Source organism: Simochromis diagramma, unplaced genomic scaffold, assembly GCF_900408965.1.
Source record: "Simochromis diagramma unplaced genomic scaffold, fSimDia1.1 OVJJ01000463.1, whole genome shotgun sequence".
In the NCBI taxonomy this organism is placed as follows: Eukaryota; Metazoa; Chordata; class Actinopteri; order Cichliformes; family Cichlidae; genus Simochromis; species Simochromis diagramma.
In genome coordinates, this window is record NW_024386941.1 from 6,238,647 (window position 1) to 6,382,825 (window position 144,179).

General features: G+C 40.8%; 4 protein-coding genes and 7 pseudogenes across 5 annotated transcripts; 9 read left to right on the forward strand and 2 right to left on the reverse strand.

Moving 5' to 3' along the window:
- Window positions 1-18,650: 18,650 nt before the first annotated feature.
- nectin3a (nectin cell adhesion molecule 3a) lies at window positions 18,651-54,549 on the reverse strand. Of its 2 annotated transcripts, none has more exons than XM_040037589.1 (6): window positions 54,354-54,549; window positions 32,304-32,651; window positions 28,422-28,721; window positions 26,338-26,455; window positions 24,915-25,066; window positions 18,651-22,626 (listed from the first exon to the last, which is right to left on the reverse strand). In XM_040037589.1, the coding sequence occupies exons 1-6, from the start codon at window positions 54,439-54,441 to the stop codon at window positions 21,971-21,973; spliced, it is 1,662 nt and encodes a 553-aa protein (XP_039893523.1). In that variant the 5' UTR covers window positions 54,442-54,549; the 3' UTR covers window positions 18,651-21,970. The 2 variants fall into 2 exon arrangements, with proteins under 2 accessions (XP_039893523.1, XP_039893522.1); XM_040037588.1 differs by having other exon boundaries at window positions 32,304-32,654; window positions 54,354-54,547.
- A 4,349-nt stretch (window positions 54,550-58,898) lies between these two features.
- On the reverse strand, window positions 58,899-63,768 carry LOC120737224 (diablo homolog, mitochondrial-like). The gene is made up of 6 exons (XM_040037804.1): window positions 63,648-63,768; window positions 63,102-63,234; window positions 62,876-62,998; window positions 60,361-60,471; window positions 60,114-60,210; window positions 58,899-59,752 (listed from the first exon to the last, which is right to left on the reverse strand). Exons 1-6 carry the CDS (start codon window positions 63,689-63,691, stop codon window positions 59,547-59,549), a joined length of 714 nt encoding a protein of 237 aa, XP_039893738.1. The 5' UTR covers window positions 63,692-63,768; the 3' UTR covers window positions 58,899-59,546.
- Window positions 63,769-77,093: 13,325 nt separating this feature from the next.
- On the forward strand, window positions 77,094-79,477 carry LOC120737045 (annotated as a pseudogene).
- A 9,174-nt stretch (window positions 79,478-88,651) lies between these two features.
- On the forward strand, window positions 88,652-89,668 carry LOC120737006 (odorant receptor 131-2-like). The gene has a single exon (XM_040037438.1). The coding sequence runs from the start codon at window positions 88,652-88,654 to the stop codon at window positions 89,573-89,575; it is 924 nt and encodes a 307-aa protein (XP_039893372.1). The 3' UTR covers window positions 89,576-89,668.
- A 5,154-nt stretch (window positions 89,669-94,822) lies between these two features.
- Window positions 94,823-96,184, forward strand: LOC120737266 (odorant receptor 131-2-like). The gene has a single exon (XM_040037871.1). The coding sequence runs from the start codon at window positions 95,207-95,209 to the stop codon at window positions 96,137-96,139; it is 933 nt and encodes a 310-aa protein (XP_039893805.1). The 5' UTR covers window positions 94,823-95,206; the 3' UTR covers window positions 96,140-96,184.
- Window positions 96,185-105,491: 9,307 nt separating this feature from the next.
- Window positions 105,492-106,360, forward strand: LOC120737007 (annotated as a pseudogene).
- A 9,679-nt stretch (window positions 106,361-116,039) lies between these two features.
- LOC120737008 lies at window positions 116,040-117,212 on the forward strand (annotated as a pseudogene).
- Window positions 117,213-127,230: 10,018 nt separating this feature from the next.
- On the forward strand, window positions 127,231-128,634 carry LOC120737010 (annotated as a pseudogene).
- A 634-nt stretch (window positions 128,635-129,268) lies between these two features.
- LOC120737011 lies at window positions 129,269-130,146 on the forward strand (annotated as a pseudogene).
- Window positions 130,147-133,052: 2,906 nt separating this feature from the next.
- LOC120737012 lies at window positions 133,053-134,150 on the forward strand (annotated as a pseudogene).
- A 5,961-nt stretch (window positions 134,151-140,111) lies between these two features.
- LOC120737013 overlaps window positions 140,112-144,179 on the forward strand; it is a 4,097-nt pseudogene continuing 29 nt past the window's right edge.

The window sequence follows — 144,179 nt, forward strand, 5'->3', positions numbered from 1 at the left end:
GATTTACAGATTGGCTGGCCACACGGATGTCCAGATTAAAAACCTGCAAAAAATGTTTGATGCTATTAAGTGTATATGAACAAACTTTGAGGAATGTTTCGAGCACCTTGTTGAGTCTAGGCCATGAAACATTAGGGCGGCTCTGATCCAGTTCTGACCAGGTCCTACCTGGTCCTAGCAAAGTGGACCTAGTAATTTGCCTGGGGACTGTAAACATGCCTTCCAGCAGCAACAAATGACATAATATTGTACCAGTAATCATAGTTCGACTATACTTATTTACAACTATGGTATTCCTACATATCTCTGCTTCTATCTCTATCATTTTGGTTATATTACCACTGTTAATAAGTATTTATATCTGGTTGTAATGGTAGTTGTAGTTAAGAGTATTTCTTTCATCATTAGCCACTACCTGACAGAGAGCGCACAGCTGTAACACACAATTATACCCTAAAGTATAGACAACATGATTCCTGCCTCTCTAGAGTTCGCATCATTTCTGTTGTCAGTAAAATTGACCCTAAATCAACAAACAGTGTTGTATATAGACTTAAAAGCACTTGGTCATGATAAATAATCCTCTGCTGAGGTGGTTTGCAGTCCATCAGCAAGTGTGAAAAACCATTAACCACACACATAGACGATGCAGACCCTCAGAAATCTCTTTGGCGCCTCTTGTGCACGCAATGGGTCCTCAGGCAGTGCATTCTTGCAGCACACTGTACTGCAGGGCCATCAGTGTTCACACGCAATTTAACAAAGCAATGACAAAATCTAAAAGAGAATCCAAACCTTTGACCTCTGATGGCTGGAATTACATATCCCAAACCTTATCAGCGGAAACCATTTCAAACAAGACTTTTCAGGAAGGATCTTCATTGTACCCAAGTGATCGCTCTCTATGAATCTGGCTGCAGCTGACCTTCATCTTACCTACACTGACTCAGCATTTCCTGCTTAATGTTAAGTGATTATCCTGCTGATGATGCCCTGTGGGGATAAGAGACATATGTCAAGAATCAGTCCAGCATTTTCCTAACCACGCAAGCCTCAGAAGTCTGAGGCCATAAATTCCAGCTATCTGGTATCCACAGTAAGCTTCAAATTGTTTCTTTTAATTCAGTGTCATTATATATGTGTACTGTAAAACATTAAGTGTATGTTAAATGGTGAAGCCTTGGTTTAAGACATAAGTCATTATCGTTAATATATATGCCAAACAAGAAATAAAAGGAGTAATAAAAGTCCCATATTCTGATTATTACTGCCTCATAAGCTATGGCACCATGTCATAAATTATTAGCAGTATAATGGCAGCCACTAAAACTCCTCTGCTAAATTGTGTTCATGAGTTAAACACTGTCACCGTGTTGAGTGTAATGCATTACTTTTTAACAGGTTAGCGTCACCTGATTACTTTTTTTGTTAGGCTGTCTAGGTCTCAGTCGCACAGGCCTACAGACTGATCAGTGACACCCATCCATCCAGTTACAGGACTAACACAGTGACAAATTATTCACACTCTCATTCAAGCCTATAGCCAATACTTAGACTCACTAATTAACCTGTGAAACATGTGAGTGGTTGCTTTGGCTGGTGAGAGGAATCCTAGAGAGAACCCATGCAGACATTGGGAGAACATGAAAACTCCAAACTCCAGTCTGGCAGTGGATTCAAACCCCAGACCTTCTTACTGTGAGGCAGTAGTGCTACACACTACACCACTGTATGGGCCCATTTTGAGAATCACTGTCCTAAAAGTTCACGTTCTTCTTAATATGTCTGGTTCACATGTAGAGCGAGGAAGTCATTTTTTACAGACCGGATAAGTGATGCATGTGCTATTTGATACATAAAGTTTGTATTTCAGTATCACCAGGGTGCACTGCATGAAATGGATCTGTTTGAGGGAAACTGAGTTCATCAGTAAGTTTCATATTTTCTGTATTGAGTGGCAGCACTCAGTTTAGAGACGGTCTGTCACTGCAGTGCAAGAATTTTTTGTGTGTGATGAATGTGTTTCTGCTCATGTACTGAGTTCAGCCTCATATACTCCGTTTCCAGTCGTACATCAATAAAAGCCTTATTGCCCCAGTTTGTTCTTGAACTCATTTCTATGCCTGTTTCTCTCAGTTTGTAACACTTCCTCAGTGGCATCAGGCCCTGTGAAATGCTGCGGATCTCCAGTGAGGCCCCAAGCTGCATTCTCAGGAAGAGATTAGCGCTTACCACCCATCGATTATCATCTTTCAATATATGTCATCTTATTATGATTGAGTTTATGGTCCTTGGTAGTGAATATTAGATGACCGGGGGATTTTGCTCTTGGTTTCTTTGTTTGTTTTTGCTGTAATTTTTGGTCTGTCAAACATTTTGTTCCCAAAAGAAATATATTAACAAATACCAAACTGATTAGCACAAACTATGGTAAATTCATGACTCCCAGAGGATGATTCATGATTCAGGCGTCGCCCTTTCTCCTCAAACTTTGCTCGGGCATCACTAGAAGGGTAGCATGAAAACCAACACATTTCAAAAAGTGTATATCTTACTTTGAAGGCAAATGAGTAGTTGGTAGTGTTGGGTGTAATTCATTCCTGGGTTAACCTTTTAAGGAGTTTCTGCATTAAATTTAATAATCAAATTGCTGTTATAGTTTCCTAAGATTTCCTGAAGATTCTTCAGTTATCTGGATGACAGCCAGATATAAAGACAAAAAACATCAGCCGTGCCTTTTAATCATCTGATTTTGGTTTTCGTCTATGGAGGAGGAAAATGGCGGGGGGATTTATATCTTTTGAGGAGTGGAAATATGGAAATTACTTGTATTTCTATTGAACAAAAGGACAAGAACACCATGGTAAAGTGCAACAAGGACATAAACAGGTATATTATATGCTAACACAACTTCAGCTCTTTGGAAACATCTGCACAAACGTGCTAACACAGAACAAGAACCAGAGAAGCCAGAGTGGTGCCAAAAACAAGTTGCAGCCCAACAGCCAGAGCCTGATCTTCAACAACTAAAAGGCAGTGATGGGAACTCAAGCTGTTAGCACTGTAGGATCTAGTTCTACCTGCACGGTACTGTTGCTACAGAAGAATCAATGTCACCATAGCGCTGAAGTCTCTTTGGGGTGGTTTTCAACTTTGAACACAAAACCAACAACCAACAGCAAACTTAAAAACACTGAGGATTTAGCAGTTGAGTGAGTTTGTAGTCACTGTGAGTGTTTTGTTGTCGCTCAATAATTTATTGATCATAGCACAAGTCTTATGCTTTGAAAGGGTCATACATTTTATTCACATTATGGCATCTCTAAAGTTGAAGAACTGGAAAGAATTTCACATAATTTAATTAATTATTAATTTTCTTTTCTTTTTTTCTCAAGCTGTTTCACTTTTCTACAAAGATGACATGCAGGGCAGGGGCAGAAAATCCAATAACTTGTTTTGAAAATTCTAGCAAACCCAGCTGTGAGATAATGCCTCAACACAGAGACCCACTTTTTGCACAAAGCTGCAGCTTCTCTGCCAACCCAAACACAGCTTGACCACACTGCAGTGACCTCTGTCCTTGCTGGTGTCTTGGTTTGGTTTGAGATGCACTCCCTCATTATAACACACGACCTATATATGATTACTGTCTCTCCATCTCCTGGCAAATAGCTTTTTTGTAATGGCATGTAACCTTTAGAGGAAAAAGGAGATCTAAACATGTATTTTGGGATTTACATTCCACTTAATAATATCGAGGGGGGAGGGCTGGGACATTTTTTTGAGTAAAGCTGGTCTGACTGGAGCCAGACGCAGAGGCCAGACAGTTTTATTGCGCTGTGGGATTACTGGCTGAAATGAAAGTGTATCATCACGGCTGCTGACGGGCCAATTCATGACCTCCAAAGGTAACAAAGCCCGGGGAGATTTTTACACAAGAACATACACGTACATCAGCCAAAAGAAGAATGCCCTGTGACATTTGTTCTGATACCACCACAGGAGACACCCGGACGTTCAGCTAATTAGGGAAGGAAAGAGTCCCGACTGTGCTGTGATGGGGAGTTCAAGTCAGGTGAGATTTTATTTACATTCCTACTTAATGAAACAAATAAAATTGCTGCTAATAATTTGAGAAATACAAATACTGAAAATACTATACACTAATTCTCTTGAGAAACATTATGTGTTTAACAAGAGCAACATGGCTATTAGGCAGTTAGCACACAAAATTAGCTTGTAGTATTCACAAGTAAGCATAAAACAGGACCTGGGAACCATGACTAAGAGAAGCTTAAAGGTAAACACTGGGAGACAGCATTTGAATGCATCATTTAAACTCCTGAGATGTGGAAGGAAATGCTCAATATACAGAAATCAGAAAAAAGTAGCAGAACAGTGAAAGTCTTTGAGCTTTGCACACTTTGACGTGATAGATTCGAATGCATTCATGTGTAAGTACCATTCAAATTGCTCAGTTTAGAGGTATTTTTAATCTGGTGATTATGGGAATTTTCATGCATCACATGACAATAATAATATAACAGCTCATATCACGTTTTAACTTTAAGAAAAATGTAGTGAAGTGGTACCACAAGCTCTAATAGATGCAGTTACACTTCACTAGTCATCTCCACATCTAGTAATTGGGTAAATTAACAGTCCCTGCATGCAAAATGCAACAATGGAGTTTTACTAGAAGTGAACCAAGGGGAACTGGAGAGGAATCCTCTGAAGTGTTGAGGGGGAAACGTTTCACAGTAAGAAGCTTACACTCAGCACCTTCAATATTTTTTTGCAGACTGCTAATTGCTCCGGTATTCTTCCATCTATGTTCTAAATCATGCATGCCTATTACACTTAACTATAGCTGCAGTTTCCATAGTTTCATGAATAAAATTCTGTTGAGAACATGCTGAAGCCTAATCTTTTTTTTTTAAAATAAGGCATCCGTACTACTCCGATACTGGAGTTTGGGATGTAGCTACATTGATGGAAACATGTCCAATACAGGCAGCTGAAGCTGACTGGAGCCTGATAGGCCTCATCCACTATCTCTAGTCACTAAACTGAGCTTCTTCACTGTGGGTTTGTGCTGTTGGAGCCTTTTGGAGAATTTTAAATTAATTATCTGACTAATATTATGTTTTGCTGTGTGGTACAGACCATCCCAGAAGTTTGTGATTCAGTTGTGTTGGCTTCTGTGAGACCAACAGGCAGATAGTGAGTACAAATTGTTCTTCTTAAAACAGGAACAGCGATAATATTGGTTATTGTTCATCATCCAACCATATTCACCTCTATGTAGAACAATGTTTTTTTTTTCTAGATTTGGCTAATTTTTAAAGCATTTAGGCAAACCAGTGACCACCCACAAATTAACATCTCAGTATGTAGAAAGTCTTCTTTGCTGAATCTTCCACTGCTCTTTATAAAAACAGAAAACAGTTGCTATTATAGGACCTTGTTGTAAACCTAAAGTCTGTTTGCTCTGCCTGTGTGCTTTATTTTATAATATTAAATATGGATTCTATCCGTTGTGAAGAGCATTAAAGAGATAAAGACACATGTGAACCCTGTCATCCCAGGCGGAATGAACACATGTGTATCCCTGTTCTCATTTGCACTCTTACCGGTGCTTGCAGAGCTTCGGACACAGTATATTTCCAAATAAGTGACCCCACCCACCTCAATCTGAACAAACAGTATTAACACGATTAATCAGCAGGGAGTAACCTGCGATCATTACCGCCAATAAACTCCAGTGTGCATGAAGGTTCATTCTGACGGGAGGATAAAAGGTGGAGAGAAAGTGTAATTTGTTAGAAACACATCTCATCCTGACACCGAGTGGCAAACAGGATCAGGCCTTTTATCTAAAAATCCAAGAATGGAATTAAGTTTAACCAGCCTTTATTATATCCCCCACCTGCTGATAAAAACAGTGAATATGTTCTGCTCAGGCTTCATTTTTTAGTCTTCTCTCCTTCCTCTGAAACCATGGGGGCAGCAGCCTCCAACTCCTGACCATCGCAGCGTGAGCGGAGCACTGGCCAGTGTTAAGTCTCAGTAATTAAGACTTCATGCTGTTCAACTTTAAAAGCTCCTAAATGGGCCTCCTGCTGCACCCCCCGAACCTCTCTGTTTCAAGTAATTTATCCATTTTGACATGAGTTGTGCTTTGCTTCATTCTCAGGTCTCCTGCTACACACGCTTGTGTTGTGGTTAGCACAAAAGAGTTCTTCTCCTCCTTTTGTCTCTGCTGCTTTGTCATCCCTGGTTCTGTATATGATCATGGTTGTGTTTAATTAAGTCAAAAGTGCCCTAATTTAAAGTAGAGGGGAAGTAGGTCATGTGGTCAATCGGGAAATGATTCTGAGGAGATTCTGATTCTGTACCTCATTCATCTTGTACAGATTTTGGTTGTATGACTGGTGAGTTTTGATCTATTATGCAACCACTGATGCAGCGAACGCCTCTTGATTTTATAACTCAGCTAACTTGAGGCCCTCAGGTTAACTGGACAGCAGCACAATTTGCTCTGGATTACCACTGGCACTATGTACAGTCATGAAAAAAGCACTCTGTGCTCTTTGTACAGGACACTAAAAAGTCCTCTGAAAAACTAATTACACGCTATAGCAGCACTAACATGAAGCAATCATCTTCTCTATAACTTTATGAGTTTTTCATGTTGTTGTTTTTTTAAGAATTTTTGGTCCACTCTTCTTTACAACATTGCTTCAATTCACTAAGATTTGTAGTTTATGTACTTCTCTTAAAGTCTCACTGAAGTATTTCAATCAGGTTGAGATCTGGACCTTAACTGGGTGACAGCAACACCTGGATTCTTTTCTTTTTCAGCCACTGTTTTGTAGATTTGATGGTGTGCTTGGGATCGTTGTCTTGTTTAGTGACACAGTTTATGCCAAACTTTAGCTCTCAGGTTGCTTTCCATTTGATTTTAGAATGCTTTGTTATACAGAGGAATTCATGGTCAACTCAATTACTGCAAAGTTCCAAAACAGTTGTTACAGAAGTTGCAAAACAAGGCCAAATCATCAACCCTCTCCCACCATGCTTGACAGCTGGCTTGAGATGTTTGTGCTGACGTGCTGGTTCTGTGCATTCTGGCCGAAAATCTTCACTTTGGTCTTATCTGTGCAAAGGACATTGTTCCATAAGTCTTTATTATAGATGTGGTCACACTCACTGATGATTAATTAATCAAGCATTTGATTAGCAGCATCTGACTGCTATTTACTCTCTTAATTCTTGGGGACGCAGTAAGAATGTATTTAGAGTCCAATGAAAGCATTCTTTTTCACCATACTAGGCAAGGCAAGGCAAGGCAAGTTTATTTGTATAGCACAATTCAACAACAAGGTGATTCAAAGTGCTTTACAGAGACATTAGAAACAAAAACAAAGAAAAAGCATGATTTAAAATTGATTAAAACAAGCAAACAAACTAACAAACTAATTAACAAACAAACAAACAAAACAGTATATAAAATCAAAACAGATAAAATCAGAACAGTAGATAAAATCAGTAGTTAAATGTAAGTTTTGAAATTTAAGTTTGAAAGTGTGGATTTGGTGCTTTATTCAAATGCAGCTGAGAATAGGAGAGTCTTCAACCTGGATTTAAATAAACTGAGTGTTTCAGCTGATCTGAGGCTTTCTGGGAGTTTGTTCCAGATATAAGGAGCATAAAAGCTGAATGCAGCTTCTCCGTGTCTGGTTCTGACTCTGGGAACTGATAAAAGACCGGATCCAGATGACCTGAGGGATCTGGAAGGTTCATACTGGGTCAGGAGGTCACTGATGTATTTTGGTCCTAAACCATTCAGAGCTTTATAGACCAGCATCAGGACTTTAAAGTCTATCCTCTATCCTATCCTAGGATATGCAAGTGGAAAGGAATTTGTGGAGATTTGTTATTATTGCACTTATTTTTGCTTCACGCAGTTAAGAATGATGAAAGAAGGAGATAGGCTTCAAAATATGATATTACTGCGGTAAATTACCAAAGCCTCTCAACAAAAGTGAAACTGAATGATAATTTTAAGAAAAAGAGGAAAATATGGACATGCTTAAAATAACATAAGCGGAGAATGGGAGAAATGTATATAGATATGAGCACGCAGCAACGACAGATGTAGTTAAAATATCCAAACCAAAATGACACAACGACATGAGTCATGAAATGACAACATGACTCAAGTTATAATGATGCTGGCTTCTGCTGCTTTGAATTGTGACTGCTCTGTCTGACCCTGCACTAAATCACAGCTATAATTCAGATATGTTAAAGTCTCGCCGATGTTGTTCTAACAAAAAAAGCACATGTCCTGACTGCAAGCCCAAGTGCTGGTGATACATCATCCAGAGGAACAGCTGAGTGTGACAAGCTCATCTGTCCCAGCCAGGAATCACGTCAGGAAACAGGGAAACAGCTTGACAAAAGACTCAAGGCGAAGGCTGGAAAATGAAGACGGCCAACACAAATCAGAGTTAAACAGATAATAAAAGATAAAAGCCAAACTAGCAGACCGATTCAGAATAAGGTGAGCTGGCAGGGGGTTTGAGGTGAAGTTTTATGACCACTGATCTGCTCTGAGAACTTGGAACAAACATCAACAGCCTCTGCTGGTGGTCTGCTGGCTGATAAGCCCTGACACCGAAGCAGTGAACCGGGCAGAAGTCACATGACGAGCGCCGTCACATGCACAAATGCACAGAGTCGGTGGGATCAGAGCGGAGTGTGGACTGCCGGTCCGGCTGTCAGACTGCAGGTCCAGCTGTTCACAGGAAGCGTGCAGCAGGAGCGGTGGGTGTCCGCTCAGTCACATTAGATACTGCTTATTGGGCCTTGTAGAAGTAGCAGACTGACAGACGCAGGCAGGTGAAGGAGACAGAGATTGAACACTAAAAATAACAACAGAGGATCCAGAGAACAACAGAAAGACAGATGGAAATGCAGACAGATAATGATCGATGGTAGTGGAGAGGTCTTTTTTAGGCAGGCCAGCAGCATGGCCCTGAGGATGACAATGTTTATCGGGTGATCAGGTGATCTTTGGTCAAGACTAAAACAATGGACAGATATTCATTGTGGCTGGAGGATGTATTCCATTGACTTTAGTGATCCTGTGACTATTTCTCTCCCACAATTGTTCTCAGACAAAGAAGTTAAAGCCCCACAAATCCCATTTTCCCTCATTAATTAACAATAATGAAAAATACTCCAAGATCATTTTTAATTTAATAAATTATGAATGAACTATGTTTAACTATATTTTTTTGGAAAGCTGAGTTCAGTTTCACTATCCAGCTTGACCTGCTTATTGACTTGTTAAATCAAGAAATGGCTGAAACTGAACCACTTAGACGTGAAGCAGAGTAAAAATGTCAAAAAGCATATCATGTCACAAACTACAGAAACAGCTGAGAAACAAGTCATTGACATCTGTCAGTCTGCAAAGGGTTCCAGCTTTGGAACTCCAGTGAACCACATTATCCAGAAATGGAAAATAACTGGAAAGAACAGTGGCAATTCTTGCCAGGAATGGCTTGCCTACCAAAATTACTCCAAGAGCCCATCAACAGCTCATTCAGGAGGTCACAAAAGAACCCAGGACAACATCTAAAGAGCCGCAGGCCTCACTTACCTCAGTTAAGGTCAGAGTTCAGGATTGAACAATAAGAAAGAGACTGGAAGAGGTCAAAGGTGAAACTCAATTCTGACCAAAAGAACACGAAGGCTTGTCTCATATTTGCCAAAAAAACAACCCAAAACTTCTTGATGATCCCCAAAACTTTTGGGAAAATATTCAGTGGACTGATGGAACAAAAGTTCCAATTTTGGAATGTTTGCATCCCATCACATCTGGCATAAAAGTAACACTCCATTTCATGAAAAGAATAGTCAACAGTCACAGATTGTGGTGCTAGTGTGGTGGTGCTGGGCTGCTTTGCTGCTTCAGGGCCTGGACAATTGATGGAACCATGAATTCTGCTCAAGCACACTTGGGTTATGCAGCAGGATCCACCTCTGAAACAAAATGAAGGTTTTGGAGTGGCCTATTTAAAATTCACACTTAAATGCAATTGAGATGATTTGGTATAACCTTAACAGGCTAATCACAGTCAAAAATCCTTCAGAGTGGCTGAATTAAAACAATTATGCAAAGATGAGTGGACCAAAATTCTTACAAACAATAATCACAAACACTTCTTTATAGTTCTTGCTGCCAAAAGTGTAACAAGCAGCTATTAGGTTTAGTTTAAAAAAAATTCTACATAGGCCCACGGTGTAATGGTTACAACTGCTTGGCAAGTACAAGGTCACTTTTTGTGCTTGCCAGGGTCACTTTAGTTTTGTATAATATTAAAATTTAATTGATGATCTGAAAAACAAGAAATCGGGAAGCGGGAAATACTTTTTCACAGCACTTTAACTATACAATGTTAAATAATGTAATAATATACACTTAAAGCTTCTGTGATAATCATAGATGAAATATGGTGTATTCTCCTCCACAGTGGTTTAATCTACTACCCACAATTACCTAATTTCTCTACTTTGCAAAGGTGAACCTGAAACAAAAGACGTGTGACACAGCGTTCTTTTACTACTTTTTGATAAAATAGATTAATGGTTATAATCACACTGCATTTTGTTAACTCTGTTATCTTGTGGTTGAATGTTGTGTCTCAGTGCCAAGGGAAGGCACCTCTCCTAATACATGTATATGGAGGAAGGAGGTCTGTGCATGGTATCTGGTTGAACTTTCATGCAGTTTTAAAGTGGTTTTGTTCTATATTCATTTCTGATAGAATGTGGTTATTTTTCATGGGCTGTCCCACCCTCACGGGCCAGTTTTTAGGCTTCCTGTGCAACCCCATTTAAAAAATCCTGGAAATGCCCGCAGTTCTTGTGGTTCACCAAGCAGCAGCAAGGCCTCAAACATGCTCAACTCAAATATGCAAATGAAAATAACAATGTCTGGCCCAGCTGGTGTAAACATGCAACCCCAGTGAACAAACAAAAAAGTGCCCTTTAAATGCACTGTTGGAGGTCCTCAATCTCAGTCTTAGAGGAGGCCATATAGACTAGTTAAAGATATGCAGAGTGTTTCCATGACCACACTAGTTAACAATCACAGCGACCTTGGGTGATTGTGTGCTTACTGTACTGAAGAAAAAAGGCAGAAAATACAATGTTCGACCAGAGGAAGAGAGCAAATTCTCATCTGAATTAAGAGGGTCACCCTTCCTTTTTTTGTTTCATGTTACTTAAACTGCAGCTTGGACTTGTTTGGCTTTGAAATATTTCCGGGTGGCACACATCAGAATGTGCAGCTTTCTGAGTGCAGCTCAAATCACTGTGTACTTAAACTGACCCATCTCTGGAGTTTCAAAGTTCTCACGGTGAAATATCTTAGCATCTCCAAAATGGCTATTCATAGTTCCCGGATGACGTATTCTAATGACTTTTGGGATCCTCTGACTTGTCCTCCAGTGTCACCAGCAGTTTGACATTTTTGCGTTTTATTGAACTATCCTGACAGTTACTGGACAGATGCCCTAAAATGATAAAACAAGCAGTTTCTCCAGGCACCTCATATATCTTTCACAAATAAATATGCAGGTGCAGTCGACTCCTAACGGCATTTCAGTCTGCTCCAAATGTGTGTTGTTGTTACCTTTTATATACCCTACGGTGACTTCCCAGGGACCACTGCATTGTTTTGGAGGGATTAAAATTCACTGAAGATTATATCTGCTTCAGCACTGCAGAACAATGGAGGGGGATATGGGGGTCTTTCTGTCGCCGCCCAGTAACATGGCTGCCCACCCATTCTGATCAGAGGTTGTGGCATGCCCGGAGCCCAATTAGAAGCTGGTTTATATAAAAACCACACAGGTAACTGTCTGCTCCTTTCACCCTGACATGAGTGCTTTTTTGTCTTTAAAGGTGGCTGCAGTGATAGCCGTTCTCCTCGACAAATGATCTGATGGATGTTTTCTCACTGCTACACTCCCCCAACCTGTATGTTTATACTATATTTAATGGACTCCTGAGAAAACCACTCTGTCTTCCCCATTTAACTTTATATTGTACAACACGATATGCTGCTCTAAGTACTTTTCCTTAAAGTGTCTCTGGAAAACTTTCTGAGTCAGCAGAGAGAAACGCAGCCTCACAGCAGCAAGCTTTTCCATGGCAGCAGAGCGGGCTGGGAACCGCACACGGGATCTGATCTGTGAATGGCCCTCAGTGCAATCCAGAGTAACAATGCGGCTCATCGATGAAAACCTTCATTGTCTTTGCTCTCAGTCTCTGAGGACTCACTGCACAAAGGGGGTTTTGTCACAGTGCCCAGCCTCTCTCCTTTGTCGGAAGTACAGCCATTTATACAGCAAACAAGTCAAATCTACTGCTTAAAGGTGATGCAGCAGGGTTTCTAAATATGCCCTGCTTCAGATAAGAACCCCTTGTCTCCTGGAAGCTTTTGTATAGGCAAAATTTGTATACTCTTTTCTTTCTACACTGCAGTAGAAAGTGGATAATGAAGACGGTTTCCATTGCGGCAGTCATGTCGGTGATATACGGCATCATTTAAATTCTCCATTGTAACAATGAAAACCTACACTTATGGCATGTAAATCACTAAACGGCAGAGTGAAACAGTAGCCCTCTTAGCAGACAGCACCACTTTTCCAACCATACGGTGAAGGAAAACTTAAGGACAGAATGGAGTTTTTTGTCATTTGTTTATGGACAATAGACTTTCTCAAGTTAACGACTAGTTGTGTAAAGAGTTACTTCACTAACTTCCTTACTTCTTTACTCCTTAATTTGTTGTGGGATCCTTTAAAAATAAATATCAAGAATAAAAAAACAAAATGTGGCCTGAAATCTGTGTCATAATCGAAACAAAAACAAATCTCTGGGCAGGGTCCTTTCAGTAGTTGTATTTCCCCCAGGTGAACTTTAAATGTTTTCTGAGGTCTTTAAGGACCAAAGTTGATAACTTTTGAGCATTTTGGGACAGCAGAAAATAGATTATCACGTTTTACATTTACACGTTCAGCTTATGTAAATCAAAATGACTCATTTGGATTCACATTTGTTGTCACTTTGAGAGTCAAAATGTTTTTGGCTCTTTAGAGTGAATCCTGTTTAAAGCTGCCCTTCCATAAACGGCTACTTGAGTTTGACTCCAAAATCACCCATGCTGTGTTAAAATGCCCAACTTTACAGCATCTGTTTACACTAAAAGTTGCTGAAAGGATTGTTGTTTTGGTTTCTGTGTTTCGTTTTTTAAACCTGAATCACAATGAATTTTGCGGTTTGCTACCGGAGCTAGCTGGTTAACACTAGTTCTAGGTGGTCATAGCTCAGTTCAGCTGTTTAGCCTGAAAAAACAAGATTGCAATGACCAAAACCAATGGGTGACGCCTATGAGTCAAATATTTAACTGCACCCTCTAAATGACCAGTGGATGGATGCTTGCCTTGAGATACCATATGACTCATCTCAGCAATGCCTGGCATCATGTTCCTGGTCAAAACTCAACTACAAACAGACAGATGTTGATGTTGTTTCCATGCAGAACAAAGGTCTAGTCTCTTACAAAGTGAGAAGTATTGCTCTAATCAAATTACTGAAATGAATAAAAAAAAAAAAAATGCGTCTGTGTTTGTTTTTGTTTAAACAGTTAATATGGTTAGCACATGGTTGCAAACAGACGGCCTCAGTGTCTTCGCCACGTAAACAGACTTTGATTACTTGAGCCAACACTTTGAAACCGTTTACATTTATGCACCTCTAGACTTCTCTCTCATTTGTTTGCATTATGAACTTAATCTGTAACACTTCACTGCTTTAGACTTCTGTTGTGAATCTTTGTAGAACCTGCAATGTAACCTGCATAATATCACTGCTGACATTTATTGTGCATTGTCTGCTAATTACCTTATGGTTATGTCCTATGTTCTATTTGCAAAGCCAGCAGATGGAAACAAATAAAATGCTGGGACTTTTCTAAAGGCTCTCCTTGCCTTTCTGGGGAGGTCCAAGTCAGATGGCATATGTTACATCATAGGGTTTCTGATAGGATGGAGTTACCACAGAGGTATGGTCTAGATTTCCCACTGAAGCACAGTCACCAACATCGCCTCTCTGTCCCCAGTGTCAACATCACCAGGAAAAGAACCGGGTGAGCCTTTTTTTCTCTTCACATCCTTGACATTTGAGCACATGTAATTTATTTGATTTTATCATAGCTGATTAAGAAATAGCTGAAAACAATCATTTAACACAAACTTTCTCTTGCTAGGAAGTGTAAGAAGGACACTGAAGAACAAACATTGGTTCGGTCACTACTGAACCATGACTAGACATGGAGAGAAAAAATTGCCAGCCAACAGAGCAGGCACAAACAATCCTATGAGAGCTTTAAAATGAGCCAAAACAGTAAAGATTTTTGGTGGAAAACCAAAACAAAGAGCTGAACCACAGTGTTAAGGTCAATAAACCTGAGAGGGGCTGCGGAGGCGGATTCATTGCCGCATGTGACACCTTTTACACACAAGCTGCCAATGATCCACTGTTGAAATCTGAACATCTGCATTTCCATGTCATCTTATGTACTGGGAAACAACTACAGCGAAATCAAGGTTCAATATCAAAACATTAAGTAAAATGTGAACACTCTAAAGAAAAACAAGTGTAGCTGTTTATGTCAAACACATTTTTTTTTCTGTTCCCAGTATTTGCCGTTACAGTTGGCCCCTGCCCCGAAGCCTCACACGCTTCACACCGAGACAAGGCCGGTGAGACCGCGGGCCATGTGACAACATTTTTGTTGTAACTGCTCCACACTCTCCCACCCTCTGCAGTAGTTCATTATTTCCAAATCCATGCGTTCAAACAATTTGTCTGTTCAGCTCAGTCAGCTGTGGCCTTTGATGTGAGCTCCCCGGGGCTGCGGTCGTGTTCATTAGCTAAAACCTCTGTTTTCGAAGAAGAAGAATAGGGTCACAGAACTAAATACACGTGGCTACCTCTCACTTCAACGAAATGTACAACATAAAGTTAATGCTGATACTAACAAGGAGGGAGAAAACTTGAAAACTTGACTTGTTGAAGTCTGATGGAGAATCCCCATTTTGATGTGAACTTCTTTGGGTGGGGTCTGTAAGGAATGCTGAAGGAACCCACTGTGGTTTACGAGGTAACAAAACTAAACACATTTGCTGACTGATTCATTATGTGTGAAAAAATGCCCCTTGCAGCCATCTGCCAAAAACTTAAGAAAGGAAAAACAAGAAGTAACCCAAGCCCACCAACACGGCGTTATTTACCCACCCTGCCTGCACAAACATGCAGATGGTAGCAGTGATGGATTAGGCTGGGGTTATCCCAGTCAGGCAACACTGTGATAATAGAGTGAGTGCTTTTGGTTCTGGCAGACGTGGACCCTGAGGTGATGAAAGTGAAGTCCAAGAAGGGAGTTTTCTTTCCATGCCACAAAGGATTAAGTATCTGGTTTCTCCTTCTCCGCTTAATCTGGACCAGAGGGAGCGATTGTCACTTTGCTAAACAACACATATTGATAGTGAGCGGCACTCCCAAAGCCAGGTTAACACTGGGGATTAAACGCAGGCACTTAGAGTAGGAGGGCCTGGATTAGGGATGCCATTGTAAATTCCTTTGTAAATGTTTTCAGGGCATAATTTCAGTGTGAGAAGTTCACAGTATTTAAAGAGAAACAACTTATTCTTTGAGGACTGATGGGTGACGGGGGGAGTTGTGGGTGGTCAGTAGCCCTGAATTTGGTGCGGGTGTGACAAAAGCGCAGCGGCATCGCTCTCTTCTCTCTGTGAACCAGTGATGAAGAGGGTGGTGAGTTGGACAGGATGGAGAGCCTTGTGAGATGGGTCAGTTAGTAACTACACAGGTGTGGATAGTGGAAGAGGAGGAAGGTGACAGAGATTAATGGTTTCTGGCTTCAATGACCTCTTCACTTCATGTGTGGAAGAATTCCATCCATCCATCCATCCATGATCAAACATCCAATGGACACAAGTCTGTAATGTCCCCCAATCAGCAATATCCGCTGACAGATGATCTGCATAACACTGACCAGAAAATTTTGGGTCTTCGCAACCCCTTCAGATTAAACTTTGGCATGTACCACATACCTAAACATTTCTGAAGACAAGCACACACACCTAACAAAGGTCCCCAATGCCAATGGTTTTCCCCAGCAGGACAATGTGCTGCACCGCACTGCACATGTGGTTAGTAATGGGCTCAAGGAAAACCACAAAGACCCCAAGATGGAAATTGACTAACCCCCATTGATCCTAATCTGACTGGAATCAATGACATTCACCGCCACAATTTGGCTATATTTAAAATCATGTCTGCACTGGGACTAGAGAATTAAACAAGTTCAATCACATACAAAAAAATATTCTCTCTCTAATAGAGCGAAGCTGAAAATGAAACTAGCTGTTCTTTGGGGCTAGTGTTAGGATGGTGGACCTTTAAACCTGAACACAACTATTGTTTGTCAAATCTTGTTTCCAAGATTAAGAATTAACTTTCCACCACAAGTGAAACATTACACAAAGAAACATGAAGACTTGTCAACACTGACTGAAACACTTTCTTCAACAAAACTGACCCCTGACTTTACATTTAACAAGTGTGTGTGGAGATAAATGACAATAAATGTTTTTGCAATTTTGCCTCAGTACACCACCACGATGGATTTTAAATCAAATAATAATAATAACGAACAATCACATTGCATTACAACTTACACTATAGGAGGACAGCAATGTCCTTGGTACTAGAAATAAACTGCTGGTTGCCTGATAATTGCACGTAGTATTTTTGCTGTCAACAACAGAATGTAAGTAGTTGCGGCAATCAACATCCAACAGCCTCAGTCTCTCAGCAACCACTTGCAATTGCAAGGCAGTTGCGCCGGTTGTCTGTTAGGACCTGTTTCCAAACAGCTCCAGTCTGACTCACACTGACTGCAATCACCCAGACAGACTGATTGCAAAGGTTGCTGTTTAATTTATAAGCACAGGCATATTTCAATCAATCAGTCAGTCCGAATCTAAGAAGTGAGTGTGAATTCTGTGTCTGTAGCCAGCAGCGGATTTACAAATTTCCGATTCATCGCAAACAGATTGCATGCAATTAACCGCTTAACCTCAACTGACTGCAAGTGGTCGCAGACCTCGTCCCTATTCTTAAAACAGCTATTTCAAAGGCAATGAATGAGATCACAAGCTCACTGGACCCGTACTTTCAGATCAGAATTAATTGGACAGTTTATTGACATATAGTTACATAATCAGGTGAACACTGTTAGCACTTTATTTTATGACAGATTAAGAAGAACTAAAAGGTTGATTCTGTTCATCTGGACGTAGCGTTTTCAATGGGAGAAACGTTTCGTCACTCATCCAAGTGACTTCTTCAGTCTCAGCTGACTGCAGGTTTCCCCAACCTTGTAAACAGTACATTTGCACAATAATTGAAACCAGCCCACTGAATGAGCAATGGCCTGTGAGGTCAGTTCCTTGATCATTACTATGCTTTTCAGAGATGGTCTTTCCCTTTTCACGTAAATGGCCTCCTTGACTCCGCGCTCAAACTAGCGATCCTCTCTGTCCTCTGTGTACATCCTCATCATTGAAAGAGGGTCCACTGGCCTGTAGGTGTAAATAGACTGCAGAGTCCTGGCCTGATGAGGTAGCTCTTCTGTGTTGTGCCATCCGCTTCACGAGAGATTGTTTGGTTTCCCTGATGTATAAATCCTGGCAATCCTCCTGGCACTTAACGGCGTACACTATGTTACTCTGATTGTGTCTGGGGACCCGATCCTCGGGGTGGACGACTTTTTGGGCCCAGCCTGTTTTGGGGTTTAAAAGCCACAGAGACTGTGTTTAGAAAAAATGCGTCTCAGCTGTTCCGATATTCCTGACACATAGGTGATCACTATGGATTTTTGCTTAGGCAGCAGTTGTTCTTCTCTCCTGGATCGGCTGGAGGTTTCTTTAGGTGCCTTCCCAGCTTTGACAATGTCCAGCTGGGACAACCACATTTACTCAGGGCCTTCTTGTTGGGGAAACCTGCAGTCAGCTGAGACTGAAGAAGTCACTTGGATGAGTGACGAAGCGTTTCTCCCACTGAAAACACTACATCCAGATGGACAGAATCAACCTTTTGGGATTTACGTACCTGGATGATTGAGCATGCATCAATGAACTGTTGAACTTGCATTTGTTATCTTTTAACAAGAATTTTCAATATGAGCTCCAAACTTGATGCAAGTGAAATAAGCCATAATTAGACTAAAAAAAGCTAAAGAAACCTTTAAACTTTTGGTGTAGCCAACATACTGCAACATTTTTGTGAAACTACTGAATTAAAGCTGAAAGTCTGCATGCCCATCACATCTCAATCGGACTTAACTGTAAGGTTTGCAAGGCTATTGTACTAGTCTTGTGTCTTACTGACAGGCTTTAATTTGATAAGGGAAAGCTCTATGCAAGATAATTAAAGTAAAAGAATTTAAAATCCTTTGCAAAAACAGAATCCCAGGACACAACTGAGTGCAATAATGGTGGTTTTTATTGCAAACAAAGGAACATAATACAATCTATCAAACTTCCATCTCCGATTCATGTGAGACATCAATCATTCAAATGACAATGTACAAAATAATTGGTCACAAACTCTCAAGAACAAATACAAAATGCAGTGAAAACAGGATCGCCGCCTATGTTATCATGAGACAAGCTCCTCAATGCTCGAAAGATAAACTAATACTCAGAAAATTACAGACCTCATACAAAAAATAAGATTCTTCAATAATAATAATAATAATGATAAAAAAGCCAGCATATTTACAGGACAATAATATTTTCTATGAATCTGGCTTGACTAAATTCCCAGTGAAACTTTGCTTATTGCAATTCTCTCAGTAACCAACTTGTTACATGTGTCCTTCTTTTAAAACGTATAAGGCATGACAATCAACCTTTTGTCAACTCTAATGCTTTGATAACAGCAAATCTTAAATATGGAGATGAAATACATATTAAAGAACCAGTCGGTCCTCCTCTTTAATGATATTAATAGTTTTAAGTTCCTAAGCTTGTGCATTGCTCAGCCCATTTAAGGCACCAACTATTCAGTAGGGGAATCCAGAACAAACTGTACACCAACATTTAAACCAAACCGAGAGAACAGCTAATCCTAAACGAAACCTAATCCCAATATGTACACGTATAGAAACATTTGTGATGAGAAATAAAAAGCAAATAGTTTCATTTACATGCAAACAACTACAAAAACAAACAAAAAAAACATTCATCACTCCAGCTCATTTTTGTCTTTCTGAGATGTAGCTGAGACTGAATAAGAAACTGAAGCAGACAGCTATGAATCATCGGCCATAGAAAAAAAAAAAGAAACAAAACGCACATGCAGACATGGACGTGCTATATATCAGAGAGCCCGGGCACTTCTGTCGCCGAGTGTGATGACGGGGGGAAAAAAATAAAAGTTAATTAAAAAGCCTGAAGTCTGAGGCAAGGACTGCTCCTTGAATGTGGGCTGCAGTGGCAGATGTGTGGCGGGCGGGTGTGTGTGTTCTGGCGATGAGAGTGAGAGCGAGCTGAAGAGATTAAAGTAGTTTATTCTCAGCTTCTAAACCTTCAACCAAAGCTCTGGCATGAGAAATCAAGGGCGGAGAAATATTTTTGGTTTTTTTAAGTGTGTCCAAAATCTATTAAACCTCATAATAATAAATACACCTGACCTCCTGTCCTGATCTGACTTTAATACATATTCACAGACTTTTCTCTAGCTGCAAACACACAAGCTGACTAAAGTGGTGCGTTTCCAAAAGGGTACGTTTTCCCATTCATGCGAGACTTAGCATAGGTCACTTTGATTCATGTATCATTCCTGAGGAAACAAATGGCTGAGGTCAAATCAAGCAGGAACAGATGAGATCACTGATGATGTCGACTTTTTAGCTTTAACTTAATATTCCTGGGGTTTGTTCCAAGTTTTTTGTTGTTTGTAGGAAAAAAGAAGAAAATATATATATTTCCCTTGGGGAGCCATTGCAGAGACAGCTTTAACCTACATGGTTCTGATTTTTTCATTCATGGATTAAGTTTCCCGTTTCCATGATCGCTGCATATCCTCGGAGGAGCCAAACCCCAGCATTAGGGCCTGTACAGTAGTGACGTCAACTGCTCGCGACCTTTCCAAGCTACTCAAACAATCACACTTTAAAGAAACACATCCAATCTGAAACTGAAGGATCAGTTTATTAGTACTCCTTCTCCATTTGTTGCTTATTTACAATAATGAATCACGACACTAGAGTGTCGAGCGGGAGCAGTGAAACTGTTGGTGGTTTATGGAGCCGCGTAATGTTAGATGATGACAGCCGTTACAGTCACATCTGGTATTTATAACACATTACTTTGAAGTGAAGTTTAAAAAAAAAAAAAACCCTATTGGTGTTGGTCTTACCGACAGAAATCCGAGGATAGTGAGGAGGGAAAATGGAAAAGACAGCATCACAGCCTGTTATCATGGCTAAGTGGGGAAGGCCAAGGCCCGGGTGGCTTCTTTTGATGTTTGCTCACAACTGTAATAACAGAGTTGTGCTTTTCACTGCATGAATGTGACTGAATTAACACATTTCTCCACTGAGTAAAATGAGTAAGTTAATATCAAAGCAAATGTTTTAATTCTACTTAGGGTCTGCGCTTTTTCTGGATTAGCCATTCAAAGTAGCTACATTCACTGATTATAGTTTTTAATTAGTCTGCTATTACTGTGCTGCTAATCTAAACGTAAGGGCCTAAAGTGTCAAACATTTTCTGCTGTCTCACATTTAAAGAAATCGTCTTCCAAAAAACCATGGCAGATAGCAATGACTGATTTTTTTTTTATTCCCCATTCGCAGTTTTATCAGATCAGGTGTTGAGTTGAGCGGTTTACTAGCCCCTTTTGCTTTGTACATAGCTGCTGTGACATCAAATCCATGGGTGTTTCCAAATCAACCAGGCCTGGCATTTTACAAACAACAACTATATAACAAAATAAAATAATTGGAGCTGAAAGTAAAACTATATCCACAAAGTGTGACTGCGCTCAGGTTTTCCATAGTATAACAAAGTTCCAGGAGATGCTGTGAAATGACAAAAGCCACAGAAGAGCTGTGCACGGGGGCAGCGTCTATGTAACGTCAGCTTTCTTTCCTTTGGTACAATGCCTGTGTAATTCTCCCTTTTAAACACGACTTTCCCTTTCACTTACAAACATACTTTGCAAAACAAAAAACCCAAAACAAAACCATGCAATATAATTTGCTAGAAATACTGATGGCGGTCATGATAAACAGCTCGCCTGTACGAAAAGGCTGTAAGCAATCATGAGATCATTTTTTTTAATGCCACAGAATTTAATGGGAGCAGAGCTCAGTCAGTCAGGGCAATAAATACTTCACTGACAAGGCTTTGAACACCTGACATGTGACCTGCGACAAAGACAGGTAGCAAACACGAGAACGAAAAACCTCATTCACATCAGATGAAACGTCACTGTACGCTGAAGCCTCTTAAACCTACACAGATAATATCACCGAGGCGCTCCAGCATATTTGCAGCTCCTTGAAATGCCACAAAAGTGAAACGCAATCCATGTCCATGTCCTTAAGGTTTAAGTGGTTAAAATCAAGGCAGAGCAGTATTGTTCAAAGAGCTCATTGTGAGACTGAGCTGAGAAATGTTCTTTTATCCTTTAACTGAAATGACACAGCTTTATTTAATGATATTTAAATCTGTCATTTGTCAAATTATTCTCAGTCAGCTGTCCATTTCTCCCCCTCCATTTGCTTGTTTCTTCAAACATACCACTCCCTGCGTGAAATCACAGATCCGTCCATGTGGGACACGTAGTCGCTGTCTGTACCATTGTCATAGCAGTCCTCCGGGAGATAGGGGGAGCCGTTGTTGACTATGGGGCTGTGCACAGGAGGCCCGCAGGGGTGCATGTTTTGGCTGTTGTAGTGATCTGGGTAGTAGTTTCCCTCCTTGAAACCCCTGTTGGCATCTCCCCTGTCGACCCAGTCGTCCCTGTCTTTGCGCTCAGGTGTGTAGTCGGGGTAAATGATATCCCCACCCAATTTGGGTTTCAGATCCTGGCTACCTTTGCTCGTTTTGTCCCCGTAGACCTCTTGCAGCTCGTGCGGCTGCAGCACGTCCAGCTGAGATTCCTTCTGCATGTCGGAGGGTCCCAAATACTGTTTGGTGTAGTAGTCCCCTCTGAAGGTTCGACGTTGGTGCATATAGCAAGCCCCGCCAAGGATCAGCAAGAGGATCAGGAAGAGAACTCCTCCCACTGCCCCACCAACTATAGTACCCAGGCTGCTGTCGTGTAAGGACGCCAAGGTGGGGGAGGTGAACGGGGCTCTCCGCCGGTCCACGGCAGTGCCGGTTCCAGGGGTGTCGTGGAGGACAGAGGCAGTGGTGCTGGCGGCTGCGGTGGTGGGGGGAGGATCTGCAGAGCAAATGTGATGAAATGATTTAAACCAGAGAGGAAAGACAGCAGATGGAGAGACGAATCATAAAACTGAAAGGAAGAAAGACTAGACTTTATGTTCTGTAACAAAGCAAGTGCGAATGGTTTTTAGATCAATTTATACCAACACTGCACAGACACATGCCTCTCTTGAGAGAGAGAGAGAGCGCCTGCTGAAAGCTGTGCTGTAGAGCAAAACGGGGGGAAATGAGCAGGGCAGAAAGAGGTTAAGTGTTAAATGTCAATGTGTGCGTGAACATGACAGTGAGACGGAGAGGGATCGGAGGACGTGCACTCCTACGCATCAGAGAAAGTGTGATTAGCTCTCCCCTCTTTTTCCCCCTCTAAACTCTGCTGTGGGGAAGTCATGTGAGAAGCTGAAACACTGATCGATGTGAGGTTCCTGCATCTGATTTGCTCTCTGCTACAGCTGCAGAGGAAAGGGCTGCCTGGAGCTCAAGGTCAGGATAAGTGCTTCCATGATGACCTCCAGCTTCTGAAACGAAGAGCAGTCTGACACTCCTTGTCGATCAGTGCGCAGGCAGATCAAAGGCCCGACTACAAAGCAATATGACTCGCACTAATAAAAGGTCTGCATCACCAGGAGGTTCTTAAGTACTAGTTATCAAAATCTGAATCCCCATAGAGCTATAATGATTTCCATGATTTGGTAACTGAGTAAGAATCTAATTACCTACAATTACACACAGTGTGTGAGCCTGAAGGATCAGGAGTAAAGCAAAAGCAGGAGAGAGGAAAAGGAAGACAGATCAAGGTTGGAGAACCGATATACTGGCAATCGCTTCCTTCATCAGTCACCATCAATCCCACCCTGCAGCGGCACATTTTAACCCCACGCAGATTACAAGCGTCTGCAACTATGTAGCTGATCATTTGAGAGACGAGCGGCCAAAAACCACAAGGCTGCGTACGCAACTGGGAATGTGAAACAGCTACACCAAACAGCTCCGGGGAGGGTGAGGGTGTGTGGAGGAAATATCACTGAGCTCAACCCAACTATCTCTACAGGACAGAGAGGCAAGGGGCCGCATGTCCAAGTTGTAATATCTGACAAGAGAAGCAAGATAATTGCTCAGCGCAAGTCCATCTCGGACAGGATGTCAGCTGTGCTTTTGTTTGGAGCGGGACTCCAAACCAGGACTGTACGCAGATGGAGCTTGACAGACTTTTTTGGGACATCTCCAGCTCACTCCTTTCGACAATGGGAAACCAAAAAGACTGCGTGTGTTAGAGGAATACGTGGCCAAAAGCAGCAGTAGCTTTGTTTGGAATAGGATTAAAAGAAGGAGAGGAGAAATGAAAATAAAATGATGTAGAGTTCTCAGGATCCACACCCTGATGGCAGACGGGGGCAGTTCAGTGAGCTGCATGTTTTATGACAAGAATTTATATCAATGGATCTACAACATTCAACAAATCCAACTGCAGGGAAACCCCAGTATACAATTAAGAGGTTTTCTCTACTTGATAGTCTCATTTCTGAAGTGCTCAATTAAACTAATTCGATCATAATTTGTGCAACTGCAGCTGTAAAAAAAACAACAACTCCTCAATAACGTATTTCATGGTGTACAAAAACAAACTTGTGTGTACTGCAAATCTGCATGCACAATTCACTAGGTCCTGCTGTGAAACTTGACCTCAAACAAAACACAGAGACAGGCTACATGAGTGCGTACTCTGCTGAGCAAGCAGGGGTAAACACCCGCTTCCTTATCTGAAACATCTAATGTTGCCAAAGCCACAACACTGGAAACGTTTGGTACTGATACTCTATCTGCACCCCGTGCTCCTCTGTTGCCAGGAATGTGTGAAAGCAGATCAGGGCAGGGGCATTTATACGTATATAAAGACTTAGCTCTGCTAAAAGTGTTGATATGGGCCCTGATTTAAAAAAGAATTTAATCCTACATGAGAAAAGCATGAAAAATGCAAAAAGGCAGTTATTCATTTTAGTTTCAGAGTGAGTAAGCTCTCAAGATTTCCTGAGATGACATCAGGATTTTCACTCTAATCTGATTGCAGGGGCTAAGCTGACCCCTCTTGGTTTTAATACAATGGCTGTTTTGATTTATTTTTAGGGACCTTCCTGGCAACTAATTTACTAGTTGTCTAAATTAGTCAAACAACCTTTCTTGTGAAAACCCTGGAGATGGTTAAACAACAAAACCAAAAAAAGAAAAAAAAAAAACCCCAACAAGAGAGCTGTTAAATAGCTAGAGAGAGAGAAAAGGGAGAAAAAATACCTTGTACCCAGATGTTCACAACCTGACTGCTGGTACCGATGTCATTCGTCACTTCGCAGTGATAGACTCCAGAATCATTGCGCTCCAATGGCCGAGTGAAAGCAAGGCTATTGTTTGAGATCTCAACACCCTCAGGCATCAAGCCATCCAACCTGTACACAAATTAAACATGACAGACAGACATTTCAGCGTGCTGTACAACAGAGAAAAAAGCCTGCAGGAATGAAAAAAAAAAAAACATCACTACTTCATATTTAAGATAAATCATTTTCGATGTACAACTGAAAAAGGCTATTCAAGACTTGCGATGACATCACTGCGCTATTGGTCCAGTTTTCCTGGTGCAACTATTATAAGATCACATGATAATCTGAGCTGCCTGCTCTGCCATCAGTTGAGAGGAAAAAGCTTTCTGCATGAACACAAGGTCTGGCCCAAAAGAGGTTGGCTGTCTAGACTTTACTGAGGCTGTCAGCCCAAATGAGAGCATAGTCCTTGTTTTCAAAGCAAGATGATGACAAAGAGCTGCCAATAGGCCAGCGCTGCTCTGATGCATGAACTGTTTGGAATCTTTTTATTTATAGCAGGGAGTCTTCCCGATGGGCGCAGCAGTGCATTCGACAGCTCCAGTGTCCAGGCCCGAAAGTTATGCTGGAGGTAATTTATAGACTGAGGCTTCTTCACTTCATTGCTTCACTGAGGTTTGTTTAAACCCATCTTAGATATATGCAAATGAACCAAACAACAGCTGATCAGTCCCGTAGTAATTGCTAATAAAGCGTCCCTTGAGCCCGGTATTGGACGAGCTACTGATCAACTAAGCTAACATACAAGTTTCAGTGTACTTCCGTGTGAGTGAGATTTTACTTGATGACCAATAGAGAGTATTTACCCCTGGCTTCTATTATTTACGTTCTTCAGTAGTGCAGATCATGAATATAAACTCCCGACTGCTTTAAGACAACAAAAGATTTTTCTCGGGTTTATGAGTTGACAAGGGCGTCGCTTTTACAGCACTCAAACACTACTCAGCGCTGCAAAGGTTACAACAGCTGAGTCTAAGCAGTACCTGGCCTTGAATTCCTTAAGTCCAAATTTAGATCTATAGCTGGTGGTGCTGTGCAAACAAGATAACTCAGATGAAATGATTAATGCATTCTGTTTTGCAATAATGCTCTTGGATTGCCTTCAGCACTTTCCTTTCCAAATTAATCCCCTGCCTGGGTACTGCAGATTTAGTTTATTCCACATTTAGTCAGTTTATCTATTTGAATTACAACTGAAAGAACTTGTAAGCTTTTCACAGTTTGCAAGTAACTGTGTTAATTATTGAGCTATTTGACTGACCAATATAATAATGTGTGTGAGAGATATAATGCATTTTTTGTATTTCACATATCACAGACTGTTGAGGCATACTGACCTGGTCCATGTGAACTGACGCGCAGCTGGGTTGGCCTTGGCTTCACAGTTTAATTTCACATTTGCTTGGCCAGCGTACCAATTTTTGCTAATTCCCATGATGGATACCACTGGTGCAACTGTAAAACAAAATACAATAAAAAATCTTTAAAAATCACAATTTTACTGTACTTTTTTTAACCTCCTCCTGCAGTCGGGTTGGTCACACTGACCATCATTTATTCTCTTTTTTTCTTTTTCAAGTTAAAAGACTTGGACTTCACAATCAGTCATTGTGATCCCTGCAGCTTGATGACAAATGAGCTTTTCCGGAGGAAACAAAGCACGTATTATAAAGCACAGCAGCAAACGACGACAAAGAAAAGGCTTTGCAGGACTGTAACAGGGCACAGGATCTGTTGGTGAAAGCGAGCCAAGCGAACAAACAAATGATCCTGGGTTGGTGGAAAGTTCGAAAATGACAGACTCAGACAGCAGATGAACTGCAGCTAATAATACACTCTACTGCGTCGCCACGACAAAGGGGAAAAAAAAAAAAATCAAGGAAGACGGGAGGATGCCTAAATGAAGCCCAGCACATGCCACTGTAATAAAACATGGCAAACACTGTCTTAGATATCCAATTTTTCATTTTGATTTCTCTGGAGGATAAATGAGGAACTCATTATTTCGCACAAGAAGATGTCTTGGCCCACAATGTCCGCTGACCCTTTTCACACGGTTCAACGTTGAAATTGTGCTTCTTTTGCACTTAGAATCCCTTGCCTCTGCACTTGGTGTGATTTATTGAGCTGGGAAGCTCCTTTCTTCCCATATTAACCTTGATTTTTCTGCGTCTCCATCCGCTGCCCCCAGCAGCCCAAGTCTGCTACTTGAATTCCTGCTGAGGTCTGATCAATATTTCATAAAACACCTTCATTAGCCTGCACTCACACAGTCCAAACACAGAGTAACGTTACTGCTCGCCAAGGAAGTATGTATCAATGATTAGAACATTAAGACAACTCCTAAATTGCTCTTTTATAGGCGAGGAAGAAACATTTACTGAGCATGCTCATTGCAAATCAAGGCAGCAGCACGGGTTAATATTGATAAAATACACTGGTTGTTTTAGGGCTAAAAATATAGCGTTATAATAATGATGATTATTTTGTTCTATATTGTAAAAGCATTTCAGTGCAGTGGCTGCAGGATTATATTTGATACTTTTACCTCTACATACATTTTCAGTTGTGTTTGAGACTTTTGTTTTATTTTAAAGACAGCTGATTTTTTTAAAGTGATGATTAATAATTTTATTTATCTGTATTAGCAGCCTCAGTGTTGACATTAAAAACAAGGATGCAAAGATTTGATATGTGCATGCCAGATCAAAGTGGTAGATGTATCTGAGTATCAGCAACTAGTGTGAGAGATAACATAGCACGAAGGAAGCTATCAGCACTTTGGAGGGATTTCACACAGCTATGCCAGCAGCTTTTCTTTATGTGTTGGGAGAATTTTTTTTAACTTAACTGAAATCTATGGTCATGTGAGTTGACACAACAGTGTTTTAGCGCCTCTTCCTCTTCCTTTAAACGTATTATGTTGAGTGATAGAGAAATTACACAAGGAGGACATTGGCTGAGTGTAATGCTTGTTCAGTAGATTTTATCGCTTTTATGGTAACATAATGTGTTGTACACAACTTTACTAATATTATTTCACTTCAGCTGACTCTTGGAAGCTCATGACATGTGTATGGTTTTGTGGCTGTAAATGACAGCAGTATGGAGCAGCCTAAACATTCTCTCAGAGCTAAGACAAGACTATGATAATGTGCTTTAAATTTACCTTGAGCCTGTTTTTATCTGTTATTTTACGAATTAATACAGAATCAGTACATTTTATTAACTGCTACATTTTATTTAAACAAAGTTAGAAAACCAATGTTAATTTAAGCCTGCAAGGATGATTCCTTGGCTCTTCCTCAGCAGGAATACAGCCAATTAATTCAACACTGGTATTACAGCCACACTGTGTATCTGCAGTTAGCCAAAACTAAGGTATCTATATTGGAAGGAGGTCTTATGTTTCATTACTTACACTGGACATTTAGCATGTAGGGTATACGAAACTCTGTCTGCAGGGCTGGGTGTCTCACCACACAGGTGAGTGTCTTCCCCTGGGCGGAGCTCCGTGGCTGCCACATGTAGCGCACATGTACGGTGGTGATGCCGTTTGCCTCATTCTGACTCTGCTTCTCAGATCGCCCGTACAGCTCCGTCTCCCAGAAAACCTCGGCTTCAGGAAGACCACGCTCTGCAATGCAGGTGGCCACCAGTGACTCATTGCCACCGTCCAGCAGAGCTGTGGGGCCTGCGGACACGTACACTTTTGGCTCCACTGTGTAAAGGGAGAGTGAAGAGAAGGAGGAGGGGGAAGAAATGACAGAACGGGGGAAAGATTACAAAATGAATATCGATCCCGTTGTGAACGAATATGAATAAATAATGCCCGGAGGCTTCAGTGTACTTAACTGCCAAAAGAGCACAGATTGACTTCTTCCATTTCACCTATATGCTTTAAAAATTAATGAACCACGCTATTCAATTATATGTACACATTTCTGTGGAGACTTCTTTATTGCTGTGTGTCAAAAATAAAGTATGTCTGAGTGAAGGTAATACAAAGCAGAAACCTCCATTAGTCCTGTTCTGTGAAAAGTGCATCAATACCTGAAGCAGGCATGTGACTTTGAAGAAAAACACTGTGCAGCCAACACTGTGCTGTGTTTATATTTGACTTTGTTGTACTGGAAGACGAGGAGCTGAGTTACCGTACTCTTCTCAGCACTTTAGAGGTGAAGTAATGATACACCAGCTTCCTGAGAACGACTCAATGTTTAAACGCAACAAGGATTTTCTCAACAGAGAAACAAAACAGATCCATGTGAGGGGGACATGACTAGAATTCAACTCTCTACCTGTTGTGTAAAGCAGTAAAAACTGTTTGTCTTATTCTAATCTATCACAAAATAAACATATCACAAACCATTGCCTTATTCTTTGTCCCGCAGTGCACAATCTGAACCGTCTCCCCCCTAGCTGCCTCTTTTAAATGAAGACTAACAGCTGTTCCACTTACTACAGTGGTGACAGTTTTAAAGGTGGTGCACGGGGGCAAGCGCTGCAAGGCGAGGCCATCATCTTTAAGACACCCCAGACAGGCAGGAGTTCCAACAACAAATTCAAATAACTACCGGCACCGCCTTTTTCCTAAAATAACCTGGCGTCTCCTGTCCCGGGGTGGGGACGCTGCTCTTAGTCCTCTACCTCACATTATTCACTCCCTCCTCCCTGCCCCTCCTTGCAGGCCTCTGACTATAAACAGTAGCAGCTCTGTGTTCGGACGCGAGCTGGCTGAAGCATCAGAATACCTAAATCAGTCAGGGGTGTTAATTTGAAGTTGCTGTCAAAAAGGGAGGGGGACGCTTTGGATGAGTTGAAATCTGTTGGGGGAAAGGGTAACGATTTCCCTTCAGCAAGCTGGCTGCTCTGGCCCTTTCCTGTCCACAAATGCAGACTAAACGCTGAGTGGAAAGCTCTATAAAGAAAAGGTTTAACAGCATGGTCAATGGCCATGCACTTAAACACTTGGACATTTTTACGGTAAAATCTAGCATAAAAAAATAATAATTAGAAATATTAACTGTTTGAAGCAGTAGTTCGGGTATGGCAACAGACTGGAAAAAGCCATCTCTTTGCTGGGCTCTTTTCTCAAGAACAGAGTTGCAATTTGGGCCATATGAACAGTCAGAGGAGCTTAAACCTTTAAAGAGTTATCAGCAGGACCATTTATTAGTACACACTTACATCTTGCCAGTAATTTAGTGTTTTGTTTAAAAGACAGCCAACTATTTTTTCAGTAGTTTTTCCTTTTGCCCTGCAAGTATCTGAAAACAATGGGTCATGTGTCAAAATTTCCTCCTTTGGTTCTTTCCGATTGTTTAATGTCAAGGACTTTTGGCTCACATAACAAAGAAAATTTCCTGTTGAACTGTTCCTTAAAAGCTTTGGCCCTTTTTATGAGTTGCTGTTGACACAAAGATAAAATGAAAGAACGTGAGAAAGCTAATACAATTATTGAGATTGTGCCTCACGATACTGATACTATTCATAGCAAGTTTTGCATCACGATTGTGTGAGGTTTGAAATTAACCTGACGTCTGTTGCACCTGTTGATCATTATGAAGTTTGTCGTGACTTTGGTGCATTATTCATGGGCTTGAAAGTATCATTGATTTACTTTAGTCCACTTGAAAGGAACGAAAACGCAGTCGTCTGTCTTCGCATAAACCTCAGAGTATAAACAGGAATCAAAACTGGGAATCTTAAGTTAACTTACAAACTGAAGCTGAAACTAAAACAACTTTGATTTACACTGGAAAACCAATATTATGTACACAATCGTATGCTGGATTAACCATGACGTTTTCTCCAGAAACCTTTGTTTTATTCAGAAATTCTTGTTTGCTGTGGTTGTTGTTCACATTGGACTTGTTACAGTGGGGCTGCATGATCAAAAGAGTGGCGGAGGAAACTGTAAAAGTCACCTCTAAACAAAGCAGAGATGAGGAAGGCACTCCTCTCTGAACCTGCTGACATTTGGTGTTGTAATCGTGATGTGCACTCTCACAGAAAAATACCCTGTGAGATAATCTACATTCCACTTGACATGTATCATACTGCAAAGAATATACACCACACCCTAATTACATCTGAAATGTAAAGTAGGACTAAGGATGTGCTTTTGTGTTTGAGTGTGGATATATGCATCCATATAAGACCCACCCACCCCCCAAAAAACAAAAGCAAAACATGCAAGAAGGTGTTCAGAGAAGACAGAAAGCTGTAACTGAACCCTGTGAGGTTCTAGACACCGTGGCTGTCACAGCAGCACTTAATGTACCGCTCATTAGACATCAGAGTCTCCTTCAGTCTCTGGAGGATGATGAGAACCTGCTGCTGCCTACACTGCAATCTCCACCTCTCAGCAACGGCACCAATTTAGGGCTTGAAACATACGCTGACCACAGGGAAAGTTCAGTGTTTCTGCTCCTCTGGAAAGTGAGGCTACAGTGAGAAACTTCTATGTAAAGGAACATATGCTGCTTTCAATGTATGCTTTGTGTTTGGATAAAATAAGAACATACTAATGGGAAAACCCATTAAAATATAATACGGCTTTGTTTTCTTTATTTTATTTGGAAGCTCAGAAGGGATCCACAGGTAGTTTTCATTGTTAGTTTAGTGACCTGGCAAATAACCTTGCTTTGATTATCGTTTAAGGACATAATGGACAAATGGTTAAAGGAGAGAAAACTATCAACAATCATCACAGCCTTGAGGGAAAGAGGTGCAGACTGTAGTTGTAATCCAGCTTAGCAAAACGCAACTAAATGTCATGAGAGTCACCCTGTGTCACACCCTACAATTAAACTGTTGTTGCAAGCAACTAAGTTGCATTGAGCTGGGACACACTGAACTTGCTGCATTATATTTATGTGCTTGCTGAATGAGAAGGTTTCCGTTTTGTGTCTTGCATGCAGGGCCTAAGTGACTTTACAGAGGATGCCATGGAAACTCTGTGAAACATTCGGATATAATGTTGTGAATATAAAAACAGTTGCATTGGCTTTTCTTTTAAAGTAACAGTGGGGGAGGGAGATAGGTGGGACCACACCAAAGCAGCTTTTATGCAGCTTCAGATTCCTGCAGGGATTTAAATGTACATGGCATGTGTCCAGGCTGTAATTTAAACGTTAGGTTGCTTCAGGGAGCCGTTGTTTCCTCCAGGGCAGACACTGGGTGCTCACCTAGGCTTTGCTACATCACAACAAGCAATGACCTTCATTAAAAAGTGAGATTTAAGGACAATATGAAGAACCACTCAGTGAGGAAGTGAAGTGAGGAAGCAGTACTTTACCTAAAACATTAACATGGGTGGATGCTTGTGTATTGCCCAGAGGAAATGTAGCCACTTTGCAGGTGTAGGACCCGATATCCGTAAAGTCAACTCCTTCAAGGGTAATGGTGGCATCTCGTATTGAAGGGGAAACAAATGAGATACGTTTTTCATATAGTGAAGAATATGAGGTTCCAAACTCGGGATTAAATACCGCCAGGGTAATAGTGCCTGAAGGTAGACGACGCTCCCAGGAGCTCTGCGTGAAGCTGAGGCTGGGACCCACTTCTATTCGGCAGCCCAGTGTGATGTTCTTTCCCAGCACTGCATTCACTTTTTCAGGAACAACTACCTGGTTACTGCTCACACCTGCTGAGAGAAAAAACAGAGATGGGATTCAGAAATACAAAAGACAGAGTTTCAGCTTATAATTAAAATGGGAAAAATGAATTTCTCATGACAATGTCACTTCATTGGATTAAGAGATTTTTTTAAATTCTCTGGTGTGTAGCAGTGGAAGAAAATTGTCTGGGAAGTCACATAGATTCAATTTGCGTCTCCTCACATCCAGTTTTTCAGTTGTAACAACACTGATATAGATGTACTATCACCAGACGATATTAAATTTGAAAAACAGTAGCTGAGATGAGCTAATTCAGGAAGATTTTTTTTCTGGAGGATTGTGTCAACTCTCGGAAACAGAACATCAGCATATACTCACAAGGCATGTGGTATCTAACTGCACTACAACGCATTTTTTCCCCCCACTTATGTGAGATGTTGGACCAATTTTCTAATGTTAGCAGTGTGCACCAAACATAATGGAGCAATATATCAGAACATTCTGAGTAGTTTTCCCAAGGTTACACTAACAGCCATTTGTTTCATTCATGTTTCTTCCTGTGGTTGAAAAGCAGAACAAATATCTTCTGGGTTCTGGGTTGCTCTTAACAAGCAACACACTCTCACCACAGGACACTCAGCCTGTCCCTTTTGCTAATTATCAAAGCACCTTTTAAACAAGCAAGAAAACAATTTACTGGAAGGAGATGAAACAAAGCAAGCCAGCGGATGGCTTCATTGCTTATTTTTATGAGGCCCTTAATTTGAATTAAGGCCCACCACAGTTTTTTTTTAAATGCAACCCGTAAACTTGGCTTTGAACATTAATGACCATCTGAATACTGTAGACAGAAAAACTAATACAGTACCACAGCAAAAAATTACAGTTTGGTGAAATGAATGGTTGTGTCTTCACATTTGTATCATATCTGTATGTGTCAAAAGATTTATCTTGAAAAAAAGATAGATTTGACAACCTTTTAACGCATATGAGAACCAATATCTATTAAAAGAGGCGTATGCTAGGATTGGCCTAGTTGTACATCACAAACCAACCATAAGTGTGTGACCACTGCCTTACGCTGATGACACCATTGTGTTTCTTACAAAATAATAGACACAAACTTTACAACAAAAAACTAACAATATACTATTTATAAGCTATATAAAAATAACCTAAACAAATACGTTTTACAGAAGGAGCTTTCTCGGCATTTGTCTGTAATTGGTGTTACTAATAATATGTAGTTACTGCATCTGCAAGAGTGATAGAGTTCACCAGGCTCTAGTTAACGGTAATTTCAGAAATTGGTGGGCACGAGGCTCGTTGTGTGTCACAATGAGCCTCGTGCCCACCAACATTTTCTGTCATTTTCTGTAAACACGCCTTAATCAGAAAATGACATAATCAGCACTACTTAACACTCAGCTAAGTTTCATTTGCAGCTCAGCAGGCAAATGATAGGAGTCAATAGTTTGGCACATTGTTTACAAGCGTTGTACTGATGGGTGCCCCACACATTGTGCATTGTGCATTGTGCATGGATGGATAATGATAATACAATGGGTGCATGCAAGAATCCTATGCTGCCCCAAAGAAGAACATCAGCCTATGTAGTACAGAGTACATGTGCCAACCCTACTGTGTACAGAACTAAGAACCAAAACAAAGAAATCCTCTTTCTCCTTTTTGAATTGATCAAACCATGACACCAACAATCAGAACTGGATATTTTTATTGCCAAAGATTCTCATCCCTATCACTTTACAGATCACTGCTGACAGGCATGCGGCTGTGTTTAAACAAAACAAACAAAAACATCTAGTTTGGTGGGAATGAATGCTGTATCTTGGAAAGGTAACCTGAAATAAATCTTAAATTGCAGGTTGCTGGCTAGTGCTCTAAATGGAAAAAAATCCTTCCTGTTTTTTTTTTTTCTAGAACAATCGCACCAATGAGTCATTGATTGACGCACATGTTTACTCATTTTTCAGAGTCGTACAAAGACTTACAGCCCTGCTTCAGGTTGAAAAGCAGAATACATCCACCTTAAACTTTGTGAAAAAGTTGCATACATCAAACATAAAAAGGTGATTTTATTCAAAATAATCAAACAGTATTTCTTGGGTTTCTTGACATGCTTGCAGAGTAAGTTATATTTGGGAGCCATAAAGTTCCACTTTGTCCGTTGTCTCGGATGTGTATGGAGTAAAGCTTATAAAAGTGGTCCACTGGCTGGTATTTTGAGTTGCTGGCATGAATGTGAGCGGTAAGCCACAGCAATGCTATCTTGGTTTCTGAGGAATACAGCCAATGAGGCTGAGGCTCCCCGTGCTCCATTACGTCCCCTGTAATTTCAGTGACTACACACATACACACTCGGACAAACACACACTGAGTTTCTCTCTTCCAAAATAAGAAATAAGTGTGTGAACATGTGTGCGAGTCGGGCATATACTTTGAATGGCTGCTCAGTCTTAAATGTATGTTGCATTGTGTTGTGAAGGTTCGTGCTGTACTGTCACATTTGGGCTTTCCTGAGTTTTTTTCTTCTTCCTCACAAACATTTTCAAACCTTTCTGTGTGTGCAGACTGACCCAACACAGCTCTGCACTGCATCTAAACTTTTAACCTGAATTGTTTAATCCAGGCGGCCTTATTTGCCATCTGCTTGAAAATGACATTTGGAAAAGTCACTCTGGGTCATTACTTCATTTCCCCACAAAAAAATTTCCCCTATAATGTGCTTTGCAGTGCATTTGTTGCCCTGTGTTTGCATTATTTCTATAGGAGTCCTCTGGATGCACTGGTGTGGGGGAGAATCAGGGTCAGAGCCACATTCTCCACTCCACAGTCATCTGAGCCATCACAACAGCTGTTTTCTTTTTTGTCACCTTACTAGTGCAACTCATTTGTTTGGCTTGACGAAAGAAAAAAAGACAAACGCTTGACAGAGAGATCAAGACCTACAACGTATCTATGACAGAAACAAGAATGTAGATGGCAGGCTGATAAAACCCCCTCCTGCAGCACACTTACATACTTGGCATGCGTGACATTGTACTGATGTATGCAGACACGTGTCTCTAACCCAACTTCTCTTCAACATGCTCCACATTCTGCTGCTACCTGACACGACACCCCAACTGCTACTGTAGGTAGTTTGTCTGACTAGTGTCAGTTTTCAGGCCAGTCAAAGCACACAAAGAAACTAAACTCCATCTATGCCATGCTCTGTCTGTTTTGCAGTAGGCATTTGAAAATAAGAGGGAACGGGGTGGTGGTGGCAGTGCGTGTGTGGGGGAGGTGTTTAAAGAGGACTCCACCCTTACCATTAGGGGAGTAGAGACAGATGGCCTCTGCATGGGATACCTACAGCCAGGAGGAGAGTGGGGAAACTTGGCACTGCTAGCTGCAACCATGAAAAACACAACCAATGCTCACAAACTAGAGCGCTGTGATAAATCGTCTAAAATACGGCAGGCAACTAAATGTAAGCAATGTGTTAAAAAACAGTGTTATACAGTTTAAATCAAGAAAATAGAACGCAGAGCTGAGGCACAGCTCAGATGTGTCACTAAGTTTATTATTGGTTATCCATCTAAAAAGTACGGCTTATGAAATAAACATACAAACAAAACTCATCATGCCGTCCAACTTTATATGTTGTCACTGTTTTTGACGCTTTATAATCCAGTTGGTTCAGTTTAAATGTGACACCTTAGCCTGCAGATCACGAAGACCTGCAAAACCTAATTTGGCCAAAGAGAAACAGGCTGCACTTTTGCCCCCTTTTCTCTTCAGAAACCCGAGGAAAGAATGAACTCATGGGAAGAGTACGCTTGCTCTTTGAAGAAATGCCTCATATTTGTTTCTTTCCCTGCTGACATCACTAATTGCGACAAGCTGCTCGGAAGACGCGATGGTAAATCAAAACCTTCCTTTTTGCCTGGCAACACTCAAACAGTCCAAGTCGGCCACCAGACGAGCCAAAATCTCCACCTATCAGAGACCCGACCCAGCTTCAGCCTTGACCTCCCCTGAGGAAGCAGTCTCGTGGCTTGAGATCCTCCCAATGAACCCTGCAGTCCGTTTCAGAGCAGTGTGAAACAAGAGGGATCCACAGCCAGCAACATTCACGAGCAGCAACAAAACAGACAATATGTCAGGTTCATGTAGACAAACTCCATGCATAGATTATCGTGTCAAACAGCACTCATGAGGAACTGATCTGAAGACCTCACAGGAGAAGAATGCAGACATAGGATCTGTGCAAGAGGGAGTGTGGTTTAAGACTAAAAGCAAGAGGAAACTGAGCAGAGAATGAATACAACACAAAGCAAGAAAATAGGACAGCTATTCAGTAGAAGTTCAGCAGTGAAGACAGAAGAGTGAACAAACATCCTGATCTATGTCAGGTCATGAAAATGAATCTGAGCTGGGTCATTTTAACTTTTGACATGAGCTGATACCGGGTTTCTCTAAGTTGACATCTCACACTTATGATACTGATAAAGTAATGTTAGGCTGGCCTCCCCATTGCTTATTTTTAAAAATACTTTTTATTCCTTGGCTTACATCCTGGAGTGAGAGCATTTAGTCAGCTGTATTGTCTCATGTATTTTTCGCAATCCTGTAAATATATTTACTCTTGTGAGCTGGCATGTATATGAGTGTATATCTTATTTTATTGCTCATGTCCAGCACTTTGGTCAATGTTGTCGTTTTAAATGTGCTTTGTTTATTGTATTTAACCTTTATTTATACAGGTGGTTTTATTAAAACCTAATTTTTCATTTACAACAGAGCCCTGTTTCAGACAAACATATTGCAATTACAACAATAAAAGAAACAATAACACGGCTAAAAATTGTCTAATGTTTACATAGTTTATAAACATAAAGGAACATGACAAAATTCAACAAGTTCACATAATTGATCAAACCTGCAGTTTTATATACAGTCCAAAGACTGCGCATAAAAGATGGATGTTGCCATCTTAATTTTTATAAGACACAAGGCAATCTCAAGCTGAGCCTTTCCATCCTCACTTATGTGGTTTTTTGAAAGTGAACACAACTGGTAATGTGGAGATCTGACTGAAACAAAGTTACACAGTGGGCCTTCTTTTATCCTCCTTTTTTGACTCCAATGGAGATCATGAAATACAAAATTCAGTAAGCCTTGAAAGTAGTTACTGAGGTCATTAACTCATCAGGAAAATATTTACTGAGGTCAGAGAGCAAGGAAGCTGAGTGCAGGTTTGTGCCGAGTTGCCTACTGTTGCTTGCTCCTTGCCATTTGTAACATTTTCAGCTAAATATAGGGATTCGGTCATTTTTGTGTTCTGTTTGTTGTGTTCTGTTTTTTAATTAATATTTAACAAGCATCAAACTTTAAGGCATGTTTAGAACTACATATGAAACATGTCAATGGAAAACCCTCATAAAACCGGGTCTAAGAAAAAATCTTATCGAACTTATCGAACAAATCAGTTTGGTTTATAAATGAAAACATGTCCGTGAAGCTGACTACACTCTAATAACATCACAGTAGATATCTGAAGCTGTTCTGAACGAAGTGGGAAAAATGATCATTCTGAAGGTAAAGGTTATCCCTGTCATGCTCCTCTCCAGTTTGTTAGCCTACAGCTTGCTCCCTTTCCTGGTTCAGTGATTTTTAAGTGAGTGTAGGAGGTAGGTGGGTTGAAGGGCAGTGTTTCATTACTGTTTAATGAGTGCAGTAATTTATACTCCTTACAGACACTCTCTCCCTCTCATATAAGCCAACAGAACCATTGGCCTACTATTAAAACTTCCTTCTGATGATCAAGGTCACATTGTAAAAATGTTCATTAACATTCATTTGATAATTTCATTTGCACACACTGCCAATATCACACAAAAAAGCAGGTCAGAATATAATTCAGAAAATAATTATCCGCTAATATCTAAGTGGACATGGGAATTTTTTTCGCAGACATTGTACCAGGTCCTCTATTTGAGAGACATCTATGACTTTAAACACCGCTAACATAATAAAGTGAACTGGCAGTGCAGAACCACTTAGTATTGTTAGCTTCTAAAGTAGTAGCAAGGAAAAATAAATCATTAGACAATGCCTATATGCCAAACACAGGCCCCCACATCTTTTCTTCATTCTTGCGGCACCTATAACTCTTCCTTAATCAGTTAGAAACAGGATCGGCCAAGTGGCGCATTGGTGAATAGTATGCTTTTATTGTTAGAAATATTTGTGCAGTGTGAACCCCCCCCCCTTCCTTCCGAGTATTATATCCTGTGAGGGTGTGAGTTTTTTTTCAGGGGTCTAATTCATGACATAGACAAATACAGGCTGACAGGCCTTTAAAAAAGGGGCAGGTCAGGCCTCTTTCACATGTCACTGTCCTCTTAAAAACCTCTTTCTCTTTGCTCCCCCATAGCAATGCAGACTTGTGTGTCCTTCACATCTGAGTCACATTTGATTAAAGATCGGAGCTTAAAAGAAAAAAGATCAATAATGTAGGCATACAGAGTGTCATGACAGAAAGCAAACTCTCATCAGAGTCAACTATAGCTGTGCCGTAGGACCTGTGAAGGGCATTGTGTTGCTTGGTACATAGTGGAAGATAAACATTCCTACAGTGTCCTGTCCTACTGTGTGGGATTTGTTATTGTTTGCTGTGGGGGTTTGCGGTACTTTAGTATGTCCGTGCAAATTTGCTAGATGACCCAAAGATGGGTGGAAATGTTATTTTTCCATGCATGTGGAAAAGAACAGAGAAGGCTATTTACAAGTCACAGCTGATCTAAGAAGGCAAAAAAGACATGTGGGTTAAATTAGAAAAAAAAATGCTTTCCATTTAAACCGGTCTATATTTTTTATACAACTTCAGTATATTTAACAAATCCTTTGTCAGTTTAAGACCTTTAAAGTACAATGGCATGGGTCACAACTTTGCACTTTTTAATTTGTGTTATTTTCTTCCAATATTTTTTGCCACCAAATCAATTTTCACCCAATCCATATGTCACAATCTGAAGTAAAATCTTGTTTTAGTTGTCTGTGATTTTCTCTACAACCAACTTCCAGAAACCTGCCTCAATAGCATGGGATACAACATAGTTTCACTGCAAAACTACACCAATCTAATACCTATGATGCAGAGAAACATAAACATGTTTTATCTACTTTCAGATTAGATAAAATCTGTTCATTTAGTATAAATGATCTGATTCTGGGGGGATCAGATGGAATTTCTTCCCAGATTAAAATGATTTTGCATGGGATGAGGCATAAAGAAGAAGACAAAGAAGAATATGCCTTTGTGCTGTGAGAATAAGCAACTTAATTTTGAAGGTCTCTTTTTTAAAATAGAGAGGCAACAATTTGAGAATTTCTTAATTAGAGCTTAAGTGTATGAAATCCCTGACAAGTAGGTGCTAACATAGACCACTCTCACTATACAACACAGTGACGAAAATTACACTTAGGCTGCAGGTCATCTCTTTCCAAATGGATTACTCAATAGATTAGAAACATAATTTGATACCTTCTGGAATCTGGTAAATTTTTAGGGGAGTTGAGTAATTGGAATCTTGCTGAACACATCATTACATCTTAAAAAAAAAAACATTATTTAAGTGAATATATTTAGACTTAAAGAAAGGGAAAATGTGAATCCCGCTTGAGATCAAGTTGGAATGTATTTGGCCGATGGACCAAAATGAGTTTGACACGTCCTGTATAAACATTTCACAGCAATCCATTGCTTTAGTAACTGTTGACTTGTCTGGGCAGACATTGCACCAGTGAAGTGTCTACAAAACAACAAGGTGTGCTTCATGGGTGGCTTAGTATCCGATTAACTAATCCCAGTAAATCATTCACAGCATTTGTTAAAATCCCAAACAGGCCAAGCAAGGACAGTATACTATGGCTACAAGGATAACCCTCCACTCCAGGCTCTGTGCTAATAAAAGAAGTTGGGTGAAAACAACAGCCTCCTAAACTATGTTAACCTTGCAATGACCTTAGAGGCACACTTTGTTTTTAGGTACCTGCTGTTGCCTCCACATTTACATGTCATTATTCCCTTTAAATTACTGTAATTTCCTGATGTAGAAATTAGGACAGAAATAGATCCCGCCCTTGTTGGGTGGTGCTGAGGGCTTTACAGCGAAGAAAAAATGACTTCTCTATTGATCACAGACTCCACTGCCTTTCGCTGAGTCTAAATGGGCTACTGTACTTTCATTAAGCCAATCAAACATGATGGAAACATACTTTCCCACAGCCCCCAGAGGGAATTACAATGTTTTGCTTTCAAATGATTCTCATGATTGTCTATTTCTGGATTTCTTGCATGATGCCAATTTCTGCTAACAAACAGTATTTAAAATTATCATCTCCAAGGCCTATGAATGTCAAAAACAATGCTACTCAGTGGGCATCATCTGTGTATATACAAAGAGCTGTGTTCATTAACTCCAACAAAGATGGAACAATAATGTGGCTGGATATGAAAAAATACTCAATTATGCCATTTTATCTTCTAATCAGCTAAACACTTAACTTGAATGTTGATTACAAGCATATTTAAATACATGTGTGGTCATGCTAATAAGCTTAAATATTGATATGAAATGAATGAAAAGCAGAAGAAAGTGACTCTGAGTTGCTTGGACTACAAAAGTACTTGGTCAACTTCATACTTTTTTTTACTTTACAATTAGTCATTGGTGAGCCACACCAAACCACAACCTTGAAACACATACAACATGAGCACAATGTCAAGATTATGACCAATGGCTGAGGGTGTGTACTGCAGTCATATTTTCTGTTGCAAAAAGTTCCCCAAATAATAATTTCACATTATGATATTAATTTAAATATGAGTATGAAGCAAAATACTTCATGCTGCAAAGTCAGCAGGCTAGAGTTGGCAAATTATTGTACAGTTTTAATTCCAGTCAAATGCCCAGTACTAATACATTATGCCTGGTGTTGTTTGGACTAGAGAAGCTGATATGATCCCTTCTGATGGGATCTGAGTTTTTTAAAAACATGTCCACAAAAATCCTGATACATTTTAGTATATTGTATAACCATGCTGGATAATTTATCAGATTATAGCTCCAACTATTAAAGAGTCAAGCACAACCTTTCTTCTTTCGGTGATTTGCATTTGTCCTAACTTAAAGCTGTGATTATGCTTGATGCATTGGCCATTGCTTGTGTAAACTTTAACCTCAGCAAAGCCCCATGACCACTGGTGCTTAAAGCGTACTGGCCTCAGTACGCTTTTTCATCCCCAGTTTTCTTACGAACATATCATCTTTTTTCAACTGCTGCAGCATCTTCATCTAAGTTTCTATGCTGACATGTAATTGAATTGCTGGTAAAGACCAATCTGTTCCAACCTGGGTGCGCCGGCTGTGTGTCAGACAAAAAACAGTGCTGCTGCCAGTATTTCTGATATCACTCTTGGCATGCGCCAAATTTCGCAAGGGCAACAAATGGGCATAAACTAAGTGTGAAAGCCAAAACACAGTCACAGTTTACCTTAACTTGAGCAATGACGGAAAGAGTCTTTGATCAACAAGATCTATCCAGGGCAAAAGTTGTAAAAGGTTTCTGAGGATGAACCTGCAGCTGCCTTTGTTTGGTGTTCAGTGGCATGCAACCAAGGTAACAGCTGGTTTTTGGCTTCAGCTCTTCACTGTCCCTGTGGCTACTGAGATGATCTCTCTTAAGGTGCACGAGTCCCGTGGCACAAGGACCTCTTGCTGTCCCTGCAAACACCCAGGTGGAGGCTATAGGCTCCGAGCCTATAGCCTAGCATAGGCTAGCATAGACCAGCAGTTAACCGAAGTGTTAAACAAACCAGATTTCAATTACTGATTAAAGTAATCCCCTTTATGATTTCTACCACAATCAAACAGACAAATCATATAAAATATTATCCAGACACCTGGAATAACTTAAAGACAGACTCAGATATCGCACAGATAGGCTTACACCTGTGGGTTTTAATTAGTGCAATTAGTATATTATGATTTATATGCACGTATAGAGCAATATCGGCTGTTTTACAAAAGGGGGAGGAAGTAAAGCAAACCAGCAAAATCCTGTCCTGTTTATATAAGTAGTAAGTAGTTTGGTCAGTGTGGCATTGCCCCAGCATTATCCTGCTAAGAGGAAGTTTGTTTTTCCGGCACACCCACTCACATACTCTCACCATTTTTGTGCAGCAGATTAAGGCGCTTCTCTCTATTCAGATGTGCCACCCACTTTGAACAGAGAGAACAAGGAGATAATATGTAGGTGTCTGGGTCACTCAGGTCTTTTGTTAAAACACAAAATGCAAAGCTGATTGAAGCTTGTATCCACAGGGACCTCAGAGAAACAGGCAAATGCATAAGTACGTACTACACACTCTCCACATTCACCTGCGTTTGTTCAAATCAAAAGAGATTCAAACTTTTAACAAATAGATTTAACAAATTTAGGTTACACAAGCTCACATGTACAAAACAAAGATTTCTGTTATTGCTTGCCTAACACATTTAGGATGTAGAGTATGTGCCTTGCTTTCTCAAAAATCTGATATTGTTCCACTCTTTTAAGACCTAAAAGGAACCGGTCTGTCCATTTGTTTTGTTGATTATTCTTTTCAAGGCAAAAACAACAACAACCATGAAGTTTCTCAGAGATTAGCACTGATTTATGACTCATCCCCTCAGTGACAGAGTAACTTAATGTGGGGAAAAAAAGTGTACAGATATGGTCCACTTTCCTTCATCAATATTAAAAAGTAATAAAACCTGCAGTCTGTTTGTTCTTCTTTGCTTCTGCTTTAATCAAGGTGGGGAAATGTATTCAGCTGAAAGGAAGAAGGGATCAGAAACTAAAACAGAAGCAGAGAGACTAAAGTATGGAGAAGGGGGCTGCATGGACATGGGTAGTGTAGCGGTGATTCTCAGGGGAACAGAACAATCTGTCTGAAAACCAGCAAGAGTACGGCTGTGTAGTATTGTGTTGAAGCTTTTACTGCAACAAATCTGCATTCTGGACCATGCTCAGAAAGATAAATTAGCAAAGTGTGAATTAGGAGACAGGTTTTCCTTCCCTGGGTTTGAGTGTCTGAAAACCTGGACCACAGTAGATAAAACAGTAACTGTGAAATCCAAAAAGTGTCACGGCATTGATTTTCTTAAAGACAAACAGGCTGTTTCAGATAAATGTTAAATTCCGCAGTCAGATGTTTAAACTACCCTTGGTAATGCAAGAAATAATTTAAGGCTGTCACTCATGAGAAAATATATTATTGTAAATAAAGCATGCAGTGAACATTTCCTTCTCACTTCTGGGTTTGGATCACAGTTCAACCGTAAACGGCAAGTGAACTGGTATTTATATATGACTTTTCTTTTTCCACATGTCTTTAAGTGCTTTTTACTAGGGGTGGGGGAAAAAAATCGATACTGTGTAGTATCGTGATATTTTGTTTGCTAATAATGTATCGATACAGGGACAGCAGAAATCGATATTTTGTTACAAAAAAGGTTTTTGTGCTCTGACTTCAGAGCATGTTGATCCTTTTTCTGAGCGAGAATCCTGACATTCCTTCACTGTCCAAATGTGTTTAACTTTTTTTTGGCAGCAATAAACATGACAGTTTACTTATTTTAATTTAAGACATGTTTTATCTTAATTAAGTTTAAAACTTTTTTATTTAATGTAAAATTATATATATTTTTAATTTACTTTCAAATTCTTCAGTTGCTGAATGGGCTGCATAGTTTTCACAAATTCCATAGTTCAGAATAGCTATAATTGTACCAGATGGTTGCATTCAGTTAAGTTGGACTAGACTGTAATACAAACCGTTCAGTTTGTCAACATTAAAACTGACTGAAATGAGAGAAAGACTGAGTGCGAGACTTTGATATTAGATAAAACGAATATTGCTAAAGTTTACCTTTATGTACAGAATCTGAATATCGCAAAAATATTTTTAAAAAATTGCAATAATATCGTATCGTGCGTTAAGTATTGTGATAATATCGTATCGTGGGATGTATGGTGATTCCCACCTCTACTTTTTACCCATCTCACACTCACACAGAGATGGATGCAACTGGGGCCATTTGAAGCTCAGTACCTTGCCCAAGCACACATGAGGACAGGAGGAACAAGGAACTGAACCTTCCAACCTTCAATTAGCCAAATATTTCTGTGCTTTCACTGCTTAATGCAGGTGTATGTCAATGATTATCCCCACAAAAAAGAACCATACAATGAGAATTAGATCAAGGAGGGTAAATAAGGTCTTTGATAAAAGCCAGAATTAAGACTGACTGACGGAGGTGAAAACATCTTTTAATAAAATGTCTGTTTTCTTTCTCTGTGCATATCACATGTTTTATTACTAAATAAACATCATGCTAGAGAGCTTAGAGCACACATGGGTAAAACATGGCTGGTGCTAAAAGGAAAACTAAACAACCTCTAAAAATAAACAAAAGATGGAGTTTGAGGAGAGAGTTTGAGCCTATGCACATGAAAGGAGGTGTACTCATGACTTCTTAAATATGTAAAAAAAAAAAATCCCACTTTACATCCATCCATCCGCTTCCGCTTATCCTTTTCAGGGTTGCGGGGGGCGCTGGAGCCTGTCCCAGCTGTCATAGGGCGAGAGGCAGGGTACACCCTGGACAGGTCGCCAGTCTGTCGCAGGGCCCCACTTTACATACCTTTTTAAAAAATAAATAAATAAATAACTGAGGTCTCAGTCACACGGTTAATGATCCCCTTCCCTCCTGGAGTGTCAAGTAGTTTCTGGAGGTTGCTGGATCTTGCGCGATGAAATCAAGTACAAAGAGGGCACGTCACAAAAACCTCCTTGCAATCACGTTCATTACTAGCGGGTTGCCACAGTAGTCTGTATAAAAGATCTGCAAACACTCTCAAAACTGCTCTCCAACTAGTAGCAGAACTGTGTACGATGCAAACTGGGAATAAAGAACAGTTACTTTCAAAAAAAGAAAATTGTCTTAACGCTGTGGCCAACACATTTTGTGAAACTTTCAAGTGCAGTATGTGTGTTAGAAGTCTTGACTGTAATTACCTACATAGGTAAAAATGTCACTCACTCAGGCACACAGTCAGAACACAACAGGAGATTATTTGATGCGGTTGAGCAGATGAGTAATATGAAGGTGCGCTTATTCTTGTTCAATTTAATGCACCTTACTCACCATACTTTGTGGGCACGAGACCACGCTGCAGATAGCTTCCCCTCTACGACCAACACTGCCCAGTATTTGACTGGTGGGTGTTAATCTCCCACCTGGGTGGCAGGGGGTGTGTCAGTGCACACAACTGACTGCGTGCTCATCCCACACTTGAAAAGAGTGAAACAAATGAGACGGAGCGGATGAAGCTCAGCCGCCACACCTGTTTCCCATAACCTCTGTGCTCCTCTCCTGGGGAACTGGATTGCTGACTGTGGACATACTGTATGTATAGCTTTTTAATATGGACTGTAAAGCAACAGTGTGCTCATGTGACCCTAACAGCCACACAATGTGATCTACTCTTTCTGTTTTTCTGGGAAAAACCCTGGACTCCTGAAAACAGCAGACAAAAAACACTGTTTAAAAAGTTTCCCTCTGTTCATTCACGGTAGGTAATTAACCATGGAAATATCTGGAAGACATTTATACAGCACCGTTTCCTATGACTCAGTAATTGAAACATTTGATTCCTGTCTATCCAAGATTTATTCAGTAGGCAAGACACACTAGTAAAAATAGTACTGCTAATATTAGCATTTTTTGTGTATTTTTCTATATTTTCCCCTTTCCTTCCAATTCTGAATGGCTAAGCACTCAGGCACTGCAGTCATAATGACTGGTAACTACTAAAGTTGGTACAGACATAAAACAACAAATACCACCAGAAGTCAGTGACTGACAAAATGAGACAGTGGGGTTAAAAATTACTTTTAGATGGATTCTATATAGTCACTAGGGGTGCAACGATATTCGTATCGATATTGAACCGTTCGATACAGTGCTTTCGGTTCGGTACGCATATGTATCGAACAATACAACATTTGTAATTTATTTTATCAACTTTCCTTCTGACGATGCTGTCTGTGTGGAGCGCTCAGTGAATCTGCGTTCGACTACTCCGCCTAGGCTGCACTGTCGAGCGCAGATCCACTGAGCGTTCCACACAGACAGCATAGTCAGAAGGAAGAGCGCAGGGCAAGCTAGCGAGACAGAATTTAGGCTCTCCTTGCAACATGGCAAATTGAACCTCCCCCACCCTCATTCAGATCTGGCGTTTGGAATTATTTTGGTTTTCATGTGACGTATGACCCTGAAGGTAAGCGCGTCATGGACTAAAGTAAAACAGTATGTTGGATGTGCCACGCAATGCTCAATTACATGGATGAGAGCTAGTGTGTTAGCGCAGTTAGCTCGTTAACGTGTTGGCCGTCTAGCCCCATGCACGGGGCTATCAGGGGTAGCTCGTTAACGGAGATTTGCCGTGTTGTGGCGTTAAGGTCATTTTAACGAGGTTAACCTGAAAGCACTAGTGGGAACACAACGAATATGACTGCACATTTACGCCGACATCATCCTAGTGCAAAGACAAGTGGAAGCAGACAAAAGCAAGCATGCCACTAACTTTATCCGAGTCATTTAGACAGCCGTTAGCACAGGATTCTCCTTATGGGGACCTGATATGTTTAATATGCTGCTGAGAATATAGCCCAGAAGAAGCGGATAGTATAGCTTTTATTTTGGAAAGAGCCATTTCTCTCTAATAAACTCTCTTTTCCAAAGATGAGTGATTCCTCAATCAGATACAGGGCTCGCAAAATCGCTAGCCCGACGTCCTGGGGCTAGGACGCTAGCGATTTTTCCAGTCGGGCTACCAAAATCTCTCTCTGCCCTGCCCGTCCGGCTACTGTAGGAAGGAAAAATATATGTCAATGCTTTTGCATTCTTTCGGAAATGTAGCTGGGTAATTATGTCATTGGCATCGGTGAGCCACTGTCAATATGTGACATATTGAAATCGCGTTTGAATTTGCGCTTGTTTTTTTGCTTTCACTTTGCAATCGCGTGAACTGTGTATAGAGAGCGACAGCACTGATTGGTGAGTGATGATAATTTGTGCACCATTTCCTCTGACATCGTCTTATTAATCGTTAGCTTACTATGCAAACATGTGAAGTGTGAAAGTGAAATCTCCCGCAGCAAGCTTAAACATGTGAGAGGTTGATCGCGCAGAGAATCGCTGAGCTTATGTGAGTGCGTGTGTAAAAGCAGCAGGATATATATTTTAGTTCTGGTGAGCCAAATAAGACAGGTCAGGGTGAAGAAGTGGCAGCCAAAGAAAAGCTTACCACAAAACGGAAAAGTTATGACAAATCAGACTATAAGGCAAAAAGAAAGTGCAGCTTTATGGTTTCATGGACCATAAAGCTGCACTTTATGCACTTTATATATATCCTGCTGCTTTTTTAATTTCTGTGGCTGCAATATGACGAGCTAAATAACCAGGGGTGCACATAAGTGGTCTGCAGGTGCGCATTCGCTGTCAAAATAAAAAACACGCACAAGGGTTAGGGTTAAATTTAAAAACTGTACTTTTGAGTTAAAATATATATTTATAATTTTAATAAATGACAAATTAAAAAGGCATGAACATTTTATTTTGTATCGAAAAAATATCGAACCGTGACACCAAAGTATCGAACCGAACCGAACCGTGAATTTTGTGTATCGTTGCACCCCTAATAGTCACCCCTCATTTCTTTATATTTTATTTCACTAGCTGGGCCCACGTCCTCGTTTTAGGTTTGACAGCGTTTTAGTGGGTAAAGGTGAATGCTTGGACATGTATTGAGCTGCGGTTTGGGGAAGGCCTCGAAGGCCTTGAAAACAAGGAGGGAGGGAGGGTGGGGCACGTAAACGAGAATGAACAGTTTGCAGAACTGGGGGGAACCTATATAGATGACAACCGGAAGGAGCGTGTTTGGAGGCGTGGTCCCGCTCCTGAAATTCCGATACATAATCTCCAATAGAACAATGGGAAATTGGGTTGTATACAGTATATAACTCAAAAAATAGAGCTTTTACAATTCTAATAATTCTTGAAAGTCAATATTTGATAAGATCACCTTTATTCTTTAACACAGCCAAGCTTACTTAGACTTTCTTGCATTACTTGCACATTTGTGTAAAATGTGCTTTATTGCAAAATGTGCAAAAGCACAGCAGTTCACCCCTTGAATTAGGTGCCTCCTTTTTGATCTTTGAAAGATTCATATGTCAATGACAAGTGGTTCAACAAACAACAAAATGCTTTGGAACACATTGGTGGAACGTTGCAGTCAATACCAAAGCGTACTGGTGCATTAGCCCACTCAAGAAGAAAGAAAACAAAAAGAGAGCTATTCACACTGGAATGAATGGAAAGTGGTGCCATCTTCTATGCCCCACTTATAAGGTATAACAAACAGCAACTTTAGTGTCACTGACGATGATGTCTTTTAAATTACAAACAAATGTGCTGAAAAGGTAAAACTGCGGTTTACAACTCAGCTTTCACTAAAGGACCACCAGGAAGCTGCTTGCCATTCACAGCCTCTGACAGTCAGTCACATCTGTCATGGAAGAGGAAGCAAAGGGTGGAGTCAACAGGAGCCGGTGACCACAGACTGCTCCCTGAACTCCCCACACAGCCTACACACCAGCCTACACAACAAAGCCACACACTCATCTGCTGATGGCCTTCCTTCAAAAAGAAAACCCTGTGTGCATTTAATGTGATTAGGGGGTGTTCAGTCAGCTGCTTCTCAACTGAGATCAAATAAGGAGGCTCAGATGGATGTGACAGCTGTGACCCACACATGTGAATCCAAATGCTAAAATGCTCTTTCAAAGCCATTTTTCTTGCTCATAATTCTGATAACAAATAACAACTGTGGATAATTAACATCAGCAATGAAGAGAAATGGTTGAATCTACTGACAAATAAATCAATAGGTCATGCTAAATTATCACTATCACTGTTTGGAAGAGACTAGCTGAAATATGCAGAAGCATCAAGTGAGTGGTGCAAAATTTATCATGACAAGCATTTTTAAGCATTAGCTATGGATAGGCTGATTATTGGGGTCATTATTCTGTGTTTTTGCATGCTGATTTGTCACAATACAAAACTGCCTCTCTCTGTATGACTTTCTGTGGTATAGGGTCCTACCCACATAATGTTCTGATTGTTTATATGCTATGGACAAAAGCCTATCACCACTGAGCACAGAGCAGAACACAGTCTGAAGCAGCTCCTGTAGTGGAGCTGTGGTTTGGACTGCATATCGCAGATATAGCTGACCTTGCAATAAATGCTGCAATTCTTTCTGCTGTACGACCACACAACCATGACAAGCATCCACAGCTTCCCAGATGCATTAATGATCAAATGCAATATTTTGCAGTGACATCCAATGAAGGCAAGGATAGCAGGCTTGCTATCAGGCCAGCTGTAGGGGTGAAAGTAAGACAATGCTGTCAAAACTGAAGAAAACCAAGACATATTGGGACTAGATAAGGAAAAAGGATCACAGTGGCGAAAGCTACACTAAAACAGCAAAAGGGCAAAGGGTTATGCTAGTGGTTAAGTTAGCAGGCAGCTTCAGACTACACTGAATATTCATCCATCAGTTTTCTACTGCTTATCCAATTTAGGGTAGCTGGAGCTTATCCCAGCTGCCACAGGGTGAGAGGCAGAGTACACCATGGACAAGTCACCAGTCTGTCGCAGGGCTAACACAGAGAGACAGGTAAACATCTGCAGTCGGTGTACCCGTATAGAAAGGCCTTGGCCAGATGGTGGATTTAAACCAAGGACCTTCTTGCTGTGAGGCAACAGTGCTAACCCCAATAGTGCATAAGGCTTAAACAGACACTAAAACACCACAACAGCTGATACTTAAAACATGAAAAAATAAGCATTAAAATAGCAGAATAAAAACATGACAACATGCTATTTTTAAAAACATATATTAAAATATTGGTTATCCTATAATTACTAATGTCTGTAATCAGTCCTGAAAAAGTTAAATCACTCGATCCAAGGTATTAACGCTGTAATTGCTCAGAAAAGCCAGTAAGACTGGGATGTAACTTTATATTAAGTTATCCAATCTCCTCCCCCAACAAAAGGGTCTTGACCTGATCTGCCCTATACCATGTGGTGGCAAAGCCACGGTTGTTTTAATTATATTCCTAATGACAAAGTAACTTTCTTGGCTACATCATGCTGTCAATTAATGAGTCCAGAATCATATTAAGCTTAAGGACCAAATCTGCTCAGTCGCTGCACTGCTTTTTCAAATCTATTTCTGAGTCTGTAATTTGGGGTGGCTCCATTACTACATTATTTATTTAGATTGTGAATCATGTGGCCCCAAGAGAAGGAACCACAAAACTATGGTCTTCAATTACAGTCCTCACAGCCAGTGGCCACGCCTTTTAACAAATCCCCTCCTCAAAAATCCTGTCCACACGCTACAGCGAAGTGAAGAAAACTAACTTCAAAAGTGTTTACATCACAATGTCCCCTAGGACCACATGGCTGCTAACAATGTTTTTACGAGTCAAAAACCTGTACACATTTTTATCCAAACACAAAACCAAAAAAAAAAACCCCTAAAACTAAAAATGCTGGCTAGGTTATCGTATGTGCTCATGCTAAGAAAATCTGGCTGTAGAGGTACCATGTTGGACTGGAAAATCAGCAAACACACTTGAACACGCCTTTGAGGCTAATCAGCTTAGATTGCAACATTGCATTGTTTATCGGTTTGCTGTGCTGATTTATGAACCAGTGTTTTGTGGGTACAGACACAAAAATAAAGGCACGAAGAGGCTTCTTTAAAAACATTTGTTGAAAGCAACTGAAATGAAACTGACTGTAGCAGGAGGACAGGCGCAAAAGACAAGTGCTCAACCGATTAATCAGTTTACTATAAGAGCAGATATTATACAATTTAAGACAAGACATGGCTTCTCAGAGAGTTTTTGCTCAGTCTTCTAGGATTTTAAAGCAAAAATATCTGCTCTTTAATTACAGATCTGACAAAACATGGCATCTCTGTACATCAGCTTAAGCTCTGGAAAACTGTAACACATATTGTTTGGATCAAGCAATTAAGCAAGAATATAATTAGAGATAAATCAATAGTAATTCTAAGTGTCTAGGCAAAAAGCACAGCTTTTAAAAGGCCATTAGTTACTGTTATATTGGGAGCCACACTTGTGCTGGGCAGCATCCTGAGCTTAATTTCATGCATGTTTGAATTTTGAAAATAATGGTGAACAGGCGAAATGCTCGCTCAGGTTTTCAAAGTGGTTTACATGCACTATATTGCCACTAGGAGCGCAGAAGAGTGTACTGAGATGATACCCATATTAACTCAGTTCCAATCATACTCAATATTAACAATCCACAACCTGTGGGGAAAAAAAATCATGGTACAGAATAATTAATGATAAAACCACTAAAAGCATTAATAACAGTACATTTACATGACTAAAACAGAAAGATGCCAAGAAATATCACAGTGTTGTGACATAAATCACAAAGTTTGACCTTGCATTAGTCTTATGAACATAGTCAAGTTAGAAACAAACAAATATTTGTCCTTAAAAGAGGGCAGAGACAAAATAAACACAATAGTTGGAATCAAGCTATGATCACGTATTTTGAGACCTTACTTGAATCACCTTGTTGTTGAATTGTGCTATATAAATAAACTTGCCTTGCCTTACTATGATTTCACTCGCTTTTCTCCAAGCTTTGTTCTTTATTTTTTGCCTCTATCGTATTGTGAAGTGGATTTTTTTGTGTGTCACAAGTTGAGCAAACAGCTTCATCCAAAACTCCTGTAGCGCAAAGTTCTGTCAATTCGCCTCACTCTGTATGTAATCACACCGCATGAAAACTTCTGTTGGCATATGGTTTGAACACATCATAACAATGTGTCAACAGCTAGGGAAGTAAGGGTGGGCTTCCCTCATTACATTCAAGAACAGTGAAGCCATATGGGGGATGAAAAAAACAAGACTGGGGATGAACCCAAATGACTTGAGACCCAGAGAGGAGCTGGGTTTGTCGATTGTTGATTTTTCAGTTGTAAAGAAATGAGACTCGCTTTGTGTCATGCTGTCTCTGTGCTGGACTTTCACTGGAGGCAAGTCTAAGGGAACTCTACTCGCACACAGCAAAAGGGAATCAGGTAGGGCAACGATATGAGGTTAGTCAAGGCTTTTTCAGACCCAGCTCTGCTGTGGAAATATTAATGTTAAGGAGCCAGTTTGACATCTAACCTAAGAGCAGAACAAGCAGTCTATTAAGGATCGAGTCTACTGAACACATGAGCACTACTGATAAGAGTCTAAGTGTGGTTTACTTATTATTTTGATTGTTTTTTTTTCCTTTTAAATGGTTTAAAAGAGAAGTGGGGTTTTTTGTATAAACCTTACAGATGGCCATGAAAAAGTTAATGTAAATGCACATTTTCTGTAAAGAATAGTAATAATAATAGGTCTATTGTGAACCATCCAGAATCTTAAAAAAATACCATCATGCAGTTGTTTTTTTTCCATACCGCACAACACTATGTTACACATTACAATGAGCAATACAGTAAAAGTTTTTCTTTCGTGTATTGCTCTTGGATTCAGAAAAGAAAAGAACACTGGTGTATTGCTGGGTAGTATTTACTTAAGCATCCATCTGTGTTTGTGTCTGAGACACAACAAAGCTCTCCAGCTGCTCTCCTCGGGACAGTGAGGGGGCTGGAAGGTGCTTCAGCTGGCATGCAGCCCAACTGCAGGTCAATACTTCTACAGACTCTGCGACTGCAGTGCATGCACTCAAATATGTCTTCATTTCCCCTGCCACCCCTTACCCCAAAGCTGAAGACTCTGCACTGACTCTCCTTCTGTCATGTATCACATAACCTCCAATCCATCTGTAACCAACCACTTGGCAAACTTTTCACAAAGGAGCCTCTTTTTTTCCTAGCCATACGGGGCACACCGGATTGTTCCATTTCTTGTCTATTTCTGTGCACCTCTAATCACTGCTTCTCCTCAGTTTGTAACCATGTGGGTGGGAGACAAACTAGCCGGTAAATCCCCCAAACGCCCTGAATGATGTTAGCCAAGTCATGATGTGACATACTGTAAGTAACCTCAGCTTGAAGGTCTGCCCATTATCACCATAACACCAATCAGTGCCGTGTCTGAGTTATGTCTCCTGGAATAAGCTGAAAATCTTAACACAGTTAGCTTGTGTGTAACAGTCGCTCCGATGTAAAGAAGTTAACTGATGTTAACGGAGTTGAATTCAAATGGGGGGAGGAGAGTGAGTTTTAGCTAACGGTCAACTGACGCAGCACCTACTTTCCCATCAGTGTTAACGTAAAGATAACTGTCCACAGGCAACAACTAGCCTGCTTAAGCTTAGCTTAAATGCAGCAGGACGAGCCCACCACAAAACAACAAAAACTAGCCAGCCGGTTTGGGTAGTGGACTGTATCCGTGAGGACCCTCTCCGAGCAATCCTACTGCAACAACTTCTTTCAATGGCCTCAAAAGTATTATGGGAGGGATGATACAGAAACCGTTAACTCACCGGTAAGTCCGTATAAGGTGAGGAGGGATATTAAAAGTCGCAGTCCGTTAGATGGCAAAGTCCTCCTGAGCGGTAATCTTTTCTCCATGATTCCTGTGTGTCTGTGCGCCTCGGCACTCCCGGATCCGTTCTCCTCGCTCCTCGCTCGTCCCTGCTCTCTCTCTCTCTCTCTCTCTCTCTCTCTCTCTCTCTCTCTCTGGCTCGTGCTCCTGGGGAGCCTCTCTCCATAGCGACAGAACCGCGTGGGCTGTACCATTCTGCAAGTCAACAAAAAAAAACAAAACAAAACAAAAACACATGAAACTTAAGAACGCACGCGCGCTGACCCACTCGTCCCCGTGTGTATACACTTTTAGCGCAGTTCTGAAATGCTTGTCATTGAGCCGTTTGTCTTTTTGTTTGTTTGTTTGCTTGTGGGATTTTTTTTTGGTACTTTATATACAGATTCGGGCAACATAAATATAGATAGCAGGGCTATCACGATCAGCACTCTAAATTATGTTTAATTGTTATTTTATTACGTTTAATTTCAGTTAGTTTCTCGTGTGGAGCCAGTTGTCGATGTTTGATTGTTAAGAAGTTTTTTTTAAATTTATATATCAAATCCATTTAGTTATTTATTCTTATTTTCGCTCATTTCTTTGTCTTCTTCTTCTTTTCATTATTATTATTATTATTATTATTTTAATTATTATTATTATTATTATTATTATTATTAGTAGTAGTAGTAGTAGTAGTAGTAGTAGTTGTAGTAGTAGATTTTCTCTCATTATAATTTCATTGGTATATGTCAGGGGGCTTCAAAGCCTAGAGCAGATACTACAATGCAAGCACTGACTCTTAGTAGACAACCCAGTCTTAAGAAAAAAAAAAAATCTATCGTGGCTTGCTTGTATTGATTGTGTTGGGAAAACTTGCCCCAAACTGACGTTTCAGATAGCTTTGAGATTTTTTAGATGTCACAGTATAGTTCAAGTATGCAATAGGCTAACTGCCAAACTGAAGTGACTTTATCCAGTCATAAAATAGACGACTTAGTCAAGTTTTGCAGCAAAGAAAGGATGCTTTCAGAAATAAGTGATTCTTGTTTTTAATTTAATTTAAAAAGCGGCTAAAAGTAGAACTTTTTGGTATAAGCACTCTTTATCTTTTAAACAGTGTCAGTTCTTCCTGTCAAAGAAAATGAGGTTGTCTAAACATCTTGGATAACTTGCCATAGTGCTTCAGTGGATTTAGGCTGTCTTGGTATCGTCTGCCTGTTCACGCAATCCCAGACTGACTGCATGATTTGAAATCGGGTCTCCGTGGGGCCATATAAACCATCTGTTGCTGTATGTTTGGGCTGTAAAATATGGGACCGATCAAAAACCTCCCGGGTGATGAAAAAAAAGTAGAAACATCTAAACTGCTTAATTATTTTCACATGAAATATTACAACCTTAGCAATAGCAGTCATTGTTGTTGTTCTTGTAGGGACAGCAGGATTAGCAAGAGGGAGTCAAAAACATTTTCATACGCAAGATTGATGAAATAGTACTACATTTATTAAGAGGCACAGTTTCATAAGACTATCTTGATACAGCTGAAAGGACTTTTGCAGTTAGAAAGGATCAAATTTTGACTATGACTAGGGTCAAAAAAGATATTGATTTCACCCCTAAGTTAATATAAACCTATCTGATAAGGATCATAAACAGTTTTAAAAGAAAGAAGTACTAAAACCTCACATATAATGAAGTTTTGTTTGTTTATTTGTTTGTTTGTTTTTTTCTTCTTTTTTGTGGAACGAGTGAGGAATTTCCTTGTTTTAAGGTCTCACTTGTGCAAACAGACATTAAATGTGAACAGAACTATTTATAGCACAAATAACCATTTGCTTTTTAATCATGATTATCGTCTTCAGTGCAGCAACTGAACAGGCAAAGGTTCATCAAGTTGCTTAAGAATATACTAAAGATGATTTTAGTGGGTTCACGGGTTTTGTGGGGATTAAAAACAGCAACCTACTGGTTACCCTTCAGTCTCTCTAATGACCAAACCCAATCTATTTTACATCACATTTTCATAAGCAGGTGTTGAGGAGATTGTAAGATGATATAAGTGCTGCTTTCACTTTAGCAAGTCCAGTCAATCACTTTATGCCCCTTCTAACCTCCTTAATTACAGTAAAATACACAAAATACGCGTCATGAGCCATTCTCCCTCAGTCCTTTAGCACGTTAAAAAAAGGAAACTGACAATAACCCCTACACACAGCCTCACACACCAGAAATGCTAACATTGCTGTACCATTAACCAAGCCTCAGTGCACACAGTGCACACAAAGGTTTTTTTTTTTTAACCAGCTTATTAATGTTAACTCAGTCACAGATATGCTGAACTATCCTAAAACTGTAGTGGAAACAAGGAAGTGAATGTGAAAGTTAATATAAACCCCAGGAGATCAGTCACTGAAGGACAAAGCAATCACATGCAGGTACAGTGCTGGGGGAAAAAAGTGTGCACTCATCAGCGTGAATGCAGACACACTTCGACTACTCTGTCCTAAAACAAAGTGGTAATGAAACACTCTTGCATTGTTCTTTTCTTTGAGATAATTACAGCTTTTACACATTCAGGAATCCGACGCTGTGTGCAGCACTGTGTTATTATCACGCGCTGAAGCTTGAGCTGATAAACTTGCTCGCTCAGCAATTTTAGGCGAACATCATATTTATTCACTGAAGATAAGCAAAAATGCTTGTTTCGATGTGCCTCCCTCGCGTTGAGCCACCAGTTTCATTCTGCAGTGATGTCTTTATAGACTCTATTAGCTCCGAGTCCTCATCAGGGCAATGTGAACTCTGCAGGGAACCTCCATCTCCTGCAGAACTGAACTCACTCCCTCTCAGTGCTATAGCTCAGCTTTACAGTGATTAAAGCATGACCCGGGATGTGTCACCACACTGTACCCCCTACCTTCATACCCTCTGGTGGTTTATTTATATCCTCAAAGAGCTATAAATCCCCAGGTGAAAGTGATGGCCTTTTCACTAATCAATCTCCCCTCCTGGGGCACTTTGCATTGAAACGATAGAGTTAGTGCAGCAGGCAACCTCTTGTCTTTATGAGATGATAATTCACATCTTATTTTCGATTATCCAACTCTTAATGTGTTAATTATATCAACAATTTGGGCAAAAACTGCTTCAGCAAGGCTTATTCCACACCACTGGCATAAATGCATACTGCTGCATAAATACTTAAATCCCCCTCAGTAGCACTAAATAGTTTATGAGCATTTATGTCCCATGACCTTTGTAATTGTGGTTACCTCATTGAGGTTTTATGCAGCAAAAATACTTTTCACTAAGTGTTATTACATTTTCTTCCAGGCAAGCAATGCTGCACTGGCACCACCTCCCCTGTGACCAGTGGCTGCACATCCACACAGGCTGTCTGGGAAATTTGGTTTTACAGTCTGTGAAAACAGCCTTTGTTAAACACAACATTCCTTACTAGTCGCACTGGTCAGCTGGCCCTTGCACACCTCAAAACCTCCCACCCATTCCTCCCCCATTGTAGCCACACTTTCGGTCCCATCTCCTGCCAAGGTTTGACCATCTACAACGAGGAGAGGTCACCTCACTGCTGACGCTACACACTTGTGCTTGCACCTCCACACAGGTCTTTCCCATAATGAGCTCTGTATGAAATGACCTCTGTAGTACACACCGACCTTAAGAAAGTACATGTGAAATTAAGATAGTATGTCCTCTGTAACAGGTACTCTATGGATAAGGCCGGTAACTGTGCACATCTTTAAAACGTTATTTAAAATTCCTCAGTATTCAATCAACTCTTAAGAGATGCATAAAAGTAACAACTGAAGAAATAAATTAGTGTTTGGAATTCAAACTAATTAAAATTCATACAGAGTCTCACTGTACTTTATGTGCAGACACCAGTTCAGGGACAAAATGCCATATGTAAATGTAGGTATGCAGTACAATCTGGGGCTCCTGTTTAATCACAACTATTAATTCAAAACAAATCAATACCAGCTGCATGTGCTGGAGTAAAATATGAGTTGCATTTTGCATATATAAAATACATGTGGCATGATATGAAAATGTAAATGCAATGCATCCCACTGAAGCAGAGGGCAAAGATGTGTAGTGGAGTGGACTTAGATCGCCATCTGCTGGAATAAGCATAAATAAACTAAGACAAGTTTCTCTGCTTCATCACATTTTTAACTTTCCTGGGAACAAAGACATTATATCCAATTATGAAAAACTCTTGTTTCCCATGTTTTAAATTTTTCCTTAAAGCATCATAATTCATACATTTTTAATGTTTTTCCAGAGGTTGAGTCTTCAATTTTTTCCTGTTCAGTGGCAGTGTGGAAAGACTGCTGCTGTGGATGAAGTGACGACAGGAAAGCAGAGGGGTTTTGAAACCTGCCTAAAAGCTCTATTGAACTGAATCAGGACATGGGTAATTAGCAGTGAAGGTAAAGCTGCTGAGTGAAAACAAGAGATACAAATAACAAGCAAGCTAACGCTGTTTTTAAAGACTTCTTCAGAGGGACATAAGGGTGGGAATCTGTAGACATTTCAACTGCAACAACAAAACAAAACATGCAAGAACTATTGTAATGCGCAAAGAAGGTGCTTGACAGTCAGTCATCTGGGCAAACTTACTGTGTTTACAAAGTGTCTTCTGGTCATTTTAGAAAACAGAACATTTTCACAATGACCACAGGGGATATTTTGTTCGCATAGTTGGCACTCGTGCATCTCATTTGAAACACTAACAATTGAGTTTGGCAACAATGTAAAGTGGACACACTGTCTCCTGTCCAATTTTAGCAGAAATTAAAAACGCATTTTCTGTGGATCAACACCATAACAACAACAACACGAAAAACAGTTTGCATTTTGTTTACACAGGATGTTTGTATTTATTGCAATAAATCTTGACATAATACAAATGATTTGTGTTCGTTCACTGTTGGTAACCCAAAAAAAAAAAAAAAAAACCATTAAAGAAACACTCTTCCAAGAAGCTCTGAATTATAGATACCCTTTTGTTGATGTTGTTGATGTTAGCACATCAGTTTGACCAAACCAAATATATTACACATCATAAAAGAAGACCGTGTTAGAATAATGAGAAGTTATTGTTTTCTGATACTTGTGGCTGTTTGTTTCAGTCCTCTCTTAGATAAGCCTCAGGCACCTCTTCCTCCTCATTATCCTCTAAGGAGGCGGCATACTGTGCCATCCTTTGAACCTCCATTACTTTAGTCTCGGCCAACTTCTTATCTGCATCTAGTGAGAGTTTTCGTGCCTCCTCCACTTGCGCCTGGGCCAACTGAATGTTCGTCCTTGCAGTTACAGACGCATGCTCAGCCCCTGAAAAAAAACAAAAAAACAAATGCAAACAGTGTTCAAAGACTCACACAACAACCCTGTCCAGTTCAGACATTAGCTAAAGTCATTAGGCAGCCTTCCTTGTCCATCATCTCCATTCTGTTTAAATGCAAAAACCTGTCCGTCTGCAGAGTGACAGCAAATGATCCATACACCGATCAAGGTGCAAAGCTGTCAGCACCTGAATGGAAACCACCACAAATGGCAATGTAGAAAGCTTCAAAAAGATGAACCCTAAGAGAACTTGCCTCAACACTACAACCTGACTGTTGTACCACACAAGCCAAATAGTTCCGATTTTTTTATTTTTTATTAAAACAAAACAAAACAAAAAAAAACACACCTGATGTGTATGCGGCCTCAGCTGCTGCTTCACAGAGCTTCATTGCACTGAACCAGGTTGACTCGAAATGCTTGCAGTCTTCCTGTCTGTCATTAACCTGTCAGGACAAAATCAGAATAAGACCCAAACAGATCTACAGCAACCTGTTTGTAAATCTGTGGTCACATTTACAAAGAATGACGAAAAAAAAACAAAACGAGAGGTTTTCTTTAAATACTTCTAACCGAAGAGAGCAATGAAGACTGACCTTTGCACGCTGGCCAATGATCACCTGCCAGACTGAATCCTCCTCTGCTGGGGTTAGTTTTCCCAGTGAATCCAGATATCGTTTTTGTAGGGCAATGAGTGTGTGCACAGCCTGGAATAAGGACAAGGAGCTTATTAAAGAACAACTTAGTAGTACTTTGGAAACAGTAGGAACACTTCAGGGGTCACCACAGCAGAACATCTATCCCCGCTTCACCTTATCCTTTACATTATCTTAAGTCACACCAACAATTTCCCTGTCTTTTTCTTCACTTCATCCCTAAACAGCTCCATAGTCACCATTTACTGTTGTCCATTTCTCCACTGCACATGTTCAAACAAATTAAACTTTATTTTAATGGTTTTAACTGCAAGATTAAACAGTTGCTAGATTTATGATGCAATCTGAGAGCATGAAAGTGTTGGAACAAAGTGATATTTGGAGGCATTTTCACATGCAGTTTAATGTGTTGCACTGAGCAGGATAAGCACTGCAGTCTGCAAACTCGTGATTTTATAAACCTTTATTTATCAAGCTAATAAGCAGATTTTTGAACAGGCATGATGTGTACTCACTGGGAATGGGAAACTCGATACTGGCCTTACATGATATTCTGTACACTGGTCTGAAACATGGTTCAAAATAGCCACATCATATAACCACAGCTAACTGATGTTTTGGTTCATTTCATGCCATTTTTGACAAAGTGGCTTTTCTGGTGCTTCTATGTTTGATCAGCAGACTGCTGAACAAACCTGATGACACTAAATACCCAAAAAACATATGTCATTATGATCATCATCAGTGTCAGCAGCAACCACAGCAAAAGAATCAGCAGATAGTTTGTGGGAACTCTTTGACAGTGAAACCCAGCTATACCCACCGTGCAAGCATTGATGCCACTGCAGAGGTCAAAAAATACCTCACTGATGTATTTGTTCCAGACATGACACATGATCCACAGGTCGTTTACTGACATTTATTTACAGGGACACTGTGTTGTTTTTATAATAAATAAAAACAAGTGTGCTGTGTGAACAATTTTTTCATGGGGATGTGACAAAAAAGAAACTAACTCCCCCAAAATGCTGAAAAACTAATTTTTGAAAGAACATTTTTTTTTGTTACACATGACAAATTTAGACATTGTTACTTGTTTTTCTCTCACTGAACTGTACTAAGCAACTGAAACAGCCTCGGTTATGTTAACGAAAATAGTATTTGCTGAAACACACAGTTCATAACAGTCACAGCATGCTGTTTTTATACCAGTTTTTCTTGCTATGTTTTGAAGATTTCGTGAACACATGTATTGATCATAGTTACTGATAGTCTAATTCTTATTTAGAACTGTGCAATGCTTGGTGATAGGTATAGTTGCCAGTGGGTGTCATCAGTAGTAATAATCTTTACAAGATGTTAGACTGAGGAGTCTGTGGACCAGGTGTTTATATACTGAATTATGTGATTGTCTGCTTTGCTGATGACAGAGTGATGATGTTACTGCTTTGAGCAAGGCATGATCGGGCTCATGTTTCCCACAGACAGGAAAGGCATTCAGTCGGAAAAAGAACAAGCAGCTACTCTGGCTACTGCCTTTTCACAGGGGCTCATTACAGCAGGTAGGCAGGTAGTGATTTGGCTGAATTTTACGCTGGATGTCCCTCCTGAATTATGTTTAATTACTGCAAAATCAAGGGGCACACACAAGAAACCAAATAAATAAACATTAGCAAAAACACAATATAATGCCTCCAAACCCCTACGATCACAGTATAATCTTTAGGTGATGGGCCAGAACTATCTGATCTATGGAGCCCACACCATCCTGCAGAACACAGGATCCAAAGGATCTGCTGCCAAGATTTGAGCATGGGCACAGAGCGACCATGTCATAACAGGTGAAAACTGTTTGGGCAGGTACTACTCAACTTTAATTTTGTGGCTGATCAGTATATACTTTAGTAGAAAAATGTAGTACTAGTTTTCACATAACCTGTTCAATGTTCTCCCATCAGGCAAAAGATACAAGAGTAATAGTAGCAGAATATCAGACTTCAGGAGTACTACCTACCCCCAAGCTTAAATACGCACTGAACCTTTTATTAATTCAGTTTATTTACATCCAGCTGTGATGATATAATCTGAACGTATTATGCACTGAAATTTATGCTATTATCTTTATTATAATAGCACTAAAAATTATAATAATTAAAAGTTATATATTAAGCTGTATATTAAATGATCCTCTTGCACTGTGGACTGTTGTTCCACTAAAGTCATTTTAAAGAAAACTGATCCAGTGGAGTTTTTTTATGGGGTGATCTATAGCATGAACTTGTATTTTTATACCATGTTGTGCAGAGTTGTGTGTTGTTGGATGTTTCTTGCAGTATATGTGAGCCCATCGAGATAAATTCCCATCAACTGTGATGGTAAAAATGCTACAATAAACATGAACTTGGACTAGATTTTACTAATTGGACAGAAAGTTTCCCATAAGAGCCAGACTTACTTTGGCGTACTCTGTGATGGCATCTATTAGTGCTAGACTGGTCTGAGAGAGAAAAGTGCTTGAGCTGTCGGTCGCCAGAGAGGCTGCTCTTTTGATTAGGGAGTCATGAGAAAGGGGTTCAACCTGCAGCAAAGACACAGAACATAAACATGTAAAGTAGGTCAGGTAGCGGATATATACTGCTGTGAAGTTTGTAACAACTGCTGGGGCAGGGAGGCCGACTCACCTGTTTGAAAGGTACAGCACACAGCCCACCGCCCACAGCTAACGACGCTACACCTGTGTATAGAATATTTCTCCATTTTCCCAGTTTACTAACTGCAGGCTTTCTGCTGCTCAACAGGACACCACCGGAACTCCTGATAAAACAAAAAAATACTTTCAGTTTCAGGCTGCGAATTCCAGTGAAATCCATGACGTTTTTACCAGTCGATCAGGTACCAAAGCTCAAAAAGCCCAACAAGGGAAAAACAAACAAACAAACAAACAAAAACCAAATAAAAAAATGAAAACAAAAGTGAAGCTGATTTACACATGAATGTCATTTTTTTTTAACATTTTTATTGAGTTACAAAAACAACCCTCATTTAAGCGTAGATGAGTTATGACTTTAAGACTCATAACTTCCCGTTGCCATTGTTAACCGCGATATCAAACAAAAAAATCATTTTCCTACACTAAAGGATTTTCTTTTCAAAAGTCAGTTCAGCCTAGGATAAATCGACCTGATGACAAAATCAGTACGTATGTTTATTCAACCTTAATGCCTTACCTGACGAAACGGAGATACACTGCTCCCTTCCTAAGCGCGGCCATATTGATCAGTCGCAATTACAACACATCGAGCAAAGGGCTCCAACGGAAGCCGAGGAGGGACATACAATACAGGGTGCATTTCTATATTCATTTATCCTTTTCTAACGCTGTTCTTTTTAAAGGACATCGAATAAAACGGAAAACATTTTCTATCAGTATAATGACTAGACTACTTACTGCTGTGAGAATACAAATCATTTCTGTACTCACTCATGCGAACTATGCCAGCAAGATCCAAACTACAAGGGTGCAACAAAGCACTGGGAGCATATTTGTGCATTTTTTGAATTTATATCTTCATTATCTTACACTTTGCGTAACATTAGGCTGTTATTGCATTGGGGTTACCACAGTATAAAAACTAATAATAAAAATGAATATATGATGATGAAGATATGATGTTAGGATGTATGACTGTTGGATATGGAAATTCTTCAGTAAAATCAAAAAATACAAAGAGACTTGTTCTTCTAGGAGTTTAATATATACAATACTCATGACGTTTACTCTTGATATTACTCTTGACTTCATTAGACGCAGGTATTCATGGAAATATCATATTCCTATGTGTCAAGTGCTCCAAATATCCAGTTCTGTATGATCAGGTCTGCTTAAACCCTGTCCCTGCCCTTTTATAGATTTTGATTTAAAGAAGAAAAGAAAAGAAAATATCTTTGTTCTATTGAAAGACTGATTCTTTACACCCCCCATGTTTAAACCCTGAAACAGTGTATTATAGTTTTCTGATTTCTGACTACATGGTATTAATGGCTGCTGCTAATACTGAAATTGGAGTGTTCACCCATGGTATTTCTGTGTAACTGTCAAAGCTTTCATATCAATTTCTACAAGGGCTGAATGTGCCTTGTGTTGGACAATCTTGTAATCTTCATCTAACAATGAAGTGAAAGCTCTGCAAAGACACACAAGGTCGCCCCCCTGTGGTTAAAGAGCTACATGCACTGTTTGTATCTATCTATCTATCCATCTATCCATCTATCTATCTATCTATCTATCTATCTATCTATACAAACAGTGCATGTAGCTCTTTAACCACAGGGGGGCGACCTTGTGTGTGTATATATATCTCGAAATCAAATGGACAGACAGGCAGACAAGTTGAAGGCCCTTAGAAAAAGACACCCAAACTAAAAGCAGAAAAAAACCCAGAAGTGTTATGGTCTTTTTGGCACATTTCTGCACCTCATGCATGCATTTGAAGTTTCTTCCTGTGTGTCTTTTTTTCTAAATATTCATGTGTGTTGCCCTGACATGCCCATGGCAAAGGGCATTTTAAACCTTATCGATTCTTTTAATTTGGTGCAATGTGTGACCAGTCCCACACATGAACGTGGACACACTGGATCTTGTTTTATCTCAAGATTTTTCTGTTTTTAACATAGAGATTTGTGATCCTGTGTTTTCTGACCATAGTAGTGTGGTGTTTGTAGTTCCTCTTGCCTGTACCTCAGTTAAACGTCGTACTGCTGCTCAGCACTGTCACATTTTTAACTCCTCCACTGCTGAGCAGTTTTCATGAGTTTTTAACCAGAGCTATAAAATCCTGGAGTTTTTATGCACCCAGACTGAGGAACTGAGCTCTTGGTTTTATTCTACCTGTGGGACTGCTTTGGACACTGTGGCTCCATTAAAAACCAGGCTGCCTAAAACTAAATCTGAGCCCTGGCTGAACAACATGACCCGAGCTGTCAGACGCGAGTGCCGTGAGCTGAGCGCATATGGAGAAAGGACAAACTACAAGTGTCATTACAGATGCTAAAGGACTGTTGGAGTCAGTATCAAAAAAGTGTAAAAGGTACCAAAAGTAAACACTTCTCTGACATTAATGTGTCAAAATGTCACAACTCGCATGTTTTAATAACAGACCATTAGCTCTGTTCTTAGTGCACCACATACTGACTGTATCGAGCCCTTGTAGCCTGTGAAAATCTTTTTACACTTTTTTATTGAGAAGGTCTCCTCCACCAGGGCTCAAAATCTCTCCTTCTGCTCATGACCCCACAGTCTCTGCTTCCTGCTCTGCTGTCTTTGACAGGTTTGAGCTGGTGACTCTGACTATGTCCACACTAGCCCGGATAGATTTGAAAACTGTGTTTTTCGTCTGAAAACGCTCCGTGTCCACACGTGCATCCACATTGAAACGGCCCAAAACGCTTACGTTCCAGTCCTGCGCATGCGCAAAAGCGAGTGAGAATTAAAGAATTTGAAGAAAAGCCATCTGGAGCATGTACAAACTGATATTAATCTTTTTAGGGCTGTCAAAATCGAGAGCAATCAAAACAACTGCTGTATAATGCCCTCCGCTATCTTTGTTTAATTGGTCACGTGACTGCATCACATGACTAAAATGCGTCATTGTTTTAGAAAGTTTGCGTTTTCGAGTGTCCACACTGTGACGGGACAGCTCCGTTTCAAATGTATGCGTTTTCGAGAGCATTTTTCCTTGAGGAAAACGCCGTCTCAGTGTGGACAGGAGACCAAAACAGAGAGAAAACGATGCGTTAGTGTGGACATGGCCTCTGTCCTCTTTAAAGGAGAGTCGTTTGAAGCCTGCGGGGTCTCCAAATGATGCTGTCCCTCCTCGACTCTTAAAAGAGGTGTTACCAACAGTTGGTTCTTGAGCTGGTAAACCACAGTTTGTTGTCAGGTGTAGTCCCTAAAGATTTTAAACATGCTGTTGTCAAACCCCTGACTAAAAAACCTGCTCTTGTTCCTAGGTTCTTGCAAATTACAGGCCTATCTCCAAACTACCTTTTCTTTAGAAAATTCTTGAAAAGATACTTAACAGCCAATTAATGACCTTTCTGGAAAAGCAAAATGTTTTAGAGGTTTTCCAATCTGGTTTTAAATCCTTACATATCACTGAATCAGCCCTTTTAAAAGTTTTTAATGATTTTTTTTTTTAGCTACTGACGCTAGCCACTGTGTTGTTCTTGTGCTTTTAGGTTTGACAGCTGCGTTTGATACACTGGATCATGCCATTTTACTCTCTAGTTTGGAACAGTGTGAACAGCATTAAGGTCACAGCACTGGAGTGGTTCAGGCCCTACTTGGCAGAGCAAACTTTTTGTGTCAGTCTCTGTGACCATGTGTCGTCCCCCGCTCCTCTCTTTTGTGGTGTCCCACAGGGCTAAGTTCTAAGCACCCTCCTCTTTTCTTTGTATCTGCTCCCTCTTAGTTTTATACTGAGAAAACACGGCATTGCATTTCACGTTTATGCTGATGACTGTCAGATCTATGTCCCTCTAAAGAAAAAAAGCACTTATTCCATAAAGCCATTACTTCAGTGACTTGATGACATTAAGGCTTGGATGTCTCTTATCTTTTTAAAATTCATTGACAAAATGACTGAGGTGATGGTTTTTGGTAGTCCCACTGAGACCCCCAATGTGTATTTAGATTCTTTGGCCCAATATAATAAGCCAACTGTCACAAACCTGGGGGTCAAAGTGGATTCTGAACTGAAGCTTCATAGTCAGATTAAGGCAATCGTAAAATCAATTGTTAGCACTCGGCTGGATTACTATAATGCACTTTATATAGGGATCAGTGCGTCATACATTGCTTATCTACAGAGGGTGCAAAATGCTGCGGCCCGTCTTTTAACTGGCACTCGAACGTTTGAGCACATTTCCCCTGTGAAGCTTCACTTCACTAGCTGCCCATTCCTTTTAGGATTCATTTTAAAATTCTTTGCTTTTAAAGCCCTCCATGCTCTCTCAGGTCAGCTGTTTCCTGAATGTACCTAGGACTGAGCGTAAACTTAGAAGAGATCGTGCTTTTACTGTAGCAGCTCCAAAACTGTGGAATGATCTGCCTTTATAGATTAGACAGGCCTCTTCTCTGCCTGTGTTTAAATCACTTCTGAAAACCCATCTCTTCACCATGGCCTTTGACACCATGTAAGATGTTGTTGTTGTTGTTTTTTAGTTGGTTGTAGTGAGCTGATGATGCTGATTTTAGTGAGATGCTGGCCTTTGACACCTTGTGAGATGTTGTTTTTTAGTTTATTTTTTATTAGTTTATTCTATGTTGTTTTACGTTGTTTTTTTTTAATATAGGGCTGTTTCAAATGTAATTTTATGTATTTGTGTTTTATTTTTTGGCTGTTCTTAACTTACTTACTGTACTTGCTGGCTATTTTAAAGTGCTTTATAAATAAAGTTGGATTGGATTGTCTTTTTTTTAAATAGAAAGCAGGATTATTTTTATTTTTAATTGTAGATTGTGTAAATAACAAAGTGAGTGTTGTGCAAAGCCATGCTCTTAGATGGCTCTTGCAAATTTCACTGTTCCAACATACTGAAGAATCACAAGAATGTCTTAATATTTGTTAATAGTCTTTATCCTTTTAGTTCAGGTCATTTTTCAGAGGCCCGGGAGCTTGAGGGTTCTGCATGTTTATCTGTGTTGTTCCTAGGACTGTTCTCTTCTGGGCAGAGATTTTGAATGGCATTGCTGGCATCTGCTGAAGCCTATTTGAGGGTCATTGCTCCGTTAACATGGAGACCACTGTTGCCTTCACCTTCCACATCTTCTCAAGGTCCTCTCTCAGTGCTTGGTATTTCTCAAGCTTCGCATCTTCCTGATGTTGTCCTCGGGACTTCCAGACCATACTTAACACAGGTGTTCCTGTATATGCCAGCCACTTGGTCATGGCATTCCATGTATGGCCTGGATGCTAACATCTTGCAGCTGTTATGTACTGGACTATCTCAGAGGCATCTTTGCAGAGCCTGCACCTGGCTTCTTGCCTGGTATAGCAGACCCCGGCCTCTTTAGATCTTGTGCTAAGACCTTGTTCCCGTGCTGCCATGATTAATGCCTCTGTGCTGTCTTTCAGGTAGGATTTCTCAACATTATATTATGTATATTATATATCAATAATATATTTCTCACTTCTTCTATCTGTCATGCAGGGGCCCATCCTTCCATGATGGTTTCTCTTCTTGCTCAGGTTTCTGCTGCCTAACGTATTCACTAAGCACATGATCAGTTGTAACTATCTTCCTGATGTACTAATGGATCTTTGTTGTTTTATCCTGGATGGTGGTTCTGAATCTCACTAGTCCTTGCCCTCCTTCCTTCTGCTTTGTACTGTCTCAAGGTGCTGGATTTGGGATGAAGCACTCCATGTATGGTTAGGAGCTTCTTTGTCTTGATTTCAGTGGCTTCTAATGATAAAACTGTATTCAGCGAAATTTGATGATTCAAAAATTATTTTGACATATACTCATGCCTAAAACATGGACCTGGAATAAAAAAAAAAGGAAACTAATAAGGATACCTTTTGCTTTGACCAGCCACCTATCCCAAATGGTGATATGACCATTTAAAGTTTTGCCAAAATGCAGTTTATGAATTTTTCTCAAGTGACTTTTCAGAAATCAGATAAAATCAGGTTATGAATGATTGTTCTTCTGCACAGAGATGTTAAATTAGCGGATTTTTCTTATTGAAACTACGACATATCACAATATAATGCTACGATGCTGAAAGCTAGATTAAAAAAGTTGTGGTGAACAAAAAGAAAAAAATTCTCTTTGACTATAGCTCTTGGGGTGGGTATAAAAAATGTTTGACTGCATTTTTAAATACCACTTATTTACTTTTCTGCACTGGAAGTTTAATGTAACTAACTTTTGTACTTCACAAATGATCAGGGTCCCCGAATGCAAATTAAACAAATTAAAAGGTCATATGAAGAAAGCAAGGTGTGAAAGATATTACACACCTACATTTTGCAATAGATCCTGTCATATAAGCATTATTTCTCCACACCTTCAAACTCATTTAGCAGTCAGGAATATATCTTAACATTAATATAAGTAATTTCAATTTAAGTTTTGTTGACCATTTTTTCCCCAGTAACTTTTACCTTCTGTCGTTTACCTGCTATTGCATGTGTTGTCATTAACCGCCAGTCAACAGAGCAGTCTTTAAATAATTAATGATCCCATTAATGATCACTTTTAATTAGTTTCAGTGGAGGTTATTATTATTACACAAAGGGATAAAGTCAACTGGCTAATTATCATCATTATGACTGCATTAAAGAAAACATCAGCTGATGACAAACAACCTGGAACTCCCCCATGACATCAAACTGATGAGCAGGTCAAACTTTGAGCAGTAATTTGGCAATGTTTTAAAACTAAGCAAAGTTTCATTTTCCTGACATACGTTTAATTTTCCTGACATGGATATAATGATTCCAACACTCAAATGTCATAAAAAAAATAATAAAAAATTTAATGATTTGTTAAATCATTAAATCCTAGCTATGTTCTCCCCACTAAAAAGGTCATAACAGCAGTGAAAATTTAGTTTTTACAGAATAAAATGTGAACAGGCAGGACTGAGGCTCAAAGCCTAGCTACACACTGCTTCACAGCCACGTCGTACTTTTAAACAACATGTTTTTTTTCTTTCCTTTAGGCCCTGAAAGTCATGGTGGAGGCCAGGTACCAGGAGATGAAGGAAAGCTAAGGCCAGCATTGAGAAGGCAGCAGCTGTGAGTCTGACATCAGATATGTGGACCTCCATCAACACAGAGGCCTATCTTGCAGTCACCTGCCATTTTGTTGATGAGTCCAGCACATTGTTTTAGGAGTGCAATATTTTCCTAATGCACACACTGCAGAAAATATTGCACAAGTGAAAGGCTCACTCATGACACAATGGACTATTACTGACAAAGTCACATGCCTAGTAACAGATGGGGCTGCCAATATGGAGGCTTGTGCAAGGGAGCTACAACCCAAACATGCCATATGCATAGCTCACACCCTGAACTTGGTGTTGAAGAAGGCCCTTGACCAGACCCCTGAGGTCACTGACATCCGTGCCAAGTCCAGGAAGACCGCAGGATATTTCAGGAACAGTACCACTGCAAAGGTAAGTTCTTAAGTGGCTTAATTACAGTTTCTTTAATGCTACTTAAGTGTATAGTTCTGCTCCCTTGACAATCTAATGTATGCTTCTTTAATTGTATTTTGTAAGGAGAGGCTTTCAGTGGTGCAGGAACAACTAAGGAAGCCTCAACTCAGGTGGGATGTCTGTTGTGAGACATCCCACCTGTTTCATCTGAGGAATTTGGTATAATTTCAGAGTGTCTGGTTGTCCTAGCACCATTTAACGATGCAACCACTGAGCTCTCTCAGGAAAAAAGGGTGTCTGGGTCAAAGGTCATACCTTTGCTCACTATGCTGGATCATTGCCTCAATGAACAAATGGAAAAATCACCATCCATTGGGTCTCCTCTGGCTCAGAAGCTGAGGATGCTATTGAGAGAGAAGCTGGATAAAATACAAACCATGTGTAAGGGGCTACTAGCCCCGCTATATAGGGGTGAAGAGGCGCACAGGTTGCCCTGAATGACTAGTGGGTGGTGGGATCTGAGTCTGTGACCCCCCCCCCTACTAGTACAGTTGACCCTGATACTTACTTCTGTAAGAATCGTTTTAGCTGTCTGGCTGCTACAGGCACAGAAGAGGGGCTCCAGGATTCAATCTTGAGAAACGATGCCTGCCTGGAGTATACTATACTATCAGACATAAACACAGCCTAGCCTACCTTTCCTCCGATTTTCTGTACCCCAACCAGATAGCTTGGGTGCCCCTACTCCAAGGCAACTTGGGTTAGACAAAAACATGAAACGGTCTCTTCTAAGCAATGTTAAACTTTAATTTGCTCAGATGGCCCTTTGAACTTTACCATCCATCAGTTATGATGGGCCCTGAAATCATGGATGGCAAGAAACAAAAATGCAAAAGAAATAAAAAGAAATCAGGTTCAACGAATGAAACAGGCAATTGTGATCCCACTGTTGTAAAACCCTGGGTTTACACTAGCCACAGACGGGGATCCAAAAAAAAAAAAAAAAAAAAAAATCACGAAACAAATAAAATAATGAAACAAAGAAATTCTCTTCTCCAGAATGATCAACACTGTATCACAAACATGATACAGTTTACAATGTTCACAGGGTAATAGTCCCAGTTCCTACGAGTCAGTCCCAAAAAAATGTCCTTTGAACATGCAACCATATACAGCCTTCTTTGAGGTGTAACTGTAGTGAACAGGAGCTGACTGCAGGGTCCCAGTCCATTAAGCTGACCAAAGCTACAGCAGCGGGAGTGAGCAGTCCAGTCTCAGGTTCACGAAAGCAAGGAAAATAGAAACCATACCTTTGTCTCTCGGCGACAGTGCGTGGGAAAAGCACTGGGCTACCAAAGGGCTACACTTTCACATACAGCGTAACCAAGGACGTCGTCTGGATGACAGGGTAACCTATTCCTCGGGGACCCACTTTGTCCTCGATGTCGGGTCCGTAGAATACATCCAACCTCAGGCTAGCAACGGGAAACATTAAGTGTCGTGACTAAACAATATTTCAAATTAATACAGGCAATCCATCATAAAGCAATCATAGATCTAGCCATTACAAATAAAAATCCACCAAGAGGGATGGCAAAACAAGTGATTAAACTCACGAGCTTCATTAAACCAGCCTCATCTTCTGAGGAGGTTCAAAGGGCAGTAGAGAGGAATACAGAACAGTGGTTAGAGAACAACCTGCTGGCGCTGCAAGAACATTACATCAGCGTGATTACAAACTATGCTAACCTTTCTTTTAATGAAAATGCTCTCCGAATAGCAATTGCTTGGGCAGGAAAAAGATATAAGGCTAGATTCTCTCAATCTACTGTGGAAACCATGCAGAACTTCTTTTCAGGGGAGGGAGAATCACCTGATAGGTCAGTTTATGTAGAATCATCCCCCGAGATATCACTGGAGGGAACATCGACATCAGATTTTGACATAGACAGTGAAGGAGATTTTCCACCATTGCAAAGATCAGAACAAGAACATCACCCGTCCCTCTACCCCAAAGTGATAGTTGGGAAGCAGACCAGATCAACGGCTGCGGCCTTAAATGACAGAGGGAGGAATAGCCAGGGCCCAGAGAGGGTCCATCCACCCCCACGGGACTCTCAATCCACTCCGTTTGGAGAGGAATTAACAATAGACCCTGATATGAATAGACCACTAGAGGGGACCCGTAATCGGACCCTCTCCCCTATAACACCAATACCCACAATTGTGGAAAATAACTCGGCTGCACCCACTCAGGTCCATTTGGGGACACGTGAAGCTAATGTAAGTCAAAAGGGGTCTGCCTCTCCGCCCCTCACCCCACAGCCTTCACAACAAGGAGGTGCGGGCGAGGGAGACCGACAACATAGGGAGAAAGAAAACAGACCCCCCTTTCGAACATCTGAAGGTGACTTCACAGAAGGTAATGTTAATCGGATCGAAACAGCCGGCAAATTTAACAAAAGTGAGGGCAGTTTAAGAACAAATAAACATTATTCTAGACCCACAAAATTGACCAGTGTATCTCTTCACCAGCCTACACAGGCAAGGAGCAATGTGGTGGTCTCTCAGAATGACCCGGGCTTACAAATTCATGGCTTTGAACAAGAGAGTAACACTCATCTCTTATTCTACTGCTACAGCAGCAAAATACAGGTTGCAAGCTGAAGGGAGTGCCGCTGTAATGGACACAAGAACAGGGGAGCGAGACACCGCTAAAAGAGTAACGGGAAATAACAGCATGATGATGCAGGGCCCGGTCAAGCGCAATAATGCCGACTGTGGGACGCAGACGACCTCATCTGACCCTAAAATTACTCCCTAAATGTGTCAGCGGCAACCTCACATCAAAAACGAAATAACTCAAAACAGATGACAAAGAGAGAGAAAGACAAATATATACATTTTCCCAATACCCATAAGGCCCATAAGGGGAGAAAGATTATGGACTGGCAATTCAGATGTAACAAACCAATTTGGTTCCTGGGGGACTCTAATCTGTATCGTATGTCGCCACATTGCTCAGGTGAGATTCAGGTCGACAGTTATCCAGGAGCGTCGTTTTATCATTTTAACCAGATCTTGGAAAAAAACCCTTCGCATGCACTGGTGAAGCTGGTGGTGCTGTCGGTAGGTATCAATAACAGAGACCAGGACCCTCATAAAATGTGATCCCGCCGGGAAGGCCCATTGTATCGGACTGTAGCAGCGCGACTTATATCTCCCTCTATATAGATCGATTTTTGGGACCTCTCTTTTGTAAACATCCTAGCTCTCTGAAAGATACATATCACTTTTTGGAACTTATTAAACCAATACGATTACCGATAAATACGCAATTGTTCACAATTGATATTGAAAGTCTCTACACGAATATCAATACAGAATTAGGCCGAAGAACAATAAAAAAACATTTTGGAACAGCATCCGGACCCTAAGAGACCGGATGAAGAACTTTTGCAGTTGTTGGAAATCTGTTTAAGATGCAATGACTTTGAATTTGCGGGGAGACAGTACTTACAGGTTCAGGGTACAGCTATGGGGCACAGATATGCCCCTTCCTATGCTAACCTATATATGAGCCAATGGGAATGTGAATCCCTGACAAAGTGCCCGCATAAACCAACCTTCTATTTTAGATTCTTAGATGACATCATAGGGGCGTGGTCCCATGGTGAGAAAAAATTCACTGAATTTATTGACATCCTCAACAATCACCACCCCTCTAACAAAGTCAAATATGAAATGCATCCGGTACAGGTGAACTTCCTGGACACGACAGTGTTCTTGGAACAATTGGATCAAAATCTGAAAAAAAATTTCTACTAAGGTTTACTTTAAACCTACAGACTGTCATGCTCTTCTACGCAAGAGTAGCTATCATCCTAAACACACCTTCAAGGGCATCATAAAATCGCAAATCATCAGATTCTATAGAATATCCTCAAAGGAGTCAGATCTTCAGGACTCAATTAGTGTATTATTCCGGAGCCTCAGAAAGAGGGGTTACTCTAGTAGGTTTCTCAGAGCAATTAAAAGTAGCACACTTGCAGGACTCAATCCTAACATAATGAATATAGGTGAAGTCTCAAATGATTCAGGGGGAAATCGGACTCAAAATCAGGTAGAACTGGGGAAACCGAACAGACTTATGCCACTGGTAACCACTTACTCGCGCTCCTACCTACCATTGCATCATCAACTCAAAACAAACTTTAAGAAACACACCTCCGGTTTGACACGATTCCAAAACTGTAGAGTAATCTCAGCCCATAGGAGAAATAAGAATCTAAGAGACATGCTTGTCAGGGCCAAATTACCAGAACAGATGAGGCGAATAAGATCAGCGAAACCCGACCATTGGGCCTTTAAGCTGAGACGGTTTTGTGTACAATCCTCATGGAAAAATAGGGGCACCCATTCTGCAGAGAATGACCCTTAATATGAGGAATATCATTTATTGCATCTGGTGCGAAAAATGCCATCTACTCTATGTGGGTGAAACAGGTCAAACTTTGTTGGAGAGGTTAAAACAACATATCTATAGCATTGAGAGGAACAGACTGGGCACCCCGTTAGTATTACATTTTCAAACACACACATTACAACATCTGAGCATAACGGGACTTCAAACCTGTGCGACGTGGACGGAGGGCCAGAGGAAGAGATATGAAAGGATATGGATCTCCAGACTGCGGACTCAACAGCCACAGGGCCTGAACGCAGCCTGAAGCGCTCCTTTTAAATTGTATTGACAATTATTGCTGTCTTTATGCAACGCTTGCCATGACAATAAAAGCTGGAGAGGTACCTTCTGGGGTTAAAAAAAAAAAAAAAAAAAAAAAAAAAAATTACATATATATATGTTGTTCCCGGGATCTGCTGGAGCCACTCGCCTAGCTTGGGAGTCACCGCACCTAGTGCTCCGATTACCACGGGGACCACTGTTACCTTCACCCTCCACATCCTCTCGAGCTCTTCTCTGAGCCCTTGGTATTTCTCCAGCTTCTCGTGTTCCTTCTTCCTGATATTGCTGTCATTCGGAACCGCTACATCGATCACTACGGCCGTCTTCTTCTGTTTGTCTACCACCACTATGTCCGGTTGGTTAGCCACCACCATTTTGTCCGTCTGTATTTGGAAGTCCCACAGGATCTTAGCTCGGTCATTCTCCACCACCCTTGGGGGCATCTCCCATTTTGACCTCGGGACTTCCAGGTTATACTCGGCACAGATGTTCCTGTACACTATGCTGGCCACTTGGTTATGGCGTTCCATGTATGCCTTGCCTGCTAGCATCTTGCACCCTGCTATTATGTGCTGGATTGTCTCTGGGGCATCTTTACACAACCTGCACCTGGGGTCTTGCCTGGTGTGATAGACCCCAGCCTCTATGGCTCTTGTACTCAGAGCTTGTTCTTGTGCTGCCATGATTAGTGCCTCTGTGCTGTCTTTCAGTCCAGCTTTGTCCAGCCACTGGTAGGATTTCTGGATGTCAGCCACCTCCTCTATCTGCCGGTGGTACATACCGTGCAGGGGCCTGTCCTTCCATGATGGTTCCTCGTCTCCCTCCTCTTTCTTGGGTTTCTGCTGCCTGAGGTATTCACTGAGCACTCGGTCAGTTGGGGCCATCTTCCCAATGTATTCTTGGATGTTCGTTGTCTCATCCTGGACTGTGGTGCTGACACTCACCAGTCCCCGGCCCCCTTCCTTCCGCTTAGCGTACAGCCTCAGGATGCTGGACTTGGGGTGAAACCCTCCATGCATGGTAAGGAGCTTTCTTGTCTTTATGTCAGTGGCTTCTATCTCCTCCTTTGGCCAGCCTATTACCCCAGCAGGGTACCTGATCACGGGCAGGGCGTAGGTGTTGATGGCCCGGATCTTGTTCTTACCATTCAGCTGACTCCTCAGGACTTGCCTGACCCTCTGCAGGTACTTGGTGGTTGCAGCCTTTCTAGCGGCCTCTTCATGGTTCCCATTTGCCTGCGGGATCCCCAGGTACTTGTAACTGTCCTCTATGTCTGCAATGTTGCCTTCTGGTAGTTCAATCCCCTCAGTTCTGACTACCTTCCCTCTCTTTGTTACCATCCGACTACACTTCTCCAGTCCGAACGACATTCCAATGTCATTGCTGTATAGCCTGGTAGTGTGGATCAGTGAATCGATGTCTCGTTCACTCTTGGCATACAGCTTGATGTCATCCATGTACAGGAGGTGGCTGACAACTGCTCCGTTCCGTAGTCGGTATCCGTAGCCAGTCTTGTTAATGATCTCACTGAGGGGGTTCAGGCCTATGCAGAACAGCAGTGGGGACAGAGCATCTCCTTGGTAGATCCCGCACTTGATGGTGACTTGTGCTATGGGCTTGGAGTTGGCCTCTAGTGTTGTACGCCACATCCCCATTGAGTTCCTGATGAAGGCTCATATATATATATATATATATATATATATATATATATATATATATATATATATATATATACGAAAAACATAACAGAAGCCACAATTCCACAGTTGAATATGAACTTTCCCCATCATTTACAGTATTGAATCCAACAGCGGTTAGCAGTAACAGATGTGTGCTGTGGTAATGACATTGTGGGAATATTTACTTCGGAGTCACATGCACAAATAACCCTATCTAAAGACAGAGCTCAGCATAAAGCAGTTTTGTGGTTGAATGGTTTGGCAACTACCTTTATGTCTCTCAGTCTGTTTGATGTATAATGACAATACAGCAGATGTGCATATGTGTGCTTTTTAGAGTGAATTTTACTATTTGCAGATGTTATGAATGTTTCTAAATGGGGCACTTTAGACAAAGATAAATTATCCCTGGATGGCTCTGTCTTCAGAGGCAGAAAAAAGTGTTTTTAAACTTATGGTTGACAACAGCTCATTCATTGGTGTTGAATCCTCAATGCGACAACTCAATGACCAAGTCATCATTGTTCAGATTTTGGTAGGAGTTTTCCTTTGCATCAACACTATGTTGATCATAACCTTTTTTATGAAGGACGCCTTTTACAGAACTATGCGCTACATCTTATTTGCTGTCACATTACTGTCTGATTGTCTCATTTTAATTCTGACAGATTTGTTGCTGATCTTGAGCTATTTTCGTTTATCTATACAGGTGTCATTGTGCCTTATTATGTTTGCAGTGTCATCCGTGTGTAACTTTGTCACACCATTTACTTTGACAGCAATGACCCTGGAACGCTATGTGGCCATTTGTATGCCCCTGCGTCATGGAGAGCTTTGCTCCACACGCAGCGCTCTGCAGTGCATCCTCATCATTCACGGCCTCAGCTCTGTGCCCTGTATTTTGATTCTGTCTGTCTTCTTTGCATCTGTATCCTTAAGCTTCTTCACACAGTACCGGGTTTTGCTCTGTGGAGATGTTCATTTTACGTAGTTGGCAGGGTCATCTCAGGTCAGCTATAGGTCAGTTTTACTTCTTGATTATGTGCATTATCATTGTTTTCTCTTATATTCAAATAATGAAAGTGGCCAAAGCCGCATCAGGAGAGAACAAAAAGTCAACACATAAAGGGCTCAGAACAGTGGCTCTTCATGCTTTCCAGCTGTTGCTGTGTCTCATCCAGCTGTGGTGCCCATTCATTGAAGCTGCTGTCCTTCAGATTGATTTCATGTTGTATGTTAATGTACGGTACTTCAACTATATAATGTTTAGTCTTACTCCTAGATGTCTGAGTCCTCTCATTTATGGCCTCAGAGATGACACATTTTTCCTTGCACTAAGATATCATGTCCTCTGTCACTTACACAGGAAAAAATCTGTTGGGGTTTCTAACTAACAACACATGATTCTACTAAAGAACAAGATAGGAACTGAGCTTTAATGTAATGATAAGGAACTAAGCAAGCAGTATATGCTCTATCAATTTTGTCTCCCAGCACTTGGAACTTATTATCCTGACACTCAGTAATTCTTCTATGCAGAATACATTGTTTAACTATTAACGTGTAACTAGTCCACTGTGGTGAGAAAACCAGTTGATTAATTGAAGCTTTAGTAACATCAAGGCCTCTGGTACCTTAATTTTGTAACTTTTAAAATGTTGCCCAGGATCATTTAATGATGATTTCAACATTAATATTTCAGCATTTAGAACACATTCAGACTGTTTGTAGCCTGCATTTAAAAAGCACTTTGGACTACATTTCATCCTGTTTAGAATTATTTTGGCCGCATCTTCACTCCAACAAGATTCTAACTGTGACATCTGTCTGACAACATGATGAATGACTGATCACGTTGTGTTTTAGCTTATAACTAGATTAACACGTGGCAAATGCTTCATTGCAGGGGAGCTGGCTGACAACCTGACTTACTATCGACAGAGTCATAGAGTTAGAAGGATGTAGCTGATAAATTTTATTTAGAGATCATAATTATGATTTTCCAATAGTCACTGTCTGTATCCTTACACTGATGACTTTTTTTTATTGTTAAAATGCAAATGTTAAATAGAATAACAGCTTAACATCTATCTGGGACTTCAGTGTTTCTACAAACATAAACTTCTGCAAATTAATGTGTTCCAACATTTGCTTTAATAATGAATACAAATATAAAGAAAGGTGAGTGTCCATCAGCTGGTTCAGGAGGGTTGAGCCTTCTTTTGTTAAAGAAAACATTTCTAGCAAGTAGGCTAGGTTACCATGGCAACACGTCTTATCTATCAGTCATGGAATTAATAAGCAACATTTTCTTAATTTTTCCTTCAGTGTATCAGTTCTAATCAGCTGTTTTGCCTTAAGCTATGTGTTTTTTTTGTTGATGAAAGTTAATCCCACATGTGTGAAATTTAGTCTGTTGTCATGTTTTTATTCTGACAGCAGCAGTTAACAACAACAATATTTCACAAGGGGTTATAGCACAGTTTGTTTTTCTCTAAAGGGATTTAGTGTGGCATTTCAAAACAGAAATGTGTTGATAATTAGCTGATCGTGTGATGATTAAGTGGTTCATCAATTATTTATACAATTCCCCTGTGTTGGGTTCTAGAAGTTATACTATTGAACTATTGCTTCATTTTTATATTTTCTTAAGATGTCAACATAGTTTTTAAAACTATTATTGGCATGCACGTTATAGTTTATTAATTTGAGACTCTTAGAAGATTGTACCAATAAAATTAAGTTCACTGTAGTTGTGCAACCAGAATGAAACAAATAATTTCTTTACATTCTTATCAATCTTGCAGTAAGTTATGTTTTTAGTAGCATTTGCATGTGTGCGTGTCATTCTGCCTGTAATTATGATAGCTTGAAAACTTTTGAGTTAACATTGATTTAACTTTTAAGCGTGTAGAGTGGGATCATGTTAACAATTCAATAAAATTTGGACTACATCCAACAAGGTCTTCAATGTCAACTTAATGATATCTTGGTCAACATTTGAAAAAACAAAACAAAACAAAAAGCCTTATAACTTAGAAACTATGATTGTTACAAGTGTTGTATGTATTGTCAACATAAATAAAGTACTGTATAAAGATTTAAAATCTGAAGGTCAAATGATAATAATGCTATATAGAGCTATTTAAAACAATGTTTCTTACTGCCATTGTTTGTATTTACAACATAAAAGGACATAGGAATTATAGCTGGGGATACCAAATATCTCACTATTTTGGACCTTTGAGCTTTTCTTCGTGGTTAAATAAGGTCAAACATTCACGTGGTCACACTTTTATAAAATGTCTTTTGTCTTTAAAACTATGTTCAAGTTCTGCTACCTTTATTTAAAGGTAGCAGAACATTTAGAAAATGATACTGGTATACAAGGATTTTTTTTCTGTATTTCCTAAAACTGGGAATCCTGTATTTCCTTTACGGTTTATGAGCTGAGTGCACTATTACTATGTATTCTAGATATTTTACTCAAGTCCCTCATTTGGATTTTTCAATTCATCCTGTGGTCTTTTTTCATGTCGAGCCATGAGACACACTGAGAAAGAGATACATCAACTAATAAATGTACTAGTGAATGGTCATTCTAAATGATTACATTTTCAATAAACAGAAATGAGTAATTGATTGGGTTTATTGTGCATTTAATTTTTTTTTTTTTTTTTTTTTAAAGATTTTTGCATTTTCATATGTCTTTGTAATCTGTGATGATGTCAGGAATGATAATACAGGACCCCAAAACCAGCAGGTAAAAATGAAGTCCAGGGTTAGGCTAACCATAACCCTAAGCATTCATTCATTGCAAGCAAGCGCAAATGTAAAAACTGAGCGAGAGGGGCTGCTATTGTTTGTTTGTTTGTTTGTTTGTTTGTTTGTTTGTTTGTTTGTTTGTTTGTTTGTTTGTTTGTTTGTGTGTGTGTGTGTGTATATGGATAATAGCAAACACTGAAATACATTTTTTGCACGCAGCAATGAATTTTGTTCACTCAAATTTAGCTTTTCTTCGCTCAAAATAAATTTCTCCTCAAAATGCAACACTTGCACCTGCAAATTCTTTTTACGTGCGCTCAAATTTTTTCTACGTGTACTCAGAATAGTGGCACAAAAATAACGCCATATTAACATGCTTAGGGTGAAAATTCTCCTTGTCACAAACCCACTGTTACGAGCAAGTCATACTGAATAATAAATTGGCTGAAAGAAAGAAAAATAACTTCATGTGAGTGCAGGCAGAGGCCAGCACAAATTCCATTTACATCGTACATGCTTCCTTTAGCCAGTAATATAAGAAGGCAAAACATACATTTTCATTGCTATGCAGATGATATAGAGCTTTATCTATCCATGAAGCCAGATGACACTCACCAATTACTTTGTCTTTTACATGTGTGTTAAAGACATAAAGGCCTGGATGACCTATATTTTCCTCCCTCTAGATTCAGATAAAACTGATTTTATTGTAATCTGTCCTAAAAATCTTAACAACATGGTGTCTAATCAGATACTCACTTTAGATGACATAACCTTGGCCTGTTTGAGCAGGATATGTCCTTCGGTGCACATATTAAACAAATATGTACAACTGCTTTATTGCATTTGCACAATATTTCTAAAATTAGAAACATCCTGTATTAGTGTGATGCTCATAGTAACTAGTTCATACGTTTATTACTTCTAGGCTAGACTATTGGAATTTTCTATTATTAGGTTTTCCTAAAATCTCCCTAAAAATCCATAATCCAAAATGCTGCAGTGAGAGTAATGATAGGGAACAGAAAGAGAGGGCATATTTATCCTACATTGGCTTTTCTTTATTGGCTCGCTGGTATATCCAGAATCATATTTAAAATCCTTCTACTCTCATGTAGGGTCAAAAATAAATTATGCCCCATCTTTTCTTAAAGACATCTTAGTGCACTAGCCCCTGAATAGAGCACTTTGCTCTGAGACTGCTGGTTTACTTTTGGTTCCTAGGCTATTAAAAAGTAGAATGGGAGCCTTCAGCTCTCAGGCCCCTCTTCTGTGGAATGAGCTTCCAGTTTGGATTTGGGAGAAAAGACACTCTCTTTAAGTTTAGGCTTAAAACTTTTCTTTTGATAAAGCTTATAGTTAGGGATTGATCAGGTGAACATGTACCCACATTTAGCTACTCTGCAATAGGCCTAGGCTGTTGGGGGGCTTTCCAATGTTGCTTTTTCATTCACAACTTTTCACTCTCTATGTAGACTGCTTTGCATTCAGTCATAGTTATTTTCATATCTGCCTCTCTTCCACATTATGTCTTTTGTCCCTCTTCCTCTCCCAACCCTATGGCAGATGGCTACCATTTCTTCAGCCTTGTTCTGCCAGAAGTTTCTTCCTGTTAAAAGGGAGTTTTTTCTTGACACTGTCAAGTGCTTGCTCATCTGATTATTGGGGTTTTCCTTGTAGTAATACAGTTTTTTTTTTCTTCTTTGAAACATGGTAAATGGCCTGTATTTGTATAGCGCTTTACATAGTCCCTAAGGACTCCAAAGCACTTTACACGCTCAGTCATCCACCCATCCACACACTAGTACTGGCAAGCTACATTGTAGCCACAGCCGCCCTGGGGCGCACTGACAGAGGCAACGCTGCCGAACACTGGCGCCACCGGGCCCTCCGACCACCACCAGTAGGCAACGGGTGAGGTGTCTTGCCCAAGGACACAACGACAGACTGTTTGAGCCAGGGCTCGAACCGGCAACCTTCCGATTACAAGACGAACTGCCAGCTCTTGAGCCACAATCGCTCATAAAGTGCTTAAAGCTGACTGTTGTGGTGGCATATAAATAAAATCAAATTGAGTGAGGTTTCACTTCATTAGCTCCATGTTAAATCCAGAATTGAACTTAAAACCCCTTTACCCATTTACAAGTAATATGAGTTAGTTAAAATGCATGCTTAATCATCCAGGTAATGAAATCCCCCCCAAAATTGCTGTCAGGGTCAGGGTTCCTGGATTGACTCAGTGTTTTCAGTTTGTTTATGTTCCCTGTTTTATTATTTTGGCCTCGGTCTGTGTGCAATATGTTCTGTTCCACTCCTTGTGTGTGATTAGTCAGATTCAGTTCAGCTGTGTTCTCACATCTCTCATCATTATCACTCTTGTGTATTTAAGTCCTTAGTTTCTCTCTCAGTTCATCTTGTCATCATTGATTCCACATGTGTTTTTCAGTCAGTCAGTCATGTTCTGTTCATCCTGCCTATATAATAAACACCATCCTCAACCTTCAGCAACCCATGAGTCCTGCGGTTGGGTCACCTCTTCCGTCTCTCCACACTGCGATGCCCTGATAATTGCAGGTTTGGGGAAACCTGGAGTCAGCTGACACAGAGGAAGTGACTTGGAGGAGTGATTAAACATTTTTCCCACCAAAAACACAATATCCAGATGAACAGAATGTTGTTGTTTTTTTGGGGGTTTTTTTTGCGATATCAGTTAGTTACCCCAAAGAAGGCACATTTCCAAAAGTAGAATGAGAAGCAGAGGCTTCAGCTATCAGGCTTCTCCCCAGTTCATAAGTCTGGCTTTAGAAGACAAATGCTTTCTCTAATTTTATAATTAGGCTTAAAAATTACACTTTTGATAAAGCTTAAAGTTACACCTAGATTACATTGGCTTGCAAAAGTATTCGGCACCCTTGAACTTTTCCACATTTTGTCACATTACAGCCACAAACATGAATCGATTTTATTGGAATTCCATGTCCCAATACGGCTGTGTGCAGGCAAGAGCAGGACCCAAACGCAAACTCGCAGAGACAAAAAGCAAACTCAAAAAACACAGCTTTATTGCTGGCATGGAAGGGAAACAGAGAACAAAACTAAACTGGGAAAACTAATACCAAATCATACATGGAAACACAGGGAGAATCACACAGCTACGATGGAAGACACGACACTGACTAAGAGAAACATGGGGCTTAAATACACTGAGGGATAACGAGGGGGAATGAGCCACAGGAGGAGAGCACAGCTGGGAGTAATTAGGCAGGACGAGACAAGGGAAGCAAAACTAGAAACATTAACATAGGACATAGACTGTGAAAGTAAAACTGGAAGCACACTGACTGAACTCAAGACATGTAAACTTAACAGACTGGGGAGACAGAACATAGGGACCTGAAACATGGGACAGAAAGGCACAGTATACACAACATGAACATAACGACGCCACAGGGGAAGAGTAAAACAAAACGCAGGAACACAGAACCTCTTTCAAAATAAAACAGGAAATATAATGAAACACAGACATGACTACATGAACTTGACAACATAAAAAACACAGACATGAAACACATGAAGGACAAGGGAGACTTAACAGGGGTTGAAAACACAAGGGGAATCTAATAAACAAATTAACTTAGATAACCTAATGAACTTAAACATAAACCATAAACATCAAAAATAAACTAAAACTTAAAACGCTGGGTCAAAAGACCCAGGATCGTGACATTCCACGTGAAAGACCAATATAAAGTGGTGTACACATGAGAAGTGGAATGGAAATCATACATGATTCCAAACATTTTTTTCCAAATAAATAACTGAAAAGTGGGGTTTGCGTAATTATTCAGCCCCCTGACTCAATACTTTGTAGAACCACCTTTTGCTGCAATTACAGCTGCCAGTCTTTTAGGAAATGTCTCTACCAGCTTTGCACAACCAGAGACTGAAATCCTTCCCCATTCTTCTTTGCAAAACAGCTCCAGCTCAGTCAGATTAGATGGACAGTGTTTGTGAACAGCAGTTTTCAGATCTTGCCACAGATTCTCGATTGGATTTAGATCTGGACTTTGACTGGGCCATTTTAACACATGGAGATGTTTTGTTTTAAACGATTCCATTGTTGCTCTGGCTTCATGTTTAGGGTCGTTGTCCTGCTGGAAGGTGAACCTCCGCCCCAGTCTCAAGTCTTTTGCAGACTCCAAGAGGTTTTCTTCCAAGATTGCCCTGCATTTGGCTCCATCCATCTTCCCATCAACTCTGACCAGCTTCCCTGTCCCTGCTGAAGAGAAGCACCCCCAGAGCATGATGCTGCCACCACCATATTTGACAGTGGGGATGGTGTGTTCAGAGTGATGTGCAGTGTTAGTTTTCCGCCACACATAGTGTTTTGCATTTTGGCCAAAAAGTTCCATTTTGGTCTCATCTGACCAGAGCACCTTCTTCTAGTGATGTGTCGGTTGTGAACGAAATGGCTCTTAGAGCCGGAGCTTTGAAGTGAACAACGTGAGCCCTTTCTCTCACCCTCTTTCTCGCACTTTTTTCCGCTTCACTCTGCACGCGAGCCATATATATATGTATACATATACATATATATACTAGGGGTGCAACGATACACAAAATTCACGGTTTGGTTCGGTTCGATACTTTGGTGTCATGGTTCGATATTTTTTCGATACAAAAAAATTTTTCATGCCTTTTTAATTTGTCATTTATTAAAATTATAAATATATATTTTAACTCAAAAGTACAGTTTTTTTTTCCTCAGATATTTTTATTAAAGTTTCTGCATCCATTTTTACAAAAGACAAATTGAACAATATGCCGTCAGTTTTTAAATTTAACCCTAACCCTAACCCTTGTGCGTGTTTTTTATTTTGACAGCGAATGCGCACCTGCGGACCACTTATGTGCAGCCCTGGTTATTTAGCTCGTCATATTGCAGCCACAGAAATTATTTTGTCCATGAAACCATAAAGCTGCACTTTCTTTTTGCCTTATAGTCTGATTTGTCATAACTTCTCCGTTTTGTGGTAAGCTTTTCTTTGGCTGTCACTTCTTCACCCTGACCTGTCTTATTTGGCTCAGCAGAACTAAAATATATATCCTGCTGCTTTTACACACGCACTCACATAACGCTCAGCGATTCTCTGCGCGATCAACCTCTCACATGTTTAAGCTTGCTGCCGGAGATTTCACTTGTCATGTTTGCGTAGTAAGCTAACGATTAATAAGACGATGTCAGAGGAATTGGTGCACAAATTATCATCACTCACAGATCAGTGCTGTCGCTCTCTATACACAGTTCGCACGATTGCAAAGTGAAAGCAAAAAAACAAGCGCAAATTCAAACGCGATTTCAATATGTCACATATTGACAGTGGCTCACCGATGCCAATGACATAATTACCCAGCTACATTTCCGAAAGAATGCAAAAGCATTGACATATATTTTTCCTTCCTACAATAGCCCGATGGGCAGGGCAGAGATAGATTTTGGTAGCCCGACTGGAAAAATCGCTAGCCCCGGGACGTCGGGCTAGCGATATTGCGAGCCCTGTATCTGATTGAGGAATCACTCATCTTTGGAAAAGAGAGTTTATTAGAGAGAAATGTCTCTTTCCAAAATAAAAGCTATACTATACTATACGCTTCTTCTGGGCTATATTCTCAGCAGCATATTAAACATATCAGGTCCCCATAAGGAAAATCATGTGCTAACGGCTGTCTAAATGACTCGGCTAAAGTTTGTAGCATGCTTGCTTGTTGTTTTTGTCTGCTTCCACTTGTCTTTGCACTAGGATGATGTCGGCGTAAATGTGCAGTCATATTCGTTGTGTTCCCACTAGTGCTTTCAGGTTAATCTCGTTGAAATGACCTTAACGCCACAACACGGCAAATCTCCGTTAACGAGCTACCCCTGATCGCCCAGTGCATGGGGCTAGACGGCCAACACGTTAACGAGCTAACTGCGCTAACGCACTAGTTCCCATCCATGTAATTGAGCATTGCTTGGCACATCCAACATACTGTTTTACTTTAGTCCATGACTCGCTTACCTTCAGGGTCATACGTCACATGAAAACCAAAATAATTCCAAACGCCAGATCTGAATGAGGGTGGGGGAGGTTCAATTTGCCATGTTGCAAGGATAGCTTAACTTCTGTCGCGCTAGCTTGCCCTGCGCTCTTCCTTCTGACGATGCTGTCTGTGTTGAGCGCTCAGTGGATCTGCGCTCGACAGTGCAGCCTAGGCGGAGTAGTCGAATGCAGATACACTGAGCGCTCAACACAGACAGCATCGTCAGAAGGAAAATTGATAAAATAAATTACAAATGTTGTATTGTTCGATACATATGCGTACCGAACCGAAAGCACTGTATCGAACGGTTCAATATCGACACAAATATCGTTGCACCCCTAATATATATATATATATATACACATATATATATATATATATATATATATATATATATATATATATATATGTGTGTGTGTGTGTGTGTGTGTGTGTGTGTGTGTGTATATATATATTAGGGGTGCAGCGATACACAAAATTCACGGTTCGGTTCGGTACTTTGGTGTCACGGTTCGATATTTTTTCGATACAAAAAATGTTCATGTCTTTTTAATTTGTCATATATATATATATATATATATATATAAAACACCCAGCACGCCCCTGCGGGCGGTTTATCCTTCAAGCTCGGGTCCTCTACCAGAGGCCTGGGAACTTGAGGGTCCTGCGCAGTATCTTAGCTGTTCCCAGGACTGCGCTCTTCTGGACAGAGATCTCCGATGTTATTCCCGGGATCTGCTGGAGCCACTCGCCTAGCTTGGGAGTCACCGCACCTAGTGCTCCGATTACCACGGGGACCACCATTACCTTCACCCTCCACATCCTCTCGAGCTCTTCTCTGAGCCCTTGGTATTTCTCCAGCTTCTCGTGTTCCTTCTTCCTGATATTGCTGTCATTCGGAACTGCTACATCGATCACTACGGCCGTCTTCTTCTGTTTGTCTACCACCACTATGTCCGGTTGGTTAGCCACCACCATTTTGTCCGTCTGTATCTGGAAGTCCCACAGGATCTTAGCTCGGTCATTCTCCACCACCCTTGGGGGCATCTCCCATTTTGACCTCGGGACTTCCAGGTTATACTCGGCACAGATGTTCCTGTACACTATGCCGGCCACTTGATTATGGCGTTCCATGTATGCCTTGCCTGCTAGCATCTTGCACCCTGCTGTTATGTGCTGGATTGTCTCTGGGGCATCTTTACACAGCCTGCACCTGGGGTCTTGCCTGGTGTGATAGACCCCAGCCTCTATGGATCTTGTACTCAGAGCTTGTTCTTGTGCTGCCATGATATATATATATATATATATATATATGTATACATGTATGTATGTATATATATATATATATATATATATATATATATATGTGTGCTATACAGCAATGACATTGGAATGTCGTTCGGACTGGAGAAGTGTAGTCGGATGGTAACAAAGAGAGGGAAGGTAGTCAGAACTGAGGGGATTGAACTACCAGAAGGCAACATTGCAGACATAGAGGACAGTTACAAGTACCTGGGGATCCCGCAGGCGAATGGGAACAATGAAGAGGCCGCTAGAAAAGCTGCATCGAATACCCAATCCAATAGTGAATAGCAATGAGAAATAGTATGCTGTGGTGACGACATTGTGGTACTTCATTTCAGAGTCACATGTACAAATAATAGGTGAGGGAAGCATTCACCACAAAGAACTGTTTGCCAGAACGTTTTGGCAATTGTCTCTCACTGTGTTTGTTTTGTAATGACAACTCGCTAAGGTTCTTTTTTTAATTCATTTACAACATTTAAACTTATGGTTGACAACAGCTCATTCATTGGTGTTGAATCCTCAATGCGACAACTCAATGACCAAGTCATCATTGTTCAGGTTTTGGTAGGAGTTTTCCTTTGCATCAACACTTTGTTGATCATAACCTTTTTTATGAAGGACGCCTTTTACAGAACTATGCGCTACATCTTATTTGCTGTCACATTACTGTCTGATTGTCTCATTTTAATTCTGACAGATTTGCTGCTCATCTTGAGCTATTTTCGTTTATCTATACAGGTGTCATTGTGCCTTATTATGTTTGCAGTGTCATCCGTGTGTAACTTTGTCACACCATTTACTTTGACAGCAATGACCCTGGAACGCTATGTGGCCATTTGTATGCCCCTGCGTCATGGAGAGCTTTGCTCCACACGCAGCGCTCTGCAGTGCATCCTCATCATTCACGGCCTCAGCTCTGTGCCCTGTATTTTGATTCTGTCTGTCTTCTTTGCATCTGTATCCTTAAGCTTCTTCACACAGTACCAGTTTTGCTTTGGGCAGACGTTCATTATACGTAGTTGGCAGGGTCATCTCAGGTCAGCTATAAGTCAGTTTTACTTCTTGATTATGTGCATTATCATTGTTTTCTCTTATATTCAAATAATGAAAGTGGCCAAAGCCGCATCAGGAGAGAACAAAAAGTCAACACATAAAGGGCTCAGAACAGTGGCTCTTCATGCTTTCCAGCTGTTGCTGTGTCTCATCCAGCTGTGGTGCCCATTCATTGAAGATGCTGTCCTTCAGATTAATTTCATGTTGTATGTTAATGTACGGTACTTCAACTATATAATGTTTAGTCTTACTCCTAGATGTCTGAGTCCTCTCATTTATGGCCTCAGAGATGACAAATTTTTCCTAGCACTAAGATATCATGTCCTCTGTCCCTTATTCAGGAAAAACAATTAGCATTTTCTAACTAAACACATAACACACTTAAACACATGATTCCACTAAAGAATAAGCTACTCACTGAGCATTAATGCAATCATAAGGAAGTAAGTAAACAGTATCTTCTATCATTTAGTCTCCCCGTTTGGACCTGAGGATCATGACACACACTAATAGTTCTATGCTGAATACAGTGTTTAGCTATTAACATATAACTGTAGTTCACTGTGGTGACAGAAGTGATTTATTCATTGGAGCTTTGGTAACATCAAGGCCTCTGGTATCTTTATGCACTACTTGTCATATACAATGTTTTGTATGGTTCAATAACATGTTATTGTAAAAGTGAACTCATTTAAATGCCATTGCTGAAATGAAACAAACTGCCAGAGCTGATGTTTGTGAAAGACTTACATAATAAATGATCATTGAGAGGTGCATATATAATAAACATTTGCCAACAAAAACAATATTTTAACATGCAGTATGTAACACACGAGGACCCACACCCGATTCACATTGTGTTTTCATTTATTGTAGTGTACACAGTGCTTTCTTTTGGCACCCACTCAAGTCTCCAGCTGACTCCTCTCTTTTCTCCAGTCCTGGAGTCACTAAAAAGGGAAAATGTTGATTAGCGAACCTCTCCACCTACTCCATCCGCCTCCCTGGCATTTTTTCTTGCAACAGAAAGATCATGTATGCCCTGTTTGCCTTCAGAGTGTTGTTTGGCAGACCTTCAGTGCTAAGTATGATCCCCAGATAACAGAACTGGCAAATACAAAGCAGGGGTAGAATCACATTAGCATGTATATCCCCAGAAAACCAATACTAACATATTAACAAACATGTCATATTGGCCCAGTTTATTTTTTCTTATCATTGTTATGATGATACCATAAATAGCATTTGCATTTTCTGTTGTATTGTTCTTTTGCTGTTAGGGTGTTCTTGTTATGGATAAAAAAACTGTTTTTTGAAACTAGCTGATCTGCACTTTGCCAACATCTGTCAACAAATACAGTTCTAATAAAGTTGTTCTATATAGTGTGTAACTGTTGATATGCAGAGTTATCAAATTTATTGTTAATGCAAGGGTTGATATGGCACATTGACTTCTCAGGAAATTTTAGGTGGCACTTATCGTCAGAGAATACCGGAAACTCTGTGCTGAGTATGTCCTGGAAGTGTGGTTGACAAGGACTGAGCTAAGATCCTGTGGGACTTCCAGATAAGGACAAACTGATGATGCAAACCAACTGGACATCATAGCGGTTGACAAGCAGAGGATGATGACCATAGTGACAGATGTTGCTATCATAGCTACATCAGGAAGGAGAAAGACAAGAACTTGAGAAATAACAAGTGTTGAGAGAAGTGATAGCGAAGATGTAGAGTGCGAAGGCAACGGTGGTTCCCTTGATAATCAGAGCACTCAGGGTCCTGAAACTGGGCGAGTGGCTCCAGGAGATCCCAGGAATGACATCCAAGATCTCTGATTCAATATCCTGGTTGTTGAATGTGTTTTATTATTTCTCAGTTTATGACATTTGTGAATTTTGGCAGCAAAAACAAGCAAGGTCTTGTTCCAGAGAACAGATTTAGTTTTTAGTACAAGTGATGTAACTGGTTCACAAAGAGGTGAATTGAATGCGTTAAAAACAATGAATCAGTCAATTTGCTGCTGATGCTGACTGGTGTAATAAGCATTTAATTTGACCAATTACTGCAGATTATATCTGTAAAGAAGCTGAATAAATGTTGCCTGATAACTTATGGTGAACGGGTGGGAATAAATAAGTGTGCACTTCTTCCAGTTGCTTTTCGATATGTAACTGAATCAGAACAGGTGAATATTGAAATGTATTTTTCTTTACCTTTCTTTCCTTTGCGAAATGTCTATTGTATTGGGGGAAAAACAAATGATCAAACTATCAAATTGTTAAATTACTACAAACATGTTTAAAGTCAAAGTCAGCTTTATTGTCAAAAACCATATGTACAGGTCATACAAAGGAATATGAAATTGCAATGCTCCCATGGCCCTCAGTGTACACTAAAACAATATAAAGATAAAAAGATAAAGATAAAATAAAAGTCTTATGTCGATCATTGTTTTGATTACAAAGGTGATGTCTTACAAAAACTCAAAAATAAATCAATAGTTCTCCAACTGCTACTTTTCTTTATCTGTTTTACCATCAAATTTTGTCAAAGTCAGTAAGGAATAGCATAAATAATTAATGAACCAATTAACCACAGAAGCTGATTAGCCATAAGAGAACAATGTTTTGTTTTCAGTCTAAATCCTTATGGAGAAAAATGAAGTGTGCAACAGTCCCCTGGCATCTGTGTTACCTGCTACTCTCTAAGTGCAAAGACCAGAAAGTACAGCAAACTAAAATGATTGCATAGGAAAAATCTGGATACAGAGAGATGTTGCAGAGATGTATCAGTCAACTTACATGTCTTGATGATGTTGAGGAGAAGGAAGTCTGTGGATCTCTACTTAGACTGCTGCCTCTGGGACCTGGACAGATGGATGAATGGAATTGAATCTATATGATTCAAAGCACTGTAGCGCAATACTTTCAATATCTGCAGCATGCTTTAATTGCTGTAATAAAATATTATGGTAAACGGTATAGAATGCTGCACTGGAGTCTATCATTCTCTTATCAATTCTCATTGGCTTCTCGCTGGTTCCGCCTTGAGAGTCACCACAATTGCTAAGCAGTATATGAAAGACATTACATTCGTGCAAATTAACTGCATGTGTGTGGTCAAATGTTTGTGCTTGTTGGAGGTATTTCCCCACTTTGTTGTGATCAGTGTTAAAAATATTACACAGAACCCTTTTCTTAAAAGTAATCCATTACATTATATTACTTTTGTGTTTCTCCCTAAAATCACCTAAAATCACTTGCTTCATAATTACCATTTAAAAATATATTCCAGCCGGTTACACCCTAAGTATTCACATGTGACACTGTTGCTATCTCAGTTACACTGGCTTCCTATTGAATTCAGAGTCCATTTTAAGGTCCTGCTTTTGACTTTTAGAGCCTTGCACCGACTGGCACCAGCTTATATTTTGGATCTTCTGCAGCCCTATGTCCCTAGCAGGTCCCTAAGATCATCTGATCAGGGCTTATTTGCTATACAACACACGAAGACGAGAATTAAGGGTGATCGAGCTTTTGCCACTGTGGCCCCTAGACTGGAACTCTCTCCCTCTAAGCTTAAGAACAGTGGACTCAGTAGTTGCTTTAAAAAAACAACTCAGAACTCTCCTTTTTAAAATTGCTTTTGGTTTGATTTTGCCTTGTTTTATGTGTTATGCTGTCTGTTTTATGTTTTATGACTTGTTGTCCTATGTGGAGCACTTCGTGGTCTAGAAAGGTGCTATATAAATAAAAAATGTTTTATTTATTTATTTACTCCCACACACCAACACCATCCTAATGAGGACAAACATGATCTGTTTCTTAGTATTTAGGTATGAACACAAAGCCGACAGCACAAAGAAAAGATAAAAACCAGCACAAAGAGAATTTAAAGCGATCGTCGCGGTGAGTCTACTTCAGAAACATGAAAAGGTAGAAATATAGGCTGCAGCCTGGCTACTCATCAGTTTGTTATATGTTGAAGTTCAGGGTCTGTCTGCTGGGCTGGGGTCGACATTCACAAAACTAAAGTCACTTTGGGTTCTAGCATCATAATGCAACTGTCTCTGTCCTGGATGCAGCTTGCACTTTACCATTTATTCATTCCTCAGACTGTGCCACTAACTGAAATTGACTGATTGTAATTCAGTTCATCCATTCCACTTATCCTTATCAGCCCCCTGCAACCCTGATAAGGACCCAGTGGGGAACAGAGGCTGGGTACACCTTGGACAAGTTGCCAGACTTTGTACTGTGGTACCCAGAGTATGAACCCACACAAACACTGGGAGAACACACAAAATCCACATAGAAATACACAGTACCTTCTTGCTGTGAGGCAATAGTGCTAACCACTGCACCAAAAACTAAAACAATTAAATGCAAAGTGACGCTCAGTGCATCATAACCAGTGCTGGGAAGGTTACTTTTAAAATGTATTCCACTCCAATCCCATAATGTATTTTGAACGTATTCCGGTTCCTAATGGAGTAACGTATTCTGAATACTTGGATACTTATATGTTAGAGCTTTTTACAACTACATGAACACTGTTCTGTGATTTATTATATACTGAACCATCGCCATATACCAATAGATTTTTAAATCTTATTAAAATGATACAGTGGGTGGACATAGTAAGGCTGCACTTTTCGCAGCGATCTCGTTGAAAACTACCCGCTATAAAACAGGTCCGCGGCTCCGAACTTAGCAAAGTCATGGCCATGCACACAGTGCTCGCAGACGCTAATTGCGCTTTGGCTGCTGTCTCCATGGGAACATGGCAGGAGGCGTTGGATCCAGGGAGGATTCTGCATATGAATGTGGTGTAGGTGTGTCAGAGTTAGCGAGACGTGTCCTCACCCGTGCCAGACTAGTAAACAGTCTTCCAGCCACCGTGGCCTGGTTAGGATAGGAAGAACAGTCTATGCACAGTCTGTTATCGGTGTTTAGCTTAGCTTGCCACAGCTGACGCCAAGTGGTGCCGATAAGATGTGTTTTACTTTAGTGCAAACAACTCATATGAATTTCAAAGCTGTTCTAGCAGTCTGACACTGGTCTCTTGATCTCCTGTTGGAGAGCCGTGAGCTTCTCCACAATGTTATCAATCTTACGCTCCATTAGTTACTTTTGTGACTGATAGGTTAGTGTTAAGTAAATCAGAGAATTAACTATTCATTGAGGAAATTATTTGGACTAAATTTAATTAAAAGCCGCTGCAGTCAGGTGCTGAACAATTTAAGAAGTAAATTATTTTTGACTAAATCTATTCGAAGAATGGATTCACACAGGACACACAAAAGAAATGCTTTGCACATTCAGGTAGCATTGTTCTCTTCAATTTTATGTGTGAGGTGTTGTGTTGCCAAACAACAAACTTGTAAAAAACATACCTTAGAAATAACAGGAGGGACAGAATAGTGTGAGGTGTTGTGTTGCCAAACAATAATAATAATTTGTGTTGACAGATAAGAGTTGATGGTCAAACCTGGACACCTGATATGTGCAGTAGTTTTATATTTTAGTACTTGAATCGATCTGTTGTACAAAATGTTTCCCAAATGCTTTTCCTTTGGTGACATCTTCCTTTCGTGATATTCCCTCTTGTGTTACAGTTTCAGCTATAAAAATCAGCTTGTGACAGCACACACCTCAGATGTGTTTTACTTACCGCAGGGATGGTTTGGTAAAATGACTCTCTGATGTCTTGTGACTTGTTGTTATCTTTGGGTATTATAGATATATGTCATTATATTATCAACAAGCACCGTGAATACTTAACTCAATAGATACACTTGTAGCTGTGAGGCTGTTTAGGTTGACATCATTTAAACTTTGGTTTAGATAGTGTGTGTGGGGAATTTGGTTTTAGAATCTATAACCAGATATATAATAACATATGTAGATAAGTTCTTAGAATTTTGGGCCTCTCCACATTTGAATATATAAAACAAAAGAATATTTGCCTAAAAGTTAGAAATACATGGCAACAAATAACTCAGTGATTGGTGGTCAGCTGGCAATAAACAACATCAATAATCAGGTCATAATAGTCCAGTTACTTATCTCGATGTTTCTTTGCATCAACTTTTTGCTAATCACAACATTTTTTATGAAGGATATTTTTTACACAACTATGCGTTACATCTTATTTGCCATTGCACTGTCGTCTGATTCACTTTTTTTGCTAATAACTAATGTCTTGCTTATTTTGAGTTATTTTAGTTTCACCATACAAGTGTGGTTGTGTGTTATTATATATATTGTTTTGTCTGTGTACACATTTGTCACACCAGTTACTCTGACAGCAATGACCCTGGAGCGTTACGTGGCCATTTGCGTTCCCCTCCGTCATGCAGAACTGTGCCGGACACAGAGAGCTCTGCACTTCATCCTGATCATTCATGGTCTGAGCTCTGTTCCCTGCATTGTTATTCTTTCTATTTTCTTTGCATCAGCAATCACCAGCTTCTATACCCAGAGCAGAATTTGTGCTGTTGAAATGTTCATTTTTCACAGATGGCAGGGACATCTTAGGTCAGCTATAAGTCAGCTGTTTTTCCTGATTATGTCCATCACTATTGTTTTCTCATATGTGCAAATAATGAAAGTGGCCAAAGCTGCATCAGGAGAGAATAAGAAGTCGACATGGAAGGGGCTGAGTACAGTGGTTCTTCATGGTTTCCAGCTGCTGCTGTGTCTTATTCAGCTCTGGTGTCCATTTATAGAGGCTGCTGTCCTGCAGATTGATTTTATGTTATTTATCAATGTGAGGTACTTCAATTACATAACCTTTATTCTTGCTCCAAGATGTTTGAGTCCTCTAATTTACGGTCTCAGGGATGAGATGTTTGTTAATGCACTGAAATACTACGCTCTCTGTGGCTTATATAAGAAACATTCAACAGCTTTTTGATTTATTATGTTCTAATGATCCACAGATTTCCAGGGATGGTCAGAGTTTTACTGATAAAAACAGACATTCTGTTCACTTTGCTGGTCTTATATTAAACTGATGCATAATATGACCCTTTTCACCTTTCTATTGTTCTTATTTAAAAAAATTTCGATAACAGGCAGCTTGCTTTGTGTTATTGTAGAGTCTTTTGTGGTGATTTTGCACTATATAAATACAACTGGACTGAATTGAAAATGCAGTTCAGATAATAACATTTGTTTGTAAACAAAACATGTTGTACTTGTGATTGTAGCTTCTTTAAACAATAAAAAAATATTTAGAATATAATAGAATCAACTTTTATTATCTCACGAATGAGAAATTTGGGTGTTACACAGATCTAAAGGGAATATAAAATGTAGAAGGAAGACACAATGCGGTCCTATATACATAAGCAACTGAAGTTCATATATGCATGTAACAATGTACAGAAATATGTATAAAAATTGTACAGAGATAAAAAAAAAAAAAGTTCAACTGTGTTATAGAGTCTGACAGCTGCTGGTAAGAATGACCTGCAGTAGCACTCCTTCCTACACTGTGGGTGTAAAAGTCTACTGCTGAACGAGCTGCTCAGTGCTCATACAGGTTCATGCAGGGGATGGGAGGTATTGTCCATGATGGATCTTAGCTTAGACAACATCCTCTCCTCCCCAACCTGCTCGATGGACTTCAGCGGACAGTCCAGGACAGAGCTGGCCCTCTTGACCAGTTTGTTAAGTTTCCCCCTGTCCCTCTCTGCCATTCCACCACTCCAGCAGACCACAGCATAAAAAATAGCAGATGCCACCACAGTGTCATAAAACTTCCTTAGCAGAGTCCTGTTCACCCCAAAAGATCTCAGCCGCCATAGCAGGTGGAGATGACTTAGACCAGGGGTCAGCAACCTTTAAAACCCAAAGAGCCATTTGGACCTGGTTTCCATGCAAAACAAAACACTGGGAGCCGCAAATACTTTTTGACATCTAAAATTAAGATAACACTGTATATATTGGTTTTTTACCTTTATGCTTTGTGTGAACAACTAAGATGTGTTGCTTATGAAATCCATGAAGTGCTACAGAGAAAGTTACATTTTATTTATGTAATTAACACATTTTGAACTCGTAAAGAAATATAACAAAAGGAAAGACACCCAGCTGAACTAAAATGATCCATGTAGCAAACAAAAACTGTTGTGAGCCGCCACCCTTATATCGCCATTGGGCTTTTGGAGCCTTGAACTGGCTTTTAAAAAAAAATAATTGGAAAAAAAGCACTATGCTGCTAAAAAAAAAAATCAAAAATAGATATTTGCAAAATCCTGCCTAAATATGTATTTTGCCAGGTTAAGGTGTGTGGAGGGGCGTTGCAAATCAGGGCTGTACGAAGTCACTTTCATCTTTACCCAGGACTGTAAGCTGTCATCTGTGAGGCGTGAGCGGTGTTTGTTTTTAACATAGTTCACGGTGGAGAATAGCTGCTGACATAATGTGGATCCGAAGATCCATAATTGGCCTACCTGGGGTTGAAAGTCTCGATAAATGTATGGAGTTTCGGCGAGTATACCGGCTTCCGCGAATGTGACGCTTATTTTGAGCGATGAAAAAATAATAAAATAGAATTTAATTTTTATATTTCAATATCACAATAATCTTACAATTTAGAACTAAAAGTAAAAAAAAAAAAAACTAACATAAATAAAATACACTAAATACTTCTAATTCATTTTCCCAAACCACGCGAAGCCGCACTATAAGGACTAAAGAGCCGCATGCGGCTCCGGAGCCAAAGGTTGCCGACCCCTGACTTAGATCCTTTTTGTAGAGTGCATTTTTGTTTGTGGACCAAGGTGAACACCCAGGTATTTGTACTCCTCTACTGTTTCAGTGTCCAAACCCTGGATGTTTACTGGTGTAATAGGGGGTGGCTTCTTGCTGAAATCAATCACCAGCTCCGTCTTGCTGGCATTGATGCGAAGATGGTTCTGTTCGCACTAGCTAAAAAAGTCATTCATGACCCCCCTGTATTCCACTTCGTTTCCCACCGACACCTGATTCACAATGGCGGTGTTGTCTGAGAACTTCTGGAGATGGCAAGTGTCCATGTTATAAGGATAAAAGGGTGAAGAGGAAAGGTGCAAGTACTGTTCCTTGTGAGACCTCCATGCTACAGACTACCACCTCAGACACACAGTCCCTCAGCCTCACATACTGGGGTCAACTGGTAAGTATTCAACAATCGGGGGCGACCGTGGCTCAGGGGATTGGGAAGCTCATCTGTAACCGGAAGGTTGCTGGTTAGATCCTCCTGCTCTCTCTGCCCTGGTCATTGTGTCCTTGGGCAAGACACTTTACCCTACCTCCTACTGGTGCTAGCCAGAGGGGCCAGTGGCGCGATATGGCAGCCTCGCATCTGTCAGTCTGCCCCAGGGCAGCTGTGGCTACAACTGTAGCTTGCCTCCACCAGTGTGTGAATGTGAAAATGAATGAATAGTGGAATTGTAAAGCACTTTGGGTGCCTAGAAAAGTGCTATATAAATGCATTCCATTATTATTGTTATTATTATTATTATTATTATTATCCATGAGGGCAGCTGATGGTCCATTCCCGCTCCCTGCAGCTTCCCCCTTAGAACTGAGGGTTTGATGGTGTTGAAGGCACCAGAGAAATAAAAAAAAACCCATCATTCTCACAGTACACCTGGCACTCTCCAGATGAGAGAAGCAGCAGGTAGATGACAGCATCATGCACTCCGATGTTCGGCTGGTAGGAAAACTACAGTGGGTCTAGGTCTCTCCCAACTAGTGGGCGAAGGTGGTGAAGTATGATCCTCTCAATGGCCTTCATTAGGTGTGAAGTCAGTGCAAAAGGTCTGAAGTGGTTCAGCTCCTTGGGGTGCATTGTCTTTGGCACTGGCCCCACGCAGGAGGTCTTCCACAGAATGGGGACTCTCTCCAGACTGAGACTCAGGTTAAAGATGTATGTGATAACCTCACAAAGTTGATCTGCACAGTCCCTCAGAGGTCTGGAGCTGAATTCATCCAGACCCCTGGCCTTCCTAGATTACATCTTCCTCAACTGACTCCGCACCTGGTCAGATGTGATGGAGAGGCTGTAGTATAGGGTGTGGGTGGGTGGCTCCTGGTGACTGTCATGGGCGGAGGAGGCAGTAGAGTGGTTGAAGGAAAAGGGGGGCAGGTGAGGTGCATCTGATGTCCTTGGTGCTATGGGGGGGTTGCAGAGAGAGCTCCAGTGGATGGGAAAGGGCTTCTGGATCAAACCTTTTTAAAAACTGGTTCAATATGTGAGTGAAACTTGATAAACAGGTGTCTGCTGTTGTCAGATCTAGTTTTTATCAGCTTCGTCTTAGCTCCAGGGCGACACTCAAATCTAACATAGGTTATCGCTTGTTCACTCTAACAGGTTCACTGTTATAGAAGTTTTTGGGGAAACCTGCGGCTGCCTAGCTAAAGACTAAGAAGTCATTGGGATGATCCTCGTATTCGAGAATTTCTCCCACTGAGAGATCCCGTCTCCAGAGAAACAGAATCAACCGTTTGCGATTGGGCCTGTTACTTCCTGGAATGATAAGCACTCATCAATACATTTTTTATTAACATTGTCTTGTTCTTAATGATAGAGCTAGAATTCTAAATAAGCACACTTCAATCAAACAGTACAAACGTTTGGCAAATGTTTAGTTTTGATTTTGGGTACGGTGATGGGGAAGCCTGGTTGTAAGACCTTTTGACCTTTACATTTTCATTGATATCTTTAAGACAGAAGCAGCACAAACGACAATCTTTGCAGCACAAACCAAACATAGCACAGTTGACTGACATCAATTTTGTTTGATTCCATCAATGTGGGGGGGCTGGTTGACCTCTGATGACCTCTAGAAATTTTTATTAATATCTTTAAAATGAAAGCGGCACAAACAAAAATTTTTGCAGCACAAATGTTTGATACCACTTTTGTCAGATTTGAAGAAGGTGGGGGAGGGGGGCAACTTCACTCACATTGGTTAAATCTATTAACTCCGTCCAGTGATGGTGTTCAGTCCTCTCCACACACCTTTGGTGTTGCTCTGCTGGAGCTGCTCCTCCTGTAGCTGTCCTTTCCCCTCCTTATCTCTCTCGTTAGCTCCTCTGGACTCTCCTCATTTCCTCTCTGTCTCCAGGTCTGAAACCCCTCCTTTTCTGCTCCAGCAGAAAAGTGGGCTGCATATTACCTCCCAGTCTGTAGTTTGGAAGCAGTCTTTCAGTGCCATGCTCACCTCTTTACCTCTGAAGAGGTGGGGGGTTATTTACACACCAGCTTATGTATGAGGGAACCAGATCGACCAGGTTATGGTCTGAGCGACCTAGTGGGGAGAGGGGTGATGATCTATATGGACCCTTGGTATTTGCATATTTGCATACAGTAAGTCCGGTGTTTCGTTTTCTCTGGTAAAACAATCCACATACTGGGTGAAAGTAGGAAGAGTTGAGGACAAGGAAACATGATTAAAATCCCCAAGGATGAAAAGGAAAGCTTGGGGGTGTGATGTCTCCAGCTGGGACACTACTGTGTGAATTGTCTCGCATGCTGCTGCCGCACCTGCCGCTTGCAGAATGTAAACAGTTATTGCGATGACTTGCGAGAATTCCCGCAGCAGGTAATACGGTCGGATGCTAACCGTTAACAGCGCCACAGCTCGTGTATAGCACTACTCCTTAACACTGATGTACCCCAATTTACACCATCTCTCGTTCACATACATCACAATCTTTTACTTACTGTTTTACTTTTTTTCTGACTAACAGACAACACTGCACTCATACTTTGGAATCCAAATGGGCTAATATTTTGATAAGTATTTGCTGAATGACATTCCTCATTCTGCCTTTTGGTAACTTTCCATTTATCTCAAAAAATCTAGAAAGACTATGTGTGAAACAGCTAACTGCTTATCTGCAGAGGAACTGTGCAAGCGGATGGGGCTCCAGGGAATCCATGGTAACAGGGTAGGTCAGCCACAAACTGTGATCTGCTGGTCACTCACAAACTCACTCACGTTCACTTCCAGGGAAGAAGAGGGATGGGTCCAGGAGGTCTATTCACAAAGAGAAACACAGGTTAGACTGAAGCCAACACTGATGGAAGAAAAGAGCTTAGTTAGAGCCAGGACTACACTGATGACAGTAGTACAACAATCCAGCGATGAGTAGCACCAATTCGTTGCACCAATTCGTTGCAGGAACAGGGAGATAATGAGCAGCAGTGGAGTAGATCAGCTGGAAATCAACCCCTGGGCCCGGTCCGTGAGTCATTTAGTACCGGGCTGCGAGAGTTGAGGCTCAGGTGTGAAATGTATGGTTTTCAGAGGTTTAATCAGTTTTTAGCATTATTTTTTATTAATTGTTTTTATCGTTGACTTAGTTTCCCTGGGTCTTTTTTTTTTTTTACCGTGTGTTATGAATAAATCTTTTTTTGGTACTGGTTTTATTTTATTTTATTTTATTTATCCGCAACACCTTAAAGGCCAGTCCCTGATAATATTGTCACATATAAACCGGTCTGTAATGCAAAAAAAAGGTTGGGTACCGCTGGAGTCGATGACTCGCACATGTGTTGGGCCAAGGCAGGAACCCATAACAAGTTCCACCCAGGCAGAGAGGGGTGGGAGAGCGAGAGAGAGAGAGAACAACAACAAAAACAATAGTCCAGCTGATGAACTCTGGGAAGGCATGCCTGACCATGACAGTACCACATCATCCCAAAAGAGCACAATGCTCTTCCCATATACTGCTGGCTTACTTGTGGCTCCTAGGACAGTGGTCCCCAACCCCCGGGCCGGTACCGGTCCGTGAGTCGTTTGGTACCGGGCCGCGAGAGTTGAGGCTCAGGTGTGAAATGTATGGTTTTCAGGGTTTTTTATCGGTTTTCAGCGTTATTTTGTTATCGTTTTTATCGTTAACTCTGTTTTGGTGCGAGCACCATTTACAGACCTGTAAAAGCAGGTGAAGAGCAGAGTAAGAAAGACACGATGCATCTCTGCTTTCCTCCAGAACGTGTCTGAGGAAGCAGCGGAAGGTGGACTCCACTTACTGCACCCCGAAACCCCGGAGCAACCACCAAAGTTCCGCCCTCACTGCTTTCTAACATAAAATGAATCCCTGTTACATGGACTTTTAAAGAAACTGAAAATAAATATATATAGTAATGAAAAATGTCCCGTTACATGGATGTTTTACACAAAATAATATTAATAATGTGGTCATTCCCTCACAGGGGTGCCACACATACATATAGGGCTTTGGGAGTACGGTATCCAGAGTACAGTTTGTATATCCAACCTAACCTCTGGGGCCGGTGCCCACTTCTCAATTTTAAATACATGTAGAAATTGAGGGTTCTCAGGAGGGGACGTGCTGACACCTACTGCTTTCTGGCAAGAAGCACCATGCCCCTCCCGTGTTTTAAATGCACTTTAGAACAGCAAGCAGCAACATGACACCGCCTCTCTGGGAACATCTCAGGCCCCCTAGGTGTGGAGGCCTGTCTCCACCCACCACACTCCCTACTGGTGGATGATATCCTCAGCTGTCGGTACGTTGGTGGTTCTCGGTGTCCGGGGCTGAGTGCTCAGGTATGTACCTGATGCATTCCCGGCGGAAGCTTGGCGGGGCCTGGCACCCGTGGCCAGGGTCGGGCCCCTTCCGGGTGGTTGGGTGCCCTCAGACCTAGTGCCTCTGGGACCGGGGCTCGGTCCGCTCTGGCACGACTGGCTGCTGGCAGAGCCTGCGGGCTCATCACCGCAGATCCCTGTGGCTTCTGCACTGTGGCTTGTTGTGAAATCAGTTTTACCCCTGTTCTTTTATTCGTCGAGGCATCCAGAGACGGCACCGGAACTCAGTAGTTATTTCACAAAACCTTTATTCATCTTCATTTAAGCATGTACTTCTAGAAGGGAAGACGAGGCCGGTGTGTCCCTCTGCAAAATCTTCACCCCTTTGTTAGTTACAGCCAGCTTTATAGAGGCGACCCCATCATAAAACCCCCCACGGTGTGCTGCAAACTCTGTGTCTATGTGCACGAGCACATTGTCATGATTCGGCTGTGTGGCAGGCAGGAGAGGACCCAAACGCACACTCACGGGGACACGGGGAATAAACTCAGAGAGCTCAGCTTTATTGCTGGAAAGGCAGATCACGGGTAATACAAAACTAAACTGGGAAAAACTAAATATAAAGCTCACCAAGAAACACAGGGAGAATCACACACAGCATGAGGGAGAACGCGACACCGAACTGAGGGAGACGCAGACATAAATACACAGAGGGTTAACGAGGGAAGTGGGAACACATGGGGAACACAGCTGACACAGATAACCATAACGAGACAGGGCAGGAGTGAACACAACATGATGCATACTGACGAGAGACTGTCAGTAAAACAGGAAGTACACAGAGGTTCAGACAGGAGGAGAGAGAGCACAGACATAATGGGCTGGGGAAAACATGGAATAAAACACAAGGAGAGACGAGGGCTCACAGATACACAGGGGCACACAGGAGGTAACCAAATAAGGAACATCTTAACTAAATAACCTAGGAACCAAGGCATAAATAGGGAACAAAATACAAAACACACAAAAACTAAGAATACTGGGCCAACATGGCCCAGGACCATGACACACATGAATGCCTATGTGAGTGCACATGAGTGAGTGTGCATGTAGATGTGTGTGCGTGACAGTTAAAACACTGTGGGTGTAGGTAACTCCCTAGAGGTCATAAAAAACCCATCTCCCTTCCAGACCACAGTTCTCCAGTTACAAATGTTGAGACCCCCACCCAAACATTCTCTGGGGAATTTCCACTCAGCATTAACTCCTCTCTGTTTTACTTTCACAGTTCAACTAGGGAGGGTCTCCTATAATCTACTCCTAAGTTCATGACACAATCAGGCCTTTATTACATTGAGGGCAGTGTCAGTGTCTCTACAATAATTCTACATTCTATGTTAACACATTTCTAAACTCTAAAATAAGCTAAACATTCCTACAGGCTGCAGGGTGACCCCACATCTGGTGCTCTCCTCAGCTCTTTCCGGGAAGGTGGCGCGGTTGCCTCTCCGGTGGTCGTCTTTAGGCTTTCGCACTCTGGGAGGCCTGTGGATGTTCGGTCCTGGGACCCTCCATGTCTGCTTCATGCTCTGGGGTGCAGGGCTATGGCTCCCTATGCTCTCTAGCATAGTGGTTCCCAAACTTTTGTTGCTAGGCCCCCCTTTGTTTTTTCCAAGGACAAAGAGGAAACAAATCGTGTCGGGGATACCAACCTTGGCACGACAGGTGTTGTGCAGGTGAAGCCAAACGCAAGATATGTTTCATTATGTGTTCTAGATTTTGGCTGGCAAGAAAGTTGGTTTGGAAGCATATTTGGCGATGCTTCAACCTCTGCTTTGTGTTTGTGTGGGAGCCCAGTCCAAAAACATGTTCATTATGGTAGCAGTGTCCAAGCATTCTTGGACACTGTTGCATATCATGCGCATAATGTGCGCTGTCAGTCTTGCGTGCTGCTCAGTAACATTTAATATTTAGTATTTAGTGTTACTTACATGTATCTAGGTTGTTGCTTTGATCTCTGTATTGTGTTGTTCTCTGGTTGTTTGTTTTCTTTTTTCTTCTTTTAACAGGTGATAAAACAGATTTTCTCAGTCTGCTCCTACAGTCCCCCCTTCCACCCGTTTTTCTTTCTCCCTTTCTTTCTTTCTTTCTTTCTCTTTCTCCTTTACTGTCTAATGGTCTGTCCAATTGTAATAACTTAACATAAAATAAAATAAACAATAATTATATAGATCAATCAAGTGGACCAATATGGCATTGCCATATTTTCTCCACTTGAAAAAATAAATCCGTTGGGCATCTTTCCTGGCCTTCAGAAAACAATTCTGATTACTAAAGTATGGAACGGGACAGGCAACAAGAAAAAAAAAAAACTCTCTTGAGTGCTCCATCTATCGATAGTATTGTGGCATCGAGGGGAATGGGTGTAAAAGGAAGATGACGACACTGCGTAGCAAGGTTTTGTGTGATCATTGTTCTCGAAGGTTGCAACCTTTAAAATAATGATGCACAGTCATCTGTCAGACAACTTCAGCAGTCCAGCAGAAGATATTTGGCTACAGAAGACAGTAGAAGATTTCTTTACTGCTCTTAATTTTTGTTTTGTTTTTTAAAATTCATTTAATAATGACACTTTGTCAACTTTGAGAAGTGCTTCAGTTCTTTATGGCAGATAACAACTCAGTGAATAATGTTTTTTTGCAGCGACCTATTGACCGGATGATTATTGTGCAGATTCTGGTAATAATATTTCTTTGTATTAACATGTTGCTCATCCTGACTTTTATGAAAAAAGAATCGTTTCACACATCTGCACGCTACATCTTATTTTCTGTAACATTACTGTCGGACAGCATTTTGTTATTCGTGAGTGATATCCTGGTAATCTTAACCTATTTTCAATTTACAATACAAGTGTGGTTGTGTATAATCATCACTATTTTTTTGCTTATGTATACTTTTGTCACACCAGTTACTCTGACAGCAATGACTCTGGAGCGCTATGTGGCCATTTGTATGCCCCTGCGTCATGGACAGCTGTGCTCCACACACAGCACTATGTACTGTATCCTGATCATTCATGGTCTCAGCTTTGGTCCTTGTGTAATTATTCTGTCCATGTTCTTTGCTTCTGCCTCACTTAAGTTCTACAAGCAATCCACGATATGTAGTGTAGAGGCATTTACTCTTTACAGATGGCAGGATCATGTTCGATCAGCTGTGTTTCAATTTTATTTTTTGATTATGGGCATCACTATTGCATGCTCATATGTTCAAATAATGAAAGTGGCCAAAACTGCATCAGGAGATAAAAAGAAGTTGACACATAAAGGACTCAAAACAGTGATCCTTCATGCTTTCCAGTTGTTGCTCTGTCTCATTCAGCTGTGGTGTCCATTCATTGAAACTGCAATACTTCAGATTGATTCCAGGTTATTTATAGATGTCAGATATTCTAACTACATTATGTTTAGTATTGCTCCAAGGTGCCTGAGTCCTCTGATCTATGGCCTCAGGGATGAAAATTTTTTTCTTGTACTAAAAAGTCTTATGCCTACTTCATCCTGTTCAAAATAAACATAATTTGAGTTACATCAGAAATATAAATGCTGCCATTCATATTTCCTCAGACCATACAGGAAATGACTGCTTCAATATGCAAGAGTAATTTTATGTAAATAATGATTAATTTTAAATTATTAGTAGTTTTGCAACTTGCTTTCCTGTATATGTTTACTGATGCTATATTGTTATGCATTTAAACAAAACTCTGCAGTTACATGTCACTTTTCCGGTGCAGTTTACACATAAGTTTAAAATGAGAAAATAAAATTTAAATAAATGTTAAGTGTATCTACACAATTTGTCCAAGAGAATTTTTTTTCCTGATAGAAGATGATTCACTTTCTCAGAATGAATTGTAGAGTTTTTATGATGTTGCAGCTTGATTGATTTAGCTTTATCTGTTATGAATTGTTGCAAAATAATTCAACTGAAATTTCCAAATGATTAAGTATGTGCAACATGATAAGACCTAAAAAATATCATTGAAAGTCAGGATTATGTGACAAACAAATGATATATGAAAACAAATACTACTTTTATTTTATTGCTGTTATGTGAATGGGGAAGAATGATGAAGATGGAATAATGTTATTTTGACAAACTTCTATGGTAGTGATCATAATCCTACGGAGCCCCGCAAGGGACATGGGAGAAAAAAAAACTAAGATGAACTTTTGCAAGATCTTTTTGTGAGATCTCGCATAAACTTTGTGCCAATAATTTGTCTTTGTATTAACATGTGGCTCATCCTGACTTTTATTAAAAAAAAAAAAAAAGAATCCTTTCACACATCTGCACGCTACATCTTATTTTCTATAACATTACTGTCAGACAGCATTTTGGATTGTGTCTTATGTCAGTGTGTCCATCTTTGCTCTCTCCCAGCTGTGTCTCCCTCTTGTTTTCCATTCCCTGATTACTTCCCTGTGTATATTAGCCCCGTGTTTGCCCTTGCTCAGTGTCGCGTCGTACCATCAAAATATGCCTTTGTGTTTCAGTTCTCTGTTGGCAGTGTTGCCTCCCTAAGATGATGACCAGAGGGGCAACTGGTTTCCTGTTCAACAATGTGTGGTGATGTGATAAAGAATAGAAAAAGGGACACACGTTGAGCTGATGTCAGTTTCACAACAGGAAGGTTTATTCTTCCCAACAGCTTAGAACACTGACAGCTTCAGGTATCACCACACTAACTGGAGGAAACCTGGTCTTAGGAGAGACGGCATCCATCCACTTTGGATGGAGCAGCTCTCATTTCTAGAAATATGGACAAATTTATTAACCCCCCCAAAATATGACTATCTAGAGTTGGGACCAGGAAGCAGAGTTGCGGTGTTACACGCCTCTCTGCCGCTTCTCTCCTCCTGTTACACCCCCGGGGGAAAAAAAAAAAAAAAAAAAAAAAAGCCCATCTTCATAGAGACTGTGTCAGCTCTCAAATGGACACAACAAACTAAAAACCAGCAACAAACAACTTAAACATAAAAAATTACAAAGAAAGAACAATACAGTATCCACATCTGAACCAAAGAGTAAACAGTGAAATGTGAATTATTAAATATTAGGTCTCTCTCCTCCAAGTCTCTGTTAGTACATGACTTAATAATTGATCCACAAATCGATTTACTCTGCCTTACAGAAACCTGGTTGCAGCAGGATGATTATGTTAGTTTAAATGAATCAACACCCCCGAGTCATTCTAACTACCAGAAATCTTGAAGCACAGGCCGAGGGGGCGGTGTGGCAGCAATTTTTCACACCAGCCTATTAATTAATGAAAGACCAAGACAGACTTTTAATTCATTTGAAAGCCTGATGCTTAGCCTTGCCCACCCCAGATGTAAAACTCAAAACCCAGTCTTATTTGTTATCATCTATCGTCCACTTGGGCCTTACACAGAGTTTCTGTCTGATTTCTCAGACTTTTTATCTGATTTAGTGCTCAGCTCAGATAAAATAATTTTTGTGGGTGATTTTAACATCCATGTAGATGCTAAAAATGACAGCCTCAACATGGCAATTAATCTGTTATTAGACTCAATTTGCTTCTCTCAAAATGTAAAAGAACCCACCCACCACTTTAATCACACTCTAGATCTTGTTTTAACATATGGCATAGAAACTGAACATTTAACAGTATTTCCTGAAAACCCTCTCCTGTGTGATCATTTCCCAATTACATTTACAATAATTGATTGCACAGCAGTGGGGAGTAGACTTCATCACAGTAGATGTCTTTCTGAAAATGCTGTAACTAAGTTTAAGAATACAGGGAGTGCAGAATTATTAGGCAAATGAGTATTTTGTCCACATCATCCTCTTCATGCATGTTGTCTTACTCCAAGCTGTATAGGCTCGAAAGCCTACTACCAATTAAGCATATTAGGTGATGTGCATCTCTGTAATGAGAAGGGGTGTGGTCTAATGACATCAACACCCTATATCAGGTGTGCATAATTATTAGGCAACTTCCTTTCCTTTGGCAAAACGGGTCAAAAGAAGGACTTGACAGGCTCAGAAAAGTCAAAAATAGTGAGATATCTTGCAGAGGGATGCAGCAGTCTCAAAATTGCAAAGCTTCTGAAGCGTGATCATCGAACAATCAAGCGTTTCATTCAAAATAGTCAACAGGGTCGCAAGAAGCGTGTGGAAAAACCAAGGTGCAAAATAACTGCCCATGAACTGAGAAAAGTCAAGCGTGCAGCTGCCAAGATGCCACTTGCCACCAGTTTGGCCATATTTCAGAGCTGCAACATCACTGGAGTGCCCAAAAGCACAAGGTGTGCAATACTCAGAGACATGGCCAAGGTAAGAAAGGCTGAAAGACGACCACCACTGAACAAGACCCACAAGCTGAAACGTCAAGACTGGGCCAAGAAATATCTCAAGACTGATTTTTCTAAGGTTTTATGGACTGATGAAATGAGAGTGAGTCTTGATGGGCCAGATGGATGGGCCCGTGGCTGGATTGGTAAAGGGCAGAGAGCTCCAGTCCGACTCAGACGCCAGCAAGGTGGAGGTGGAGTACTGGTTTGGGCTGGTATCATCAAAGATGAACTCCCTCAGAGGTCTGGAGCTGAATTCATCCAGACCCCTGGCCTTCCTAGATTACATCTTCCTCAACTGACTCCGCACCTGGTCAGATGTGATGGAGAGGCTGTAGTATAGGGTGTGGGTGGGTGGCTCCTGGTGACTGTCATGGGCGGAGGAGGCAGTAAAGTGGTTGAAGGAAAAGGGGGGCAGGTGAGGTACATCTGATGTCCTTGGTGCTATGGGGGGTTGCAGAGAGAGCTCCAGTGGATGGGAAAGGGCTTCTGGATCAAACCTTTTTAAAAACTGGTTCAATATGTGAGTGAAGTTGCCCCCCCCCCCCCCCCATACTTCAAATCTAACAAAAGTGGTATCTCTTTTCACTCTACATGTACTGTTTATAAGGTTGGGGAAACCTGCTGTCAGCTAAGACTGAAGAAGTCATTTGGATGAGTGACGAGAATTTTCTCCCACTGAAAATGTCCAGATGAACAGAATCAACCTTTCGGGATTTACTTGCCTGGATGATTAAGCACTCATCAATACATTATTTTATTAATATTTTTAAAATGATAGCAGCACAAAATAAAAATTTAAGCAGCACAAACCAGTACAAACGTTTGACATCAATTTTGTTTGATTTGGGTGATGTGGGGGAGCTGGTTGACCTTTTGACCTTTACATTTTCATTGATATCTTTAAGACAGAAGCAGCACAAACGACAATCTTTGCAGCACAAACCAAACATAGCACAGTTGACTGACATCAATTTTGTTTGATTCCATCAATGTGGGGGGGCTGGTTGACCTCTGATGACCTCTAGAAATTTTTATTAATATCTTTAAAATGAAAGCGGCACAAACGAAAATTTTTGCAGCACAAATGTTTGATACCACTTTTGTCAGATTTGAAGAAGGTGGGGGGGGGGGGGGGCAACTTCACTCACATTGGTTAAATCTATTAACTCCGTCCAGTGATGGTGTTCAGTCCTCTCCACACACCTTTGGTGTTGCTCTGCTGGAGCTGCTCCTCCTGTAGCTGTCCTTTCCCCTCCTTATCTCTCTCGTTAGCTCCTCTGGACTCTCCTCATTTCCTCTCTGTCTCCAGATCTGAAACCCCTCCTTTTCTGCTCCAGCAGAAAAGTGGGCTGCATATTACCTCCCAGTCTGTAGTTTGGAAGCAGTCTTTCAGTGCCATGCTCACCTCTTTACCTCTGAAGAGGTGGGGGGTTATTTACACACCAGCTTATGTATGAGGGAACCAAATCGACCAGGTTATGGTCTGAGCGACCTAGTGGGGAGAGGGGTGATGATCTATATGGACCCTTGGTATTTGCATATTTGCATACAGTAAGTCCGGTGTTTTGTTTTCTCTGGTAAAACAATCCACATACTGGGTGAAAGTAGGAAGAGTTGAGGACAAGGAAACATGATTAAAATCCCCAAGGATGAAAAGGAAAGCTTGGGGGTGTGATGTCTCCAGCTGGGACACTACTGTGTGAATTGTCTCGCATGCTGCTGCCGCACCTGCCGCTTGCAGAATGTAAACAGTTATTGCGATGACTTGCGAGAATCCCCGCAGCAGGTAATACGGTCGGATGCTAACCGTTAACAGCGCCACAGCTCGTGTATAGCACTACTCCTTAACACTGATGTACCCCAATTTACACCATCTCTCGTTCACATACATCACAATCTTTTACTTATTGTTTTACTTTTTTTCTGACTAACAGACAACACTGCACTCATACTTTGGAATCCAAATGGGCTAATATTTTGATAAGTATTTGCTGAATGACATTCCTCATTCTGCCTTTTGGTAACTTTCCATTTATCTCAAAAAATCTAGAAAGACTATGTGTGAAACAGCTAACTGCTTATCTGCAGAGGAACTGTGCAGGCGGATGGGGCTCCAGGGAATCCATGGTAACAGGGTAGGTCAGCCACAAACTGATCTGCTGGTCACTCACAAACTCACTCACGTTCACTTCCAGGGAAGAAGAGGGATAGGTCCAGGAGGTCTATTCACAAAGAGAAACACAGGTTAGACTGAAGCCAACACTGATGGAAGAAAAGAGCTTAGTTAGAGCCAGGACTACACTGATGACAGTAGTACAACAATCCAGCGATGAGTTGCACCAAGAAGTTGCAGGAACAGGGAGATAATGAGCAGCAGTGGAGTAGATCAGCTGGAGATCAACCCCTGGGCCCGGTCCGTGAGTCATTTAGTACCGGGCTGCGAGAGTTGAGGCTCAGGTGTGAAATGTATGGTTTTCAGAGGTTTAATCAGTTTTTAGCATTATTTTTTATTAATTGTTTTTATCGTTGACTTGGTTTCCCTGGGTCTTTTTTTTTTTTTTTTTTTTTTTTTTTTTTAACCGTGTGTTATGAATAAATCTTTTTTTGGTACTGGTACTGGTTTTATTTTGTTTTATTTATCCGCAACACCTTAAAGGCCAGTCCCTGATAATATTGTCACATATAAACCGGTCTGTAATGCAAAAAAAGGTTGGGTACCGCTGGAGTCGATGACTCGCACATGTGTTGGGCCAAGGCAGGAACCCATAACAAGTTCCACCCAGGCAGAGAGGGGTGGGAGAGCGAGAGAGAGAGAACAACAACAACAAAAACAATAGTCCAGCTGATGAACCCTGGGAAGGCATGCCTGACCATGACAGTACCACATCATCCCAAAAGAGCACAATGCTCTTCCCATATACTGCTGGCTTACTTGTGGCTCCTAGGACAGTGGTCCCCAACCCCCGGGCCGGTACCGGTCCGTGAGTCGTTTGGTACCGGGCCGCGAGAGTTGAGGCTCAGGTGTGAAATGTATGGTTTTCAGGGTTTTTAATCGGTTTTCAGCGTTATTTTGTTATCGTTTTTATCGTTAACTCTGTTTTCCTGGGTCTTTTCACTTGTGTTACGAATAAATCTTTTTTTCGGTACCGGTACTAGTTTTATATTGTTGTATTTATCCGCGACACCTTAAAGGCCGGTCCGTGAAAATATTGTCAGGCATAAACCGGTCCGTGGCGCAAAAAAGGTTGGGGACCGCTGTCCTAGGATATTCAAAAGTTATGAGAGGCAAAGCCTTAAACTCTCAGGCCCCTCTTCTGCAAAATCAGGACCAGTTTAGATTTGGGAGAGAGACCCCCCTTCTACTTTCAAGGTTAGGCTCAAAAGTCTCCATTTTTATAAAGCTTATAGTTAGAGCTGGAACTACCACATCATCTTCCCATAATTTAGGTACATACTGTGTATTTAAAGATTTAACCTCCTGGGACCCAAACTCTTTCATGGCATGTATTTTTAATTTATCTTTGCTATTTGGGCTGATTGGGACCTGCTTAATGTAAAAACAAAGAATTACGTGATTTTTTTTTATCTGAGTTTTGTTTTGGAGAAAAATGAGATCCACATATTTAGCTACACAGAGTTGCTCAGAGTGCTTGTGTTACACTAGCTAATCTACTCAGTCACTTTAACATAACTATTTAACATAACATTCACATCGCACAGAACTGATTTGATTGGAGCATTACAACACGTTTGCACAGAGCATAGGAGCGCACGGACTCTGCTTCATGAGCGCTCCTCCTAACGAGCGGGCTCGCGGTGCGGTTGCGCGGGACACCCCTCTGGTTTCTCCCGTGTTTACATATAAATAACTCGGGCGGACTCTCTCATTCACATTAATGTGGGTAACCATGGTAACAATAAACATCATTTTCGGTGCGAGCACCATTTACAGACCTGTAAAAGCAGGTGAAGAGCAGCGTAAGAAAGACACGATGCATCTCTGCTTTCCTCCAGAACGTGTCTGAGGAAGCAGCGGAAGGTGGACTCCACTTACTGCACCCCGAAACCCCGGAGCAACCACCAAAGTTCCGCCCTCACTGCTTTCTAACATAAAATGAATCCCTGTTACATGGACTTTTAAAGAAACTGAAAATAAATACATATAGTAATGAAAAATGTCCCGTTACATGGATGTTTTACACAAAATAATATTAATGTGGTCATTCCCTCACAGGGGTGCCACACATACATATAGGGCTTTGGGAGTACGGTATCCAGAGTACAGTTTGTATATCCAACCTAACCTCTGGGGCCGGTGCCCACTTCTCAATTTTAAATGCATGTAGAAATTGAGGGTTCTCAGGAGGGGACGTGCTGACACCTACTGCTTTCTGGCAGGAAGCACCATGCCCCTCCCGTGTTTTAAATGCACTTTAGAACAGCAAGCAGCAACATAACACCGCCTCTCTGGGAACATCTCAGGCCCCCTAGGTGTGGAGGCCTGTCTCCACCCACCACACTCCCTACTGGTGGATGATATCCTCAGCTGTCGGTACGTTGGTGGTTCTCGGTGTCCGGGGCTGAGTGCTCAGGTATGTACCTGATGCATTCCCGGCGGAAGCTTGGCGGGGCCTGGCACCCGTGGCCGGGTCGGGCCCCTTCCGGGTGGTTGGGTGCCCTCAGACCTAGTGCCTCTGGGACCGGGGCTCGGTCCGCTCTGGCACGACTGGCTGCTGGCAGAGCCTGCGGGCTCATCACCGCAGATCCCTGTGGCTTCTGCACTGTGGCTTGTTGTGAAATCAGTTTTACCCCTGTTCTTTTATTCGTCGAGGCATCCAGAGACGGCACCGGAACTCAGTAGTTATTTCACAAAACCTTTATTCATCTTTATTCATCTTCATTTAAGCATGCACTTCTAGAAGGGAAGACGAGGCCGGTGTGTCCCTCTGCAAAATCTTCACCCCTTTGTTAGTTACAGCCAGCTTTATAGAGGCGACCCCATCATAAAACCCCCCACGGTGTGCTGCAAACTCTGTGTCTGTGTCTATGTGCACGAGCACATTGTCATGATTCGGCTGTGTGGCAGGCAGGAGAGGACCCAAACGCACACTCACGGGGACACGGGGAATAAACTCAGAGAGCTCAGCTTTATTGCTGGAAAGGCAGATCACGGGTAATACAAAACTAAACTGGGAAAAACTAAATATAAAGCTCACCAAGAAACACAGGGAGAATCACACACAGCATGAGGGAGAACGCGACACCGAACTGAGGGAGACGCAGACATAAATACACAGAGGGTTAACGAGGGAAGTGGGAACACATGGGGAACACAGCTGACACAGATAACCAATTAACGAGACAGGGCAGGAGTGAACACACCATGATGCATACTGACGAGAGACTGTCAGGTAAAACAGGAAGTACACAGAGGTTCAGACAGGAGGAGAGAGAGCACAGACATAATGGGCTGGGGAAAACATGGAATAAAACACAAGGAGAGACGAGGGCTCACAGATAGGAACCAAGGCATAAATAGGGAACAAAATACAAAACACACAAAAACTAAGAATACTGGGCCAACATGGCCCAGGACCATGACACACATGAATGCCTATGTGAGTGCACATGAGTGAGTGTGCGTGTAGATGTGTGTGCGTGACAGTTAAAACACTGTGGGTGTAGGTAACTCCCTAGAGGTCATAAAAAACCATCTCCCTTCCAGACCACAGTTCTCCAGTTACAAATGTTGAGACCCCCACCCAAACATTCTCTGGGGAATTTCCACTCAGCATTAACTCCTCTCTGTTTTACTTTCACAGTTCAACTAGGGAGGGTCTCCTATAATCTACTCCTAAGTTCATGACACAATCAGGCCTTTATTACATTGAGGGCAGTGTCAGTGTCTCTACAATAATTCTACATTCTATGTTAACACATTTCTAAACTCTAAAATAAGCTAAACATTCCTACAGGCTGCAGGGTGACCCCACATCTGGTGCTCTCCTCAGCTCTTTCTGGGAAGGTGGCGCGGTTGCCTCTCCGGTGGTCGTCTTTAGGCTTTCGCACTCTGGGAGGCCTGTGGATGTTCGGTCCTGGGACCCTCCATGTCTGCTTCATGCTCTGGGGTGCAGGGCTATGGCTCCCTACGCTCTCTAGCATAGTGGTTCCCAAACTTTTGTTGCTAGGCCCCCCTTTGTTTTTTCCAAGGACAAAGAGGAAACAAATCGTGTCGGGGATACCAACTGAAGCACGACCGGTGTGGTGCAGGTGAGCCAAACCCAGATATTTTTCATTATTGTTCGATGATTTTGGCTGCAAGAAAAGTTGGTTTTGGAAGCATATTTGGCGAATGCTTCAACCTCTGCTTTGTGTTTGTGTGGGAGCCCAGTCCAAGCCCGTCCAATCATGCCATATGTCGTGCATCTTGCGTGCGCTCAGCAGTGTGTTACTACAGTTTAGGTTTTGCTTTGATCTTATGTGTTGTTCTCTTGTTTGTTTCTTCTTCTTTTAACAGTTGATTTTAAACAATTTCTCAGTCTGCTCCTACAGTCCCCCTTTCCAACCCCTTTTTCCTTTCTCCCCTTTCTTTCTTTCGTTCTTTCCCTTTCCTCCTTTACTGTCCTAATGGGCCTGTCCATTGAATAACTGTAACATAAAATAAATAAACCTATTAATATATAGAATCAATCATGGACCAAGATGCATGCCATATTTTCTTCCACTTGGAAAAAATAAATCCGTTTGGGCAGCTTTCCTGGCCTTTCAGAAAACAATTCTGATTACTAAAGTATGGACCAGGGAACAGGCAAACAAGCACACACCAAAACTCTCTTGAGTGCTCCATCTATCAATAGTATTGTGGCATCGAGGGGAATGGGTGTAAAAGGAAGATGACGACACTGCGTAGCAAGGTTTTGTGTGATCATTGTTCTCGAAGGCTGCAACCTTTAAAATAATGATGCACAGTCATCTGTCAGACAACTTCAGCAGTCCAGCAGAAGATATTTGGCTACAGAAGACAGTAGAAGATTTCTTTACTGCTCTTAATTTTTGTTTTTGTTTTGTTTTTTAAAATTCATTTAATAATGACACTTTGTCAACTTTGAGAAGTGCTTCAGTTCTATATGGCAGATAACAACTCAGTGAATAATGTTTTTTTGCAGCGACCTAATGACCGGATGATTATTGTGCAGATTCTGGTAATAATATTTCTTTGTATTAACATGTTGCTCATCCTGACTTTTATGAAAAAAGAATCGTTTCACACATCTGCACGCTACATCTTATTTTCTGTAACATTACTGTCGGACAGCATTTTGTTATTCGTGAGTGATATCCTGGTAATCTTAACCTATTTTCAATTTACAATACAAGTGTGGTTGTGTATAATCATCACTATTTTTGTGCTTATGTATACTTTTGTCACACCAGTTACTCTGACAGCAATGACTCTGGAGCGCTATGTGGCCATTTGTATGCCCCTGCGTCATGGACAGCTGTGCTCCACACACAGCACTATGTACTGTATCCTGATCATTCATGGTGTCAGCTTTGGTCCTTGTGTAATTATTCTGTCCATGTTCTTTGCTTCTGCCTCACTTAAGTTCTACAAGCAATCCACGATATGTAGTGTAGAGGCATTTACTCTTTACAGATGGCAGGATCATGTTCGATCAGCTGTGTTTCAATTGTATTTTTTGATTATGGGCATCACTATTGCATACTCATATGTTCAAATAATGAAAGTGGCCAAAGCTGCATCAGGAGATAAAAAGAAGTTGACACATAAAGGACTCAAAACAGTGATCCTTCATGCTTTCCAGTTGTTGCTCTGTCTCATTCAGCTGTGGTGCCCATTCATTGAAACTGCAATACTTCAGATTGATTTCAGGTTATTTATAGATGTCAGATATTCTAACTACATTATGTTTAGTATTGCTCCAAGGTGCCTGAGTCCTCTGATCTATGGCCTCAGGGATGAAAATTTTTTTCTTGTACTAAAAAGTCTTATGCCTACTTCATCCTGTTCAAAATAAACATAATTTGAGTTACATCAGAAATATAAATGCTGCCATTCATATTTCCTCAGATCATACAGGAAATGACTGCTTCAATATGCAAGAGTAATTTTATGTAAATAATGATTAATTTTAAATTATTAGTAGTTTTGCAAGTTGCTTTCCTGTATATGTTTACTGATGCTATATTGTTATGCATTTAAACAAAACTCTGCAGTTACATGTCACTTTTCAGGTGCAGTTTACACATAAGTTTAAAATGAGAAAATAAAATTTAAATAAATGTTAAGTGTATCTACACAATTTGTCCAAGAGAATTTTTTTTCCTGATAGAAGATGATTCACTTTCTCAGAATGAATTGTAGAGTTTTTATGATGTTGCAGCTTGATTGATTTAGCTTTATCTGTTATGAATTGTTGCAAAATAATTCAACTGAAATTTCCAAATGATTAAGTATGTGCAACATGACAAGACCTAAAAAATATCATTGAAAGTCAGGATTATGTGACAAACAAATGATATATGAAAACAAATACTACTTTTATTTTATTGCTGTTATGTGAATGGGGAAGAATGATGAAGATGGAATAATGTTATTTTGACAAACTTCTATGGTAGTGATCATAATCCTACGGAGCCCCGCAAGGGACATGGGAGAACAAAAAACTAAGATGAACTTTTGCAAGATCTTTTTGTGAGATCTCGCATAAACTTTGTGCCAATAATTTGTCTTTGTATTAACATGTGGCTCATCCTGACTTTTATAAAAAAAAAAAAAAAAAAAGAATCCTTTCACACATCTGCACGCTACATCTTATTTTCTATAACATTACTGTCAGACAGCATTTTGGATTGTGTCTTATGTCAGTGTGTCCATCTTTGCTCCCCCTGTCTCGTTAGCCCTTATCTCTCCCAGCTGTGTCTCCCTCTTGTTTTCCATTCCTTGATTACTTCCCTGTGTATATTAGCCCCGTGTTTGCCCTTGCTCAGTGTTGCGTCGTACCATCAAAATATGCCTTTGTGTTTCAGTTCTCTGTTGGCAGTGTTGCCTCCCTAAGATGATGACCAGAGGGGCAACTGGTTTCCTGTTCAACAATGTGTGGTGATGTGATAAAGAATAGAAAAAGGGACACACGTTGAGCTGATGTCAGTTTCACAACAGGAAGGTTTATTCTTCCCAACAGCTTAGAACACTGACAGCTTCAGGTATCACCACACTAACTGGAGGAAACCTGGTCTTAGGAGAGACGGCATCCATCCACTTTGGATGGAGCAGCTCTCATTTCTAGAAATATGGACAAATGTATTAACCCCCCCGAAATATGACTATCTAGAGTTGGGACCAGGAAGCAGAGTTGCGGTGTTACACGCCTCTCTGCAGCTTCTCTCCTCCTGTTACACCCCCGGGGGGGAAAGCCAATCTTCATAGAGACTGTGTCAGCTCTCAAATGGACACAACATAAACTAAAAACCAGCAACAAACAACTTAAACATAAAAAATTACAAAGAAAGAACAATACAGTATCCACATCTGAACCAAAGAGTAAACAGTGAAATGTGAATTATTAAATATTAGGTCTCTCTCTCCTCCAAGTCTCTGTTAGTACATGACTTAATAATTGATCAACAAATTGATTTACTTTGCCGTACAGAAACCTGGTTGCAGCAGGATGATTATGTTAGTTTAAATGAATCAACACCCCCGAGTCATTCTAACTACCAGAAATCTCGAAGCACAGGCCGAGGGGGCGGTGTGGCAGCAATTTTTCACACCAGCCTATTAATTAATGAAAGACCAAGACAGACTTTTAATTCATTTGAAAGCCTGATGCTTAGCCTTGCCCACCCCAGATGTAAAACTCAAAACCCAGTCTTATTTGTTATCATCTATCGTCCACTTGGGCCTTACACAGAGTTTCTGTCTGATTTCTCAGACTTTTTATCTGATTTAGTGCTCAGCTCAGATAAAATAATTTTTGTGGGTGATTTTAACATCCATGTAGATGCTAAAAATGACAGCCTCAACATGGCAATTAATCTGTTATTAGACTCAATTTGCTTCTCTCAAAATGTAAAAGAACCCACCCACCACTTTAATCACACTCTAGATCTTGTTTTAACATATGGCATAGAAACTGAACATTTAACAGTATTTCCTGAAAACCCTCTCCTGTGTGATCATTTCCCAATTACATTTACAATAATTGATTGCACAGCAGTGGGGAGTAGACTTCATCACAGTAGATGTCTTTCTGAAAATGCTGTAACTAAGTTTAAGAATACAGGGAGTGCAGAATTATTAGGCAAATGAGTATTTTGTCCACATCATCCTCTTCATGCATGTTGTCTTACTCCAAGCTGTATAGGCTCGAAAGCCTACTACCAATTAAGCATATTAGGTGATGTGCATCTCTGTAATGAGAAGGGGTGTGGTCTAATGACATCAACACCCTATATCAGGTGTGCATAATTATTAGGCAACTTCCTTTCCTTTGGCAAAATGGGTCAAAAGAAGGACTTGTCAGGCTCAGAAAAGTCAAAAATAGTGTGATATCTTGCAGAGGGATGCAGCAGTCTCAAAATTGCAAAGCTTCTGAAGCATGATCATCGAACAATCAAGTGTTTCATTCAAAATAGTCAACAGGGTCGCAAGAAGCGTGTGGAAAAACCAAGGTGCAAAATAACTGCCCATGAACTGAGAAAAGTCAAGCGTGCAGCTGCCAAGATGCCACTTGCCACCAGTTTGGCCATATTTCAGAGCTGCAACATCACTGGAGTGCCCAAAAGCACAAGGTGTGCAATACTCAGAGACATGGCCAAGGTAAGAAAGGCTGAAAGACGACCACCACTGAACAAGGCACACAAGCTGAAACGTCAAGACTGGGCCAAGAAATATCTCAAGACTGATTTTTCTAAGGTTTTATGGACTGATGAAATGAGAGTGAGTCTTGATGGGCCAGATGGATGGGCCCGTGGCTGGATTGGTAAAGGGCAGAGAGCTCCAGTCCGACTCAGACGCCAGCAAGGTGGAGGTGGAGTACTGGTTTGGGCTGGTATCATCAAAGATGAACTTGTGGGGCCTTTTCGGGTTGAGGATGGAGTCAAGCTCAACTCCCAGTCCTACTGCCAGTTTCTGGAAGACACCTTCTTCAAGCAGTGGTACAGGAAGAAGTCTGCATCCTTCAAGAAAAACATGATTTTCATGCAGGACAATGCTCCATCACACGCGTCCAAGTACTCCACAGCGTGGCTGGCAAGAAAGGGTATAAAAGAAGAAAAACTAATGACATGGCCACCTTGTTCACCTGATCTGAACCCCATTGAGAACCTGTGGTCCATCATCAAATGTGAGATTTACAAGGAGGGAAAACAGTACACCTCTCTGAACAGTGTCTGGGAGGCTGTGGTTGCTGCTGCACGCAATGTTGATGGTGAACAGATCAAAACACTGACAGAATCCATGGATGGCAGGCTTTTGAGTGTCCTTGCAAAGAAAGGTGGCTATATTGGTCGCTGATTTGTTTTTGTTTTGTTTTTGAATGTCAGAAATGTATATTTGTGAATGTGGAGATGTTATATTGGTTTCACTGATAAAAATAAATAATTGAAATGGGTATATATTTGTTTTTTGTTAAGTTGCCTAATAATTATGCACAGTAATAGTCACCTGCACACACAGATATCCCCCTAAAATAGCTAAAACTAAAAACAAACTAAAAACTACTTCCAAAAACATTCAGCTTTGATATTAATGAGTTTTTTGGGTTCATTGAGAACATGGTTGTTGTTCAATAATAAAATTATTCCTCAAAAATACAACTTGCCTAATAATTCTGCACTCCCTGTATAATCCACCCACTGTTATCATCTTCAATGCCCTGTACCAACACAGAGCAGAGCACCTACCTGAACGCTACGCCAACAGAGGTTGATCATCTTGTTAATAATTTTATCTCCTCACTGCGTACAACTCTGGATACTGTAGCTCCGGTGAAAACTAAGGCCTGAAATCAGAAGTACCTGACTCCGTGGTCTAATTCTCAGACACACAGCTTAAACCAGATAACTCGTAAGCTGGAGAGGAAATGGCGTGTCACAAATTTAGAAGATCATCATTTAGCCTGGAGAAATAGTTTGCTGATTTTTAAGAAAGTCCCCCGCAAAGCCAGAACATCTTACTATTCATCACTGATTGAAGAAAATAAGAACCCTACGTTTCTCTCCAGCACTGTAGCCAGGCTGACAAAAAGTCTGCTGTTGAGCCACCCATCCCTTTAACGTTAACTAGTAATGACTTCATGAACGTCTTCACAGATAAAATTTTAATCATTAGAGAAAAAATTGCCAATAATCATCCCACAGATGTAACATTATCTACAGCTGCTTTCAGTATCATTGATATTCCTTTAGACTCTTTTTCTCCAATGATCTTTCTGAGTTAACGTTAATAATTACTTCCTCCAGCACCTTGTGATGTTTTATCTAGAAAGGTGCTATATAAATAAAGTTTTATTTACTTACTTAACTTCAGTAACTGCTTCCTCCAAACCATTAACGGGGTTCGAGCCCCGGCTTGGACAGTCTCGGTCGTTGTGTCCTTGGGCAAGACACTTCACCCGTTGCCCACTGGTGGTGGTCAGAGGGCCGGTGGCGCCAGTGTCCGGCAGCCTCGCCTCTGTCAGTGCGCCCCAGGGTGGCTGTGGCTACAATGTAGCTTGCCATCACCAGTGTGTGAATGTGTGTGTGGGTGGGTGACTGGATGTGTAAAGCTCTTTGGGGTCCCTAGGGACTAGTAAAGTGCTATTCAAATACAGGCCATTTACCATATGATCAACTTATCTCTAATAATCAGCTATGTAACAGGGGCCTTCAAGCTGGCAGTAGTTAAACCGTTGCTTAAAAAGCCATGTCTTGACTTAATTGTCTAAGCTAATTATAGGTAGGGATGGGTACCGGTATCCGGTGCCATTACGGCACCGGTTCTGACATAAACGGTAGTAACCAGACTGAAAAGCAGCGCACATTTCGGTGCTTTTTTTTTTCCCCCCCTGAGATGTCATACACTTTGGATTCCAGCCAATTATTTTACCTTTGCGAGCGTAGTAAGCGGGTGCAGGTACGTACGTCCTTTTAGAGCAAAGCTACAGATTAAAAATGCCCAAAGCGAAGTGGTCAAAGTCTGGCTGTACTTCACAGCAAAAGATGCAAACTCAGCAGCCTGCAACAAGTGATTTAAGGTGATACTGTGCAAAGGAGGTAACTCCTCGAATATGATGAAACAACTGGCGATGTATAGCATTTTGTTAAAAGCCGAGAAATGCGCCGTATTTGATAGCTTGCTGCGAGACCTCACATCGTGCATGTCTACTGTGGGTGTGGTGCCTGTTATCGGACTCGGAGTTAGCAACATCCCCCAAAAACCCGAAGAAGAGAGTCATGGCTCCTAGCCCTGCCAGTATAGCAGAAATGATGACGGATGACGATGGCAGCAGCAGCCGTTCTTCTCTGCGTGAGTAGCTTAATGTGGTTCATGTGTAATTTACGTTGAGTAGGCTAACCACGTTATTACATTAATGCATGGCAGGTGAACTAGCAAACACAGTTGTAGTTACATGCGGCTGTCTTCTTGTTTGATGGCAGGTACTCCCTTCACCCTGGCCAAAAAGGCTAAAATGACCAAAGAAAAAATGGAAAACAGCTAAACATGAGAGGTTTTTAGACAAAGTTTGTTTTTTCCATTGTTTAAGCACTGCTTCTGTGATGCCATAAATCCCCTATAGCTGCAGAAAAGGCTAACATTGTTATCTTTTTACAAAAAAAACAGCTGAAAATGAGAGGTTTTTGGACCAATTTTGTGTTGTCCATTCTTTAAGCACCGGTTTGAGCACCATTTAAGCACCGGCACAGTTTCAAAAGTACCGGTTTGGTACTGGTATCGGATAAAACCTAAACGATACCCATCCCCAATTATAGGCCAATCTCCAACCTTCCTTTCATATCAAAAATCCTTGAAAGGGTAGCTGTTAAACAGCTAACAGATCATCTGCAGAGGAATGGCTTATTTGAAGAGTTTCAGTCAGGTTTCAGAGCTCATCACAGCACAGAAACAGCTTTAGTGAAGGTTACAAATGATCTTCTTATGGCCTCTGACAGTGTACTTATTTGTGTGCTTGTCTTGCTAGACCTTAGTGCAGCGTTCGATACTGTTGGCCATAATATTCTATTAGCGTGATTAGAACATCCTGTAGGTATTTCAGGTACTGCACTGCAGCGGTTTGTATCATATCTATCTAATAGACTCCAATTTGTGCATGTAAATGGAGAGTCCTCTTCACACACTGAGGTTAATTATGGAGTTCCACAGGGTTCAGTGCTAGGACCAATTCTGTTTACATTATACATGCTTCCCTTAGGCAGTATCATTAGAAGACATAGTATACATTTTCACTGCTATGCAGATGACACCCAACTCTAGCTGTCCATGAAGCCAGATAACACACACCAATTAGTTAAACTGCAGGAATGTCTTAAAGAAATAAAGACCTGGATTGACGCTAACTTTCTGCTTCTTAATTCAGATAAAACTGAGGTTATTTTACTCGGCCCTGAAAACCTTAGAATTATGGTATCTAACCAGATTCTTACTCTGGATGGCATTACCTTGGCCTCCAGTAACAATGTGAGGAACCTTGGAGTCATTTTTGACCAGGACATGTCCTTCAATGCACATATTAAACAAACATGTAAGACTGCTTTCTTCCATCTGCGCAACATCTCTAAAATTAGAAATATCCTGTCTCAGAGTGATGCTGAAAAACTAGTTGATGCATTTATTACTTCTAGGCAGGACTACTGTAATTCATTATTATCAGGATGTCCTAAAACCTCCCTGAAAAGCCTTCAGTGTTAATAGACCTCTCTGCATTGAATCATACCTGTTATTAATCTCTGTCTCTCTTCCACATCATGTCTTTATCCTGTTTTCCTTCTCTCACCCCAACCAGTCGCAGCAGATGGCCCCGCCCCTCCCTGAGCCTGGTTCTGCCGGAGGTTTCTTCCTTCCCACTGTCGCCAAAGTGCTTGCTCATAGGGGGTCATATGATTGTTGGGTTTTTCTCTGTACCTATGAAGCGCCTTGAGGTGACTGCTGTTGTGATTTGGTGCTATATAAATAAAATTGAATTGAAAAAGGATAAGCAGAAGTGGATGGATGGATTTTGATTGATTTACAGTAAAACTGCAGTCTTACCATTTAGCTTGATATTATACCAAGCTAATATCAGCCTTTGCTAATAATGATGGTTCTCTTAAAGCTATAGCACAGATGTTTTACTCTTTGCCTAAAATAATAGAGTTCATAGTAATGGTTTTAACTGAAAAAAAATGCAGGATAGGACACCAGGTTTATAATGAATGAAGTTTCATCAGTAAAGGCAGATCATTACATGAAGGAACCTTTTAAAAATACAAGTGCGCTCATGCTCACAGGTGTACACACAGGTGCTCACACACACAAACTACACCCTTTTTGGCTTCTACCTCAAAGCATACTGTGCGCTGTCGATCTTACGTGCTGCACAATAACATTTAATATTTAGTATTTACTGTTATATTCCCATAGATCGTAATGATGTTTTTTATTATATTGCTCTATTTTCTGCTTATTTTCTCTTTTTTCTTTCTCAACAGGTGATCGATATATGTATTTTTTTGTCTGCTTATTTTGTTGGTTTTTGTTTTTTTTGCCTTTTATCACCATTCCTCTTCCCCGCTGTTTTTCTTTCCCTCTTTCTTTCTCCCCTTTCTTTTCCCCAGTCAAGTCTGTCCCGTTTTTAGCAGGTTAAAATAAAATAAACAAAAGGCGAATCAAAAGATGAATACGGCAAGGCTGGGTTGGTCGATTTGGTAAAGTAAATCCGTTGGGCATCTTTCTTTGCTTTTAGACAATAATTCTGATGGCAAAAGAGCCAAATGGGACAGGCAAAAAAAAAAAAAAAAAAAAAAAGGCATGTGATCAGAGACAAATGCTTTCATAGTTCTATGTAGCTACATTTTAGATATTTAAAACACGGAATACATATTGTGTTAAGACAAAATGAGCCACTACAGATGCATCCAAAATTTGCTCCGGTGGGATGAGCTGACAAAAAACCAGAGGTGAACTGGATCTATGCTGAATCTGACTTTCAGTCGGTCCCCATCTATTTTGGATGCTGTTCTGCAAGTGGACAGAAACTCAAAATACATTACATTCATTCCCACTATCATGAGGTACTTTGAGAGGCTCAACATGAGGTTCATAAAGACCATTCTGGTAGAATTTTCCTTCATTAAAATCCAATATATTTCAGCTGTCATGGCCCTCACCTGTCATGGTCTGAGTGAGTCACAGTAAATTTCCACAGTGCTGCTCTCCACCTTTGGGCGGGGCCTTCGCTGCTCCTCCCCTGAGTGCCATGTGAGACTGATTAAGCCAGCTGTATATAAGACCAGCGTCCAAATCCAGCCCTCACCAGATTGTCTGCTAACCCTCATTAGTGTTTGGTCCTATGTGTCTCGCAGCACTCATTGTTCTAGTACTCTCCTCTATGTTCTTGTCTTTCCAGTTTTTTCCTGACTCACCTTACAACCTTGCAATAGCCTCGCTCACCTGAACATTGGACTCCATTGCACTCCAAATAGCTGGTAAACCTCTCAATCAGTTTTCTCCAGTCTCACCTGCTCGCCTCCCTGCCTTCACTGTTTTGGAATCACGGATCACTACTCCACTTGACTCACCCAGGCCTCATTATCCTGCTTCCTCCCTCTCACATGAGTCCACTTGCAACCAAGTAAGACTGTTCAAACTAACAGTTTGGATTAATTCAATCATTTACCCAAGGGCCAACCTGACTCTGTCTTCTGTACTACTGTTCCCCTCGCCAAGTCCTGTCAACCACCATTCATATTCTGGGACAATCTAGTTTAAAGTCCCTGAGCTCATGTACATAGTGTTTCACGTCACCTTCTTAGTTTATAGTTAAATTGAATTGAATCTTATTTTGAACATGTTGAAAAAATACAACCACATTGAAATATAAAAAGAGACAAACAAACGAAGCAAAACAAGAGGAAAACAAAGCAACCACAACTACAAAAAAAAAAGAAAAAAATCCCAAAAACAAAACCTTTCATGTTCAAAAAGGAGCAGGAAGAAGCATAATCTTGTTTAATCCCACCCCCTTTCCACTGTTTAGTAATCAATACACTACAGAAATGTCTGCCTGTCTGTCTATACACATATTTAATAACCCCAGAAACACCATGCTAGTTCATAGCATCTCACAGTTTACTCAAAGCTTGTCTTCCTAGTCTCCACTTCATTCATGTTTCCTAGTATGTCACAGTTTGTTCTTAGTTCACATTCACTGTATTTCACAGTTCATGTTCTTATCCTCTTGTACCTTCATGCCACTGTAAATAAAACCCTTGTTCACGTCAAAGTTCTGTTTCTTGGCTTGAATTTGTTTTTGGGTCGACTCCACATTCTGGCTTCCAGCTGTGACAGTTACCCACTTTTCTTAACTGCTTTAGCAAGACAAAATACAACAAAAATTGATATGTGCACTTAAAAGAGGAAATAGTGAGGGGAAAAATACCTGAAGAAAAAACAATACAGTTTGCATCTGACTTCTCGTCTCCGTTTTGAATTGTAAGTTATTAGCAAATTGTTTTACCTACATTAGCCACAAATGGACCATGAGGTCTCTGCTGGGTGGGTTACAGATGAGCTGAAGTAGCCACATATCTTTAAAATACACCTAGCATCAGTAAACCTACCAACTGGTCAATCTATGTGTGATCGGTTTTAGGATATAAATGTCTGATGTTTTTCAAGTCTTTCTTACATGTGTTATGCACTTTTCTCTATACAGTTTAATATAATCAAAGGCAGAAAAAAAAATACAAAACTCTGCTATTTTAAACTTTCTCATTTATGGAAAATTAAGAGACAATGCTTAGTAAAGAAAGGACAGTTTTCACTTAACTGAATACCTCACAAACAGACCTAGTACCTGTCACATCACTTTAGGAGTTTTTAAGACATAGAGCCAAAATAATGGGATGTAGTCTCACTTGTTGCACTAACTACAGGTGATTGCCTCCTCAGTAAACAACAACTTTTCAATTCTTTTAGGTCAGTTATGTTGAGTTTACTACAAAGTCTCCTGAGTATACCATCAATTACCTATTTAGAGGCATCGATGCTGAGGAGAATGGGTGCTAGGGGACGATAACAACACAGTAGAAGGAAGTTTCATGTGTTATTGTTATTCTTAGTTGCTGTAAGCTACAAATTAATGATGCAGTCATTTCTCAGAAAACTGCAGGGAACGCAGGAGAAGACGTTTGGCTCTGCAACAGAATGGAAGGTTTCTCCACTGGATTGGATTTGGAGTTTTGATTTTTAAAAGGAAAATCTTACATTTATTAACAAAACTTTAATGAACTCTCAGAAGTACTTCAAACACATGTTTCTTCTCTATGGCAGGTAACAACTCAGTAAATGATGTTTTTTTGCAGCAACCAGTCGATGACCGGGTCATTATCGTACAGATCCTGGTAATAATTTTCCTTTGCATCAACTTGTTGCTCATTGTGGTCTTTGTTAAAAAGGAATCCTTTCACACATCTGCACGTTACATCTTGTTTTTTGTAACACTGCTGTCAGACAGTGTTTTGTTATTGCTGTCAAATATTTTGCTTATATTGACCCATTTTGAATTTGCAATACAAGTCTGGTTGTGTATAATCATCACTATTTTTGTGGTTATGTATAGTTTTGTCACACCAGTTACTCTGACAGCAATGACTCTGGAGCGCTATGTGGCCATTTGTATGCCCCTGCGTCATGGACAGCTGTGCTCCACACGCAGCACTATGTACTGTATCCTGATCATTCATGGTGTCAGCTTTGGTCCTTGTATAATTATTCTGTCCATGTTCTTTGCTTCTGCCTCACTTAAGTTCTACAAGCAATCCACGATATGTAGTGTAGAGGCATTTACTCTTTACAGATGGCAGGATCATGTTCGATCAGCTGTGTTTCAATTTTATTTTTTGATTATGGGCATCACTATTGCATGCTCATATGTTCAAATAATGAAAGTGGCCAAAGCTGCATCAGGAGATAAAAAGAAGTTGACACATAAAGGACTCAAAACAGTGATCCTTCATGCTTTCCAGTTGTTGCTCTGTCTCATTCAGCTGTGGTGCCCATTCATTGAAACTGCAGTGCTTCAGATAGATTTCATGTTATTTGTAAATGTCAGATATTCTAACTACATTGTGTTTAATATTGCTCCAAGGTGCCTGAGTCCTCTGATCTATGGCCTCAGGGATGAAATTTTTTTTCTTGTACTAAAAAGTCTTATGCCTACTTCATCCTGTTCAAAATAAACATAATTTGAGTTACATCAGAAATATAAATGCTGCCATTCATATTTCCTCAGACCATACAGGAAATGACTGTTTACATATGAAAGAATAATTTCATGTAAATAATTAATTTTAAATTATTAGTAGTTTTGCTTTCCTGTATATGTTCAGTGATGCTATATTGTTATGCATTTAAACAAAACTCTGCAGTTACATGTCACTTTTCAGGTGCAGTTTACACATAAGTTTAAAATGAGAAAATAAAATTTAAATAAATGTTAAGTGTATCTACACAATTTGTCCAAGAGAATTTTTTTTCCTAATAGAAGATGATTCACTTTCTCAGAATGAATTGTAGAGTTTTTATGATGTTGCAGCTTGATTGATTTAGCTTTATCTGTTATGAATTGTTGCAAAAATAATTTAACTGAAATTTCCAAATGATTAAGTATGTGCAACATGACAAGACCTAAAAAATATCATTGAAAGTCAGGATTATGTGACAAACAAATGATATATGAAAACAAATACTACTTTTATTTTATTGCTGTTATGTGAATGGGGAAGAATGATGAAGATGGAATAATGTTATTTTGAAAAACTTCGTTGGTAGTGATCATAATCCTACGGAGCCCCACAAGGGACATGGGAGAAAAAAAAACTAAGATGAACTTTTGCAAGATCTTTTTTGAGAGATCTCGCAAAAACTTTATGCAGATTCTGCTAATAATTTATCTTTTTATCAACATGTTGCTCATCCTGAATTTTATTTTTAAAAAAAGAATCGTTTCACACATCTGCACGCTACATCTTATTTTCTGTAACATTACTGTCAGACAACATTTTGTTATTTGTGAGTGATATCCTGGTAATCTTAACCTATTTTCAATTTGCAATACAAGTCTGGTTGTGTATAAACATCACTATATTTGCGCTTCTGCATACTATTGTCACACCAGTTACTCTGACAGCAATGACTCTGGAGCGCTATGTGGCCATTTGTATGCCCCTGCATCATGGACAGCTGTGCTCCACACGCAGCACTGTGTACTGTATCCTGCTCATTCATGTTCTCAGCTCTGGACCATGCATAATTATTCCGTCCATGCTCTTTGCTTCTGCCTCACTTAAGTTCTACAGAAAATATGTGATTTGCACTGTTGAGTTGTTCATTCTTTACAGGTGGCAGGATCATGTTCAATAAGGATTATTATTATTTTCTCATACGTTCAAATAATGAAAGTGGCCAAAGCTGCATCGGGAGAGGATAAGAAGTCAATACACAAAGGCCTCAAGACAGTGATCCTTCATACTTTCTAGCTGCTCCTCTGTCTCATCTAGCTGCCTACCCCATTTATAGAAAACACAGTCCTTCAGGTTCATTTTAATTTATTTTGAAATTTCAGATATTTTAATTATTTATTATTTAGTATTGTTCCAAGGTGTCTGAGTCCTCTCATTTATGGACTCAGGGATGAAAAATTCTTTTTTGCACTTAATAATCTTTTGCTTACTTCATCATGTTCAAAAGAAACCTAATTTGACATGATATATCAATTATAATTATAATGTTGACATTCATTGTTTAACAAAGCATTCATTCATTTTGATCATATTGATTATTTATTAGTCTTTATCTTCCCACCATTTGAAGAGGTGGTTTTGTGTTTAGCTGTTGTGTATGTCATGTGTTGTTTTACTGTAAAAAGAAGAAACCTTTATGCATTTGACTTTTCAATCAGAAACTTTTTGTCAGGGACAATTTACTCTTTTAAATAAATGAATGAATTTAAAACTATCCAAATAAGGATGTGATCTGGTAGTCTTTTCTAACTATATAGCCATATTCCAGTTGAATCAGTAACACACAATGCCCACATCTATGTTCATAACAATGCTCACCTTTTAAAATAAATATTTATCTTTTAATTTACTATTTTATGATATAATTATTTACTTTCAGTTACAGAAAGGAAAATCAGATTTATCGCTCAATATGTTCACAACTGCGATTAGATGCTCAGATAGCTATAGCCTCTGTGGTGGTTCTTTCCCTTAAGCCAGCTTTTTTTTCTTAATTAACCAATTATCATTTATGTTTTTCAGTAATTATTTAGTAAAGTATTAGTTTACTTGTGGTATGTAATAACCTGAGTTTAACAATAAAATAAAACTGATTTTGGTTTTGACTGAAGGCAGCATGGTGGCACGGTGGTTAGCACTGTTGCCTCACAGCAATAAGTATCACGGTTCTGGATCAGTTTGACCCAGTATTTTCAGTTCTCACGTTTTGGTTTGATTTTGTATTTTTGGTTTTGAGCCTTTTAAGATTAGGCTCAAAACTTTCCTTTTTGCTAAAGCATATAGTTAGGGCTGGACCAGGTGACCCTGAATCCTCCCTTAGTTGTGCTGCAATAGACGTAGGCTGCCGGGAGATTCCCATGATGCATTGAGGTTTTCCTTTCCAGTCACCTTTCTCACTCACTATGTGTTAATAGACCTGTCTGCATTGAATCATACCTGTTATTAATCTCTGTCTCTCCTCCACATCACGTCTTTATCCTATCTTCCTTCTCTCACCCCAACCGGTCACAGCAGATGGCCGCCCCTCCCTGAGCCTGGTTCTGCCGGAGGTTTCTTCCTGTTAAAAGGGAGTTTTTCCTTCCCACTGTCGCCAACGTGCTTGCTCATAGGGGGTCATATGATTGTTGGGTTTTTCTCTCTATCTATTATTGTACGATCTACTGTGCAATATAAAGCGCCTTGAGGCGACTGCTGTTGTGATTTGGCGCTATATAAATAAAATTGAATTGAATTGAAAAAGGATAAGCAGAAGTGGATGGATGGATTTTGACTGATTTACAGTAAAACTGCAGTCTTACCATTTAGCCTGATATTATACCAAGCTAATATCAGCCTTTGCTAATAATGATGGTTCTCTTAAAGCTATAGCACAGATGTTTTACTCTTTGCCTAAAATAATAATTCAATTCAATTTTATTTATATAGCGCCAAATCACAACAAAAGTCACCTCAAGGCGCTTCATAGGTACAGAGAAAAACCCAACAATCATATGACCCCCTATGAGCTAGCACTTTGGCGACAGTGGGGAGGAAAAACTCCCTGTTAACAGGAAGAAACCTGCAGCAGAACCACGGTCAGGGAGGGGCAGCAATCTGCTGCGACCAGTTGGGGTGACAGAAGGAAAACGGGATGAAAGACATGCTGTGGAAGAGAGACAGAGGTTAATAACAGATATGATATGATATAATAAAGTTCATAGTAATGGTTTTAACTGAAAAACTTGCAGGATAGGAAACCAGGTTTATAATGAATGAAGTTTCATCAATAAAGGCATTCACCCATATACACATATTTAATAACCCCAGTAACACCATGCTAGTTCATAGCATCTCACAGTTTACTCAAAGCTTGTCTTCCTAGTCTCCACTTCATTCATGTTTCCTAGTATGTCACAGTTTGTTCTTAGTTCACATTCACTGTATTTCACAGTTCATGTTCTTATCCTCTTGTACCTTCATGCCACTGTAAATAAAACCCTTGTTCACGTCAAAGTTCTGTTTCTTGGCTTGAATTTGTTTTTGGGTCGACTCCACATTCTGGCTTCCAGCTGTGACAGTTACCCACTTTTCTTAACTGCTTTAGCAAGACAAAATACAACAAAAATTGATATGTGCACTTAAAAGAGAGAATAGTGAGGAAAAATACCTGAAGAAAAAACAATACATTTTGCATCTGACTTCTCTTCTCCGTTTTGAATTGTAAGTTATTAGCAAATTCCTTTACCTACATTAGCCACAAATGGGACCATGAGGTCTCTGCTGGGTGGGTTACAGATGAGCTGAAGTAGCCACATATCTTTAAAATACACCTAGCATCAGTAAACCTACCAACTGGTCAATCTATGTGTGATCAGTTTTAGGATATAAATGTCTGATGTTTTTCAAGTCTTTCTTACATGTGTTATGCACTTGTCTCTATACAGTTTAATATAATCAAAGGCAGAAAAAAAATACAAAACTCTGCTATTTTAAACTTTCTCATTTATGGAAAATTAAGAGACAATGCTTAGTAAAGAAAGGACAGTTTTCACTTAACTGAATACCTCACAAACAGACCTAGTACCTGTCACAGTCACATCACTTTAGGAGTTTTTAAGACATAGAGCCAAAATAATGGGATGTAGTCTCACTTGTTGCACTAACTACAGGTGATTGCCTCCTCAGCAAACAACAACTTTTCAATTCTTTTAGGTCAGTTATGTTGAATTTACTACAAAGTCTCCTGAGTATACCATCAATTACCTATTTAGAGGCATCGAAACTGAGGAGAATGGGTGCTAGGGGATGATAACAACACAGTAGAAGGAAGTTTCATGTGTTATTGTTATTCTTAGTTGCTCTAAGCTACAAATTAACGATGCAGTCATTTCTCAGAAAACTGCAGGGAACGCAGGAGAAGACGTTTGGCTCTGCAACAGAATGGAAGGTTTCTCCACTGGATTGGATTTGGAGTTTTGATTTTTAAAAGGAAAATCTTACATTTATTAACAAAACTTTAATGAACTCTTAGAAGTACTTCAAACACATGTTTGTTCTCTATGGCAGGTAACAACTCAGTAAATGATGTTTTTTTGCAGCGACCAGTCAATGACCGGGTCATTATCGTACAGATCCTGGTAATAATTTTTCTTTGCATCAACATGTTGCTCATTGTGATCTTTATTAAAAAGGAATCCTTTCACACATCTGCACGTTACATCTTGTTTTTTGTAACACTGCTGTCAGACAGTGTTTTGTTATTGCTGTCAGATGTTTTGCTTATATTGACCTATTTTGAAATTACAATGCCAGTGTGGTTGTGTATAACTATCTCTGTTGTTGTACTCCTTTACTTCATTGTCACACCAGTTACTCTGACAGCAATGACTCTGGAGCGCTATGTAGCCATTTGTATGCCCCTGCGTCATGGACAGCTGTGCTCCACACACAGCACTATGTACTGTATCCTGATCATTCATGGTGTCAGCTTTGGTCCTTGTGTAATTATTCTGTCCATGTTCTTTGCTTCTGCCTCACTTAAGTTCTACAAGCAATCCATGATATGTAGTGTAGAGGCATTTACTCTTTACAGATGGCAGGATAATGTTCGATCAGCAGTGTATCAATGTTATTTCTTGATTATGGGCATCACTATTGCATACTCATATGTTCAAATAATGAAAGTGGCCAAAGCTGCATCAGGAGATAAAAAGAAGTTGACACATAAAGGACTCAAAACAGTGATCCTTCATGCTTTCCAGTTGCTGCTCTGTCTCATTCAACTGTGGTGCCCATTCATTGAAACTGCAGTACTTCAGATTGATTTCAGGTTATTTAAAAATGTCAGATATTTTAACTACATTGTGTTTAATATTGCTCCAAGGTGCCTGAGTCCTCTGATCTATGGCCTCAGGGATGAAATTTTTTTTCTTGTACTGAAAAATCTTATGCCTACTTCATCCTGTTCAAAATAAACACAATTTGAGTTACATCAGAAATATAAATGCTGCCATTCATATTTCCTCAGACCATAGAGGAAATGACTGTTTAAATATGACAGAATAATTTCATGTAAATAATTAATTTTAAATTATTAGTAGTTTTGCTTTCCTGTATATGTTCAGTGATGCTATATTGTTATACATTTAAAAACAACTCTCGTTTGTAGTTACATGTCACTTTTCAGGTAGAGTGTACACATAAGTTTAAAATGAGAGAATGAAATTTAAATAAATGTTAAGTGTATCTACACAATTTGTCCAAGATAATTTTTTTTTCCTGATAGGAGATGAGTTTTTATAATTTTGCAGCTTGATTGATTCAGCTTTATCTGTTATGAATTGTTGCAACATAATTTAACTGAAGTTTATAAATGATTGAGTATGTGCAACATGACAAGACCTAAAAATATAATTATTAATCAGGATTATGTGACAAACAAATGATATATGACAACAAATACTACTTTTATTTTATTGCTGTTATGTGAATGGGGAAGAATGATGAAGTATGGAATAATGTTATTTTGAAAACAGCTTTGGTACTGATTATTAGATTAGATTGGATTAGATTAAATTAGATGAAACTTTATTTATCCCTCAGCTGGGTTCCTCCAGGAAATTCAGTTTCCAGTAGCACAGCACCGACAGAAGTTGCGGAATGTGATCAGAAATTGTCAGGAGTAGTGTCGTGGATGAGAGAAGGAGGACCCAAACGCTGGACTCACAGGCAGGTAGGTGAAGGTGGATGTTTATTGCCGATGGAGTGAGCAAACAGTACAGAGGGAGGAAATGGCTGGCTGGCTGACTAACTGAACATGCAGACGACATTAACATCAGACGTACATCAATGACACGACCGTGAACGAATAGAAACAGAGGGCTTAAATACACAGGTTGAATGTTGACAATGATTGGAAACAGGTGAGTACAGGGCTGAACATAATCTGACTAATGACACGAGAGACAAGCTGACACGGGGAAAAAAACAGGAAGTGAGAACATTAATGTGGCGAACTAAACTGAACATGAACAAACTGAAATCACTGGGTCAACGACCCAGGAACCCTGACAGTACCCCCCCCCCCCCCCCCCCTTCAAAGGCCGGCACCCGACGGCCCAAAGAAAAAAACCCAGAACAGGGCGGGCGGAGGGGGCCCAGGACGGAGGGACGGAGTCCACATACAGACAGTTCAGGTGGGCGGCCCTGTGGCCGGCGGCCGAGACGGGACAGTTCAGGTGGGCGGCCCCGTGGCCGGCGGCCGAGACGGGACAGTTCAAGTGGGCGGCCCCGTGGCCGGCGACCGAAGTGTTCCGCGACCAGGACGAAAACCGCATTGTTCCTCCTGTATCCGAGGTTCGACTAGCGGACGAACTCTCCTTTCCAGCACCCTGGCATAGACTTTCCCAGGGAGGCTGAGGAGTGTGATCCCCCTGTAGTTGGAACACACCCTCCGGTCCCCCTTCTTAAAGATGGGGACCACCACCCCGGTTTGCCAGTCCACAGGTACTGCCCCTGATCTCCACGCAACATTGCAGAGGCGTGTCAACCAGGACAACCCTACAACGTCCAGAGCCTTCAGGAACTCGGGGCGGACCTCATCAACACCAGGGGCTCTGCCACCAAGGAGTTGTTTAACTGCCTCAGTGACCTCGCCCCCGGAAATTGGCGGGTCATTCCCCTCATCCCCAGACTCTGCTTCCTCCTCGGAAGACGTGTCAGTGGGATTAAGGAGGTCCTCGAAGTATTCCTTCCACCGCCTGACAATTTTCTCAGTCGACGTCAGCAGCGCTCCGCCAGCACTATACACAGTGCAGGTAGAGCACCGCTTTCCCCTCCTGAGACGCCTGACGGTTTGCCAGAATCTCTTCGAGGCAGTCCGAAAGTCTTTTTCCATGGCCTCTCCGAACTCCTCCCACACCCGAGTTTTTGCTTCAGCCACTGCCCGAGCCGCATTCCGCTTGGCCTGTCGATACCTGTCGGCTGCCTCCGGAGTCCCACAGGCTAACCAAGCCCGATAGGACTCCTTCTTCAGCCTGGTGGCTCCCTTCACCTCTGGTGTCCACCATTTGGTTCGGGGATTATCATCACGGCAGGCACCAACCACCTTGCGGCCGCAGCTCAATGCAGCAGCTTCGGCAATGGAGATGCTGAACATGTTCCATTCGGAATCAATGTCCCCAGTCTCCCTCGGAATGCTGTTGAAGCTCTGCCGGAGGTGTGCGTTGAAGATCTCGCGGACTGGGGCCTCTGTTAGACGTTCCCAGCACACCCTCACTACGCGTTTAGGTGCACCAGGTCTGTCCAGCGTCCTCCCCTGCCACCTGATCCAACTCACCACCAGGTGGTGATCAGTTGACAGCTCAGCCCCTCTCTTTACCCGAGTGTCCAGAACATATGGTCGCAGGTCTGGTGATACGATTACAAAATCGATCATCGACCTACGGCCTAGAGCGTCCTGGTGCCACGTGCACTTATGGATACTCTTATGTTCGAACAGGGTGTTCGTTATGGCCAAACTGTGATTAGCACAGAAGTCCAATAACAAAGCACCGCTCGGGTTCAGATCAGGGAGGCTGTTCCTCCCAATCACGCCCCTCCAGGTCTCGCTGTCGTTACCCATGTGAGCATTGAAGTCTCCCAGCAGGACAACAGAGTCTCCAGGTGGAGCACCTTCCAGCACCCCCCCCCAGGGACTCTAAGAAGGCTGGGTACTCTGAACTGCCACTCGGCGCATAAGCGCAGATGACAGTCAGGACCCGTTCCCCGACCCTAAGGCGCAGGGAACAAACCCTCTCGTCCACCGGGAAAAACCCCAACGTACCGGCAGCAAGCCGAGGGGATATTAGAATACCCACCCCAGCCCGCCGCCTCTCACCAGGGGCAACTCCAGACTGAGACAGAGTCCAGCCCCTCTCCAGGAGACTGGTTCCAGAGCCCAAGCCATGCGTAGAGGTGAGCCCGACTATATCTAGCCGGTACCTCTCAACCTCACGCACTAACTCAGGCTCCTTCCCCACCAGAGAGGTGACATTCCATGTCCCTATTGTCAGTCTTGGCAGCCGGGGGTCAGTCCGCCAGGGCCTCCGCTCCTGGCCACCACCCGGCACACAATGCACCCGACCCCTATGGCGCCTCCTGCGGGTGGTGGGCCTGCGGGAGGATGGGCCCATGTCTCCTCTTCGGGCTGTGCCCGGCCGGGCCCCATGGACTAAGGCCCGGCCACCAGACGCTCGCCCTCGGGCACCCTCCCCGGGCCTGGCTCCAGGGCAGGGCTCCGATAACCCTATCCCGGGCAGGGTAAACTGTTCCCTCGATATCCTTTTCATAAGGGTCTTCTGAATCACTCTTTGTCTGGTCCCTCACCCAGGACCAATTTGCCATGGGAGACCCTACCATTGGGCAAAAGCCCCCAGACAACATAGCCCCTGGGATCCCTGGGACACACAAACCCCTCCACCACGATAAGGTAGCGATTCAAGGAGTAGTACAAATTTACAAAATTAATATCAAATTTTATATTTAAGACCTCACACAGAGTTTTATGAATCGCCAGCCAGTAATTTTTTAAGTTAGGGCAATCCCAAAAGATATGGTAATGATGTGCCACTTGTGATACACATCTTCTCCAGCATTCCACTGTCCCATTTTTATATCTAGTTTGATGAGGGGTTTTGAAAAATCTAATAATGTTCTTCCAGCAGTGGTCTCTCCAAGATATTGAACTTGCTTAGTACCAATGAAAATTACAAATCCTCTCTCAGCTTTTGTTTGTTATACCCTTCCCATTTAATATGCTTCCTTGCCTGAAGAAGCACATAATACAGTTTGGAGATTGCCTTTCTCAGAGAACCAACATCTGCTAATTTACCTGGAGAAGCTCTGATTTGTTACTATTGAGTTTAGTACTATTGAACCATGATGTTCAGCTAAACAGAGGGTGAGAGAGGACAGAGGGAAAGCAGAAATAGGTTTAGTAGACAGATAAAGCTGGGTGTCATCAGCATAACAGTGAAACTGAATATTGTATTTACAAAAGATGTGTCCAAGCATAAATAAATTTGCTGTTGCTAACCAGGAAGCCCTGTGTTTTGGGTCCTTTTCTTGCCCTCCAACCTGACAGAATGTTCCAGCCAGGTATTTACTCCCATTGCGGGGGCCACTTCCACAGAACGGCGCCTGATGGGAACAGAGCTGGCTGACGTAAAAAAAAAGATCCTGGCCAAAAGATCATGCCCGTTTCCTCTTTTTATATTGTAAAAAGAGGAAACCTTTTTGCATCTGACTTTTAAATCAGAAACTATTTGTAAGTAGGGATGGGTATTGTTTAGGTTTTATCCGATACCAGTACCAAACTAGTACTTTTGAAACTCTGCCAGTGCTTAAACGGTGCTTAAAGAATGAAGAACACACACTTTGTCCAAAAACCTCTCATATTTAGCTGTTTTTTTGTAAAAAGATAACAATGTTAGCCTTTTCTGCAGCTATAGGGCATATATGCAGTGTTGGGGAGTAACAGAATACATGCACCGCTGTTACATATTTAAAATACAAAATATGAGTAACTGTATTCCGTTACAGTTACCGTTTAAAAATGTGGTATTTAGAATACAGTTACTTTGTTGAAATAAATGGATTACACAGCGGTACTTTCCTGTTTCATATTGTGGCGGGTCAGGACTGTTTGGGTTTTGTTTGACAGCTATGTTCTGTTGTTCCAGGCGGCAGCGTTACGGTTGCCATGGTTACAGGGTGACGCTCTCTCTCTGCGTGTTTCCTGGGTGAGAGAGCGTCTTTTTGTTGTTGTTGTTGTTGTTGTACTAAGCTGAATGCTAACAGAATGCTACTGCTCTAAAGAATGTAGCATCATGGGCATTGTAGTCCGTGTTGCAGGGAGAAAGGACTGCCATACTCGTTATTTGTCTGTGAGCACGAGGAGGGAGAAAAAGGCGAGTGGAAAAGTACAAGCTGTCATCGAGCAGAAACGGGAGCTGGAAGCATGTAAATATAATAATAACCACTGCAGCCAAGAAGAGTGCCTGACGAGCCCAGTTGTAAGTAAGCTATTAAGACTCGACTGTACGCTGTGTTCGTGTTTTCCTCCGAAACAATAAGTTCCGTTGGAGCAGCCTTTCAATGCCTCTCCACACAAAGTAAAGCTATTTTTCGGCTACAGCCCTACACAGAACCCGACGCATTAGCCAGAGGTCCCTTTACCATGGTTTGGACCTTCAGTAACAGTAACAAATCACAGCAATTGTCATGGTCCTGAGTCTGAGGACTCAGTGTTTTGTGTTTCCTTATGCTTTTATTCGTTCCGAGTATGTATTCTGTTGTGATGTTGCCATTTGTTAGGTTTCTGTTCTTTGCCTGCCTGCTCCCACTTCTCTGTGTTCCCTCTGTCTGTCCATGGTGTTATTGTGTCTACTTATGAGTCCGCCTGTCAAGTTCAGTGTCCTGTCTGGTTCTCTGTCTGTTAGTTTCCTGTTTTATTCTGAAAGTTCATGTCTCATGTCAGTGTGTTCAGTTTTACCACTCCCCCGTCTCGTTAGCCTAATTTCTCCCAGCTGTGTCTCCCTCCTGTGGCCCATTCCCTGATTACTCCCCGTGTATTTAAGCCCTGTGTTTTCCTGTGCTCTCTGTTGTGTCGTCTGTTTAACTCAATGTCCATCTGCATAATTCTGTGTAACCCGGTGTTCAGTCTGCGTCCCTCCGCCATCTTTCTTTGTGCATTTTGTCCCTCCTCCTGTGCGTGTTTGGTTTAAGTTCTTTAGTTTTCCCCAGTTTAGGTTTGTTTACTCCCCGCTCTGCTCCTCCTGTTTTGTCACCTTATCACCTCTGTAAATAAACATTCACTCACACCCCAGCCAGTGCTTACATTTTGGATCCTTTTCTCAATTCTCCACACGACTGCTGCGCAGCCGTGACAGTACGACGCGACCACAAGATGGATCCAGCGGACTCGCCCGGGGAGAGCAACCTCACACGCGCCCTACGCCTGGTGGACTGGGTAACCCACACCTCCAACGCACGAGCAAAGGTTGTGGGGATAAATGCCATTGAGGCTATTCTGGATGGAAATCCCTATCTCCACCAGGTCAGGGGATTTACAGATTTAATCTCTGAGCTGCATAAAGCCCGGGAGGCGGTGCAAGATCGGGAAGTGGCGGATTCTGCCCAGCAACAGTGGACTACGACCATCCCGAAGCAGCCGTCTCAGCTTCACCCACCGGAGGTTTCACGGCCCGACCCGCCGGAGGTTTTGCCCTGCCCATCGGAGCCGTCAGCGGTGGGGAAGCAACGATCGCGCCGCCGGCGCTTCACCCCACAGCCAGATTCAGGGACTTCTGTGCGACCAGCTGTGGTGAGTTCAAAGGACGCTGGTGCTTCTGAGACTGTGTTTTCTGGGGCTATTCGTGGGGGGAGTAAAGACAGTACATGGAGCTTACCCACCTTCGTGGTAACTGACCTCTCACAAGTTGGCATTTTTAAAACATCCATAACAGTAACTGACTGTGTTTCATCCACTCCACCACCAACTCCAGTTTCACTTCAACCAGTACATCAGCCTTTAGCCAGCTCATTAGCCCAGTCTGTATCTATTCCATTAGCCCGGTCACCTGCCCCCTCCATACTGGAGGCTGTGTCTGCACCACCCATTTTGAATCCCGTTCCTGGCGCCCATTTTAAGTGGAGAGACAAACACATTAAAACCACTCTAGTTTCTGAGAAACTGGCTAATTTAGAGACTGGTACTCGTCCCAGGGCCTCCCCAGAGGCTGAGTTTCTGCCTTCAGCCGACTCTGGACCCCTGGAGGCCAAGATGCCAGCTAAGAACTGCACAGTGTGTTTTCCTGTGCTCTCCGTTGCGTCGTCTGTTTAACTCCATGTCCGTCAGCATAATTTTGTGTAACCCGGTGTTCAGTCTGCGTCCCTCCGCCATCTTTCTTTGTGCATTTTGTCCCTCCTCCTGTGCGTGTTTGGTTTAAGTTGAGTTCTTTAGTTTTCCCCAGTTTAGGTTTGTTTACTCCCCGCTCTGCTCCTCCTGTTTTTGTCACCTTATCACCTCTGTAAATAAACATTCACTCGCACCCCAGCCAGTGCCTGCATTTTGGATCCTTTTCTCAATTCACCACACGACTGCTGTGCAGCCGTGACAGCAATAGTACATTCACGTAGTTGTAAAAAACATGATAATATATTAAGTAATCCAAAGTATTCAGAATACGTTACTGTCATTGAGTAACATAACGGAATACGTTACAGAATACATTTTGGGACATGTATTCTGTAATCTGTAATGGAATACATTTTAAAAGTAACCTTCCCAACACTGTATATATGGTATCACTCTTGGCTGGAAGCAGTGCTTAAACAATGGGAAAACACAAACTTTGTCCAAAAACCTCTCATGTTTAGCTGTTTCCCACTTTTTCTTTGGTCATTTTAGCTTTTTTTGGCCAGGGTGAAGGGAGTATCTGCCATCAAACAGGAGGACAGTAACTATGACAGTGTTTGCTTGTTCACCTTACATGCATTAATTTAATAACGTGGTTAGCCTACTCAACGTAAATTACACACGAACAACATTAAGCTACTCGCCCAGAGAAGAACAGCTGCTGCTGCCATCATCATCCGTCATCATTTCTGCTACACTGGCAGGGCTACAGGCCAGGACTCTCCTCTTCGGGTTCTTGGGGGATGTTGCTAACTCCGGGTCCGATAACAGTTGAATAAATAATGCACAATACCCACATCTAAAATAATAATTTCATTTATTATTTTACCATATAACTATTTATCACTTCCGTTTTCAGTTACAGAATTAACTCTCAATGTTTTTATCTTCAGTTAAGAGATCAATGCAGCAACATTCACAATGAGCAGAACCAGAACAGAAGACCCGGTGGCGCCAGTGTCCGGCAGCCTCGCCTCTGTCAGTGCGCCCCAGGGTGGCTGTGACTACAATGTAGCTTGCCATCACCAGTGTGTGAATGGGTGGATGACTGGATGTGTAAAACGCTTTGGGGTCCTTAGGGACTAGTAAAGCGCTATACAAAGACAGGCCATTTACCATTTATTTTGGATGAAAGTACAAGTCTTGCAAGTGTCCACAACAGAAACTTGAAATACTGGGTCAATGACCCTGATCTACCTACCCGTCTTTATGCCAAAGGTGTCTTAAATGACTTTTTTTTTTAAACCCATGTTAGTCACAAATGCATGTGTTGGAGTAGCGTACTTGAGTACAGACAGTCACATACAAACAGTGTGTGCAGTGGGACCATGAAGTCTCTGCTGGGTGGATTACTGATGAGCTGAGGTAGCCACTTATATTTAAACCTACCAACTGGCCAATCTATATGTGGTCAGTTTTACGATATAAATGTCTGATGTTTTTCATGTCATGTGTTACTAACTTCTGTCTATACATTTTAAAATAATAAAAGGGAAAAAAATGAAATACAAGAAATTTTCTTGAGATTTAAACTTCCTTCTTTATAGTAAATACATTAAAAGAGAAAATGCTGAGGAAAAAACAAAAGGACAGTTTTCATTTAACTGAATACCTCACAAACAGAAATAGTACATGTCAAAGTCACATCAGTTTAGGAGTTTTTAAGACATAAACCTAAAATAGAGGGGTGTTGTCTTATTGATTGACAGAATTGATTACCTTGTCGCCAAACAAAAACCTTTCAGTTCTTTCAGATCTGTTATGTTGACTTTACTGCAAAGTCTCCCGAGTATACCATCAATTACATATTTAAAAGCATCTATACTGAGGAGAATGGGTGTTAAGGGAAGATGACAACACAGTAGAAGGAAATTTCATGTGTAATTGTTATTCTTAGTTACTGTAAGCTTCAATTTCATGATGCACAGTCATTTCTCAGAAAATTGCAGGGAACGCAGCAGAAGACATTTGGCTCTGGAACAGAATGGAAGGTTTCTTCACTGGATTTGATTTTTGATTTTTATTAAAAAGAAAATCTTATATTTATTGACTTTAATGAACTCTTAGAAGTACATATTTTTGTTCTCTATGGCAGGTAACAACTCAGTGAATGATGTTTTTTTGCAGCGACCAGTCTATGACCGGGTCATTATTGTACAGATCCTGGTAATAATTTTTCTTTGCATCAACTTGTTGCTCATTGTGATCTTTGTTAAAAAGGAATGTTTTCACACATCTGCACGTTACATCTTATTTTTTGTAACACTGCTGTCAGACAGTGTTTTGTTATTGGTGTCAGATGTTTTGCTTGTATTGAGCCAATTTGAATTTACAATACAAGTGTGGTTGTGTATAACTATCTCTGTTGTTGTACTTCTTTACTTCATTGTCACACCAGTTACCCTGACAGCAATGACTCTGGAGCGCTATGTGGCCATTTGTATGCCCCTGCGTCATGGACAGCTCTGCTCCACACGCAGCACTATGTACTGTATCCTGATCATTCATGTTCTCAGCTCTGGTCCTTGTATAATTATTCTGTCCATGTTCTTTGCTTCTGCCTCACTTAAGTTCTACAAGCAATCCATGATATGTAGTGGAGAGACATTTACTATTTACAGATGGCAGGATCATGTTCGATCAGCTGTGTATCAATTTTATTTCTTGATTATGGGCATCACTATTGCATACTCATATGTTCAAATAATGAAAGTGGCCAAAGCTGCATCAGGAGATAAAAAGAAATTGACACATAAAGGACTCAAAACAGTGATCCTTCATGCTTTCCAGTTGCTGCTCTGTCTCATTCAGCTGTGGTGCCCATTCATAGAAATTGCACTACTTCAGATAGATTTTAGTTTATTTCGAAATGTCCGATATTTTAACTACATCATGTTTAATATTGCTCCAAGGTGCCTGAGTCCTCTGATCTATGGCCTCAGGGATGAAAACATTTTTCTTGTACTGAAAAGTCTTATGCCTACTTCATCCTGTTCAAAATAAACATAATTTGAGTTACATCAGAAATATAAATGCTAAATTCTAAATCTATACAGG

Excerpts from the sequence above, each read along its gene's own strand:
- nectin3a (XM_040037588.1), bottom strand. The coding sequence starts at position 54,441 with ATGGAGAAAAGATTACCGCTCAGGAGGACTTTGCCATCTAACGGACTG. Across the intron at positions 32,655-54,353 it reads CACCTTATACGGACTTACCG|CAGGTGTGAGCAGTAACCAG; the intron begins GTGAGTTAACGG and ends TTTTTCTCTCAG. Across the intron at positions 28,722-32,303 it reads CACCCATGTTAATGTTTTAG|TGGAGCCAAAAGTGTACGTG; the intron begins GTAAAGTACTGC and ends CCCTTTACACAG.
- LOC120737224 (XM_040037804.1), bottom strand. The coding sequence starts at position 63,691 with ATGGCCGCGCTTAGGAAGGGAGCAGTGTATCTCCGTTTCGTCAG. Across the intron at positions 62,999-63,101 it reads GTGCTGTACCTTTCAAACAG|GTTGAACCCCTTTCTCATGA; the intron begins GTGAGTCGGCCT and ends TCTTTGCTGCAG. Across the intron at positions 59,753-60,113 it reads TGAGGCCGCATACACATCAG|GGGCTGAGCATGCGTCTGTA; the intron begins GTGTGTTTTTTT and ends GTTTTTTTTCAG.
- LOC120737006 (XM_040037438.1), top strand. The coding sequence starts at position 88,652 with ATGGTTGACAACAGCTCATTCATTGGTGTTGAATCCTCAATGCGACAA.
- LOC120737266 (XM_040037871.1), top strand. The coding sequence starts at position 95,207 with ATGGCAACAAATAACTCAGTGATTGGTGGTCAGCTGGCAATAAACAAC.